Below are 138,259 nucleotides of genomic sequence, written 5' to 3' on the forward strand. Positions count from 1 at the left end.
ACCCGGCCAGAGATTTCTGTCATTTTTTTCAAATAGGTTTTCAATTTCTTGCTCTCTCCCTTCTCCTTCTGGCATCCCCATTATGCACATTTTGGTATGCTTGAAGTTGTCCCTGAGGTTCCTTACACTATCTTCACATTTTTGGATTCTTTTTTCTTTTTGCTGTCCTGATTGGGTTTTTTTTTTCTTTTTTTCCCTTATATTCCAAATTACTGACTTGATTCTTGGCATCGTCTACTCTTCTGTTGATTTCCTGTAAATTCTTCATCTCAGTTAGTGTATCCTTAATTTTTTTTTTTATGGTTTCTATGTCCTTTTTTCATGCTATTAAGGTTCTCACTAAGTTCCTCGAACATCCTTATAACCATTGTTTTGAATTCTGTATCTGGTTGTTTGCTTGCCTCCATTTCATTTAGTTTATTTTCTGGAGATTTTTTCTGTTCTTTCATCTGGGACCTTTTTCTTTGTCTTCACATTTTGGCTGCTTCCCTATGTTTGTTTTTGTGTATTATGTAGAGATGCTATGTCTCTTGGACTTAGTAGCGTGGCCTTATGCAGTAGGTGTCCTATAGGGCCCAGTGGCTCAGCCTCCCCAGTCACCCAAGCTAGGTGCTCCAGGTGTGCCCCTATGAGGGCTGTGTGCACTGTCCTGTTGTAATTGAACCTTGATTGCTGTTGGTGTCACTGGGAGGGATTGACCCTCAGACCTATCATCTGAGAGGAATATGTCATTGGTGGGGGTGGTGGGGTTGTGATCTGGCATGGTCTGAGAGTGCACTGGTTCTGGGGCCTACTGGGAGGTGCAAAGTCAGCCATTGCTTGTGCCCTGTCTGGGGCCACCTGGTTATGAGCTACAGAGCAATCTGCAGATGGTTATCACTTGTATTGGGCTTGGAGGTGTCCAGGAAAGGCCAAGCTGTGAACCAAGACCAGCTGTTGCTAATGCCAGGCCTGGGGCCACTTAGCAAGAGGTTGGAGGCACACACAGGCCAGATGCTGCTTGTTTGAGGGATTTTAGGAAAGCCCCAAGCATGAGGCAAAAGGGGCCAGTTGCATGGAAAAGCCATTGGAAACAGCTTAGATGGGCCCAGAAGTTGGATGGGCCCAGAAGTTGGATGGAGCAAGAACCTCAGGGAATCCCCAGGGTGGGGCAAACAGTGTAAGCCAAATTGATGGAGACTCAGATATGGTGTCCACCAGTCAGCTCTGTGTTTGGAGGGGGGGGGGGTCTCAGAACAGGAACAGTGGCCTCTGCCAGCACTTTTGTCTGCAGAAAGCTGCCCTCCTCCCAGTTCTTGCCCTGATTCTAGACAATTCAGTTCCTCCCTGTATGTCCCTGGTTCCTTTCAAGCTGCTGCCCCACGGCTGGAGCTCAGAGGAAGTTGAGTCTGAGTAAGTCTGAGAGCACACCCTTTAAGAGGAACTGCCTGGGACTCCCGAAGCCCTGTTTCACTCAGCGACAATCCCTGCTGGTTTTTTACAGCCAGAAATTATGGGGACCTCTCTGGCACTGGAACCCTGGGGCTGGGGGTTCCGGTGTGGGGCTGGGACTCTCTCGCTCCTCAGGGGAACCTTTGCAGTCAAGATATCTATCCCAATTTTATCACCACACGTGGGTGTGGGACCTGCCTTGTCCATGTCTCTGCACTTTTCTGCCCCTCCTTCTGGTCTCCAAGTGGCTTCTTTAAATCCCTAGTTGTAGGACTTCCATTCAGCTAGATTTTAGGTGGTTCTAAATGATGGCCGGTCTGTAGTTTGGTTATATTTTTGATGTGGTTGTGGGAGGATTTGAGTATCCATTTACCTATGCTGCCATCTTGACCAGAAGTCACCCACTTATTTCTTACCCTGAACACACACATCCTGCCTCAGGGACATTTGTGTGGGGCCACAGTGAGTCAAGGTCGATGGAGTAGAGCCTCTATGCAGGCCTGGCCGGATTTGGGGGGAAACCCTCACGTGGTTTTGGCCTTCCTGGGAGCACCTGGCAGGTCCTTCGGGAAGCTTTGGCAGGGACCCCTGGGCCAGGGGCAGGTGTGTTCTGGCCCTGCCATGCTTCCCGTTATGTACTCGTCCTGCTGCTGCTATGCCCTGCTCTTCCTGACATCCTCGAGAGTCTGGCTGAGGTTCTGCTGGTGTAAGAGGGCGGACACATGGCTGTGGCACACAGAGGACACACATGTATAGGCACATGCGGGTGTGGTCTGGGCCTTCCCTCCAGGAGCACAGGGGGTGAATAAGGATGGGAGCAAGGAGGTGTGCCCAGCAGGAGGGCAGTGCAGTGCAGCAGCCTGGCGGGGGAGGGGCAGAGCTGGATACAGTTCAGGGAAGACCAGTGAGCCTGGGTTGGACAGCCTGGGAAGGAGCTGAACCAGTGGTGGAGGCCTGGACATAGGGTGGCTGGCGCCTGGCTTGGAGTGAGGTTTGCAGTAGGAGAGAGCCCTTCCCAGTCTTTCTGGGAAGTGGGGAGGAGGGAGGCTGAAATGCTTGGCCTGGCTGGAGGCCCACGCTGGAGAGCACGGATGCTTGTGTCTGTGGAGGCAGCGAAGGGGGATACCACTGAAGCTGCCCATCATGGTACCCAGGAGGTACCCTAAATCATCATCTCCCTAAAACATAATCTCAGTTTAAAAAACAAGACCTAAAATGCCTGTTACTTTATTCTAAAACTGTTTTCTTCATAATTTCCCAACTTACAGAAATTACAGTTTTGGCAGCTGATCCCTGCAGATGTGAAAAGCCTGTTTGGTGGAAGCAGCTCCACATGCCTTCAAGGGAGGGACTGCGGAGTCGGTGCGTGGTTGTTCAGGCTCTTCCGAGTTGGGCGAGTGAAAGGGCTCATCTTTATGCTTTGCCATCCCTGGCACCAAGGGGAAGAGGGCGGTCGGGATGGCTGCGAGGCATAGGCACACCTCGCAGCGCGCAGGAGTCCACGGCCTAGATCCCTGTGGAAGGTGGGAGATCGAGGGTGCTGACATCCTCACGTCCCAGGGAAAGAGCAACAACGGCTGTTCCATGGGGCGGGAAAGGCCTTGGCTGTGGAGGATCCCGGTCGGGGGGCCCTCTGCCCCCTCCCCGGCCGTGTGGTGCAGTGCAGGGAGGCGGGGCCAGGATGCTCCCTCCGTGCAGCACCCAGGGCCCCCCCACAGGACTGGCACAGCCTCCCTTGACGCTGGTGCTGAAGTGCGTGAGCTGACAGTCCAGGGCATCCATGGTGAGTCATGCCCTCCAGGTCCTGGGATGAAGGCCTGGCCCAGAACAAGGCCAGTGAAGGGGGTAAGAACCAAGTGGGAGGAAGAGACCGGTAGGACGACCGAGACCTGTAGGCAGCACAGCGTTCAGCTCACAGATTGATGCAGGACTCAGGCAGCGGGATCGGGTGGGCCAGGGAGAGGGCTGAGGAGTGACTTCAGGGCCAGGCAGTGTAGCCTTGCAGGTACTGCTGCTGGCTGCAGGTGACATCCCTCTGGCGGTGAGCGGGGCAGAGGGCCGCTGAGGCTCTCCCAGTGTGGGAGCCAGACCCTCTTACCCCCAGGCACTTGCAGGGCCTGGACCTGGCCTGAGCCTGAGCAGGTGCTAGTGAGGCCAAGAGCACTTCTCAGGGATGGACTCCGGGGGCGTCAGGCACTTCCCTAACTTTTCACAGCCTGGGGGCGCCCAGTTCTGGAAAATGAAAATTCAGAAACAGAATGTGCAGTTATTCTAAGAGCGTCCGGACTTAGCAGGTTCTGGATGGTTCCCTTGCCCAGTCCCTGACCTGGCCTATTGGACCAGTTGTGGTGCAGAAGCCACCATTGTCTCCACTGCACCCCACGTGATGCCAGCACAGGAGGCGCCCCGGTTCCCGGAGGCCAGTGAGGGCAAGAGCGTGAGGCCTTATGGTGTGGGTGCCCATTGGGTAGGGCCCACATCTCAGCCCTCTGTTATCCAAGGGGACTGTGTCAGCTGCCCTAATCCCCTGGCCATGGTCCCAAGGAGACCCAAGGCCAGGGCCTGCACAAGGCCTGCTGAGATAGAGAAGGGGCTCCGTGCTCCAGCAAGGGCTGACGGGCTTTGCACACCTCCTCAGGATTTCCCGCAGAATGCTCTTTCATTGTCCGGAACCCTCTCTCCAGCAGAGAGCCAGCCTGTTCGAGCGCAGCCCTAGCCCAGGTGTGTACTTTGACATGCAGGCTTAATTTATGTGGCCATATTTTTCCTGGCAACAGAAAGAGTGACCCATAACCTTAAGAGGGAGTCTTCCTGGTTTTGCCACGTTCCCCGAGTGTCCAGGGGTTATATCCCTGTGCCATGGTCGGGAGCCTCAGGATCACTCTGGGGGCAGTGCCCTGGGACAGGATCTTAGAGTTTGAGTATTAACGAGTTGACCATCAGCAGTAGGGAAAGCCTTCTCCCACTGGGGCCGCCCACGTGGGGAGGGGCTGGCCGGTGTGTCCAGCCAGGCTTGGGTAAGGAAGCTGTTCCTGATCTTCAAGGCAGAGCAGAGGGAGCAAGTTCTTGCCGAACAGACCTGGGCCCAGCCTGTGAGTCTGGGGGTCTGGAAGGGCCAGTGCCTTGGGTGTCCAATGCTCAGCAGGGCAGCCCGCCACTCTCAAGGGCCACAGTGGGCTGCATGGGGCTGGGCTTGTCAGGGAGGCCAGAGGAGGCCGCACGGAATGCTCACCTGGGCTGGCCTGGAACTGCAGGGGCCCCGAGGCGAGCTAGAGGGTGGAAGTGTGTGGGGAGTCCAGGACTGAGCTGAGGGGCCTGGAAGTGGGGAGAGCCCAGGACTGAGCTGGGGGCTGGGTGCATGGGGCCCAGGGCTGAACTGGGGGGCTGGAAGCGTGCGAGTGGGGGTTCAGGGCGTAGCTGCGAGGCCTGGAGGCACGGGGGGAGGGTGGAAGTACAGGGGTCAGGGCTGAGCTTGGGCGTATGTGTGGAAGGAGGGGCCAAGGACGGAGAGTGGAACCTTCCTTCCATCTGGGGATTGAGGAGGGCCAGGGGTATGGAGACGGCAAGTGGGGGACCTCCCAGGCTTTGCACACACACATACCACACGTGCTCACACACCTGTAAATCCACACACCTCCCCAGTGACTGCTCATTTTAAGTCTGGAGGTTGACCCACATTGTTCCCACTTGTCTTCAGTTCACTTTCCGTATATGAGGGGGTCCCCAACTTTCTCCCATTCCAGGCGTGGTCATATTGTGGCAGTTCCTGAAGGGGCCACGAGGTGGCAGCAGCACCCTGGCCAGGCCGTTCGCCTCCCCTTCCCTCCCTTCCCCTCCCTTCCCCTCCCCTCCCCTCTAGTCACTAAGACTCTTTTCCCCCCCCGAAGCTGGGACTCTGCCTGTCCCCATATAGCAGTCACCAATGGGAGACGGTGTGTTGGGGATGGGGACAGCATCGCTTTCACAGAAGAACAAGCCAGGGTGTGCAGACCCCACAGCACTTCCATGGTTCTGGGGATGCCCCCCACAGGAACCGCACCCTCCCAGCATCAGTAGTCAGGTATAAACCACTTACCATGACGGCCTGGTTGCACACATTGAGCTGGGGCTGTCCAGGGACCAAGGCCTCCTGGTGCTGCTGAACAACCGGAGTGATCCTGTGGAGGACGCTCAGGTACTCGGTGCTGGCAAAGCTAGAGATGAGAGAGCACCAGGTCAGTGAGGCAGGAGGGTCTTGCGAGGGCGGGTGGGGCGGGGCACCCAGCTGGGCTACCAGGTCGGCTGGGAAGAGGCCTGGGGACCAGGAGGCCCAGATTTGTTTCTCTCAGGTGTGGCTGGCCTGGCCACGACTGCCACATCTCGGGGCAGTCTGACAGTGTCACCCCCAGGTGAGCCCTGCTCCTCAGGCCGCCACACCAGCCTGGTGCCAGCTTCCTGCTCTGTTGGCTGCACGCCTTCCACACACAACCCCCAGGCTCTTCAAAGTAGGTCTTAGGCAGGTCTCATGTCTTTCCAGGATTCTGTGGCCAAATGCACCGGAAAGGATGGGCCACTTAACCAAGTGTGGCAGTTTGAGGACAGGGCTCCTCTAAACACGGTGAGCACAGGTGGGAAGCTCCAGGAGGCTCTGCCCTCAGCCCGGAACAGTTCTGGTCCAGGCGGTGGCTCCAGGGTCCTCTTGCCCAGAGGTGTGCCCTCTAAGTGACTATGGGTAAGTCATGTCCCAACCCAGGTCCCAGCCTCCTCTTCTGGAGCCCAGGAACAAGGTGCTGTGAGCTTGTGAGGGGGTGGGGGTGGGGGGTGTGTGGGTGCCCAAGGGGGCCTCCAGTTGGGGCAATAGCCCTGAATGCCACAGCACCGCTGAATAGTGACAACGTGGATTTAAGGAGGGCACTCGGCTGGGAGGGGTGTTCCTCACATCTTCACTCTGAGCAGCAGGTGCCGTGACCTCAAATTTCTGGGAAAGCAGAGGCAAGGAAGTGGTGCCTTCCAGCCACACTCATAGCCAGAGAGGGGCAGGGGCAGGATTTGCACCAAGCCTCTTCCGCCTCAGCCAGCTCACTGCGTCAACCTTCTCGTGGACGTTTGACTCTGAGAAGCCACATCATTCGTGCTGCCACAGGGCAGGGGCTATCAGAAGCTCAGCCGCTGTCTCTGTCCTCATGGCCACCTTGAGGGAGCCCGAGCCTGGGTGGCCAGGTCGCTTCAGCCACGGAGGGATCAGCAAGGTGGCTAAAGGCTTGGAGGCTGCGCGGGCAGGAGCGTGTGTCCTGACCTCAGCCTGCCTATAAGAAGCTCTGGTGCCCTGGATTGGCGGGTCACTACTTCACCCTTGGCGTTGGCTCTCCACCTTTCTTCCCCGTGCTTCCAGGCTGCGGAGCAGGACAAAACTCCAGGAAAGCGAGGTGCTGCTGAGGAAGCCCCGAGGGTTCCCCAGCAGCATGGAGAGGCCCCAGCTGATCTTACTGGGAGGGCATGCCTGGCAGGCGGCTGCCCTGCTGAGGGCCTCAGTGGCTCTTTCTGGGCTCGAGGTGCTGCCCTCCACGTCCTCAGTGCTGTCTGTCATGGAAGAGGTGGCCATGCGGAGAGGTTCCCATCCCCCCACACCTGGACTGTCACCCTCCACTGAGGCCATCCCCGAAGGCAGTGTGAGATGGGGGATGGCCTCAGTGGAGGGCCACAGGGAGGGAGAAGACAATTGAGGGAGATGGTGGCACCTGGAGAGGAAAGGCCACGGCACGCACGCCCCACAAGGAAAACTGCAGCACAGTTTCCGAGCTCCAGGCGGAGGCGAGGCCCCATGCTTCCCTTCCCGAGGTCATGCATCTCCAAGTGTTCACAGTGTGCTGTCTCTTCCAGAAACTCAGCATGTGCCATGTGCTTGCATTGCTTGGGCCTGGCTAATGTTTCCTTGGCAGCTTCAAGGTCTCCTTGTGCCCAGCTCACCTGATGGGGTACTTCTCCCCTGGGTCGCGTCCCAGGTGGAAGATGAGAGGCAGCTTCGTGTGCTCCTCCTGCATGTGGGTGGTGACTCCTGAGACATTCTGTCCAGGGCAGAAATCAATGCCCTGAAACGAGAGGCAGGGAAAGCGGGTGAGCACTTTCTCTGTGTAAGCTCCTGCAGCAAGGCTGGCCAGCCCACCTAGAACAGGTCCGAGTGGTCAAGGCCCGAGCAGGCCAGAGGATGGTCCTAGAGGGCGGAGCCTTCCCGCCACGCCAGCCCCAGAGCTGCTGAGCAGTTCTGTCCTGTGTACTGACCCCTAGATATTTTAGAACCCCCTTTTGGGGAGAGGAGGAGGTAAATCTCTCTCAGCTATTTTAGCCCATCTCACATCTTGACTACCTCTAATTTTTTTTTTTAAATTTCACCTGTGGACAAGTTTTTTGATTTTAGAGACACAAGAAGGGAGAAGGGGAGGGAGAGAGAGAAAAACGGAGATGAAAGAGAAACGACAACAGGAGGCCGCTGCCTCCTGGACACGCCCCAACCAAGGATTGAACCCACAACCTAGATAAGTGCCCTGACTAGGAAGTGAACTCGCAGCCCTTTGGTTTACTGGATGATGCTCCAACCAGCTGAGCCACCTGGCTGGACTACCTCTAACTTCTAGAGCAGCCATTTTCAACCTTTTTTGTTTCATGGCACACATAATCTAATTATTAAAATTCTTCAGCACACCAAAAAATGTTTCCATATAATCTTGGTTCTTTCAAACCAGGTGGCTATTGTGTCGGCTGTTGTCATTTTTAAAAAAATTTGACAATCTAAGGGAAAAGAAGTCAGTGTCCCTGACCACACAGTCAGGTACTGCATGTTTTAAAAATTCTTGCGGCGCCCTCTGGCTGAACATCGCTGTTCCAGAGCAAAGCTTTTCCCCGTCACTCAGTCCGCTTCGTGGCTCCGCATTCTCTTAAGGCTCCTTCACTGGTCAGGAGGGGCCACTGGCCTGAAGACTGGAGATACACAGAGACAGGAATGGCCCATGGGTGATCCATGTGGCCAAGTTAACAGGCAGGGGCCTTAAAATGACAACAGTTAGTATCTTCAAGAAAGCAGGAAAAGATGGAGAAAGCAGGTAACAACAGGCTCCCCTAAGGCTCAGGTGTGGCACCCACGGCCCCATCTATAGCCTCTGATGCGCATCTGAAATGGGCTTCCTCTGCCTGTGTGTGCTCTGAGCTTTGTAAGGTCTTGGGGTGGCCTTGGACCACAGGCTCCCCTGAAGCAGTGGCCTGCAGTCTGGAAGGCTGTCCCTCGGTAATTCTAACTTGGTAAAAGTCCCCCGCCATCCAGGGGCAGGGGAACTGGAAGAGGTCAAGGGCCACATCCTGAGGCCCTGGTGACCGCAGGGCCCCACAAGTGGCTTGGCATCAGTCTCCAGCCAACACGAGGCACTGCTCACAGGTGTGGAGAGGCGGCCACGACTCCGTGGTAACCAATGGGAAAGCTAGGCTTTCTGTAAGCGTTAGGGCCACTGACTGGGCAAACCGTTTCTAAGCCCCGTGTGTCTGTAATCAACAGCTGGTCAGTGGAGCAGTTAATATTATGCTTTTCAATAAAGCAGGGAAGTTAGGAGTCCATGAAATTCCGTTTATCTGCACTGAGCAGTCAATTCCCAAGTCAGGGGCTGCAGTCCAAGTCATTGAGGGAAGCCAACAGTGGACACGCACAGATACCAAAGGTGGTGACCCTTCGACCTTCTGGGAGCAGAACTGCTAAAGAGCAAGAGTGGCTTTAACAGTGGGAGAAGTAACCACACTTAGCATAAAATGCTGAGCAGTTCACAGAGAAGTATCTAAGTCTAGACAGAAGACACAAATTATAATTTGGATGCAAATCAAATAAGCTATTTAATTAAGATCCCGCTAATTAGTACAGGATTTTTTTCTTACAACTGTTGTCTTGTGAGGGTGGCCTCACCCTGGGGGCATCACAGCTGAGCCGGCGCCCCCCCCCGCCCCGTACCTTTCCTTCTCCCCTCAGAGCAAGGGAACCTGCAGTGCAGTTGTGGGAAGGGAGGAGGGGGGCGTGTGCCCCTGGGACAGAGTCTGGAAAAGCAGGCACACATACCTCCCCCCGGCCTCTCACCCAGGACCTCAGGCAGCCCCCACGGTGGGAGGTCGGGGCTGGTCCGGGGCGGCGGCATCAGGCTGGGCCTCCACCACCCAACAGCCACGAGGAGATGGAGCTTGGGCCAGTGGGCGCCACACAGCAGGACCCCAGGACCAGGGCGGGGGTCCCTGTGGGGGGTGTGAGATGCCCCAGGACGAGCATAGAGCTGGGAAGCTAATACAGTCCATCCAGGGGACCCCCAAACCTGGGGACCCCAGACTGGCACACAGACAGCTAGGCCATACCCTAGGCCTCTCCCTCGGGGCAGAGCCAGTCCAGCTGGGCCCTCCGTGGCCTCTGAACAAAGCTGTCCTGCACCTGTGAATCATCTGGAAGGGATTGGAGGAGGATCCAAGTCTCCCCTGGTACTTAGGGGGGCTGCTGATGGCCACAGGGTCTTTACCAACTTCATGTACCCTCTTAGTTTTATTGGCCCCTTTATCGATCCCTGGAGGGAGAAGGGCCATCACAACGACCGTGCGGCCGTCCTCCGCGAATGCGCTGTGAGGCAGTGAACCCACAGCCGGAGCCTGTGTCCGCCAGCCGCCTTCCCAGGGAGGGCTTCCTGTAGTGACTGCTCACACTGGAGAAAGTTGTTTTGGCCTCCCAAGAAGACACAAGCTGAATAGACCAAACCAACCCAGGTGGTCTCACAAATAACCCTCAGAAAATGGAAGAACTGCTTCCTGCTGAGCACCGTGGATGTCGGGGCTGCAAGAGTTGGGGGTGGGGATATCCTGGCTGCGCTGAGGCGGCCTCTCCTGGCTCATTCTAAGCCCACTGTGAACGTGGCCAGGTCAGGACAGGCTGTGTAGGCGCTGGACTTTTCGGTGCTCTTTCTGGAAGAGCTCTCCCAGCCCTTTTGAGTTCTGAGTGAGTGGAAGCTGGACTGTGTCTCACTTGGGGCAGGGCTGACTGGACCTGCCCTGAGCGCCTGGCCGGCCACAGGGAGCCCCAAGGGGCAGCTCCCAGAACACCAGCCACACCTGCCAGCTGGTCCTCCCGGACCCCCAAGCAGCCAACAGTGGGGACCCTAGAGGCCGCGTGGGGGGCTGTAGGTGCCATTAGGAGGGGCAGGGAGGGAGAAGCGAGGCCTCACAGCTTCCACCTAGGGTCCCCAGACTGCCAGCCTCTGGGCCCCTTCTGGGCGCACCTATGGCTTCCCCACCCCTGGGCATGGAAAAGGGCAAGCCAGGCATGGCCCTGCCTGGCAGGGGCCAGGGACAGGAGGTGATGGCCACAAGTCAGAAGGGCCAGTGGGGGCTGGGGAGATGAGAGTGGCCAGGGGACACAGCTCTGACGTGCTGCTCGCAGAGTTCCAGCAGAGGCCGGGTTGGGGGTTGTTGTCACAAAGTTTGTGAGGCCCACAGGACACTCAGAGGCTCAGAGCGCAGGAGAGAAGCAAAGACCCACTTGGTCCAGCGGAGCCCTCCCAATGCCAGTGCGTATTTCAGGCACTGGGCTACATGGAAGGAGCACACACTGTCCTCGGCTCTGCCCAAGTGCCTGCGTCTGCACGAGGCCCCTGGGTCCAGGCCTGCACAGGTGGCCCGTGGCTGCGCAGCCCTCTCCGCCCAGGGCCAGACCCAGGACTCACTAAACCTGCAATCTGCATCCCAAGTGGTGCACAGTGTTCTAGTACTTAGGTTTTTCATTAACTTAAATTGCTTTTCCTCCCAATTAAGGCACATTAGCAGGCTTTTCTTGTGCCTAAAGACCTACATGCTGGGAGGGAGGGGTTGTGGAGGAGGAGGCAGCGGAGAGAAGACTCAGCAGGAGGGAAAGGCAGGCGTGTGGGGCAGCAGGCAGTAGGAGAGGTGCCCTGAGGGGCAGCAGGAATCGGAGAACGTGCGGAGAACTCTGGGGCCCAGCGAGTGTGCGGCATTTCACCCGCAAGCCCTTGTAGCAGAACTGTGATGCACACACTATGTCAGCTGTTCACAGGGCCCACAGGGCACCTGACCAGGCCTCGGAGCGGGGCAAGCAGGAGGGGGCTGGGGGAAGGTGCCCTGGGTTCACCTGGACTTGGAGGCATCTGGCTTGGACCTGAGCCTGAGCCTGCCCAAAGGCCTTCTTTCCCCAGGCTCCGGGTGGCCTGAGAGGGTGGGGTGCCCAGGGTCCTAAGGGGCTATCCTGGTAGCTATACTGCGGCGCCCCAAATTCTTACCACAGATAAACACAGAAGGTGGGAAGCACGAGGCCACGTGGCTGTCACCACGCCACAGAAGCCTCCTGCCAGCCTTCTCTGCCCAGGTCTGTTCTCCTCAAGGGCAGGGCATAGGGGTGCAAAGTCCACAGCCCCAAGCCTCCTTACCTGACTGAACTCCTCCCAGGAATTGGTCCAGGTCCAGAAGTGGGCTTTGTACTGGCCAAGGGTGACTGCCATCAGTGTGTTGCCACGGTAATAGAATATTGGCCTGTTAGGGAAGGAGAAGGGTCAGGTGACGTGAGACACTTGTGGACACATGGTTAGGGCTGAGATTCTATAGAAACAACCATGATGAAATCACATGGGCACAAGTTGCAGAGGTCCCTGAGGCTGTGGGTGGGCCCTTGGTGCCTGTCATTCCTGGCTTTGGGAGGCCACGGCGCAGACCGAGGCAGTAGCAGGTGGCTGCCAGAGGCTCTGTCCCACTGAGGGGCAGACAGCGCACTGGGCCCACAGCCTTTGGCACCTTCCCTACTCCACAGTAAAGAAAAGAACAAAAGCCCACCTAATCCCTGCCCTAAACCCAAAATGGGTAGCTGGTCTCAAGCTCAAGCGGAAGAGAAGCTGACTCTGGACACAAAGCATTCTGGTGCAGAGGTGGAAGGCGGCAGGACACGGCCAGTCCTCAGGGGTCCGCAGTAGCTGGTGACTCTGGCAGAGGGCTGTCCCCTCCTTGCTCCCATGGTCAGGGCAGAAGTGATGGACCCCAAGGGACGATGCACTTTGTGCCAGAAGGTCCCAGAGGTGGTGTCTCCCTTTGCCCCAAGCCAGCTGGGCGAGGGAAGCAGCTCTGTCAGCCGGCTCTGGCTCCGTCGCTTGGTCACGTGGTGCTGGCAGGTGGGTGGGGGAGCACCTGTCTGGAACTAACCTGTCCATCAGCTGGCCCTGCAGCATGGCGGGGAGGAGATCAAGGCCGTCGATCACCCTGTCGCTGGGTGGCTCCAGGCCTGCGAGGGACAGGCTGGTAGTGAAGAGGTCCATGATGCTGCCCAGCTGGTGGCTCACCTGAAATACACGAGTGGCCACCCGCTCAGGGCACCCTGTCCTTGGTTGTGTGTCCTGCTGCTGTCCAAGTGGGTCTACAGACACACGTGCGCTCACACACATGCAACACCAGCCACATCCCTTACAACGTGTCTACACACGACGACGCAATGTACGTGTCTGTACAAACCCAGCCCTACCCACCTCAGCCGGCCTGGTCCCCATCCCACCCGACCCCCGACTCTCCTAGAGCTCCTCACGCCCTTGGGTGTCTGGCCGAGTGCTGCCACCACACAGCTCTTCCACCTCAGGGCCTGAGAGGGAGAGACAACCCTCCTCGTTGGGAGAGTGGCCACGGGGAGATCAGGGGCTAAGTGGGGATCAAACCAGCTGTCCGACCCCAGAGCTGGCAGGACCTTGTCCCATCCCTAATGCCGAGCCCTCGCTGCTGCCCAGTGCCTGTGAGTGGGAACCAGACAGAAAGGAGCAGGTGAGGCCTTCCCAAGGCGCCACCAGCGCCAGCGTCCCACCGCGGGGGGCTGCCCTCTCTGAGCCCGACCGTCCTGTCATGTTAACACCGACTCTGTGAATTCCCAGTTCAGGTACAAGTGCAGGTAGAAAATAAGACCCTCAGGCCCAGAGCAGCATGGAGAGCAAGAGGGAGAGGGGACAGAAGGGGAGGGCAGATGGACTGGGCGGGGGGGGGGGGGGGGGGGCGCTGGCCTTCCTCCCAGAGGTGGCGCCCACCAAATGCAACGGCCCGATTCCACAGGGCCAGGGGGAGGCAGCCTTTTGGAGAGGCCCAAGGAGCAGGCCGTTCCTGGCAGGGGGCCGCCCATTGGTGCTGGATGCATGTTGTTCCCCACATGTGGCGCGGCCTTGTCCGGAGCCCGCCCAGGTCTTTCACTCCTGAACTCGGCATCCGGGGGCAGGAGCTGGGTCGGTGGGGAGAGCCCCCGAGGGCCAAGGCAGTCACCCCCTCCTTTCTGCTCTTCACCCAGGGCTTGAGCCGCTGCCCAACTCAGCACTTTCCACACCCTGCGGCGCCTTCTGCAAAAGGAGGAACTGTGGAACCCGAGCACACGCCTCACGCCCACTTGTGTCGGCAGTTCTGCAGCCCGGGGGTGGGGGGGATGGGGCGTGAAGGTCCACGTTTGGTTCAAAAAGTCTGAGAAGCTGGCTTCTTCTCTTTTCACTTTTCTTTTTAGGAGAAAGAAGGAAAGGAAGAAAGGAAGGGAGAAGGAAAAAAAAGAAAGAGAGAAGAGAATAAGAGAAAAGAAGAGAAATCCAGATACTTTAACCCTCTGGAAAAATAAAGAGGGGAGGTTGCAGTGCTGGGCGGGGGTGGTGTGGGAAGGAGCGGATATCTGAAGTCCTCATATCAGCACAGAACAGCTGGGCGCACTCATGGAAGATGCTCTTTTTGAAAAATAGACACTCTCAATGTGCACGTAATGCCTTTAAGAAAATGCAATTTGTCTGCCATGGGCCCATGGCAAGAAGTCACCGCGGCTGTTATCAGCACTTTCAAGACTTAACTCTGAATCAAAGGCTACAATTAATAAAGTCACCCCGCCAGGCGTGAAGGGGAGAGTTAAATATTTGAAACTGGTTGGACAAATGGCAGGGTGTTTTTAAATAAAATCCTCTCATAGTTATCACAGGGTGCAGGCCTGATAGCCCGTCTAATTCAATTTCAGCGCGTGCCATGAAATGCGGTGGAGGGAAGGCGGCTGAGCAGTTCTGTGCAACGTTCTTCCTCCAGGGAGCAGGGCCCAGAGGGGCAGGGAGCCAGGCAGACAAGGGGCAGAGGATCCCAAAGGCTGGAGATTCCCCCGGGCAGAGCAGGTGGGGAAAGGGGTCCTAGGAGAGAGGCAGTGGGGGGAAGGTGTGGGGGGGGAGGGTGGGCTACACCCCCCATACCTGGGCATCTGCTTTAGTTCTGCAACCTGCCAGCTGGGGGGTCCTGACAAGGGGCTGCCTCTCACTGGGCTTCAGTTGCTGATGTGGAGAGCGGGGGTGATGATGATAGGCTCTCCAGGGCTCTCCCCACTGACCCTACTTCTGCCCCCAGATCCAGAGTTCAGGAGTGAAAGAACAGGGTGGGCTCCGGACAAGGCCCCGATTCTGGACCCTGCTGAAGGTTTTTCCCTACGAGGGGTGTCCAACCTGTAGCCCCGCAGGCCGCAGGCAGCCCAGGACGGCTGTGACTGTGGCCCAACACAAAATCGTAAATTTACTTAAAACATTTGAGATTTTTTTGTGATCACATGTTGCAATGTAGTTAATGTGTGGCCCAACACAACTCCTCCTCTTCCAGTGTGGCCCAGAGACGCCCAAAGGTTGGACACCCCTGCCAGAGAAGGGGAATCAGAGTGTCAATCAGCGAACCTTAAAACGGGCTGATCTTGGGTCCCTGTGAGACAGGAGAGTGAGAAGCTAGGAAAATTCTTCGGCGAGCGAAATGGGGAAACTGAGACAGATAGCTGAACACAATGGCTGAGCAATTTACAGCCACATTCAAAAGGTCACTTCCCTGGAGGTAACATTTAGGCCTCAGTCTTGTTTCAGCTCCAGGCTCAGAAAAGCAGGAAACCAGGTGGGTAAAGCCAGGACCCACTGCAATGACTAAGACCCCCTGCCCTGCCGCTGACCCCCGTCAGGGGAGACGGTGACCCTGAAAGGGCCCACCTGGAGAACTGATGAATGTTCTGCTGACACCCTCCCGAGACCTCCCCTAAGATTCCTGGCTGCAGGAGAGAGAGAAAATCCTCAAGACAAAGGTCCCAGCTCCTGCACTCTCCCTCTGGGAGCAGCCCGGCCACTCCCTTTCCCTTCTTCCCTCACTTCTTCCCCCACAGGCACAGTCTCCTAAACTCTAAGGCAATGGCAGCTGGCAGCTTGTCCCAGGCTGATCCCCTGAAACTGTCCCCACAGCCCCTCTTCTCTGACTTCCCAGTGAGCTAAGGCAGCCCAGCCTAGGGCTTCCTCTATGCTAAGCCCTTCCTGGTGCCACTGTCCCCAGCTTTAATAAACACATCCTCCCAGTCACCTGGACTTGTGTTGTGAAACCTTTCCTACACGAAGTCAAGAACACACATACTACAGTTAGCCCTGGGCAGCCCCGGGCAGCCCCGCTCTGGGCCAGGCCCCTGCCTGGTGACACCTGGGTGGGCTCAGGGCAATCAGAGGGTCCTAGACTGGGAGAGGGGCAGAAGGGCCAGAGTCCAGGTGACTGGGTGACACTCGAACAGCCACTGTGGGCCTGGATGAAGGAGAGAGGGAGGGACCCAAGGCCAAGATGCCTGAAAAGACAAGGAAGAAGGATCTCCCTGGAGCCTCCAGGAGAAGCCAGCCCCGTGGCACCTGATTTTAGCCCCATGAGACAGTGCTGCACTCCAGCCTCCAACTGTGAGGGAACAAAGGGGTGTGGTTCCAGCCCCTCAGTGCAGTGACTGTCCCAGCAGCCACAGGACTCAGAGGCCCCTCAAGGCTCTGCTGAGGTCTGGGCTGACACCAGCAATGTGATCAGTGTTCTCTGGGGAAGCTTTCTAGAAGGGAAAGAGACCAGCTGAGACAGTGACTCACATGCTTACGAAGATTAGTCTGGACACCTCAAGAGTGTCTCAGTCAAGGTGCCCACTTACAGAAGACCCCATGTTCTTGGCTGATAGGGACTGAGTGAGGGCTCTGAGGAGCAGGACACACACCTCGTCCAGCAAGAGGACCACGCTACCCGGCCCTGCGGTTTGCACCATGTGCTGCTGATGGACACCAACCGCACACGGTGTCTGCTGTCTGTGGGAGTGTGTCTGCAGAACAGTGGCCTGGAGGGTGCCCTCTGGAGGAAAAGGTTCTATGGCCAAACAAGATTTTAAAAACTCAGCTTCTCGATGCTCCTTCCAGAAGTTCACTATAATCATTAGCACACTGAAGGCTCTGACAAGTCCTGCAGGAAAGAAACCCGCTCCACTCCGTGGTACTCAGGACTGACCTACCGACCGACCACGGACGCCTCCTCCCCCATGGCAGCTCCTGACACCCCATGCCACGTCAGCGGGAGACCGCTCCAGCGCCCACCCACACACCCTTCACTCGTTAGCTGTCTCCCTCGGGAAGGGCCCTGCATGGACAAGAGCAGTGGGTGGAGACAGCAGGCCCACGAGGGGCCCAGCCTCTGACTCACCTGGCCTGCAGGGATGTGCCCGGGCCACCACGCGATCGCAGGCTCCCTCATCCCACCTTCGAATGTGGTCTGCTTCCCGCACAGAAAGGGGCCGTTACTGCCTCCTGGGGAGGGAGAGGTGCTGCCCATTAGCTCTCTCTGTCCTGAGACCCCAGGACAACACGCACGCCCTACTGGGCACTTGCCAGGGCTTGGCCTCCACGCAGCCCCTCGAAGGTGGCGCTGCCGATATGCTGAGGCACCAAGACCATCGTGGAGGTAGAGGGCTGGCCACCAGGTTGGACCGCCTCGAGGAGGCTCTGACCCAGGTGACCATCCTAGATGTTCTGGTTGTACATTGTGGTTGTACACCCAGTTTTTCTGTCCTAAAACAAAGAGCGACTACTCAGAAACGGAGAACATGACCACACTTGTTGGCACAAGATGCAGGTGCACTTCAAGTGGAGCCACAGAGCGTATCCTGACAGCAGGTCACTGGGACTCTGGCTGTCTTTTAGGTACAGCCTTTAGACGTTACTGGCTATAAGCATCCATGCGTGTTTGGGGTTGGGGAGTCCAGTCCCTGGGACCCTGAGGGATGTCCCACTGGGGTTGGGATACAGATGCATTTTGACAAGCCCTGCTATGAACAGGCGGTCCCTAAACCATGCTTGGGGAAGTGTCAGAGGGCAGAGCCCTGTTCCTGGCCGATCCAACGTCCTGCCGGCTCCCACAACGCAGAGGCTGGCTCCTGAGGACAAATAGCGTGTCTGCTGCTGTGGCATGAGCTGCCCAGGGCTCACCTCAGGCCCCACCTCAGGCCCCCTGAATAATGGAGAAAACAAAATAGAGCAGCGTTTCTCCAGCAGGAAGCTCCTCAGCTTGTCCCTGCACTGGAATCTGAATGCCACCTCCACACGTCAGCGCGGGCCAAGTCTTGAGATGTGACGATACGTCAAGGACAACACAGGAGTGCAGACAGATTCCCAATGTGTGAACGCAGGCACAGTGCGATGAGCTGCACCATGCCGGGAAGTCAGGGCTCAGGGTGCTCAGGAGGGCCCGCTGCCTTCCTCCTTCTATTTTTCAGGCTGGGTGGTAGGTGCACGGATGTCACCTTGTTGTCATTTGTACTTTAGAGCTACGCACAGATGTTTCTGTCCACGTGAACTATTCCGTAATGCAGAAATGAAGACTGGGGTGATGAAGCTCAAGCCCGTGCTGGGAGGTTGGTAGTTCTGGCAAGGCTGGGCTGTCAGGGGAGGGCTTGCCTCAGCGTCCCATTCAGGGGCCAGCAGTGACATCAACATTCAGCTGGCCCTGGGCCTTTCCGAGGAGATGGGGGTCTGCCCCTTCTCTGAGATCGTCAGCCGTACGAAGATGAAGCCCCTCCAGAAGTGGGGCTGGGCTGCGGACGGGCCACACAGCATCCTTGGGGCCCTGGACCAGCTGGGCCTGGACCCTGACCGGCTGTTCTGTTGCCAACAGGCTTCCTTCTTGACTTGAGCCAGTTGTGCTGTTCCCGTCAATTGAAACCCTGAAGCCCCCGAAAGCCCCTGACCACGGGGTTCCCCCAGTGTCTGCCCAGGCAGGCCTGTCCCCGTGGGGTTTCCTTTGGTATGTAGCCTTCCTTCCAGAGCTGTCTGAGTGCTCAGGGTCCTGCTGAGGCCTTGGCATTTTTTAAGAATGGGATCAAAGGGTAAGTGCCCACTAGGGTGAAACTCTTACAGGACAACGAAATGCTGGGGTGCAGGCAGCCACCTCACTCTGTAAGCTGGAGACCAGGGCTCACCGAGGGACCTGGGTCAGAGGCCTCAAGGGGCTGGCAGGTCTGGCTGGCTCGGGCACACAGAGCAGGTGTGGGGGGTGTGGGGCCCCTCGCAGCACCAGAGGCTCTGGGTGCCCCCATTTGCCAGCACTGCACAGGTCGGGGCTCGGCCCCATCCTTCGTGGATACCACCCCTCACAACACTGTGGTGAGGGAGCTTTGGCGGGGTGGGGGCTTGGGCTTGGCTGTCAGGGAGGCTGGGAAGTGTGTCTGCCGCATTTTTAGCTCCCAAGGGAGACAGTCAATGCCACCACCATGAAGGGAGGCTCCCTAAACTCAGAAAAAGGTGCAAATGTGGCTGATTTGACACATGACAATGGCCATCATATTGTACCTAAGTTTAGAACAAAAACGCTGATGGAGAACATTACAGGTTTAGAGAAGAAAGCCCAGAAGCGAGCTCATTCGGCGCTGAAATGTGCAGGAGGCTGAAGTGACCTGCTCCCAGGGCCAAGCAGTGGTACAGCTAGGACAGCATGAGAGTCCTGGCCTTGGTCTCCGTCTTCCCCCACTGGGCTCTCCCTGCGGACCAGGGGAGCAGAAACAATACACAATTCAGAGGAGGGGCTTGGGCAGTTCCGGTTCACACACTGACACACCCTTCCCGGGCCGGGGAAGGCCAAGGCGCTCTGGCCTTTCCAGGGAGAAGGGCGCGTCTCAGAGCATTGGTGCTGGTCGGCAGCCCCACTAGTCTCGCGAGTGATGAGGCCAGAGCCAACCCCACGTGCAGCTCTCAGGCCTCCTCGTATCTGCTCCTACTAGACGGGGCCCCCAGAGGACAGCGGGCATCTCCCCCACGGGTGGGACCCCAGGATGAGTCCCCTTTACACTCTGCCCCAAGGGTGGATGAGGCGGCCCTGAGTGTCTCAGGGGCCAGGGTTCCCAAGTGCAGCTGTGTTTGGGGACGTGCTGACAGGAACACTCTGAATACCTGCCTTGCTTGGGAGCAGAAATGAGGGCAGCACCGTTGTCAGATGTGAAGAAAACAAAGGTGTTCTCCACGATCCTCAGGTCCTTAAGAAGGTTCAGGATTTTCCCCACGCAGTCGTCAATCTCCCGAACAGCATCCCCGTACCTATGGGAAAGGTGGAACATTTACCAGGTGGCCGAGGGCATCAGTGTGACCAAAGAGCAGTTACATCATAACTTCAGGGACGGACAATGAAAGGGACTGGCTAAGTTCACAGAGGAGGAGGGGAAAAGTTCAAGTCCTCAGAGCTAATCCAGGAGAGAGCCGACCACGCTGCTGCAGCATCCGCCCACTGATCCTGGGCTGGTGGGTAGCTTCAGGGCACAAACGCTTCCATCTTTTTCTACAATTGATAACTTAAAACGTAATAGTATTGAGTGCTGTGTCCCGGAAGTAATCGAGCACAGCTAACCCAAGTGTGTGTAGGGGGTGGGGGTCTATGTCTCTATAACCAAGGACTCACCGCCCTCGCTGACTGGTGCCCAAGAAAGGCTTAGAGGCATAAACAGGTGCATGTGTGGCGTCGATGGCCCAGTAGAGAAAGAAGGGGCTCTGAGCTGCCTGCTGCCTCTTAATGAAATCCAGAGCTTCCTGTGGAGGAGAACACGCCATGTGCCTCTGCCCGAAGGCTGACCCCGCCCCACCCCAGAGCCTGCCCGGCCAGGCTCCTCTTACCTGTAAGTAGATCTGGGTCAGGTTGGCTTCTCCAGTTTTTGAATTAATTGGAAATTCTTCATAAAATCTGCATTAACAGATCCAGACAGAAATCAGATTTCAGGCGAAGAAAGCCTCTTCTCCATGATATCATAGGCAAAGTCATGAGCCTCATTTGAAAGAATGAACAAATGTAATTGGAAGGTCACACTGCTCCTGAGGTCATGGTCAAGGTGGGGCTAAGACCAGGAGTCATGGTCATCATTTGGGAGAAGGATGGGGAGCAATGTGTAAGGACAGAGAGGAGAGTGAGAGAGGGAAGGCAAGAGGTGGGCCCCAGCTACTTAGGGCTGGGGTGACCACTACTAAGCGTGGGTTTTCTTTTTGAGGCGATGAAAATGCTCTGAAATTGGTGATGGCTGCATGACGCTGCGAATGCACTAGAAAGCCCTGAACTGCATACTTTAAATGGGTGAACTGTCTCGTGTGTGAATTCCAATAAAGCTACTATTAAAAAAGGTAACAAGTGGCCCTGACCGATGTGACTCAGTTGGTTCGGTGTCGTCCTGCAAAGCAAAAATCACCAGTTAGGTTGTGGGGAGGGCACACGCCTGGGTTACAGGTTCAGTTCCCAGTTGGGATGCGTACAAGAAGCAAACAACAGATGTTTCTCTCGCATCAATGTTTTTCTCCCTCTCTCCCTCCCTCCTCCTCCCCATAAATAAATAAATAAATAAATAAATAAAATCTTAAAAAAAAAAGAAAAAGGCAACAAGTGGGCCCCACTTCTTGGTCTGCTAATGTATTTAATGAGGTCCAACCAAAAATTAATAAAAAAAGGAAAAAGAAAGATGAGGCCAAACAAAACTCGTGACGGACCAGGGTCCCATCTAGCGTGGCCATGCTGCCGGCACCCCACTGCCGGGCTGTGGCCAAGACCAGGGCGATCCCAGGGCCACCTGGGCTTCAGGTGGCACTTCACTCTTGGCAGGCTCACAAGGAGGCTTCGTCCCACCAGGCCCTCTGTGATGATGCCGATGTCCTCAACACCTAGCACGCAGCTGACACGTCAGCCTGGTGAAGGCAGAGGCCTCTGCAGCCGGGGCTCGGGGCCCGCCCATGGGCCACACGGACCGAGCCCGGAAGCCGTGTGTGTGGCTACTGTGTGAACAAACCTTGTTCTGGAGAGCATCTCTGGCTCTCATACTTCCTTTCTCTTCCTCTCTTTCTCTCGCTGTCCCAAATTGTTGATTACAAGAATTTTACAAAGGACAGAAAACTCATACTTTCTAAAAGGGTGAGAGATCCCCTAGGTGTAGCTCAAGCAGCAGCCTAGGCTATGAGTCCTAAAAGGCTCTGGGCAGGACGACCAGCTGTCACAGCAAGGCCCAGCACACCGGGAAGCCAGTGCTGGTGGGAAGGCGCTTCTAGAAATGCCATCCAGCTCCTGGACAGCCTCAAGGGGCAAGGGCTGGGTTTGGCACCCGAGGGTGAGAAGGGAAGGGACTGTTACCTGCCGACCATCTCCCAGTCCCGGTACACAGGGATGTTCGGCCTGGCCCTGTTGTCATAAGGTCCAAAGTGACAGTTGGGGGATCCAAACCACTCATCAAATCCATGCTTCAGGGGGTGGAACTGAGGCCTGTGGCCCAGATGCCTAGAAACAGGAATCCAGGACACTTCAGGGAGCCCTGCATGGGACACCCCAAAGTTCCGAGTAGCAACACCCCATTACCTTCACAGAACATTTAATGAACAAACATCTCTCCAGCACCCAAAGTGTGCTAAGCCTGGACACAGAAAGACCATGCCCTCAAGGAGACGTCAGGACCACTGGCCTCCCCCAGCGAACTCTGCCAGGTTAACAGCCAAGGGTCACGCTGGCACAGGGCCAGGACCGGCAACTGCTGCTCACCAACTCAGTACCCTGGCCAGGAATGGGGTGGGCACGACTAGAAGAAAACACAACGATGTGCCTGCAGGGTGACAACTGCCAAGCTGTTCGGAAACCCAGATGCTCTGCTGGGAGTGGGGTGGCCAACTGCAAGCTCCTGCCACACGCTGCAGGTGTCATGCAAAGCCGTGAGAGCCTCTTGCTGGGTGGTGCCCTGCTCTTCCATCCTCACATGCCCCTTCCCCTTGGGGACACCTAAGGTCGGGTCCTCCTGCCCGTGAGGTGCCGACATGCCCCCATCCGAATCAGGTTCCAGCAGTCATGGAGCATGGCTCCACTGGTTCTTTGGAATACAGGGCTAATAAAAGTAGTTCTGGGGCACAGTGGCTCTGGGTTCTGGCCCCTGCGGAGGGAGCCAACCTCACCCTGCAAAGTGCATGGGTTTCCCAGGTTTTTGCAGAAAGCCTCTCACAGGGACATGTTTGGAAAGCCGCATCCCTGGGGCAGAGGATCCTGTTCCTCTGCTGCACTTGGGCAGGCCCCATCCTGACTGCTCAGAGGCCCCGCAGTGAGTCACGCAAGTCCCAAGTCCCCGTGACTCACTGTAACCACTCGGTCAATCCGTCAGAGAGAACACGGTGTACGGCAGTGAGGGAGACCCGGCTGATGCAGGCCAGAGCTGAGCCAGCCAGCATCTGAGTCTGGGCGGCGTAAGCGCAGCTCTTGGGGCCTCAGCTCCCCACTGCTGGCTCTAAAATGCTCTGCGCCCAGATGGCTGCCTGGTGCTCACCTCGGGCCTCTCTGGCCTCTCTGCCAGGTGTGTGTCAGCTCTGCCATGACCTCTGTGCTTTGTGCTTCCTGTTTGTGACTTGCGTCTTCTCTGGGCTGCTGCTACATGCCCAGTCATCTCTAAATGCCTCACTCTAGCACTGGCTGTGTGTGACTCTCTTTTGTTCCCACATCCATTAGTCAAATGGCCTTTGCATAACAGAAACACCACCCAAGGTCCTGCTCATGCTAAGCTGTCAGTTCAAAGTGCTTATTCTGAAACAGCAGTGGGGCTAGAACCACCCAAAGGTGAGCTGGAAGGGCACCGTATGGCAGCCCGCTGGGACTCGGCAGGTGGAGCGGCCTCTCCCAGGAGTCCAGGCTCCGCGAACCCCAGGCCTTGGTCAGGCTGAGGAAATCCAGATCCATGGTGCTGGGGCCCAGCGGCAGGACGTCAGAACAGTCACAACCATGCCAGCCAGCACCCCCCTGCCTATGGCCCTGCAACAGGACCCCCACTGGGACTGGGAACTCCACGGGGCCTCCCAGACCCCATCCTCACTCTGGCCACGGCCGCCCTGACCCTGGCTCATCCACCAGCACCGTGTACACCTCCTCAAGTTCACCTGAGCTGCTTCTCTGGGCCCCGCTCGACTCCTTCTTCTGCGTCTGTGTTCACCTCCCTCCTCACAGAGATACACTCCATTCCAGCTCTGGCTGCCCCCAGTCAGTGGCTATGAATGGAAGGCCGCCAGATGCCAGGCAGAGCCACTGGGCCAGGCACAGAGTTCTGGTCATCAGGGGCTCTCCCTTGTGCCAGCGCAGCCCTGACAGGGCTCTGGCAGGCCTCACAGCGGCCTCTGCCACAGTCTCCCTGGGCCTTCCTGGCAATGCTTTGTGCCGTGCAGGCAACAAGGGCTCCCTCAACCCAATGCGCCCCCACCAGGTCTGCTGTGCAGTCCCTACTTCCTCTGAGCTCACCTGCTTGGCAGGCAGCTCTCAACTTGTCTCAGAAGAGAGAAAACGTTCATTAGGCAGCTTTGAGATCACCAGGATTTTCTAACGATTACTTTCCCAGTTTCTGTGGATCTCCTATCCCTGTGACTATCAACATGCAAAGAGCAGCAGTTTCCAGCGGGCACACACAAGGCACTCATCCTTGAGAAAGCAGTACTGGTGAGTGCCAGAGGGGTTAAGGGCAGAGGGTTCACAGTGTGCTGAAAATCATGGAAGGCTTCCTGTAGGAAGTGGGCTTGCTATTTTCCAAAGGCCTCCACACCCAGAAAAGAAAAGGGGACCTCTGACATTTATACCAACCCACTTAGGCATCCTCAGGAAGTAAGAGACAGAAACCACTTAACATGCTTAAAACAGCACAAACAGCATGTGTGGTAATGTGAGCTTCTACAATCATGACAATCCCAATGACTCCACGCTGCGTGACTATGTGACTATTCTCTGCCTCCTGTCTACTGCTGCTGCCGCTACTCTCCCTTCCCCCCCTTTTTTGGCCTCTCAATGTTTTTTATTCTAGGATTTTAAAAAATACTACAAAATATTTCTGAATGACATAGAAACACCTCTGTAACCACACCAGTCTCAACATGGCTTCTTCTGTACATCCCTAGTTACAGGATTTCTGTTCAGCTAGACCTCAGGCGGTTCTCCATGCCGGCTGTTCTGTCGTTCAGTTGTTATTTGAGGTGGTCGTGGGAGGACGTGAGCACAGCGTTCCCCTACTCTGCCATCCTGACCACTGGTTGCTCCTGCCTTTCACCACCAGACAGAGCCCTTGTGCTTGCTGACAAAGTGTGTCATCCACGACAGTACTGCACGTGTGATGATGTGGCTCCCTGGGTGACACCGCGGCAGCAGGCAGCACAGGCAGAAGGATGGAAAGAAGGGGCAGGGGGCTGGGATGTGCAGTGTTCGAGGAGAACCACAGGCTCCCAGCCCACACTCCAGCCTGGAGAGGGAAGCCGCAGTGGCCCGGCCATCCCAGCTGCTAAAGGAGTGCTTCGGGGGTCTCAGTGGACCTGGAATTCAAGGACTCTACCTCCCACCCAAGAGGTTTCCCCTGTTTGGAAATGTTTAGCAACGACCCTGTGTGAATGCGCCCAGCTGGGCAGGTGTGGGGACTTACCACTTGCCCACGATCTTGCTGACGTAGCCGGCCCCCTTCAGCAGCTTGGGCAGGAGGAGCTCAGTGTCCGGGATGCCACCCACAATCTCCTGCGGTGTGTAGGCTGGAAAAGCACCGCAGTGTGTGACCCACTCACGCCCACAGAGCAGGCTGTGCTGCAGAAGGCAACGCATTTGAACACTGGCCGTGCAGCGTCAATGGGAAAAGCCCTGGTGAGGAGCTGGCACTGCCATGGGGTACCTTTGGGGTCTTCCAGGCACTTCCCCGAAGTCCGCTCAGTACTGGGTGGGGACGGACAGGGCAGACTGTATCCCCTTTCCCGCAGAAGAGTTGGGACTTCTGTGGGTTTGCCTAGAGGTCTCCAGAAAATGCCACCTGATGGCACCATGAGCCTCTCATGCTAGGCTCGCCTGTGCTTTCTGTGCTATGTTTCCCCTGGAGGGGTAGTCCTGGGATGGGCACAGCAGGAAGGACCAGCGACCAGTGCCTGTCGGCCTCAGCCATCCTCCTCAAAGCAGGCGGCGGGAAGGAGCTCTGCCCTGAATCCCTAAGACCTCGCATTAACCTTACTGTCCTTTCTACTTGCCAAAAATGTATTATTTTTGATGAAAGTGCTGCAATCTGTTTTATCCCAAACAAAGCCCTTGACTGTGGGTAGTAAGTGCTGTCCTGGAGAAGGACTTAGGTCCTATGTGAGAATGGGTGAGAAATGCTTCCCCCTCATCTCTCTGGTCCTCAGCCCCCCAGACCTTCAGTGCAGCCCAAGAGCACACGCACCGTTCCTGGCCTGCCCGTTGGTGGTGTAGAAGCCGTTGCGAATGGGCAGACGTCCGGTGAGCAGGGCCGCCCTGGCTGCGTGCGGGGAAAGAAAACAGGGACACGGTGAGAACACATTGTATGTCAGGCAGCTGTGCAGAGCTTCTAAGTCCCTGTCAGCCTCCTGATTGCCCACCCTTGTACTGACTGGCTCAGGCGTGGGTGACCGGGGAGCTCTGGCCAGGCCCTGCAGTTCGGCATCATCCAGCCCCCCACTCACTCTCCCCAGCTGCCAGGACACTGAGATGTGGGGCCCACACAGCCCCTCATACGCCACCACCCAGCATTCCTTCTCTTCTTCAAGATTAGCATTTCTGTAGAAGCCCCTCAGCAGCAGTGATTCTCTGGGTAGGGGTGGGGGGAGGGAGAGGAGGGAGGGGTAAGCTGCCACATCCATGACCTGACCTCTGTCCCCACGTCCCCACAGTGGAGAACCACTTCCCAACCAAGCACTTCTGAATGAGCCACAGCATTTAGCACTTGGAAATCAGTACCACCACATGCAGCGGCTTTGGCTTCAAAGATCCTTACAGGGGACAAGCCCTCAGGGGCCTAAGGCTCCACAGCCGACAGCATGGAGCCCGGGACCCAATGTGCCAGGGAGCCCATGGAAAGGCCGCACATGCCTGCCCGAGGTCTCGGCCCTCAGAGGAAACGTGGTGAGGCGGCCACCTCTGTCAGGGCTGCCTGCTCCTCATGCTGCCCCCCTCAATGGCCCATGCCTGCTCCCCGTGTCCGCTCTCCTCGCCTGCGCCTGTGCCCATGGACCAGCCTCACTTACATGGTGAGCACAGGGGGTTGGCCGTGTAGAAGTTCGGGAAAAGCATGCCCTCGGCAGCCATCCGGTCCAAATTTGGGGTCTCTCTGGAAGGCTCTCCATACACGCCCAGGTCACCCCACCCCATCTGCAGGGAAGAGCATGGAGAGGTGGACTGCATCTCCTTCTATCTTCGGGGCCCGGGCCACAGAGCTCCCTCACAACCCAGTGCCTGGCTTGGGCACAGAAAGCATGAGCAACAGCTGAGCTTTGGGGCTCAACTCCGCCCTGGCCTCGGCATCGAGGAGAGGCCTTCGTAAGTCTGTCGTGTGGACTGAGATTTAACATCAAGTGGGAGGCTCCCCATGAAGCTACATGGAGTATGGCTACGTGACCCGGCCATTCCACTACTGAAACGTACACCGCACAAAACTCCACGCTTGCCCACAGCAACGTGGCTCATGACGGCCCTGAGGGGACAGCCCGGTATCCATCGAGTGAGGAACTAACAAACACAATGTAGTCTATCTGTCCGGCACTGCGTTGACTAGCAGCCCCTCAAATTTATGTCCACTCAGGACCCGTGAATGCAATCTTATTGGAAGTTCGGATGCTTCAGCTAAGGTGAGGCCATCCTGGGGTGCGGCGGGCTCTAAGTCCAGTGACTGGTGTCCTCATAAAGGAGGGGAGCCACAGACACATGGGGCGACGACGGGGGCAGAGACTGGGGGGGGGGTGCAAATACAGGCCAAGGAGGAGCGGCAGGAGGGGTCGGCTCTCTGAATCTCAGGAGAAATCAGCTCCGCCAATACTTTTCTTTCAGGCTCTGGCCTCCAGAGCTGGGAAAGAAAAGATTTCTGTTGTTTTAAGGCACCAAATTTGTGGTAATTTGATATGCCCCACGAAACTAATACGCACACTGTGCAATATCACTACAGCCTGGATGAACTGTGACAAGGTCCCTCCAAGCTGGGTCTCCTTAAATGTCCCCTCAGCATGAGCCCCAGGGCATCACTTTCACAGTGGCTGACTGCCATCCCTTCTTCTCCTGGACAAGGGGCGGGGATGGAAAGACTCGGGCTGTGGAACCGGACCCAGAGAGCCAAGGCTGCCCCAGCCTCCAGCCTCCAGCCTCCAGCCTTCCCTTGTGCAGTGACACGTGACTCCCTCCTGAGAAGGTATCTGAGCGCCAATCCTGGAGCGACCACCTGACCCAGTGATTCCATTCCTGGGTGTCTCTGCAACACAGCCCAAAACATGTTTATACAAGAGTGTATGGACGATGTCCACAGCAGCATGCTCCCAGTTGCCAAAAGGTACAGACAACTAAGTGCCAGCTGAGGAGGGATGAACACAATGTGTCCATCCAAACACTGGAATGCTACTCAGCCATAAAAAGGATTGAAGTACTGGGTTGGCAAAAAAAGTCCGTTTAGTTTTTTTCCATAAAAGACATATTTTTCATTTTTCACCAATAACTTTATCGATTTGGATATTCTGAGTATGTTGGCTATCTCCCGTGTGGTATAATGTTGATTGTTTTCAATTAATGTTTCGATTTGATCATTATCAACTTCAACTGGTCTACCCGACCGTGGAGCATTGTCCAGCAAGAGGTCTCCAGCCCAAAACTTTGCAAACCACTTTTTACACATTTGGTCAGTCACAGCACCTTCTCCATACACTGCACAAATCTTTTTTTGCGTTTTAGTTGCATTTTTTCCCCATCTTGAAATAATAAAGCATAATATGCTGAAAATGTTAACTATTTTCTTTCATCTTCAATATTAAAATGGCTACACAAAAATTCACCAATTTTGATGTTTTTTAAAATGCACGCAGATATGCCAGTTGTCATATAATAAAATTGTTTCAAATGAAGTAAAAGACAACTAAGCAGCTACTAGAGCCATGGTATGGAAAAAAACAAATGAACTTGTTGGCCGATCCAATACTAACACACGCTACAACATGGATGAACCTCAAAAGCATGATGCTTTGTGACAGAAGCCAGTCACAAAAGGACAAATATCGTATGATTCCATTTACATTGAAATGTCCAGAACAGGCAAACCACAGAGACAGAAAGCAGACTGCTAGCTGCCAGGAGCAAAGGGAGAAAAGGCAGTCACTGCCACTGGGGACAGGACTTCTTCTTGGGGTGATGAGGGTGATCTGGAGTTGACTGTTGTGATGATTTCACAAGGCTGCAACTATCCTAGAAATCACTGAATTGTACACTTTATTTTTGTAAAGATTTTATTTACCTATTTTTAGAGAGAGGGGAAGGGAGGGAGAGAAACATTGGTATGAGAGGGAAACACTGATCGGTTGCCTCTCGTACACGCCTTGACTGGGGACAGAACCTGCAACCCGGGCATGTGCCCTGACCATGAATCAAACCAGCGACCTTTCACTTTGCAGTACGATGCCCCACTGAGCCATATCGGTCAGGACTGAATTGTACAACACTTAACTGGGTGAATTGCACTTACTGTGAACTCTACCTCAACAGAGCAGTTAGAAAAGTGCAGGGGCCTGCTTTCTGCGGAAGCCCGGCTCACCAAGGGCCCCCCACAGCTCTTCTCACTCATTGGGCTCTGGTGAGTCAGCTAACAAGAAGTAGTAGGCCTGTACGCAAGAACAAGGGTCTGAACGGCTCGCCTGAGACTGGACACTGCAGTGCGCTGACCTGGAAAACTCCGAAAACACTGGGCTGATTCTGCAGACGTTTCGGAGAGTTGGGCCCAGTGATCTTATGAAGGGATCTGGCAACTGTGGGTCATAGGCGGGTGGCCTCATGCACAGCTTTGTCTGGGCCGGCCCGATGTCGGTCTGTTTTCTGCCTGTAACTGTTAATGCCCCTTCTCTGCATGATAGGTTAGACAGCTACCCTCCCCATAAGGGTGAGCGCAGGAGGGTGACACTGCCTCAGGCTTCGCCCAGGCACTGCCTCCTCCGGTTGCGCCCGTCCCCTCGCTTGAGGCTGGCTGCGACACACGGGGCCTGAGAGCCTGCACAGGCTCTTTGCCTTGGCACTGTGCTCTCTGCGCTCGAGGGCCCTAATGGTTGGAGGGTCCTGGCTTTGGCCCTTTCAGCTTTGGATTTCTTTGGAGATGGTTTATTTTGAAGTCATTGAAACGGCTTTTCCATTTGGTAACAATAGGAACTGAAATAAAATATGTGCCTGAAGAGAAGTATGGCTGACAGAAGACAGGAAGGTGGGGTGCTCTCAGGCAGAGAAGGGGTGGTGTGTCTGAGTCTACCGAGGCCCACAAGAGCTTGCATGTCCAGGGACAAAGCCTATGTTCCCAAGGTGGGGGGAGGGCCAGAAAGCATCCTCAGCAGCATCTGTTGACTTAGCAAGGGCCCCGGAGCAGGCGGGGATGGCACAGATTGCTTGAGGCCTGCCCTGGAGAGGGCTCCCAGGCTGCGTGAGCAAGGGTCCGTCTTGCCCCCACCCCACTCCACCCCGACTGTGGATTTGTCCTCACAGGTACAAGTGAGCTGCTATCTCTCTAGAGATTGGAGCAACAGAGGCAGAGGGGCTGGCCACATGGCACCTTTTGCCTGGCATGCACCAAAGTTCCAGCCTCCCAGGAGGAAGGCAGGTGCTTAATATAAATCTCATTTGCATAAACAATGTAGGCACAGGGAGCCCTTCTTACTGGGGAACGGTGGGACGCTCCTCAAATCTCAGGTCCCAGGCGCTAGCCAAGGGCCAGCCAACTTACAGGCAGGCCTGTCTGAGGCCAGCAGTCACTGGCCTACTGCATTAACTTTTGTCTGCTCAATACTATTCTACTATTACTTGTTAATTAGCTTTCTTAGCTACAAAAATAGGAATATTAACATCCACCTTGCAATTATTAGGGAATGAATGAAATCATCTCACGCAGTTCACAGGGAACAAAAGCCAGCTGGGTCCCCACACTTAACAAACAGTCAAACAGTCCTCTTCCTGCCTTCGGCCTTCCTTTCACTATGAATCTCAACACTCTGGAGCAACGCGAACAGCACTCACCGCTGGCTACAAGGGACTGTTACTCGTGACTGAAGGACTTCCCAGGGTCTGCTGACTGGCTCTGGAGGCTCAGGTTGGGGACACCTGCTTGATGGGCCCACCGTGGCCACATGGGAGCTGGCCTGCATGCAGCTTGCCTTTACACTTCCTCAGTAGTCAGGGAGGTCCTCCTCAGTACTGTCTCACAAATAAGGGACCCAGACACAAAGAGTGCTAGGCCCTTGGGAGCAGGAGTGGTCTTGGGCCCAGTGGGGCTGAGACCCCCCGGGAGGGAGCTCTGTCCCCACCAACCCTGGCCTCATCAGCCTTGGAGAACAGAGCTGAGTCAGGTCCACTGGAGAAACTGTTCTCAACCTCTAAACTCACTGAATGCATGTTTACCAGGGTCTGTTCTGGATCTGAGGACACACTGGGGAAGTAGGAGGCAGATGCTATCCCTACCCTCGCCAGGTGCCACCCTGGATGAAAGGGTCCGCATGCCTACCCTATCCTACTCCCAGCCTGGCTCTCTGGGGGTGGGGATGGGGGTGGGGTACTGTCCAGAGGCCCCACAGCTGCACAGGCCAGCAGACCCCACCCCACTCCAGCCAGTGAGCCTGGCTCAGGGGCACGAACTGAGTCTTCATGGCAGCTTGTCCTCCCAACTGGAGGCCTGTTGACCATAGGGCAGGTGAGGACACAGTGAGGGGCTCCTGCTACCTGAAGTCACGGCTGCTCCAGCCTGTCAGGAGCACTGGTTTTCCTATTTTGCTTAGGTCACTTTGCATGCATTTTCTGTTATTGCCATCAAAAAGTCCTGGCTTATCTGCATTTGCTGACCGGGACAAAAGTCTTCCAGACTTTTTTGATTTCAGCTGCCAGAGAACCCCAAAGCCACAAGAAGGAACCTGTACCGGAAGGGCCGGGCACTGAGGCTTCTGGTTACTGTTCCGGTTCCTGCTACCCCACCCTGGGGCGCTCAAGCAGGGAGGCTTCCCATGTCAGCCCCTCAAGTAAAATACTCCCAGTGCTGGTCATGCTCCACCACTCGGAACCTCTGGGGCCTAAAATGACATTTCCAACAGAAATACACAGGAGCCACCTGTATAAGTTTGCACTTTCTAGGAGCGCCATTAAAAAGGCAAAAAGAAACAAATGAGTGAGGGCTACCTGATTTTCTTTAACTCAGTATAGGCATACGTCACTTTATTGCACCTTGCTTGCTTGTGCTTCACGGGTGTTTCATTTTTTTTTTTAATGAACTGAAGAGGCAAGACTCTCTACCAGCAAAAAGATCGTCACTTGTTTTATCGTGATATTCGCTTTACTGCAATATTTGTTCTATTGCGGTGGTCTGGAACTAGACCTACAAAGTCTCTGAAGAACATGTATTCAGATAATATCCAAAATATTATCATTTCAACAAGCCTTCAATAAACTGGAGGGCACATGGCTTCCCTCGCACACCCACTGCCACCCTGGAGAGAAGGGGAAGGAGCAGAAACCTGAAAGACAAAGTACTCAGCTAGAGTCGCATCATCCAAAAGAGACTGCTTGAACAAGCCTTGACAGGGACTCCGACTTGAAGAAGACTAATATTGAAACAAAAAGCAAGCACTTCCAAGACCAGTGTTGTTAGGAAGCAGTTTCCCTATTGGCCATTAGGATGGGACCAGCGGAGGGGCTGCAGAGCCTGCTTTGGAGGCAAGCATCATCTGAGTGAGTTTATGAGACTAAAAAGAAGCAGGTCCAGTGTTATGTCTGGGTGTCAGAATTATGGATGGATTTCTAAGATCTTTCCAGTCTCATTGGAATGTTGTTAATTTTTCATAATAAAAATGATTATTGTAATAAAAAATTATTGAGTTTTTTTAAACATTCTTTTTCTTGTACTGAGTCTTCAAAATTTGCGTGTAGTTAACACTCAGCACCTCTTAATTCCAACCATCAAGGACTGTCCAACAGCCATGTGAGGCTCCTGGCCTTGGTCCAAAGGCTCCTGTGAGTGTCTCTGCTGGCCTTTTGAGAAACTCTGAGCTCTGTTTATTCACATTTCTGACACCAAATATGTGGGGGGATTTCCACACCAGCCACTCCTCCAGCTCTCCAGGCACCAGCGGGGAGTCCAACAATTCTGTTCAGTTCTGACGCTATCTACCTGGAGCCTCAGACCCCACAGGTCAAGGGCTCAGTCCCACAAGACTGCCCCGCTTCAATGAGCCACAAGTCCCTGGCCTCCTGAACTTCTGACCAAGCTACTCCAGTTGAGCGTACAGACCTGCTCAAGTTCCATAATTTGCTAGAACAACTCTCAGAATTCAAGAAAGTATTGTATTTACTATTTTGAGTTCATTATAACGGATACAACTCAGGAAGAGGGGTCGAGGCTGATCCCTAGGTATGGGGAAGGGGCAAAAAGTCCCCCACCCTCCCTTGTTGCCTTCCCAGCTCCTCCACGTGTTTCTCTAGTTTAGGTTCCCTATCCCCGTACCGCCTGCCTCCCCCGCCATGTCTCGTTACACAGACGCAATTGATTGAATCATCATCGACCTCTGGTGATGGAGCTCAATCTCCAGCCACTCACTATTCTCTCCCTCGAGGTCAGGGCCGCGCTGAAAGCTTTAACCTTTTAATCACACCTTGGTCTCCTGAGGACCTCTCCTGAAGCTACCTCATTAGCACATCACAGACACTGCTATCTCGCCAAGGGTTTTAGGAGCTGTATGCCAGGACTCTGTCTTTCATCGTACCACAGGATCTGCTATCACAGCCTCTCCTCTGCCCTGCCTCAGTCCTCACATCACCGTGAGGAGAGCTGGATGGAGAAGAGACAAAGCCCAAAGAGCTTCAGTACATTCTCCAGGCTCAGGCGAGTAGGATCCGCCCGCCCAGGTTTGTCTACATCCCTACTATACCCCGAAACCTCACGTTGACTAATCTGAGAATTTCCATTTCACTCCCTGCTTCTTCGGGAAAGGAGCACAGGGGGTAAAGCTGCAAAGGGACAAGTGAACGACTCAGCTCCCTGACAGGAATCCTGCTATTTTCCTAGCTCCACAGGGCCGGCCCACAATTGTGAGTGTGTGCCTGGGGCTGAACACACATCTGCCAGGGGACATTCTTTCTGCTTCAGCTAAAGACCTGACCTTGGACTAGAATTCTCAACAGGGCCAGGGCAACCTGCCCAGGTGAACAGGGGCAGCCCTGGGGCAGGGCGGATGCAAAGGAATTGGCTTTCTAGGCAGTGTCTGGCTCTTGGTCGGCTTGTCACCCACCCGCTTCCCTGACCCCTGACACACTGGGTGGGAGGGGCAGGGGTGAGCAGGGGCTGCTACGGAGCTGGTCCTCACCTGGCCAGGGTGGCAGCTGCTCTGGGCTGCCCTTCCACCCTTCCAGAATGAAAGGGGCAAGAAATGGAACAATACAGAGGAATCTTCTCCCAGCCTGGACAAGACTACCTCGCTTCCCTATGAGGATGCAGGCCTCAGGATCAGGTGTTACCCCGACACCAGCTGACACGCCCACGACCACTCCCCTCATGGAACTGCCCCCCCAGCTACAATCCACCCTCCTCGGGTCTTCCCCACCACCCACGGTTGCCCCAACCCACTGCCCCGTGCGCAGCGTTCCCCGGGCCCACACTCACGTCGTCCATGAGCAAGAGCAGGATATTGGGGAGCTGCAGGGTGCCACTGGCCCCCAGCCCCGCTGCACTCAGCACCAGCAGCAGCACCCGCCACCTCATCGCCGCAGCAACCGCCGCCATGGCAACCACGCCGGGCTCTGCGGAGCCTGGGCCTGCGGCTGGGGTAGGGCGGGCGGCTCTTCCGATTTGGCGGCGGGGCGGGGCGGGGCGGCTGAATGACAGAAGGGGCGGGGCCTGGGAGGCCTCGTGACAGGCTGGGGAATCACGTGATGTGGCCGGCCCGGCCTCCCAAGATGGCGGTGTGCGTAGCAGTGATCGCCAAGGAGGTGCGTACGCTAGCGGGCGACGGGCGCCTCTGTGTTCCGGCGATCGTCGGGACCCGCGTCCGAGTCACGCCCGCGCTTTCCGTCTTCCCACTTCCCTTCCTCGAGGGCCCTAGAGGGAAGGGCCCGTCGGCTTCGCTGAGCCGACGGCGTTTGGGCGGTTCCGGGGAGGCGGCGCCCACGCCCGTTTCTGCAGCTGCGGAAGCGTCAGACCCCGGCGTCCACAAGCCGGGACCTCCTCTCCCTTCCGGGCTCGGGGCCTGCCCCCGATCCCCGGACCCCGCCCCGTCCCCCATCCCCCACCGGCCTTGCTCAAGTGTCACCTGTTCACTTCTCTGTCCTGCTTCACTGCGCCTCCCAGCCGGCCACGCCATCCCCCACTCGGTCAATCGACTCAGCAGTCACAATACTGCTTTAAGAACAAATCAGGTCGTGTCATGCTCCCCGCCTAAAATTTCTCCAGTGGCTTCTCATTGCCTTAGGCTAATGTCTGAATAACCTGCTCGCCTTGGCCCCGTCTCTGACACCGCTAATACCCTCTACTTTAACCCAGCGGAATCACTTGCAGCTCCCTAACAGTCTCTGCTGTCTCACCTCCGGCCTTCGCACCTGGAACTCATCTCTCTCTAACCGCCTTTCTCCACCTTCCCTCCCCTTCACTGGCCACTATAGATTTTATTTTCTCTAGAAAGCTGTTTCTGAATCCTGATACTGAGCTCGATAGCTGTCCACATGCTCCGATTACGGAGCCCTTTTGTGTCCTTTGCATCAGGCTTACGAGGCCTGCCTTCCTTGAAGCTCTTGAGTGCTGGCTTCCTTTTTAGCACGTGCTACAATGTGTTATTTTTTGTTGGTGGATTTGTTGACTGTGTCAGCCCCACTAGAGTAGGGGCAGTGTAGTGTTCACTATATCTGGGCAGCACCAGGCGCGGGACGGAAGCAGTGAATTGTGACATGAGGGAGCTCCGGGAAGATGCTGTAAACTCCGGATGAAGATGGTCAGAAATGGATGTGCGGAAATGAAGGGAGGTTTGAACCAAGCCTTGAAGGGTTTAGTGACAGGGCATGCCAGTGCGTCTGCTAGGGTGAAGAGGTTGCAGGAGGTGACTTATCAGGAAACAGCTAGTATTATAGGGCCAGGAGGAGCATGTGCTGGGGCTGGGCCCCACACATGAGGTGAGTGACCTGTCCAGGCCGGCCACGCCATCCCCCACTCGGTCAATCGACTCAGCACACAGCATTCCGCTCTCCGTCTTTCCACTTCCCTTCCTCGAGGGCCCTGGAGAGAGAAGGGCCCATCGGCTTCGCTGAGCCGACGGCGTTTGGGCGGTTCCGGGGAGGCGGCGCCCACTCCCGTTTCTCCCCGGAACCGCCCTATTTTTGTGAGCCAATTTTTTTCTGCCCATCCTATTCAGGCCCCTTTGTAGATAATATGTAAACGTTCTCCAAAGGCAGTGTGTTTCTGTTGCTAATTGACACTTGGCTGGTTCTCCATCCTGAGTGCTCTGGCTTCATTTTCATATTCGGTGCACACAGTGGATTCTCATCACCTCAGTTGCTGTCATCCTCTCTTGCAGAATTACCCTCTTTACATCCGCAGTGTCCCCACGGAGAATGAGCTTAAGTTCCACTACATGGTGCACACGTCCCTGGACGTGGTGGATGAGAAGATCTCTGCAATGGGGAAGGCCCTGGTGGACCAGAGGGAGCTCTACCTGGGCCTGCTGTACCCCACAGAGGACTACAAGGTGTATCCTTCACACCCAGCAGGGGCCTCTTCCCACAGGGTTCGAATCCAGGGATCACACCTGCAGCTGTGTGGGGTACTATAGGTCAGATAACCTTGAAAAGCATTTTGAACCATCACTTGGAAAAAAAAAAAAAAAAGATGAGGGCGTTCAGCCTAGGGGGAATTAGGACAGCTTGAAGCTAATTGAGACCTTGGTTTTTTCCCCTTTAATTAGGAGGATAATGTGAGAAAAGCCAGGCTTGAATTACCTAGAGAATTGTCTGCATGTGTCCCTTGTTAGGTTTATGGAAGAGCTGGGGAAGCTCCTCCTTTGTGCCCGCAAGGATTTCTTTCTCACCACCTCCGAGCAAGGGATGATTGGCTCACTTATTTCATTATCAGGCCCAGCCCCCCCTCCCGCCCCCCACAAGTCACTATAAAATCTTGACCACTCCCTTGGGGCAAATGGATTGAAACCCAAGGAGTTCAAAGATGTTCCCACGGGCAGTAACGTAGCTTGCCCACAGTGACGCTTGCCTGGGAGCCAGTGTTCTGCAAGATGAAGTGGCCTTGAGAGGTGTGGATACCTTTCAAGGGCAAGTAGATTTGCCCTTTGTGAAACCTCTTGTTTTTCATAGAGGGCAAGGCCTGGGCAGGCAGCCCGGAAGTTTGAATCAGGATGGGGCTTAGCTGCCTGCCTTTTGCTTCTCTAGTAAACACCAGAAGCTGCCCCAAGGAAGTGTCTAGTCACACCCAGTGTGGTCCATGTGGTCCTCCTGGCATTGCAAGACAGGCCCAGCCTGAGGCACTTACTGTGGTGCAAGGTTTGTCATGTTTCTCCGAAGTGGCTTTGGAGCCAGGGATATGCACAGATGGCCTTTTGCTTTCACACTCCACACAGTGAGGCTGTGTTTCATGCTGCCACAGAGTCCCTGTGTTGATAGTGTGTTCCCTAACCAGCTGTGCAGATACGGTTACGTGACCAACTCCAAGGTGAAGTTTGTTATGGTGGTGGATTCCTCCAACCCGGCGCTTCGAGACAACGAGATTCGCAGTGTAAGTGCAGGGGGTTTATAAGCCGTGCCTGAGGCTGTTTTCCTTTTTCACCTTGTTTTAAAGTATTGAAAAGCAAGAAATATGGCCATAATCATGTGTACACACGAATTAAAAATGCTGGCTCTTGTTTCAGATGTTCCGGAAGCTGCACAACTCCTACACAGATGTGATGTGTAACCCCTTCTATAACCCAGGGGACCGCATTCAGTCCAGGTGGGTCCGCTGCTCTCAGTTTTGCCGCCTTCCTTTGTAGGCCCTGACCAGCCAAAAGGCAATGATTCTGAAAGGGAGGGAGGGAAGGTCTTTTGAAGCCATGGACAGTGTTTTCCTAAGGCAGAGCTCTGAGGCAACAGAGCACTGTCTTTTTCAAACCAACTCTCACACAAATTTTCAACATATAAAACAGGAATTGGGGGGCAGAGCTTGCCCATTTGGTTTCCCACGTGCGCCCAGCAGTTACTGGGGTGCCGTCATAGAATCCTGTGAGGGCCCTGGCATGTGGACAGAAGCCTCCTAGGAAAACAGCCTCCTGTCATTGTCTAATTCTTTGATATTGAACTTGGATGGTGAGGAAACTGGATGGAAGAGATCTTCAAATAACCTTCAAATAAACACAGTCTTTTAATATTGGAACATCATGAATACACTTCATGAAGAAGCATTCACACACCCCAAGTCAGCTCCTGGGAATTCCCTACATTTCTAGACAGGTTTCCCAAGGGGCTTCTTGTAGTTGGCAGGTAAGAGGACACTGCAGTGACCCAAGCAAGGCCCTTCCATGGTGCCTTCTCTCACCTGTGACACTGTGTTTTGGGTCACCCTGCGTCCTCGGGGGAGAAGCCAGTGCTGTTATGTGGAACCCTGTGTCTCCTGGGCTGTTCAGGGCAGTGACGGCCACTGTTCCCGCCACACTGCAGCCCTGGGTGCCCGCGCCTGGAGACCCCGCAGGCGAGGCCTTGGGAAACCCAAAGAACGTCGGAGGCAGGAGACTTAAATTCCCATCGCCAGGACACACGTCCTGGCTTCTCAGCCAAGTTAATTTATCTGGATGTTAGAGGCTGACTCCCAGAGTGTCCGGGGACGCAGGCAGTGCCCCAGAGCCTGTCTCTGCCTGGGCGAGCGATGCAGAGCAGGTCTCTTCATTGGTCTGTTTCTGTTTTCAGGGCCTTCGACAGCATGGTGACATCTATGATGATACAGGTCTGTTGAGCGAGAAAACATTGCTGCCTGTTGATTGAAGAGAAGTGTTTTGTATATAACCATATTGTGTAAATGTGTATTTATTATCATTTACCTCTTCCTGAATGTCACAGACATGCCATATGGGGGCAAGGCCTGGTGCAGCACATGTCAACTAAATGTTTTGTGACATCAGATTTGGTGTTTTCCTTCTGTGTCTGCAGAGGGTTTAACTACAGAGTTTAATGCAGGAATTTTCAAGGAGGAGGCAGAGGTCAGGGACTAGGCAGAGCAGGGAACTGTGATCCCCACAAGGCACAAAGGAGCAGTGGGAGCTGGGTGGCGGGAGCCCACAGAGCTTGGAGCCTTGGAGAGGCTGAGCCCATGGGGCAGGAAAGGAGCTTCAGAGGGACTTGGGGGCCAGCCTCAGCTTTACTGGCTGCTCTCGCAGCGCCCTCCAGTGGCTGTCCAGGTGGTGTGGCGTATAGAGCCTCCTGTGTCTGTAGATTTAGAGGAGCACCGGACAGGCCACTTACCTTCCTCCACGGGGCAAAGTTCTCTTTCTGGTCTCACATCCGGCCTGACGTCTGGTCTCTGCCCAACCTTGGGAAGCAGCCCTCCCAGGAACTAGGACTCTGTGTATTGGCAGTGTCTTGCCTGTGGCTGCTTGCTTTCTGAGGGAATGAGCCCTCTTCCGCCTACTAGTGCATGGGGTTTCTAGTGGCCTGAGGGCCAGGCAGGGTTAGGGGGATGAGGCCCCTGCTGCCCCCCAGGCCTGTGGGCAAGCTGCCTGGGTGGGGCGGGGATTACATTTGAGGAGGAGCTGATGTAATTGGATGTCTGTCTGTAATCTGCTTCCCCAGAAGGCTTCTCAGCCAAGTCCAGCGGACAGTCCTAATAGTTGGCTCTGACTGAGGTGTCAGCCCCTTCTGGGGTCAGGCAGCCCAGGTTCTAACACCCTTTGCCATTTGGTACTGTGCCCCGTGAAGTGGGAGAGGCGACAAGGACCTGCTGAGCCTCAGCTCCACCCGCACAGTCTGCTCTGAGTTGCGTTCAGTGCAGCCGGTGGCCGGCCTCCTTGAGTCAGTGCCCCTGGACAGCTGTGAGCCCCTCCCGCCCCCACCTCAGACGCTGGGGAGGGGGTCTTTGACCAGGAGGAAGGTGGCTCAGATCCCTCTGGGGAGTGGGAAAGGCTGTAGCGTTGGTCAGCCTGGGGCTGGAACTGGGAGGTGAACTTCTCCCTGCACCCTGTTGGATCTCCCTCCTGTCTAACAAGCGCAGGATTAATTTTTTAAATTACAGAAGTAAACAAAACAAATCAACTAGGAGTGCATGTTAAAAACAAGTCCCAGCCCCCTCCTCCCACTCTCACTGCAGGTGGAATTGGAAGGCCTAGAATCGGGCTGAGAAGTACCAACAAGCAGGCACTGGTTGCAACACCAGTGGACCTTAGGCCCCCTCACCCAGGATTCCTTCCTTGCGGTCCGTGGTTGAGGTTTCAGTAGTGACCTCTCCTGCCTGCGTAGTGGCTCTGGTAGGGACTGCAAGTTGCTGACCCAACATTCTTCCTTGTTTCTTTACTAACTTCCCCGGTATTATTGAGGACCATTGCCTAGATACGAGATAATTTCCTACCTTTCATAGTACACAGGGTAGGTAGTTACGGCATGTAAGTGGGTGGTGTTGGGAGAGACTTACAAAAAAGATGTTTTAAAGGGGTTCACCTGGCAGATGGAGTATCCCTCCTTCATTTTTTCCCTTCTTCCTGCCTAGAACTTGAATATGATGGCTGGGATTCTGGCCCATTTTTTTTCCCTAGATATTATATAGATTTATGATTTTCTATTGCTTCTTAATCCACTTAAAACTTCACAGTATAACAGTTTCAGGCAGCTTCTTTGTTACTTTCTTTGGTTTCTACTGCTTTAGGCAACAATGGCTCGACCTTTAGTAATAAGCCTTCATTTGTTGAACTACGAAGGAAAGCTTGTACCACAAAGGGTCCCAAATCCAGCGGTCTGTGCTGACAAACTTCATTGATAACGACTTGCAGATTAGCAGCTATCTCATCACTTGACATATTCAGTGTTGCTGTTTTGGTCTTGAGAAAGTTTTCCCTTTCTTCATCTACCTTAATTTCATGTCCAGTTTTAAATAACTCAAGCATTTTGGGGATGTCCTGGCCAATGAAATTTCGAGTAAGCTTTGGAAATCTTCAGTTTCTTCTTTAAAGGCTTAAGCTCAGGCATTATTTCTGGAACAGCTACATAAAAGTCTGATTGAATTTCATCATCCAAAATCTTCTGAATGAGATCAGCTCCTCCTGCAAACGCAGCTCCATTTTCTTCTGCAGCCATATTGAGAACCTGATAAGGTTCATCCTCTAGGACAGAGGAAAAAGCTAGCAGGAGCTGGTTTGAGACATACTAGCCCTGGGCTACTTGTGTTCAGCAATTTATGTGAAAACAAACAAAAAAACCCCTGTCGAAGCCATTGCTATTTGGGTTTTTCTGTAGGTGCAGCCAGACCAACCCATAAATGCTTCCTACATTAGGGAGTTTCTACACACATTGTTAGGTAGCATTACCACATTAGGCCTGAGGAAATCAAGCGCTAGACGTTATCTGCTAGTCTTTGTTCTGCCAGCAGAACTGTCAGATGGCAGTTTCACATTATCTTTTTACAGCTTTATACAGGAGGTGGCCTCATTGAGCCCCTCGGGTGCATCTCCTAGTCAGCCCTTGACCATTGTTCCAGGTGACGTCTTTGGCTGAAGTTCACTGCCAGCAGTCTGTCAGTCTTCCCTCCGCCGTCAGTGCCTCTCCCTCTCTTCTGCCCCAGACCAGACGGGGGCGAGGGGAGCCATGGGTCTCGGCCTTCCCCAGGCACAGCCACTTGGGTCTGCTCAGTGGCTCACTGCTCAGAGCCCCGCCACCCACGTGGTGGCCACGTCCAGGAGTGTCGTCTGTCCCCCCTCCACCTTGGCCTGCTCAGGCCTGAGAACCACTGGAAGGGAGGGATTCCCAGGCCCACTCTCCTCAAAATGGCCACACAGAGGGGACCAAGAAAAGGCTTCTAAAGAGGAACTAACTACTTGGGGTAGAAGACTCAGCAGGGCCTTATCAGAAAAGCCAACATGCACAATGAGTGTATCAACACCAATGAAGGTGCCCCTGCTGAGGCCTAAGGTGCTGAGCTCGCAGGAGCCCGCGATACCTAACCTGCGGCTCGGGGACCGCATCTGATGGCATGCCTCCCCTGCTGCCCCTGCTGCTCACGGTCCTGACCGCGCACAGAAGTTCCACAGCCAAGCCTGGCTCTGCCCTGGGCTGCTGGGTGACCTTGGCAAGGCTTCCTGACGTCAGACCTCCTGCTCACCTTTTCACTGGAGGGGGACGGGACCTAAAACTAGAGATTCCCTCTCGCAGCTCTGGAGGCCAGGGTCGAACCAAGGTGTCAGCAGAGTGGGTTCCTTCTGGAGGCTCTGAGGGGGGATCCGCTCCAGGCTTCTCTCCATCTTCTGGTGGCCACCAATGATCCTGGGGGCTCCTTGTGTAGGCACACGCCCCAGCTTCTGCCTCTGTGTCCCCACCATCCTCTCCATGTGTCTGTGTCTCAGATCCGGTGTGCGCCGTTGGACGTCGGGCCCATTCCCAGATCGCCCAGGGTGATCTCATTTCAAGATCTCTAAAGACCCATTTGCCAAGTAAGTTCACATTTATAGGTTCTGGAGATTAGGATGTGGACATCTTTTTCTTTGAAGGCCATCGTTCACCCCACTATAAGAGACAGCGTTGACCCAGGTCACAAGGGACAAGTGAACCTGGCCTGAAGGGGGAAGTTAAAGACACGTGTGGGTGGAGTCAAGGGGCAGTCCACTGTCCCCTGCCTTCGCCAGTGTTAGAGGGAACCAGGGACAGACAGGGACCAACCCATCTGTGGACAGACTGGGTGGCACCACCTGTAGATTGAAGCACAAGGCATTTCTGTTTGAAGCTTAAGGAATCGATCATCAAATAAACATAACAAGGCAGAGAGAGTTGCCTTTGAAAAGCCAAGAGAGGGCTCATTAATGGTTAATGCCAGAACCTAGTGTGTTGGCACCTGGCTCCAAGCTTCCTTCCCCAGCTCAGAATGCAGTCGGGCGACGGAGAACGCGCCGCCCCCTCAGGGAGAAGGCCACTGTGTCCGTCTGAGAGAGGGCAGCAGTCGGGGTGCACAGGGAGTGCAGAAAACTCCCCTCTGCTTCCCGAACTGATGCGGGCTGGACCTGTGCCTGGTGCCTGAGGTGCATGCCCGTCTGCAGTCCCTCACGGGTGAGGACACACAAAGGCGAGTGTCTGGGTCACTCACTGTTGGGGGAGCAGGTGCCCCGCAGGCCACCAGACCTGGGGTGAAGACAAAATTAGCTACTGCTTCCCCTGTAGCATGGGGGCGGATGGCGACTCTGTAAGCCCCGACGCTGCCCATTCGCAGTGCGCGGTGAAGCGGGGTGGAGGTGGGTCCTGGCCTCACAGCCTCGTGCTGTCACCTGCCTTTCGCTGTAGTGTCTGCCCCCAGAGAGAGTGAGTGTCTCTGAGAGACGAATAAAGGAAGGTCTGTTGTCACGTGCTTTTAAAAACTATTCAAGTTTAATAAATTTATGCTTTACCATTAAGACACATTTCTATTTTTCTTTAAAAGGAGTTCGTTGATGAACCCTGAGTATGACAACCCTGGGCAGACTCAGCATTGCCTGGGCCTCACCTGCCCAAAGCTTTGCCCAGTGCCCTCCAAGGCTCCAAGGAGCGTTCTCCCCCTAGACCCACCATTGTACCCTGCTTCGTGAGTTGGGGCTTTAGCTGTTGGGTCTGGGCCACTGTGTGTGGCTCTTGTGGGCCAGGCCATCTTCCCGCCTGAATGAAGCGGGGTGAGGTGGTTTCTTCTGAACGTGGAGGCAGCTCTCCACTGACCACCACCTTTCTCCTCTGGCCTCAGGCCCTCTCCCCAACCGTGCTGTTCCCGCCAGCCTGCTTTATGGCCCCTCAGCACCCCAGGCCCGCCCCCCTAGAGTAAATGGTCCCACAGGGAGCACAGCTGTATATCCTGACCCGCCCCACTCTCAAAATCTGGTTCTTCCTTCAGTACGGTGAATACCACGGTGAGACTCTTCCCTGTCCCCTGTGCAGAGAGAGAATGGGAGGTGAGTGCCCACAGGGCCTCACCCAGCCTGGGACAAGCCCTCCCTACCTGCACTCACCTCTTCCGCCCTTGTAGTCTGAAGCAGGCCCCACCCAGGAAGCTGCTGCTGTGGGACATGGGTGCCCCCCTGGCACCTGGGTGTCTCTGCAGGCCCCCTCGGTCTGTGGAGCTGATTCCTGGCAAGTTGGTCCTTTTGGGCAGTACCTGGAACCAAAGGGCGAGTGGTCCAAGATCCCGTTCTCACACCCTCCTCTCCAGTACTGCCTAAATCCCTCTCCCGGGCCGATCCGAGGACTAAAGCTGCCTCCAGGAAGTCTTCCTGGGTTTCTTTGCTAGAGGCTCACAGGTGGTGGCCCTGGAGCCCACCAGGCACCCAGGATGTGTGTCCTCCCAAGGCGTCAGACCCCAACCTGTTCTCAACCTTGTCAGGATCGCCACTTAGGCCGAAACTGTCCCGCTACAGCTGTGGTCACGTGATAGATCCCTGTTGAGCCAACATCTCCCCCTTTGTGAGCCACAGTGCCACACACAAGCCAAACCCTTTGGGGTCTGGCGGTCCTTCACCCTGCCCCTGCAGCCCAGCAGGTGTGCCCAGAGACCCTGGGAGATTGGAGAGGGGTCAGGCTGGGCCCTTTTGTCAGCCTCCTTGTGTTAGCCTCTCTGCCTGCATCTCAGGGATTAGTAGGTTAATGTAGAGGAGCTCAGAGCACAGCCCGCACCCCCAGCACCCCCACCTCAAGGTGCCCTGGTGACTCATGGGGTTCCCGCACCTTGATGACCCGGCCTCGGAAGACGCTCTCGTCCAGCTCCACAGCAGCCTGGGCCGAGCTCTCAGCAGCGAACTCTATGTAGGCATAGCTGGGGTGAAGCGAGGGCTAGTGAGGGTCCAGCCCAGGCTACCCGCGCTAGGCAGTACCCGGGGCGCCTCGCCCCCTCCCCAAGGCCCTGTGCTGACCCTTTAGGGTGTCCGGAGAACTTGTCGCACAGAATGGTGACCCGCTGGACCTCCCCGCAGAGGTTGAAGTAGGCCTCCAGCTCCTTGGCGGTGCCCCCGTAGTCCACCTGGCACAGGCACGCCAGCATGGGGCTCTCCTGCAGAGGCCTCGCCCCTCCAGCCCCCCGACCCAGCACGTCTTCTCATCTGTCTTCTCGGTAGAGAGGGGCTGACTGGAGCCCAGGGTGTGGGCATGGCCGAGGCCTCTGCCCCCACCCCTGCTGGAGGCGGCCTGGAGACTGAGATGAACACCCCCCTCCATGTGTTAGGCAACATCCCTGGGTTTATTTGGCCTGTGCAAAGAGTGTATGGCTTTTTAAAGTGGAATTTGTTGCCAATGATTGACCAACTGGGAAATTTCACGTGGAAATCCCAACTCCCAGCTCACATTGGGGAATGAGAGCACTTGACTACACAGGCACACAGTCCCTCTGCCCTGCTCAGACCCTCCCTCCTGCTTCCCTCCTCAGGCCTGTGTGGCTTTGAGTTTGTCCCATAGTGTCCCTTTCTTTAATCCTCACAGCCAGGAGGAGGCAGCAGACCTGCGGTGGTCCCTGAAAAGACCCCATCTCACTCCCCTTCTGCACTCACATTGCCCACATAGATGGATCTGTGGTCCACTTCCACCTTCTCCACGGGGTTCTCAGGACAGGGGCAGCCTGCAGAGAGAGCAGCCCCAGGACAGATCGGGGTCGGGGGCTCAAGATGAGCTGGGGGTTTGGGCAGCTGCTAAAGGCAGGTACTTATGTTTACGGCTCATTCCTCAATCCTGGGGAAAGAGATCCTTGGGTCTGTTCTGGAAGGGTCTGCTGTTGCCTGTCAACCCAACACTCCCTGTGAGCCAGCCTCTTCCCAGCAGCAGCTCACAGCCCACCCTGATATACAGAGGAGGGAGGGGGCTCAGAGCCGCACGCCCAAGAACTTGGGGGCCCGCCTGCCCACCCACCTTGGGAATGGGTCTGCCTGGCCTGCTGGTGCCTACCTGTTTCAGGACTCAGCGGCCGTGGAGCCGGCAGAGACCTCGCTCCCCCTTCTCCTGCCCGGCCCTGTGCCCTGCTCAGCTCTGGCTCCTGGGCTTGCTCCATTGCCCACAGCTTCACTTTGATGGCCTCCAGCTCCTGCCAGCACACAGCCCCAGGCTGAGCCCCAATGCAGGACATGCCCAGCTCCTCTTGAGGGAGGGAAGAGGTGGGCTGGCCTGACCCCAGTGGTCCTCAGCGTTGGGGACCCATCAGGAACATGCTGGGGGCTTCTCCAAGGGGAAGGGGAAGGCCATGTGGACTTGGGCCACAGAGAAGCCCCTGTAACCCTCCCCCAACACATCAAGCTCCCTCCAGAGAGGCTGTTCTGCTCCCTCCAGCCTGTGCAGGGCAGGGCACCCCCACTACCCTCTTCTAGGCAGGGGACAGTGGCACTCTTGCCTCTGAGGCCAGAGCTGCAGTTCATCCCCTGCCCCCAGCCAGCCCCCACCCAGCCCCCACCCCACACAGGGAGCCCGAGGTCTCTGGCCGGCCTCCGCCCCATGCTCCAAGCAGCTGTGCTCCACGAGGCTGTTAACCTGGTCAGGTACTGGGTGCCCGGGCAGGTCCTCGGGCAGGTTCTCACTCTCGAGTAGAAACAGAGGGAAGCCTGCATCTTCCTCGCTGTTCTCTGCGTTCCCAATTTCCTCCTCCTCCTCTTTCCTGTCCCCACACTCCGGCTCCAGAGGGGTCTTCTCAGTCCAGCTCCAGGCCCCCCAGCCCTGGGCCTCGGGGTCCGAGGAAGCCCTCTGGAGCCAGGCCTCGGTGGGGGGTGGGAAGAGAGCACGGCTACAGAAAGGCCACATGGTGGCTGAAGATGAGGGGCCGGGCAGGCAGGTCCTCCAATGCTCACCTCCACACCAGCGCCTACTGGTGCCCGCCTTGGGTTTTAAGCCCTCCCCCAGGCCAGCTGCTCCCACTAAGCACTTACAAGGCCTGCAGGTGCAGCCAGGCTTCCAGCCCTGGCTTCTGGGTCTGGGGGAGCCAAAGGCCATGGACCTCTGCCCCTGTCCCCTTGTCCCTCACTGGGGCAGGAATCTCCAGGACACCCAGGGTGGAGAGGTGTATAGTGGAGGTGGAGCCCGGGAGGGCCTCCCCAACATCAGCTCAGCCTGGCTTGCTCTGAGGCCTGGGCTGGGGCAGTGACAACTCAGGAAGCAGATCGGAGTCACCAGTCCACACACCAGTGGCAGGCCACGGTTAAGGTGACACAGACAGGAGCAAGTTATCTGAGTGTGCAGGAGGAGGAAGGATGGCATATGGGTTCAGAGCAGGCTTCCTGGAGGAGGTGGCATTTGAGCCAGCCTTGATGGACCAGGTCAGGTCGAGTTGGGGCCAAGGATGGCCTGGGCACAGGGAACAGCTTGAGCAAAGGCCTGGAGTAGTGAGGACAGGGTGGGTGCCCAGGGGTCAGGGGTCTACCTCCATCCCTTCTCCTGACCCCTCCATCTGTCCCCCATGGACCCTCCCTTCCCCACTCTCATTCCGGACCAGCTTTTAGGTGGCAGCCACTTAATTGAAGCCAGAATCCTGCTCCGGCTACAGGGCACAATGGTTGAATTAAGTGCAGAGCAGCCAATGGGCTCTGGGGGCTGGAAGGCAATCCATAAAGCCTGCCTCTGCCTCCTCTACGGCTCCTCGTTGGCTGCCCAGGGAGGACAGCCACAAGCCCATGTCCCTGTGTGCCCTGGTCTCCTCCATCTGTCCTCGCCTGGCTCAGTCTTGGTGGAGGTCCTGTTGTGGCTTTTCTGTCCTCTTGACATTTTTACAGGGGACCCCTCTAGCACGTTCGCCCACCCCAGGCCATAGCTGGTAGGTCCAAGCTGGGCCAGTCGGGGGCTCTTCCCTGGGAACTTGTTACGGGGGAGGAGAGATGCAGGCCACAGTGGAGCTGTACTGTGAACCCAGAGCCAGGGAGCATTCCTCCCCCAGAGGCTGTGGGGGGGATGAGACAAGCGTCCTGGAAGTGGGGACACTTGTGGCTGCTGCCTCAGCCCTGGGAAGCTGTGGGCTTCTGCCCCTCTGCTCTCGAGAGGAGACGGTCTCCAGGCAGTCTCCTGGCCCCCAGTTGGCTGTGGTCCTTTCTGCATAGGCCTCCCAGCTCAAACACAGGTCCTCCTTGCCTCTCCCCTTTCTCCGGCTCCACACGCCTGCCCGTACTTACATGTGCACGACTCCAGGGGGCACTATTGCTACTGTACTGCTGCTTCCAGGGAGCCTCCCTGGTTGTTCCCTCTCCTTGTCGCACTGCTCCTGGGCCTCGCCCTCTGTCTGTCCAATATAAGTCTCACATCCCCATGCCTCCGCTGGCAGGCCAGAGTGCCTCAAGGGCAGTGTCCATGTCTGCACCGAGCACAGGGCCTCAGCCCAAGGCTGGCTGGACAGGAACGGAGGTGCGGCCACCGTCTGTCTTTCTCCCCTCACATGAGGCAGCTGGAGCCCACCCTCCTGTGCATCTGAGGCCTCACAGAGGGCCTCTGGTCAGGGCCCTTTCCTCTGCCTCCACATGGGAGGCAGGGCACCACGGGGCTGTGTCCAAGCTGAGAGCCGCTGGACTCAGGCCCAGTCCCCGGCAGCCTCCCTCTGAGCTCAGACCTCTGCAATGGAAAAATGTAGTCATCCCACTCTATGCTGAGATTGCTGACACACCAGGCCCAGCTGGGGCTCCCGCCAGCCGCCTGGCGTGGGGACAGCCTCGCCCCCACACTGGCCTTTGCAATGACGCCTTTCAAAATACAGCATGTTCCAAGCCTGGGCCCAAGTATCAATAACACCCGTCCCGCGGGGGCCGCCCGTGAAGCAGGGGTGCTAAGAACTGGGCACCTGACTCTGGATGGGACCGGCCCTAGGAACTGGGGCACCATGGCTGACACCCCGGCTCCTTGGGGGTCCAGGTGTTGCTTCCCGTGGTATCCACCTTCAGGGTCTTATGGAAAGTGCCCAGCACTGCCACAGGCAGTGGGACTCAGGGGCCATGAAGCCACAGGTGTCATCTGGGGTCTAGGGTCATCTAGATTGCCTCGGGGACACAACATTGGAAAGTTTACTGTACAGGAGACTGTGCGTGGACTGAGCAGGGGGTCATCTGCTCGTGTCCCATTCATACTCCAACGTACGTCACATGGTTGTTCACTCACTTGGGGCAGGATTTTGTGTCTCTTGGCTGGAACTGAGAAAGCTCCCAACACACGTTCAGTGAATATATGTGTGAAATGGGGCTTAGCCGGAGTCGCCTGGAACTCAAGGAGAGGCAGAGCCATGATGGCAAATGTTGGGCTTTATTACACAACACAGAGGTAACTGACGTGACCTGAATAGTAACATCTTACAGCGTCCAGGTCAAACAGAGTACATCAGAGGACACGCGACAGGGACGGCATGCCACGGATCCTACACAGCGCAAGGGAAACCCGTTACAGGAAAAACGACCCAACACTCACTGTCCAACTCCTTTTGGGGAATTAGAAAAAAAAGGAAAAAAAAAAAAAAAAAAAGAACAAGAGGAAGAGGAGGAAGAAGAAGTGGAAAACCAATGTGTTCCCCACGAGGTTGTGAGAGGCTGTGCCCAAGCCCCATTCCCACGGCCCGAACCCCTTGGCCTGCGAAGGACGCAGGGATGCAGTGGGTGAGCTGACGACTGGCCTGGCTGGGCCCCGGCCCAGTTTGGGAGCAAGGGCATCCAATGCCTTCATTCTAATATTTAAAAACCAGGCTCCACCTGGAGTCCTAACATGGCATTACTGCTACAAGGGGTATTTGGGGTGGTGCTCCAGGGGCCAGTTGAAAGAGAAGGAACGGAAGCATGCAAGATGGTGTTTTCTGGAACTTAGGGGGACCAGTACAGGCGCTGTCGCAGACACCCAGCTCCCCCAGGCCTTATCTGCGAGGTGTCCAGGGAGCAGACATGTCCTCAGAGTCCAGCTCCTGCACCCCCTCTGCTTTCCTCTTCTCCCTCCTCTCCTGCCAGCAGAGCCTAACCCAGGACCTCGATCCCGGGCCCTCCACCCCCATTTTTGGAAAATGCCCTGTGTGGCGTGGGAGCCTGAGGGCTGTGGAAACAGACCGCTGGGGAGAAGTGGGCAGGGGGCCTCTACGGGGCCTCTAGGTGCCCAGAACACTTATCACCATCAGCCAAATTCAGCCTGGGCGGGGTCTGCTCCTGCATCATTCAGCGCTCCGAAGAGCAAATTCCCATCTGTCCAGGACCCCAGGGTGGAAGATGGGAGAGGGAGTGGGGCAGGGTGACCGTGAGCGCTTGGGGAGAAGAGGGGCTCCAGGAGCTGGTGTCTGGGTTGGGGGCCAGCATTGGGTTTTTTCTTCCCCTTCTCCTTTCCTGGGGACACTTCCTTGGGGGCAGTGACCCCTGGAGGCAAGGAGAGGAGAGGCAGCCCCAGCCCACAGTGTCGGGGTTCTTGTCAGGGAATGTGCTCACCCTGACTGGTGGTTCTGGTCACAGGGTTCCTGAGTGGGTGTGTGGGCTACCTCTCAACTCACACTCCTGGCCCACGGTGGGCCCAGACTGGCCAGAGCTATTGTTAGGACTTTGCTCCAACCTGCCCATAATACCTGCAACAGAAACTTATCTGTCTCTGGAGCAGGCCTGGAACAATAACTGGGGCACTGGGAGGGGGCGGCTGTGCCCATAGGCAGGTTCCTTTAGGGCAGCTAAGGTCATGGGAAGATCCAAGCACCCTCGAAGCTTTGGAATACAGCAGGGGCTGGCCGTGCTACTGGGTTCAGTGGATGCAGAGGTGAATGGGTGGACGGGTTGAGGCATGGTTGTGTGGGTTAGATCGGAGGATGGATGGACACATGCATGGTATGTGTAAGGGTGAATGGTGGAGAGGAGCTGGATAGGTAAAAGGATGAATGGGGGAGGATGGGATCAAGTGATAGCTGGGATAGAGTAGATGGACTGATGGATGGATGTGGAGATGGGTGGGTGAGTGGGTGGATAAGTGGATAATGAGTGGATAGATGGTGGATGGATGGCCGGACGAATGGATGGGGGAGTGAGCGGGTGGATGGGTGAGAGGGTTAATGGATGGCCACACAGATGACTGGATTGGTCAGAAGATGAACTGAGGAAAGAAAAGAATCAATAAATAATTGTACATGGCCTGAGGAAATGGGCAGAATAATGGCTGGACATGTTGCTCGAGTGAGCTGGACAGGCAAGATGGGTGGATGACAGAGACAAGGCTTTGGTGTCATTTTGAGGATATATTTGGAAAAATTGGCAAACAGGCGAAAGCTAGGGCCTGAGCTGATCTCTCTTCACCACGCTGTTGGGATGACTCCAAAGCCAACACTGCCCTGCCCCTTTCCCGCCCATCTCCCTCAGCGATGGGACCTCTCGGGGCCCTGATGAGCAGCTCCACTGCCGAACCCACAGGCCAACCCCCTCCTGGGAGGCCAGCTTCCCTTGTCCTACAGCCCTGACCCCCCGGGACCACTGAGACTTTCTCCAGCTTTTCTCTTTGCCACTGGTAACACCCAAGGCTTCCCCATGTCCTGGTGAGCCATGGGAATGGGAACCCTCTCTATTCGGATGAGGTCTGGGGTGCGCCAGCCGGCCCGTGCATGGAATGGGAGACGCTGGTCTTTGCAAACAAAATACCCCCCAGACACCACCCTGGGTTGGCGACACAGCCTAAGAGGGAGACCAGCCTGGGCCCAGGGCAGGACGGAAAATAAGGAGACGACAAGAGGAGGGGATGGGAAAGGTTGAGGGTCACACACCAGGGTGCTGTCCCCCTGCCTGTGGGCTCTGGCTGCTGCCTTCCTGTCATAGTTTTGGCCCCAGAACAGGAGAGGTAAAGCTGCCATTTTGGTTTGATTTGTGGGGAAGGAGTTTCTTCCAGCAGCTGCATCTCACAGAGCTTTTGGGTCACCTGTGTGTCGGATCTTGGCGGTTACTTGTGGGGAGGAGACGCTTGCATGCCACACCCTTGGCCAATGGTCTGTAAGCTCAGGATGTACCAGGGCAAGATGGCCTGGCCTCTGAGCAGAGAGCAGGAGGCTACAGCCCCTTTGCAGAAGAAAGGCAGGTGCTCCAGTTGCGGGCACAGGTGTTGCATCAACATTCATGTTTAGCGCCATTAGTCTTCCCCCCGCAAAGCTACTGATTCCATGTTTGGTTGTGAGGTCTTTGGCCAGATGGGGCCTAAGCGCTGTGACCGACAGAACCGTCAGCTCCCTAAATGTGACCCAGTGCCCCAGCGCCTCCCTCAGAGCTCCCTGGGCGAGAGGAGCTGCCTTCACCAGGTCATCCCCTCCTGTGCACTCAGGCCTGGCTTTCTCACTGCCAGCTCCACCCACCGGCCGCCATCCCATTCCTGAGGGCGCTCTCAGCCAGCAGGGGCTGTCCATGGGCCTGTGGCCAGCCTCTAATGCTAGGTTTCTGCAGACCTGCCAGTGGTGGCTTCTGGGTATTTGGGATCTGCATGTGAGGACCATACCAGGAAAGCTTTTTATAGCTGGCTTGAGGGCACCCTCTTCCCAATAGCTAGGGTGGGAGGGCTGCCCCACCTCGGGCCCTCTGCCCATGGTCCAGCCCTGGAGGGTGGTCTGGCCTGGACACTGCCAGCTGGCCAATGTGCTAGTGTCCTTGGCATACTTGCTTGTTCCCAAAGGGGGACCATGCAAGGGGGAGGCAAACAGAGGCCCGCCCAGATGAGGGGCTCCTCTGTGACTTGCCTCAGACCAGCAGCCTCACCCCTAAGTCCACGCAGTAGGGATGTGTGATTAGGAGTCTTAGCCCTCCTCCCTGAGACCCCCAGCATTCCCAGGGCACACACTCTCCAGACATCCCGCTTGACAGCACAACCTTGTGGGAACAGAGTCCGAAGCGCCCACCTCCAAGGGGAGGGAAACCCATTTCGCCGCATGTCCAAAACTGCAGTTTTAATAGGCCCAATGCTTACAAGAGAGAAACACAGCAGGCTGGAAACAGGCGGGCCTCCGCTGTCTCGAGAGCCCAAATCCCAAACAGGTCCTTGCTTTTCTGAAATCCACAAAAGCAAACCTCTGAGAGGCTGATGGACCCACGCTCCAGGCAACAGAGATGGCGGCTGGAATGGGGAACTTTCTGGAGGGTAAGATAGACCTATTTCGGAATTAGGTCTATTTCGGAATTAGGTTTTCACTGTCGGGTGTGATTCGGGACGGCACCCGGTCTGTGGCAACCAGATGGGATCTTTCTTTTCAATACTCAGAAAGTGAATTCTTACAACTCTGAAAAAAAAAATAACAGTAATCAAACAAACCCATTGCTCCCCGTAGGACCACAGGTCAGATTTCTCTGAAAGTCGATTTCCTACACTTTACATACTTCTGCAGTTTCTCTTAATTTTTTTTTTATTTGGCAAACATTTCTTCTTTATTATCATCATGAGTATCATTATTTGGACCTCTGCAAGGACTATATACATTCACATTAACGTACACTATGAACTTCTTGCCTCTCGGTGGGGCCCCCCAGGAACCCCGGTTTCAGTAGCTGGTCACTCTCCATATTGCACTCCAGTCCTGGGAACTTCTTACAGCGATGCAAGAAAATGCCAGATCGTGGACCATGCTGCTGTTTGTCCTCCCATTGAGTACAGGCGAGAATTTCCTCACTCCTTTATTTCCTCCTTGAGATTGCTGGGGGCCTTGAGTTGGGTAGGGGGGACAGAGCTAGAGTGAGGGGACATTCCCCCTGAGGATCAGCTGGACAGAAGAGTGAGGTTATACACAGCTGACTAAGTCTTCAGAAGGTGTGGAGAGGGCAGGCTGTTGTTTGTAGTTTTTTTCTTTTTCTGCAAAAGTGTGAAGAACGAAGAGTAGGTTTGGGGGACACTGAGGGTAGGCGGTGACGGGGCAAAGACGAGCTAGGTAGGGCGGCTTTGAGGAGGGGAGAAGAGGTAGAGGAGGAAAAATGGAGAAGCAGTCGTTACAGGTGCAGTTGCTGTCTCCTTGTGCTTTGAAAAGCACTCAAGAATCAACCCGAAAGATTGTCACAGTTTTGTTTCAGAATTATGCTCTCTCTGGGAAGGACACGTTAGCACTTTTTTTCACAAGTGGAAGAAATGAAATGTGATGAGAATTCACAGAGGGCGTGAGGACAGATGGAGGTGTCTTCCCTGCACACGTGGTGTGACACATGGCTGGGCGCGCCCCGTGCGCACACGCACGCACTCTCTCGCACAAGGCGGGCGGGGTGCTGAGGCCACAAGGCTCACCACCCTGTGCCCAGCAATGTGCTGCCATCTAGTCGAAAAGAAACAAAAGTCGCTTCTTGGTGGGCAAAACCCTCCAAGCCCCAATATCCCAAACTCTAAAAACAGAATTGAAAGAAAAGACCAACATCTGAACAAACCCAAGAGTGGAGTAAAACAGTGAAAAAAATACTTTGGCAGTGACAAACAAATTTTGGATTTTGATTTCTCATGTTTGCTTTTTGGATTTCCTTTGGAGCAGAGGTGTGTGCGGCATCCTTGGCTGGCTAGCTGGCAAGGTAGTTTACAGGTATGCTTCCTTTACTTTTTTAAAAAAACTTTTTGGATTTCTACTTAAAGCCAAAGAGTTTGACATTGAAGGAAAAAAAAAAACTGAAACCAAAAATGCTTCTTGGGTCAGAAACTGAAGTCTTTCTTACTGTCTTCACCGAATCACGCACCTACCCCTGGGGTAGTTTCGGTGACGCAGAGGCTCAGATCTCCGGCTATAAAATAACAGTTTTCTTTTTCCCTTTTTAATCAGGAAGGGGAAAGCCCCCCAAAGTTTTCTTTGTCCATTTCTGAGAAGCTCTTTTGCCATAAATCCCCCAAAATTCTTCACTGAAAATATAAGCCCCCCAGTAATTAGTTTTTTTCATTAAAGAGAAAGTGTGAAAGTCATAAAGACAGAAAGAAGCGGAGGGGGGAGGAGAGAGCGAGAGAGAGGAGGAAGGGCAGGGGACAAGCCGGTGGTGTTCCAGCCGGTGTCCGCTCTGCTCCGTTGTCTAAAGCTCAGTGGGAGGTTCTGAGGATGCTTGAAGAGGTTGTTGCGTGAGATCATCAGGTAGCTGAGGAAGTTGCGTTGAATGCAGTTTTTGTTGGTTCTGTGTTTTCTTTTGGAGAGAAGCAGTAGCAGCAGTGACTCCAATGGTCGGGCTCCCAGGGCCCGGCGAAGCATCCGGCAACCGGGGCCGGGCGGGGTTGGTGGGCGCATGTCCGTGGGCCGAGCGGCGGGTCTGGGAGGGGTCAGCGGGGCGCAGCGTCCAGCGGGCCAGGGGAGCCTGGGCGAGATGGCCCTGTGGAGCCCGCTTCGCTGGGGCTGGCAGCACCCGTGGGCAGGCAGGGGCCCAGGCTGACGGTGGCGTCGGGCTGTCCTGGCACCGGGTCAGCCACCACCGCCGAGGGGCCCTGCAGGCTCTGGCCACATACGTGGTGGTGCTTCTCCCAGTCCTTGTGCTGGCAGAAGGAGCCGCAGTAGCGAGCTGCATTGCAGCCGCTGCAGGTCTCGCTGGCCTTGCGTCCACAGTTCCAGCAGCTCTGGATTGGGGGAAGGAGATGGTTGGGGGAGGGCCAGGGCTGGGCCGCTCCAAATCCCCAGAGTACTCAGCCCGGCTGCAGAATGGGGAAATACACCCTCTAAACAAATCGGCTTAGACCCAGCCAGGGTGTCAAGCGAGACAGAAAGACCCCAGAGTGCTACAGCCTGTGGTGACCATTGGTGACACGGCCCCTTGGCTGGGATATTTTGGGGGAATGGGCTCACACTGCTGTGCTGCACAACTCTAGCCCACCCCAGGTAGTTTCATGTTGGGCTCATAGGACCAAAGGGTCCTCACGAGGGCAGGAAGCTACAGCCCCTTTCCTCTCTTCCAGGAAGCCCTCCTGCTCCACCGGGGCTCCAATGCACAACGTGGGAACCCTGGCAGAATAAAACTGCCACGCTCTGACGTGGGATGTACGGCAGGCCTGCCTCAGTTGCACCCTTCCCATTGGGCCCCTGCCCCATTTTCATGAACAAATGTAACCCAGCCAGCCATGGGAGTAGAAGGTGGGCAGGGACACGGTTGAAGGCCCTGGGCTATGGGACAAGAAGTCCAAACCTGCCCTGGAGAGGGGCCCAGGTGCTCGTTTAGCCTCCAAAGCCTCCAGACTCCAATACCTCCTACTGTCCCTGGCTCATTCTGCTCAGCCACGTTGGTCTCGTGCAACCCTCACTCGGCCAGGTGTGCCTGGTCCCCACCCGGTCTTTGTCCCTGCTACTCCCTCCTGGGATGGCACTGTTCCCTGATGCCCGCATGCTGGCTCACTTCCTCCAGGACCGCTCAGATGTCCGCATTATTAGCCCTGCCTGACATCCCACCCTTTTCCGACACAGGTCCACAGCCTGAAATGCTCTGGGCCTCATGTCCAAACACCAGCATGATAATAATCTCAAACTTTCCTGCATGTGCACGTGTGTCAGGAACTGGGGAGGTATTTTGCATGCCACCTGGGGTCTTTACATCCTCCTCTTGCCTCCTGCTTTCACAGGTTAGAGAGAGCATGAGCTTTGGTGTTTGGAAGCCTGGGTGCAAATAATGGCTCTGCCACTTCCTAGGCTATGACCTTGGGCAAGTTACCGCCCCCTGGAGTCCTCAGTTTCCGTCTGTACAGTGGGGACACCCACAGGACCCATCTACCCAGGCCATGGGGCCCTGAGAGCCCCCAGGGCTGCCAAGGAGGCAGAGCAGCCCGGGACCTGGACTCAGGCTGTGGAGTGGGCCCCTACCTCGCTGGAGTCCTCCTGCTGGTTGACGACGGTGAGGGCGTCCTCCGAGGCCTGCCGCCTGGCCTCGGCCAGGGCCCGCTCCATCTTGGCGCGCTCCGTGCTGATGAGCTCGTGGGCCTTCCGCTCAGCGTCTGACACAGCTTTCTGCAGCTCAGACATTGCTTGCCTCTTCACCTCATTCACTGCCTCCTCTGCAAAAGGACATGTGGCCATGGTCACGTGGGCCATCCTACCCAGGTCTTCCGGGCCTTTGGCCCATAACCCAGGGGGTGGGGCTTGTGCACAAAGAAACATTCCCACACGGGTTTGCTAGCATTGTCATGGGGCAAATCTCCAAGCTCAGCCTCTCCTGCCGTGTCCTCAGACTCTAGTGTGCTGCGGCAGATTCGATGCAGGGGGTCTAGGAGGGCCATAGAATCTGCATTCCTAAGAAGTTCCAAGTGATGCTGCTGCTGCAGATCTCGGCACCCACTTTGAGAACCGCAGCTGTATTGTTCTGCCCCGTGGACAGTCTGCCTGGCCCTGCAGCCCATCCGGAAGCAGTCCGGGGAATGCCCAGTCCAGGGCTCTGCATTGTTATTTCCTCCGAAAGCTCTCTGTCATCTCCCCCATACTTGTCACTGCTGCCCATTCACGTCTGAGGATCCAGCATATTGTTCTCTCTGTGGCCAGGGAGCTTGCTCAGATTGTACCCTGCCCTCTGACATTGGGAACAATGTGGCCCCCACCCCCTACTAAATCACCCCCATAGCCTTTCAGGCCTGCCTCAGCTTACCTGGCAGTGCTGCTCTTGCAGCATGGTGTGAGACAGTCTGGGGTGGGATGAAGCAGGGCCCCCATTTAAGGGGCAGAGGTGGCCTTTAGGCCTCCCATCCGAGTGTTTGCACACTGTGTGCTGGGCTGCTGGCAGTGCCATCTGCAGCCACCTGCCCCCGTGTCACCACCCAAGCACCACATGGCTGTCACCAAGGATCCCATGAGGCCCTGCTGTGGGCCAGATGGAGGCGAAGGGGACAGGCCAAGGGAAATGAGGACTCCCATCTTCCTGTCCAGGTCTGTCCCCTACCTCGACCTAGGCAGCTGCTGCCTGGCTTGTCCCTCGGCCTCCAACTCTGAGCTGGGACCCTCCACTCTCACTGCTTTCAAGACGCCAAGATTGCCTACCTCTAATCACACTTCATACTAAATCCACCCACAAATCAAAACACGTCTGGGATCCCACCTCTTCTCTGCACCGCCGCCACCCCTGAGCGCCGGCCCAGCTCTCTTGCTGCCCGTGGGCTCCAGCGTCTGCCCAGCCCCTCCCCAAAGTCTGCTCGCACAATGCAATGAATCCCCCCCACAGCACTCCCCTGTTGCGGTGTTCAACACTATGTGCAGAAGACCACACAGATTCCAGCGCTAAGTGCCTCTCTCGTATGTGTGCATGCCTGTGCACACTGTGCGCATACTGGGACTGAGGCTCTGCTTGTTTTACTGAGCATCGTGTTGTTCCCTGGCAGGTGTGGGTGTAATCATTCTGCCCTGTATACTAAGTGCACTGTGACCCCTCCGTGAGCCCCATCCGTGAAGTCCTATGAACTTTGTCCTGAGCTGGGCGCCCCCCACCAGACAGGAAGAAGATCCTTACAGATAGAGAGGGCAAGAGGACCTGGGTTTGCGGCCCCCAGCTCCCGCCCCGTCATCCCCACTCACCAGCCTTCCTCCAGATCTCCTCGGGCATGTAGCTGGAGAGGGTCCTAGGCATGAACTCCCGGTGCACGTCTGAAACACAGGGGTCGGCATCACTCACAGGACGGGGTCACAGGGCCATGGTGTGAGTGTGTCCTTGGCAGGGGTCCCTGGGGCCCCTGGGTGGCAATGCTGTATCAGTTGCTAGGGTGCAGGCAGGGCAGTGTCCGGAAGGGACGTGCTTTGGACTGACGGACCTTAGATTCGACTGGAAGCCTCTGTTGGTGTCCATGATCATCATCCAGGGGATGAGTAGAGACCCACAGGCCACCGGAACTCTGAGTCTGGGCTTCCTAGTGGGTCAGCCAGCGTCTTTGTGCAGAGCCAAAAAGGTACCCCTTTTTCCAGTGAAGCTGTTTTGGGTGGTATTTTACTGCAGAGCCTGTATGAGGGCCCGGCCGCCTTTGGTCCGAGGCACCCCGTTCATGTGGTCCCTGCCCCATGGTGCTGCTCTCTACGTCACTCCCTCTGCTCCTCCCACCTCTCCCCACCACCACATACCTAGCTGAGACCCCTCTGCTCCTGCTGAGCTGCCGAGGGGCCGGGCTGTGGTGGACGCGGGGCCCTTCTTGGTGTCCTCAGCATCGCTGTAGCGCCGGACCCAGTGGTTGAGCTCCTCACGGTCAGCCTCCTGGCACCGGCGCAGCACGGTGAGGGACCGCCGCGTCTTCTCGGCCATGTCCATGATGCAGTTCAGGAGCTGCGGGTGGTAGTCGGGTGGCCTAAGCTCGCAGGGCCCTTTGCCCCCACTGCTGGGCCATGGCCAGCCCCACTGCCCGGAAAAACCCCTGAACAGCTGGGGCAGGGCTGGAGATGGCCCGCTGCTCCCTCCCCGGAGAGCACCGGGCTTGGGGGAGGCTTGTGTGAATGCAGGGGGCTTGGGGCCCTCCTTGCAAACCTCGAGGTGTGGTGCCCCACAGCACCACACTGGGGCCCACGTCTTCTACCTAGGCTTTCCCCAAAAAGGGAGCAGGGGCAAGGATAAACCTGGAGGTGGTGTGGGAGGTGTCCCACCCCCTTGCCAAGCGACCTCCTCCTGGGAGACTCTGCTGGAGCAGAGAAGGGAAGGTTCTCCAGGGCTGACTGGAAGTAGAGGGTGGGCCGAGATGGGTGTCCCCCACCCCCATGGTCCCAGGCCCCACCCTCCCCACGGCCTTGCCCCTGCTCCTCAAGGCCCCACCCCACGCCCCCCAAGGCAGGCACAGAGCAAGGGGGAGCCCATCTGAGTCCTGTCCCCTGAGTCCCACAGGTTGGGCAAAGCCCCTGGAGTAGCTGTGGCACCCATGCCCTGGCCGGGACACTCACATTGTTGAGGTGCTTCCACTCCTCAGCCCACTCGCGCTCTGTGAGCCTGTGGTCGATCACTTCTTCCGGCCGTGACCCGTGGACCGCTGCAGGAGGGGAGTGGGTGCTCAGGCCTCAGCCCAGGCTCCCAGGCCCCACCCATACTCCCCAAGCCCCGCCCTGGGCGCCCTGGGCTCCCTGGTCCCCTCCACATGCTGTGCCCACCTGAGTAAGAGGGAGAGGATGGAGAAGAGGACCCCGGGCACTGACCCTTTGCCCATTGCACTGAGGGGGTCAGACACAGGCCTGGCCTCTACTCAAGGCTTGGGGGGAAAAGACCCATGTCCCTATCCCTTGCTCTGGCTTTGGCCACCCTTCCTTTACCTCCCTGCCTACAAATCCTGCTGCTCTCACCCTTTCTGCCCACTACTGCCAACCAAGGCTGCCCTCAGGCCTTGCTTCTGGGGCCTCGCCACTGCTCAGAAGCTCCCAGGGCCTCTGTGTGACGACTGCCTGGCTCCAGCCCGAGCTTTACCACTTCCTCTCAGCCAGCGGGACTCCTGTGCGTCTGTCAAAACCCAGGTTACGGGCCCCTCCTCCTCCTCAGTATCCCTGGGCCTTCAGAATTCCTTAAGCCCCCGTGTGTCTCTGGTTGTTTAGTAATTGTAGGCGCTTCCTTGTTTAATCTCAGCCCTCCCTCCCAGCTCTCAGCAGGCTGTGTCAGTCTACAGAGCAGGGCCGGCAGGTCCCGTTCCGTGGCCCCTGGGCTGAGCTGCAGCCCAACAACTGCTCCAGCTTATCTGCTGGGTCTCACGCGAACTGGTCCAACCGTGGTCTCTTGGGAGACAGGAGGCCAGGAAGCCAGTAGTCCTGGTGATCATTCCCCATGGGACCTGGGACCATCATTTTGCCTTTTCAGGCCTTAGTTTCCCTACCTTGCCTATGTCGGGTGGGGGTGGGGGGCAGTGAGAAGACTTCCAGGAGGCGTGTCGGTGGGGAGAGCCTGGGGACCAGGAGGCTCTGTGCCCAGTGCTTTACATCTTTCATCCCTGCACTGACCTCGAGGGAGGCTCTGCTGTCATTGTAATTTACAGATGAGAGAACTGAGGCTGCTTCAGGGGACGTGTTTGCTCAAGGTCACCCTGAGCAGAGCTGTGCCTTTAGCCACTGGCTGGAATGGCTCCCGGGACTAAAACAATGGGGTGCCCTTCCTCCAGTAAGAAACAAAATTGCCATGAGCCGGGGCAGCAGTGCCCCAGTGTCCCCACCACGGTTACTCTTATGGTTTCAGACCTACCGAATGCTCTCACCCTCGCTGCTTTGGGTGCCCCTGCCTGTGCTGGGTGACTCAATGCCACTGATGCTTTTGGGCTGAGTTTGCTCTGTTTAGGCCTTCTTCACCTCGTAAGGGTCTTCTAGCCCCGCAAACTCAAAATGCCTCCCCAAATTGCAGAAGGGGTGAGAAGTGGCAGCCACAATACGCTCTCCACAGCCCTGCCCTGTTGCTCGTAGAGCCAGGGGCTTCGCCAACGCCCCAACCAAAATAGTGGTTGAGATCTGCCTGGCAGCTGGCATCTATTTTTGCATTAGCAGAAGCGGGTGGGAATAGCACCTGCCTGACCCAGCCACAGGGAGCCAGACGCTGTCACCTGCTGCCTGGGCAGGGGCCCTGGAAGCTTGCACGGGGTGGGGGTGAGGAGGCAGCTTTGGACAGAGCGAGGCCTCTGCTGACCCTGCCTCTGGGCCCCTCATTGGTGTCCTAGGCCCCTGTCTGTTTCTAGGCTGTTCCCCCAACACACTGGGGGGACCCTAGGATAGAAACTCGTCCTGTTCATCTCTGTCCCCAGAGGTTGGTCAGTGATCAGGCAGGTGTGGCTAGAAGACTTTGGGCATGTCAGTTGTGCTCTCTGGGCTTCGGTCTCCTCGTCGGTGCTGTGGGTATGCTAACGGATCACACACATATCGGAGCATGTTGTGGCCCACTTTAAGGACTGAGTCAAGGATAATAATGCAAGCAAGGGGGAGTGCTTCGCCCCAGACTTGTCACCACTATTATCAATAACAGCTGGGCTTCACAGCACCCACTCTGCTCCGGGTTAACCTGCTCAAACGTTACATGACCCTGAGGGCTGAGACTCCTGTTAGAGCCAGCAGACAGAGGAGGAAATTGAGGCACAGAGGTCGTGTGACCTGCCCAAGAGTGGCCCGTGGGGAATCAGCAGAGCTCAGAGGACAAGGAGGTCCGGAGCCCTCACCGCCACCACAAGCCCTCTGCTCCACCCAGGACCTGGGCGCCCCATCTCCTTCCCCCACACGGCCCATCCAGTGACCATGCTCTTACAAATTTGGTGTTTTTGTGTTCATTTTCACCCCACTCCCAGAGCAGGGTGGGCCTGTGTGGTCAGCGGGAGCTCATGAACCTTAGGGGGTGTCCGCTCTCCCTGAGCGGGCCGGCCATGCCTTGGAGGCAGGGGCTGCAGCTCCTGTGACTTGGGGACCCCACATGCTTGAACTGCCCATAAACGGGCTCCTCCTTGCTGGCCTGCGCATCCCACTTGCGGTAATGCGACTTATAGGAAACATTTGGTCATTCAGGTGACCAAAATCTCCCTCTTGTGTGTGGTCTTCATCCAGGGTTCCTGGCTCAGTGTTCCCAAAACCCTTGGAATTTCCTAAGTGTAAAGAGTGATAAAGGTGTCTTTTGTTAATGTTAGTGAGGTGACTTTGGAATAGGGTGAGTGTTGGTTGCTCAGAGAACCAAATGTGTGAGTAGACGGTTCAACTTTCAGTCCCACCCTTGACCTCCACGGTGGGGAGAGGGGCCGGAGGGTGAATCAATTGCCAATGGCCAATAGTCTAATCAATCATGCCTAGGTGATGCAGCCTTCATAAAACCTCAAAGGAAGGTTCGGAGAGCTTCTGGGTTGATGAACATGCAGATTTTGGGAGAGGGATGTGCTCAGAGATGGCACAGGAACGCCTCGCCCTTTCTCCATACCTTGCCCTGCCGTAAGTGTCTTCTAAGTTCTGTGAGCCCTTCTAGCAAATTAATTGAACCCAAGGTGGGGGTTGTGGGAACCTCTGCTTTACAGTTGATTGGTCAGAAGCACAGGTGACCTCGTGGCTGGCATTTGAAGGGGGTGGGCAGTCTTGTGGGACTGAACCCTTAACCCATGGGACCTAATGCTATCTCCAGGTAGAGAGTGTCAGAATTGAGTTCGATTGTAGGACACTATGCTGGTGTCCTAGAATTGCAGGGTGTCACGTGGGAAGCAACCCCCTACTTCAAAATTGGGCCCAGGAACCTAATTTATTGCCCTCCCTCTGCCCCCACCGCAGAGCCTGGCAGCCTCCCTTTTCTTTTCTCTATAAGGAGCTGAACACACCCGTGCAGGGCCAAGGGCAACTGGAGGGTGTGTGCCCAGCAGATGACCAGTGCCCCTCAAATTGAGTGGCTCTAGGTCCTCTAGGCCCCATACCTGTCTATACCTGCCTCAGTCCAGCCGGGACCCCAGGACAGGTTAACATCTACAACCATGCCCCTGGGGAGGGAAGGGGCCTCTTGGGACCTGAGGGTGAGGATGTTGAACTTCCCTGCAGGGGGAGGTCCAGGAGAGGTGGCTCTCCCTCAGAGGCTTCTGGGCGTAGCCCAGCCAGGTTGCGGATCCCCTCTGGGTCCTGGGGCCAGTTCCCCTTCCAAAGCCTTTCTCTATACCCATTTCCTCTGAGTCCTTCTTGGACAGACATGTGCACACAGTAGCTCTTGAATGCCCTCCCCCGCCCACACACAGCTGTACATGTGATCCTGCCAACATGTACACGTGTGCCACCCCCTGCCCCCAGAGCACTGCTCACTGAGTTGCCGATGGCGTTCCCGAAGCTCCCGGGGGTCTGGGTGGCGGTAGGGGTCACGGGAGTGGTGGGCCAAGGCCATGTCCTCGAGGCGGTAGTGTGGCGGCGTGGGGTGGGGCAGCCCATTGCTGGGGCTGTAGCGCTGGGCGGGGCTCAGGGTGCACGGCCGTTTGCTGAGGGGGTCAGGGTGCAGCGGGTCGCGGTCTGACCCATTCTCTTTGGTCCTGGCCCAGGGAGAGGGCAGGAGGCCAGTGGTCACGGAACCAGGAGCCGTGGATAGAGGTCCAAGCAGGAGGGGTGATGGGTAGACAGAGGCGGTAGGCAGAGAAAGAGTAAGGGGGAGACAGAGACAGAGACATTAGACCAGTCCATGGGGGCCCAGCCTTGATTCCCGTCCCTGGTGTGCAGGCTCCAGAGCCCAGAGATCAGGAGGCCTGAGCCTCTATTGAGAGGAAGAAGAGAGGGAAACACCCTCTCCTGGCAGCAGGACAAGATCCCATCTCTGAGCCCATAGCGAGGGCCAGCCCACATGCCTGGGCACCTCTGGCTCCTGGATGCTTGGGGTCCACATCTTGCATAGGGTAGCCACAGAACTTTCTCCAGACAGACTCCCCTCCTGCTTATTCCCTCGTCCACCCAGGGGGACATCTGAGTCCCCAGGAGGCCTTGCCACAGCCTGACAGGGTAGCCTCTCAGAGGCTTGGCCTGTGCAGTGGGCCTTGCAGAAAAGGCTGAACTTGACCAGCCTGCTCACTCGCTGCGGGCGGCAGCACTGACCCGGATTCTCTCAGCACTGGAACTGGGATGCCTGCTGAGCTATGGTGCCAGTTGTCTGATCCCTCCACTGTGCCCCTTCCCAGCCACAGAAAGCCTCCAAAGTGCCTACCTGTCAGGTGTCCTCCTCTTGCCGTTCTCATTGACTTCGAGCAGGAGCTCTGAGGAATCAATGGGGGAAGAGGCGTTGGCATCCAGCAGGAGCTGCTCGTGCTGGGCCAGGTACTGGGCAGGGGTCTGCTTGGCCAGGCGGGCGCAGTGCAGGAGTTCCCGCTGCAGCAGGGGCAGGTTTGCCTGCAGTGGGGAGAGAGGGGGTTTGGACTCACTGCTGATGGAGGCCAGGGCACAAGGGTGCACTGCCTCGCTCTGATACCAGGCAGGGGGGCTGATGGCCAGACTTGCTGTGTGACTTTGGGCAAGGCGCATGACCTCTCTGAGTATCGCGTTTCTCCACTGCAATCTGGGTACGAGGGCAGGAAGGACGGCTAGGCAGTACTGTGCCCCCTGGCCAGGGCACACAGTGATTTGGGGTACAGCGGGACCTGAGCCCAGAGCGTGGTCTCCCAGGCTGGGGCTTTTCCTCTTCACTGAGCTCCCTCCATTGTGGCATCTGGAGAAGGCGAGGAGGGGCCCATGATGACGATTCCTTGCCTGTGCCCCGTGGAAGCAGGCACCAGACAACCCACTGTCAGAGAGGAAACCAGGGCTTCGCGAGGGGAAGTGGCAGCCCCACACGCGCTACCTGCAGACGGAGGGCCTGGGAGGACCGTGGTGTGCCTGCTCTAGGCCCCATGTGTGCTGGCGGAAACCCCCGCGCGGCCTGGAATGAAGCTCGGAGCTTGGACTCTACCGATTAGTGTGCCAGTACCGCTCTGAGCAGTCACGTGTGTCACTGACCGAGGTTGTACCACCCGTGGCCCTTACAACCATTGGGGATGCACATTGTGACTCAGTTCCCCATTTATGGGTAAGGACACTAGAGCACAGGGGGTGGAAGGGTACTTCGCAGGGAGCACAAGATTCAAACACAGATCCCGCCTGCAAGTATCATGCCTAACAGCTGTGCCCTCCTGCCTGTGCCCTTGCCCTGGCTCTGGGCCTCCCAGAATGCACTGCTGGGCAGTAAGCAGGCTCCTCATGTGCCTTCTGAAGAGTCTTCCCAGAGCTACTGTGGGGAGGGGGGAGCAGGCTGGAGGGAGGCCCAGCGGCAGGCCGCTTGGGAGAGCCAGAGTTCTAAGTATTTGTAAATAAATACAATTCCCCAACTTTCTCATGGTGTTTCAAAGCTGCCACACAGCCCTCTCCTGCCTTTGCCTCCCCAGAACCCATTAGCGCACCCGGACCCAATCAAGCAGCCGATGCAGTTTTGTCAAGCAGTGCCGGCTGCCAGGCCTGTTTTTCTATTTGGATAGCTGAACGGGGGCCAGCCCGCCATCTGTCGAACATGTTAGGAGCATGAGCTGGGAAAGGAGGTCCCGGGAGGTCTGAAGACGCCAAACATCCTCCTCTCCCTTGCCGGCCCCTCCTCTCCAGAGCAGCCTCCCCTTGGCTGGCCCAGCAGGGTGGGGACAGCACGGGCACCGGCTGGTCGCTGTTGGGGTGGTGGAAACATCTGGATTCTTGGCCGGCTGGGGCCAGCTGGGAGCCGGGGCCACGGGTGGAGGCTGGCTGGGCGGGGCAGCCTCCTCCAGCTTCTGGAAAGCTCCACCACTCTGCCACGCACAGTGTTGCGCTCAGGAGAGGGTGCAAGGGACATAGGGTCTTTGCCGGGGGCGGGGGCCCGGGGGACAGGGACCCCAGCCCAGAAGAAATGGGTAGAAGCTGTGGAGAACCATGTCTTGCAGATTCCCCGGGGGCAGCAGTCCCCATTGTGTCCCGAAGGCCCCGAAGGCCCCGAAGTCTCCAAAGGCCCCGGTGCCAGGGAGGCTTCACCACTTTGAGGCTGGACAGGCTAAAATGGCGGCAAAAGCTCTGAGCCTCAACTTCACTGTCTGAATGAAGGTTCTGATGCTGCAGAAAAGCCTAGAACTACCCTCTTCATAGATGGGAACTCCGGCCAGAGCGAAATCGGGGTTTGCAAAAACAACCACAAAAAATAGTGGTGTTATTTGAGCGGACGTCTCCCACTTAGCAAAGGTTTGTGATGTTTCTGCCGCTTCGTCAAGCACCTCCGCTACTGCCCACAGAAACTGTGTGACTGTGGGCCCTGTGGACAGCCACCCCTGCTCTGCTGTGTGACCTTGGGCAAGTCACTTAACTCCTCTGACTTCTGCCTCATCTGCAACTGGACCTGTGAAAAGCACCTGCTCCTCCCACCCTGGATGTGACGGGCTCCTGGGAGCATCTTAGAAATTAACTCATCCACTCCCAGCCCCATGGGATGGGTTGTCCCATCACCAGTGATGGCAGAGAGGGCTGAGGCTGGAGTTTTTCAGACGCCCACAGCTGGATCTGGGGTCTAAGCCAGGCGGCTGCCCGAGCTGCACTCTCAGCCACAGCTCCTACCTCTCTGCAGTACAACATCTGCACGGTCCCCACCGTGAGGGTGCATCCGCGCTGCCCGGACAGTGGGCCTGGCACACCACCGCTGTGCCAGCGAAGGTCACAGAGGAGGAACCGAGGCGGCACAGTGCACCGGGCGGGGGGTACTCCCGCTGGGATCCCCCGTGGTACTCTGTATCCTAAAGCAGCCAGGGCTCCTCCAGCAAGGGGGGTAGGGGCTGCTCCCTAGGCAGGACCATGGGGCCAGGCCAGAGCCTTGTCAACAGGAACTGGAAACAACTGGCTCCACCCCAGGAGCTCCATGTCAGCGGGAGGAGTGGACTCTGTGTCCTTGACAGTCTGTCTGCCCAGGGCCCTGGGTGGGATCCTGGACCCCGGCTGTTGCAGGCAGGCCTCTCACCCTATAGGAAGAACTATCTAGGCACGAAAGACATGAGAACTGCCCATAACACATGAGAACTGTTGGGGGCAGAGGGGAAACTGAGGCAGAGCAGTAGCTCAGCAGGCAGCGCTAGGCTGGGCACGTCTTGTCCGGCGCCGCATTGGGGTGTGCCTGGGAGGCTGCTGGGGTGCAAGGCGCAGTGGCCAGTGAGTGGGCAAGGCCTGGCTGGGGCGAGCAGGGGACACGGATGTGGGCCCTACCCCTGCTCCTCGGATAAACAAGGGCAGCTGACGCGGGCGGGCGGGACATCTGCTGTAAATATTTGATCCGACAGAATAAGCAGGCGCGCTGTGTCCCCAAAGATGGGGAGCGGTGGAGTCAGCAGTAAGTTGAAAGGAGCAGAGAGAAGGGAAGGGCTCCTAATGAATTGCAAATGACTGCCAGATGGGCCCGAACCCTGCTCCATGCCAGCAGCCTCTTTGTCGCCAGCTCAGGAGTGTGAGCACAGTGGGGTGTGGGTGGGAGGGCAGGAAGGAGGGAGGGAGGGAGCAGATGTGGGGGTACAACGTGGGGTTCCCTTGGCAAAGGACTGCAGGGAACAAGGTGCTGACCCGGGGCATACCCTGTGAAGGCAGGGGGGTTTGGAGTCTGATGGATCCAGGTTCCAGCCCTGGCTCCATCTCTCCACCAGCGGCAGAAGACCTCAGGGCCTCAGTTTCCCCGCCTGTTAATCAGGAACTGTGCCTGTGCCACCCCTCCTCACAGGGCTGCTAGGGGTCAGCAGGGCCGGTGTTGAAAGAGCTTTGCAAAGCATGCCTCTTGCGGAACACTTAAGTCCCTAGATGATGATAACCAATTCTTCACGTGCATTGCTTTATGCAATCTTCCCTACAGTCTGAAAATGATTCCCATTTTACAGTTGCAGAAACTGAGCCATGGAGGGGTGAGCCTGCCTGGTCCAGGCCAACGGGTTCAGTTGCAGAGGCTGGGCTCAAACCTGGGAGTGTCTGGTCTGTCCTCAAGACCCTCTGGAAGGCAGCCCCACCAGGGCCCGGCCATGCAGTGAGCAGGGCCCATTCTGGAAGCCCCTCAGAGGCCTGGGAAACAAGAGTCCCAGGGAGAGGCCAGTGACACTCAGCGTGGCATCTCTCAAGTGAGCCCCACAGAACACTGACCTCGGGATGCACAGCAGCAAAGGGTCACGGGGTCAAGTACATTTGGAAATTGTTTCATCTCGGCCCTTGTGGGACGTGGGTGACCCTCGTTTGGGGAGGCAAAGGCCCTGAGAAGTCCTGCAGTGAAGACATCGCTTTAACACGGTTTAGGCCTGTGCCTGTGCTTGTTAAAGTGCCCGTTCTGATCTAGCGGACCTGCATTGCTCATAAGCCCCTGGTGCTGCTGCTGAGAGGTCCCCGATTAATTGTTTATCTTCCTTATTTGACCACATGACCTTTTATATATCTGACAGCATTCATCTATTCACCTTTTCGCTAACACAACCACCCACCATCTGTCTGTCCACCCAGCTGTCCCTCCATCTGGCCACTGTCCCTATCCCCTTCACTGTGTTCCAGCTACACAGCCCCCTCGCCATCCCTCAAACACAGCAGGCACACCCTGCTGCAGGGCCTTTGCACATGCTTGGAAGGAAAGCTCTGTGCCCTGCCATCCACCATACTCCCTCCCTCCCCTCCTCCCCATTTGCCCGCTCCTCATGTCACACACCACAGAGTTTATCACTACTGCTGATTGGCTGCCTCCTCTCCCTCCAGGCCATTGGCTGGCTCCAGAAGGAACTGTGTCTATTTTGCTCATGGCTATATCCCTAAGCCTTGCACAGTACTTGGCACGTAGTAGGTGCTCAAAAAATAGCCATCCAGTAGACGAGTGCCTTTGGCCAATAACAACAGGACCGACTGGGGAGTTCTGTCTTAGGGCACTTGGGTTTGGTAGCCAGCTAATCTAGCCTGGTCAGAGCTGTTCCCCTGGGGTACCAGATGGGCTGGGCATGACGCCTGGTCAGAGCTGGCAGGGAATGGACTTGGGGCTCCTGGGGGAGGCCTTGGCACGAGGGAGTAGGGTTTGCTGTTACCTTTAGGAAAGGGATGACAAATGGGCGGAGTGGAAAGTTGGTGGCCTCCTGGAGCTTGGAATGAAACTCCTCAATGGTCAGTGTAGAGTTCTGAGGGGAGAAAACCACCAGGCGTCAGCCCAAGCCCTGGCTGCCCAGCCCGGAGAGGGCAGGAGGCCCCAGGGCTGGGCATGGCCCAGTGGCACCATGTCCTTGCTCAGCAGACACATGTCCTCTGAGGCCATGCTGCCCGGACTCACCACAAGCCCCAGCACAAGCGTGCGCACACGCTCCCCGATCTCTGGGGAGATGTCGCTGCCGAACTGCTGCAGGGTGGTGAGGAAGCGCTTGAGCTTGCTGAGCTGCCGCGCCCCACAGGCTGGGGGCAGGTGCTGTGTGGACAGTGAGGCCGTGGACGAGGTGGCCGGGCCATTGCTGAAGCCGTTGGGCGTGGACGGGGTGCCGTTGATGGCCGTAGGCGAGTGGCTGCTGCCGTTCATTACTGCAGGGGAAGAGGGAGGCGTGAGGAGCACAGCAGGGAGCTGGAGCCCCCGACCAAAGTTGCAAGGATGCCATGGGGGTACCAACACCCTTTACAGATGTGCAGACTGGGGCCCGAACAGGTGCAGCCTCGCCCCAGGTCCTCAGTGGGTGGGGGCTGTTTGATCAGGCCCTCCACACCCCAGGGGGATGCCAGGCCCCCGTGCCGCCTGGCGCACACCTACGTCCCAGCCAGGCTGCTCAGCGTCCACTGCGGACAGGCAGAGGGCTTCTCCACTCTGAGGGGTCTGATGGCCCACTTCAGCTCTTCTCGGGAGAGGCCACTCATCCGCCTGGGAGGCCGGCGACCCCACCTGCACCAAGACAGCCCTGAGAGGTGCCCGCTCCCAAACAGGTGCCGTTGCCTGCACAAGGCCCCCAGTGCCTGTGCTGCCAGGGCTCGGGTGGGGACGCTCCAGGACAAGTGGGGCTGGAGCTCGGCAGGGAAGCCCCTGCGCTGGCTGCTGCCTGGCTGTTGCACAGGCAGATGCGTGCACACACGGGCCCCAGGCTGTACGTGTCAGGGACCCACCTTGAGCACACTGTGGGGGCCTCGGGGGCAGTGGTTAGTTACCCAGGCCCTCCCACTGGGGAGATCGTCCCAGGGAGTCCCAGGGCTGGCAGAGGCCAGGGTGCTGTGAAATAGTGCTAGGGCAGGACCTGCTCCCTTACCCTTGGGTGACAGTGCCTTCACACTGGAGGCTGGGGGAGCCCCTCTGTGCCTGACCACCTGTATCCCAGTCCCCCAGTCTCAGAAACCCTAGTGGTGACCTCTAGGGTCTACAGAGAGGTCAGAGGTTGCAGGGTCCCAGGGCCCTTGATGACAGGCGGAGGGGGTCAGGGGTTGGGGGAACAGGACACCTCCGGGAGGCCTGAGGCTCCACTGCTAAACCTGGGGGCCACTCGCACCTTGTGTCCTCAGCTGCTGCACAGGCACCTGCTCCAGGCGGCTCACTTTCGTTCTTACACTCAGCCCCTGCACACTTGTCTGCCGGTTCCCTTGTCCTGCACGTGTGGGCACTCCCGGCACCACCGGGGCTGGGAGTGGGCATCCTGCCTGAGGCCCCAAACTGCCTGGACTAGCCTAGACGCTGGTAAGACTTGGGGCCTGGCCTCAGGTTCTTCATATGCAAATGGCCCTTGGCCCAAACCAGGGGTGGAGCTTCTCTGCCCCACAGGTGCCTGGCCCCTCTGCTCCAGGCTTCTGCAGCTTAGAGAACCAAAGTTATCCTTCCACCAGGGGAAGGAGCCGGAAACGCTTGATCTTGATTGCTTTTATGTGTGGGTGATCGCTCATCAATAACTGGCCCCGACTTGGCAGAAGTCTGGAAACCACTGACTGGAGGCCAGGGTGACACAAAAACAGACGTGCTACCCCTTCCTGAGGAGGGACGGGCGCAGGAATGGAGCCCCGTGCCCTGCGGCTGGGGCCCGAGGCCTTCTCAGCACGGCTTTCCCTGCCCCGGAGATGGGGCCACCAGGCAAGCAGAAGCCTGTTTGCCTCCCTGGTCTGGGTGACCCTAGAAGCACCGTGTGGGCCCCAGCAGTGAGGCACCGGCTCTGGAACAGTCCCACAGGAGAGGTGCACCTCGCTCCGGCCTCGCTCCTCGCTCTTGGATGGAGAGTAAACTCCGGACACGAGACAGGGTGAGGCCCTGTCCCTCACCCTGTCTGAGGCATCATCTAGAAGACGCTTAGACCAGAAGACCCCGCTTTTGTGCTAATTTTCTGTCTTGTTGGTGAGCTCCAGCCAACCCCATGGTGGACCCTGACACACACACACCCTGGTCAAGACTGATGACAGCCACTGGCGGTCACCCCAGCCAGGTCAGGAAAGGGCCCATTGCCATGGAAGACCTCTCTACAGTGGGGGTCTCATTCCTTGCGGCAGAGTTGGGCTATCACCTGGGGTCTGGACCTTTCAGAGGCTCCTAAGATGGATGGCTGTCCACGCGGCCTGGGTCCCCACCCTCGGCCCCGGCCCAGCCTGGGCCCGGCCTCCCTGCAGCTCCCTTACCAGCCTGCCCTCGGTGCCTGGGTCCTCCCGGAGGCCTGCTTGCCCTCGCTGGCCCGTGCTCCCTCCCTCGGGCTGCCGGGCAGTCTCAGCAGCTTGCTAAAGAGACGCCGAAAATAACCCCAGCCACAAGTGCTTTCATTCCACAACAGGTGTGTTACTAAGTTAGACTGCACACGTGTCCCTGGCTGAAGTTTGGGGGCACACACTAGCACCCCCGCAGCTCCCCCAGCCCTGGGCCTGGTGGGGGTCAGCCTGAGATGATGAACCAAAAGCAGCCTCCCTGCCAGCCCCTCTCGCTGCAGCAGGGCATCTCTGGGGCTGGGAATCAACACGGTCCTGAAAGCACTGCAGCTCAGCAAGCGAGCTGGACATGAGAGCGAAGTCAGACGTCACCGAATAATAGCAAGGAGGACCATGCATCACAGGACATGAATAATGCACAATTGTTCTGCCACCTCCCCTTGGAGCCCAGAGCTATGCAGCAGCCATGTCTGGGCTGTGCAGCCCAACTCGCTTGAGACGAGTGCCTGTCCTGACACCAGCTGACAAACGCTCTGAGCATCGCTCCATGAAAACTTCCCCTTATGGACACTGGATGTGGCCTGAGCACTTTGACAGAAATGTCCACTAGTGACTAGTGCCCACTGAGCACCCAGTGCGTGCCATGCTTCATGCCGACTCCACCAACAGCATCTGATGACTTTCCGGTGGGGAAACGGAGGCACAGATGGTGGCACCTGCCCAAGGTTACTGGATGGGAAAAAGGAGCTGGGATTCGACCCAGGCTGGTATCTGCCCTTGAGATGCTGGGCTACGAACTTGCACTGACATTCTACCTTCTTACAACTCTGGGATCTGCTATATTTTCCGTGTTTGGGGATTAGGAAAAAGGAACCCAGAGAGGGTGTCCACCTGCCTAAGGCCATGCAGCTTGTGAGGGGCAGGGCTGGGCTGTGACTGGGGGTCTGAGGACTGCGACTGCCTTGCTCTCCTGGGCCTGTCCCTGAGACCTCTCTGCTCAGGCCTCACCCACATGCAGGTGCAATGGCGGCTGTGCAGGCAAGTGGGGCCATTGGCTCAGCCTTCGCAGGGCAGAGGGTGTAGGTGAGAACCTCCCAGGAGGCCTGTGGTTTTTGTTATTTTACTTACAAAGACAGACCATAGACCATTTTAAGCAGCCATGAAAACGGCCATGGGGCAGAGACATCGCAGGCCCATCCTCTCGATCTGTAAGCAAAATAAGAAAAACACTCTGTGAGGAAAGGGGCCGTGGGCAGCCGGCTCTGCCCTGCGGGGGTCTGCACTCGGCCCCTCCCCTCTCTGCTTCTGGACTGCAGTTTTGGGGATCAGGACTGCTGCCGCCTTGGGCCAGTCATTCCCTTCTTTGGGCCTCAGTCTTCTCTGTAAAATGATGGGGCTGGATGGTGGCATCTCTTAGGGACATTTTTGGCAGGCCCTTCTAGGGGTCTACCAGAAGTTTGGCCTCTCCATCTGCATGGGTGGGACACCCTGGTTCTTAACAAGCTCTCTTCCTGGAAGGTGGTACCTGGTGACCCCATTCAGCATCATCCTCAAGGGACCTAGAGCCTGAGTTGACTTGTGAATCAGGGCTTGGGGTCTCCATCAACAGACAACCCAATGGTGGTTCCAAAATGAAGCTCAGGACCCAGCTGCCACGAGGGGAGAAGGCACCAAACAGGAAGCAAGATTTGATGTGTCTGAGCTGGAGTTAGTGAGGGGAAGCCGCAAGGAGACAGGCTGTCCTGCTGTAATCAGAGAGTGAGCCCCTTGTCAAAGGGGGTAATCAAGGGTAGGATGGAGCGTTAGCCCTTTGAGGGTCCTCCCAGCTGTAGAGTAGCTCCCTACATTTCCTCCCAGACTCCTCTTAGTCCTGCTGCCCACCTCTCTGGCCACACCACAGTTTCAACTCCAAAATGAATTTGTGCCCAGGGCAGTCACTGGGCAAGAAAACCACAGCTTGGTTCAAGGTCAGCCTCTGGTCAGCTTGGCTCACAGGCTGGTCCCGGGTAAGCTGGGGAGGCTCTTGGCAGGAATCCGCAGCTGAGCGCAGGGGTGCCTTCTATTTGGGCTGCCACCAGCCAGGTGCATGGACGTGGTTAACCACCCCGCTTTCAGGGAATTCCTCGGCAGGGAAAAAGTCTGAGGCCACTTTGGAGGTAGCCTGACACTCAGATAGACAGTCCCAGCAGCCTGATAAAACTTAAGCGTCGGCTTAGAAAAGAACGACTTGTCTCTTATGACCTCTGTGCTCTAAATAGAGCCGGGACCTCAAATCCAGGAGTGTGAGCCCGCAGTGGCGGGGGCGCACGGGGCTGCGAAGGGTGTGAGGGGAGGGCGGGAGCCACACACAGGCCTGCTGCCCGCACGCACATCTGTTCACAGGCCGCACCACACATGCAGGGGCAATGTCAACGGACCCTAGGGCCCTGTCCCCAACCTGGAACATCTGGTCCCCAGACCATTGCTTTCTGGAACATGGGTTCCTGGATCAAGAAGGAAAAGTAGGTTGAGGGAGATGCACATGCCCGCAAGGGCTGGAGACCCAGCTCGGAGCCTTGGCCTGGCCGTCAAGTGCCCGCTGATTTCTTCTGCTTGGAACGAACGTGAAGTGGGTTGTCACTTTAGGTGGCGGCCTGCAGCCTTTCTTCTTGGGAGCTGCTGTTGCCCTGTCATGAGCAATTAATTCCTCCTCTCTGCAGCTGAGGTGCAGGCTGTGGGGTTGAACACAGCTCTCACCTCCTCTCTCTGCCTACTGGCCCTGACTGGGTGGCAACTGTTGCGTGGACAGAGATGCTGCCTACGATTCAGTCACAGGTGAGGACTGGCTCTTCTGGAAGAGAGGGAGGGATAACCAGGCGGCCACAGTAGCTGTGCAAGAATGGTGAGTGGGAGAAAGCCCAGCCTCTGGCCCCTTTGAGTATGGCTGATACAGACAGACAGGGACCTGCGGGCTGAGAACGGTGGGAGAGTGCCCTGCTGCCCTGGGCCCTGTCCTGGTGCATGCGGCAGGGCCAGGGACCCGTTCCAGTGTCTGTGATGCATGGGGACCTTGCCTCAGACCTGGCAGAAAAGGAGAGCTGGAACCTTCTGTGCTAGGTGAAGGTGCAGGGAAGGGTGTTTGGTCACCAAGCTCCTACTGTGTGCTGGGATGTCCCTGCTTCCAGGCTGCTACACGTGGAATCAGCCCCATTTATCAAACCCAGGCTTGGAGGGGTCAGGAGACTGGCATAAGCCAGCATAGTACAAACAGGGGGCCAAACGTGACCCCACCGCCAATGCCTTTTTCCTGAGGGAGCCTGGGCCTCGATGAGGCAGGATCTGGCCTTGGGAGGCAGAGCCAGCGCCCTTTATGTCCAGGTACAAAGGGGTCCAGGCCGGGCCCTGCGGTCTTCCCCAGGCTCTGGGCCCTGGCTAGAGGCAGCAGCTCTTACTTCCCAGTCCAGTGGGGACTGGGAGCCACAGGCTAAGGAGTCCAAGGCTCCTGCGTCCCCCAGAGAGGCTTCATTTGGGTTTCAAAGCCTGGGGCAGGGTCCCCAGGTGTGGGCTTCTGGCCTCTGAACGTAGGGGTGGCGGTGGCACAGGGATTCTCCCCATTGTCCACCAGAACCCTCAGGGCACACTGCTAAGCCCCTGGCCTTGGGGTCAGGGAGCACCATCCCCACACTGGCCCAAGCACAAGGGTTTCCTTCCTAACTGTTCAGGACCCAAAGTCACTGAATGCCCAGCTTCTGTGACTCTGAACCACCAGGACTCCAGCGGTGGTTGTGGGCTCCAAGATCCCTGAGCCGCTGTGAGTGCTGAGACCCCCCCACCTGGCCCTACCCAGAGCTGGTGAGACACCACCCGAGGGCCTGTTCTACCCACCATGGTGCTGGGAGCCGCGGCCCTGCTAACCCCAGGCTCTGGCCAACCCGCCAGAGCCCCCGGTGTCTGAGCTGGTGTGGAGCTCCCCTAAAGCCAGAGCCATCTCTGATGAGCTCTCCGGCAGGGTGCAGGCCTGACTGAATTCGCCTGTACTCTAGTAACCTGCTCGTACTCTGCTATCCGACCGTGCCTGCGTTCCAAATACAACAGCTTACTTGGATGGAACGCTCACGGTGTGCTGGCCTCTGGGCAAGAGCTTCTGTCTACTCACCTGTATTCACAGTAGCTGGGTGAGGCAGGGGCTACGGCCAGCCTTGCTTTATAGATGAGGAATGCCAGGCCCCGAGAGGCTAAGTAGCTAGCCCAAGTGCACGCACACCTACAGAGCAGAAGAGCTGGGATTTGGACCTCAAAGCTCGGCCTGAGCCATGATGAGATCCTCCCTCTCAAGGGCCTATTGGTGGGTGTCGAAGGGTTTAGGGTGGAGGGACCATAGCCCTGACTCTTTTTGCATGAAACAAGGTTTGGTGCCTCAGATGACCTGAGGGCCCCCAGAGGCACCCCTTCACGCTGCCCGGCCCCGGAGTTACTCACTTGTGTGGGGCGCGAAGGAGGGATGCCGCGTGGTGCCCTGGGAGGCAGAGGGTGGAGGGGGTGGCATGCTGGGGGGCGTGGACCGGGGCTGTGTCTTCACCTCAGCGGGGGAGTCGGGCATCGCTGCAGCCTTCTTCTCCTTCCTGTCCGCTGCTGTGGTGAAGGTGGGGGGAGGGGAGAAAAAGAGAAAGCCGGTGAAGCAGGCGGAGAGGGAAGGGGTCAGCACCTCCCCAGCCCCACTTAGGGCCTGGCCAAGGTCCCTCCACCCACCACCAGCAGCTGGGTTTGGGCCAGGTGAGGGACACCCCACTGGACCCAAGGCAGCTCCTGCCTCTGCCCACAAAACCCGGCCCAGTCCCAGGGCCTGACCAATTCCAGATAAGCCCCAGGTGTGTTCCCAGGTGGCTGACATTCCAGCCACCTGGACCAGAGGGTGGGTTTGGGTCAGCCCATTTCAGGCAGGCTGGAGGGTGCAGCTGCAAGAGCCCTGGGCAGGCCAGAACGGGTGGAGGTCCTCACTGGAGCGGCGGGTGGCCCTGGGCCTGCAGACCAGGGAGCCGGACAGTACCCCCTGAGGCAGCCTCTACCAGTACTTCCTGAAGGGCCTGTTCAGACATACGCGCCAGCCTCCCTGCCCCCATTTCTGATTCAGCAGGTGAGGGGAGGGCCCGAGAATATGCATTTCCATCAGGGTCCCAGGTGAGGCTGCTGCAGCGAGTTGGGCCCCACTCAGGCCGGCCTGGGGAGGTTTCTAGGAGATACTGGGTGGTAGGAACCTCAATTTAACCATCTCCTCATCCTGGGTGATTCCTGGGAGCAGCCAGGCTGGGGACATCATCAATTTCAGGCCATTTGAGGCCTGGCTAAATGGACCAGGGGTTGTAGCCCTGGACACTGTGTCAAGAGTCCCACGTGGTCAGACGTGTGGAGAAGGGGTGGAAGTGGCGAGACCAAGCCTGGGGAGGGGCCTGAGCCCCTGGCTCCACAAAGCAGGACCCAGGGGAGAAGGCCTGCGTGCATCTGACACATACCCGGAGCCACAGCTGTTTAGGCATCATTTGCAGGTGAAGAAGGGTGAGCACTGGGCCTCCCCCTACATCTCAACACAAGGTCAGCCAGGGCCCAGGCAAGCTGCAAAGACCTGGGAGCGGCGGCTGGGATTCCGGGTGGCCCCGCTGCTCAGGGCTGTCGAGATGGATGTTCTTTCTTTCCCTGTTACATGAAGAGGCGCAGCCCACAGTGTCCTGAGCTCAGCTTGCTAGTGCCGATGGGCGTCTCCCCTGGGCCAGGGACGAGGTGGGGCAGAAGCACTGTCAGGCTCAATAGCCCTCAGCAGTCACTATGCAATTATAGTTCTTGTCTCCTCTGCTCTCCCCCCACATTCTCCCTCCTAGAGGCCCCCCATGATCAGGGGGGTGTCAGGGCAGACACATAGACACACGCATGTGTCTGGGGCGGCCCGCCTTTGGGGATGATGACTAAAAATGCTAACAAATGGCATTTACCATTATTTCATGCCTAATACTGTGCAAATCTCCCATCATCTGCCCCTACCTCCCCCTTCACAGAGTGGAGGTGCCCACCCATCTGCAGCACTGGGGAGGGGCTCTCAGAGTTCTCCTCGCTCCAGGGCCCGTGGGGTGAGAGCAAAGCCCCCTCCCTGACGGGCCCCATGGAGGGGAAGCAGCCAGAACCAGCAGCTACCCAGCCTCGCAGCACCTGCTGTCCACTCAGCTGCAATTGCTGGCCTCCCTCCCGCCGGGCGCCCTGCCCCCCTTCCCCACAGCCCGCCTGTCAGGAGTCTGATGGCCGGGCACACGTGCATCACAGCTGTGGGGCCCATCAACACCATGCGGGCTGCAGGGCCAGTGGCCAATCCCCGGTGACAACCAAAGAAGGTAAGCGTGGCTGGCCGCCATGGACCTTGGGCCACCCCTATGGGTGCAGACTGTCCTGGCCAGCCCTTCATCTGACCAGGCCACCCCAGGGCAGGCAGTCCCACCAGCACACTTGGAAGGGTGTTCAGAAGCCAGGCTGGGACACGGGACGAAGGGCCTGTTCCGACTTTCCAAAGCCCTTCCACACTGGGGCTTGGCAGGAGCCTCAGAGATCAAACAGACCAGAGAGGCAGATAAAGGAAAACCCCGCTGGGGAGGGGTGGGGGGACCCTGCCAGGGCCACCCCAGTGAACTGGCACCCCTTATGCGGTGCCTGTTTAACAGCCTCGCGCTCAGGGAGAGGCAGAGGAAGGAGCCGGGCGGGACCAGCCTGACACGGTGCGCTGTCTTCACAGCCCTGGAGAAATGGACTCTGGGCATTCTCATCCCTCGATGCCTGCTGGGACCTGAGGATGGAGCAGGTGCGCTCCGCTGGTGCCCAGCGACCTCCTTTGGCAGAAAAGGAAAGGGAGACAGGCCCAAGGCCATCCGTTTACTTAGGAGAGAACGCGGGTCCTGCTCTCAGCACTGGACAGTCATCGCTCCCTTTATTCTCACCAAAACACTGTTTTACAGGCACAGAGCACACAGGGCACATAGCAAGTATGGGTACATCCCTGCAGAGTCACATGGGTCTGCAGGGTTTCAGAGCCCCGTTGTCACCTTCCTTGCAGAAGAGGCATCAGGTCTGGGATTCACACCCAGGTTGACGGAGGCGGCAGGGGGGAGGCTCCTGAGGTCTGAGTGTGGTGGGAGCCCCGCATGGGACCTCATGAGCCTTTCTTGAATCTCGTTTGAGTCAGCTCTGTGACCTAGGGCACGTCGCCTCACCTCTCTGGGCCTCTCTACTCCTCTATAAAGGGGGCAAAGACAAGGACTTTCCACTGGGCAGGCGGGAGGGTAGATGAGAAGATCAGGTGAAGAGCCGGCGCATGCGAGCACTCAGTGAAATTCAGCAAAGGTTTATAGAGTAGCTCACGCATCGGGACCCTGCTCTTGAGGCCGCCCTCGGCACAGACCCTGCCCAGAAGGCAGAAAACGGCGAGGGCCCCGGGGGAGCAGTGGTGGTGTGGAGGTGGCGAGGGACAGCATCTGTGGTCAAGGAACAGAGAGCACAAAGGCCAGAGGCGAGGGTGTTTGGGGCTTTAGTTGTGCAGGAAATCAGGAAGGAAGGTCAGCGAGGGCTGGGCTGGCGAGGGAGGACTGGCTGCATGGCAGCGGGAGCGGGTCTGGGGTGTGCACGTCGCTTCTCTGGCCTAAATCCCTTCAGCAGCTTCCATGCACGTGGGGCCTCACCAGGCCTCACCAGGCTTATGTGGCCTGAGGGCAAAGCAGGTGCCTCTCCAGGCTCTAAGGAGTCACCAGAGAGGGCTAGCCCCATTCTCCTGGTGCCAGCTTCCTGCCCCACCCCCTCCAAGGCCTCACGCTGACTAAGCCAAGGTTGCTCTGCGGGCCCCCAGACCCACTGGGAGGCTCAGGCCCCTGGCAGCTCTCACACGGCCTTTCTGCCCAGGGCAGCCAGGAGGAACCCTGTGCCCATAAGCCAGTGAGACCAGGAGCTGGCCGGGGCATGGGGGAGTACAGGCAAGGCACCCTACTCTGGGATGCTGGTGCCAGTGAGGGGTACAGCTGTCACTTCCCACCAAGGCTGCCGAGGGAGCCAGCACGAGCTGGCTCAGCAGGCAGAGCTCCCAGCAAGTCCAGACCACCGCCCGGAAAACCTGGGCCAGCCCCATGAGATGCTCCTTCCCTCCCCACTCTTGGTTCCCCCCATCCCCCGGCATCCACTCTCAGGTGTCCTCAGACCCAGGTGGAGCTGGGCCCACGCCCTGCACACCCACGCAGCATCTCGTTGAATCCCCACAGCCTCCCCATAAAGCCCTGTCAGGGACTGTGTGTTGGCTCCCCAAGGTCACCCGCTTGTGAGAGGCAGACTAGGCCGGCCTTGCCCATCATACCCCTGAGCTTGCACTGTCCCCTCTGGGCCCACCCAGGTCTCTGTTTCCCTGGCTTCAATTCTGGGGTCATCTTGGGACTCTTGGAACCCAAAGTGGGGGTCCCCATGAACATGCCCCCTTTTCAGGGGGCCCGGCTGCGGCAGGTCTGGGGTAGGGCCCAGGCAGCTGGACGTTTGTCTCGTAAGATTAACATACAATGTAACAGCTGCCTCCATACAGGGCTCACCAGGTGCCCCCCCGACACCAGCTCGCCTACCCCTTGGGTCAGAAGTGAAGCAACCCACAACACTGGCTTTTCCATATTCCAGCTGCTGGAGTCACTGTACCTTCACAGCAGGAGGCAGGTCCCACTATCACGCCCGTTTTATGGCTGGGGAAACAGGCTCAGAGAGGGCAAGGGACTGGCTCAGGGTCTCGGAGCCTGATGGACCGCAGGGCCTGTGCCTGGGGCATCCACAGCCCCTCAAGCTTCCTGAGCTCCACAGCCACCGAGGAGATCAGAAAGTTCAATTGCCAGACCAGCGGGCTCCGATCCCGCGCTGCTCGGGACATGGGACGGGCAGCTGCCTCCGGCTTGCGGTTAGAGGCAGGAGGCCCATCACTGCTGAGTCAGTGGGCGATGCTCCAGGTGCCCAAACTGGGCAGGCGAGTGCGAGGACCATCTCCCCAAGTGCACGGGGCTCTCTCCAGATCGCAGAGCACCCAGGGAAGGAGCAATGAGACCCAGCCCCCAGCATCCCCGCGCCACTCCCAGCCCTGTCGGCAGCCAGGGGGCGAAGCTGGTGTGCCCAGGATGCTGACCAACAGGGGCACCCTGGTTCTTTCTTTCTAAATGTCCCATCAGGCCCAGCTTTGCAAGTGCAGAAACCTGCTTAGTGAAATGAGGGCCTAACCCCACAGGAGCTCAGAGCCTTGTCACCTGACACTGTGGGTCCCATCAGCCCTCCTGGGGCCCTGCACGGTGTCACAGCCAGAACAGTGGTCTTGTACTGACACAGGTGGGGCACAACTCTGGGGGTGCCAGGCCCCTCACCCTGTGGCCCTGGCCCCGAGGTAAGCAGTAGGGAGGTGAGGGACCTGTAGTACCAGTGAGCCCCAAGCGTATGGAAAGGAACATTTGTTATGCAATGAGGCCGGCCAGCCGACTTGTGTAGCGTTCCCACAAACCCTCGGAGGCAGAGAGTGCTCCTCACCGTCTTACAGATGGGGAAACTGAGGCACAGAGAGGCTCAGAGACCTACCCAGCTCAGAGCTGAGAAGGGGGCTGGACGTAGACCAAGTGTCTCACCCATCTGCCCACAAGGCCTGCTGTTCAAGGTGCCTTTCCTCCCTCATTCGCGCCTTCTGACTGTCTGTCGCCCTACATGGCCTTCCTTTGTTGTCTTTCCCACCGTGAGTCCACAAAGGATGGGGGCCTGCTGAGAGGTGTTTTGCTATCGGTCTGAGTGTGCAGCGGCCAATTCGCAGCATCCTAGGGAGTGAGCGGGCAGGGGGCGGGCAGAGGCGCCCTGGCCTCCCCAGCCCCTGGGACCTGGGCTTCCTCCTCTAGCCCCACTGCCACAGCTCCCCACCCCCTGCCCCGCTGCTCCAGCACTAAAGAACATTCCCAGACCCTGTGCTCCCAGGGCCCGTGGGACACCCTGTCTTTCCCAGACGGCGTATCCAGTTCCCAGCTAAATGTCACTAATCCACTGACAGAGGAAGCAGCGCTCCAAGGCCAGGCGGAGTCGGTGGGAAAGAACACGGAATGTGCCGGAACAAGCCGCCCCATCCATCACTGTCCGTATCCGCCTGTGGTTCCCAGCCCGCCTTGCCTGGCTGAGAACTGGCCACAGCCCAGCGCTCCCAGCCCTGGGGTTCTAGAACCCTATGCAGGAGGAGGACCTGCTGGCATCAACACAGCTCACCTTCCTGGCTTTGCTCTCCTCAAATTCCCGTTGCTGCTGAAATGACAAGCTCCTGCTTTGATCTTTTATAGTCTGATTTCTGCTGCTACCTCATTTGACTCTCACAAAAGCAGTGGGATGTAGGAAGGTGGCAAGCGATGACAGGTAATAACAGGTATCGCAGCTTTTGCTGCCTCAGGCCCTTTGCACAGGTACTGACAGGTAACAAAGTCAGGGCCCTGACCTTAGCACCCCGCATGAACCACTTCATCCTGTGAGGTGAGCAGGTGAGGAAACTAAGGTACAGGGTGGGGAGGTCCTGAAGCCAGGCTGTCTGGCCCCAGGTGCCACTCTTTCTGCGGGGTCTTGGGACACAGTCCTGTGTGGAAACTGAGTAGGTGCTGCTCCCGTGGCCTGGCTGTCCTGGGGCGGACACAGCTCTACCCCAGGCCCCTTTCTGGGAGCTGACCTGCAGGCAGGGGCTCCGGAGGCCCACGGGAGTCTGGGGAGGGGCCCCAACGGTTTCGGCCTCTCCCAAGTTCCCAGCATTCTGGAGAGGCCGGCCTCCGAAATGGTGAGTGAATGAGCAGAAGCCTTTCCCAGGGCTGCCAGGCAGTGGGCAAGCTTGGTGCGGGGGTCCTGCACTCGAAGAAGAACACTGTGCCTCAGTTTCCTCCTCTGTAAACCAGCGGAACACGGGGCTTGGCGGGGATTCTGGGCATTCTGCCCCCAGTCTCAGCTTCCACATCTGTAAGGAGGGGTAAGGAGAGAGCACTACACATGCCCAGGAACAGTCACTGACGATCTCAGCGACTCCGATGGTGGTGAGGACAGAAGGAAACGAACGTTGTAACCGTTGTCCCGTTATTTTCCTTTTACATCTTGCGCATACCACATGCTCTTTGTAGGGAAAGTGCAGATGAGCAAAAGGAAGGGAAGCCCCTCGGTGAGGCTGTCGGCTAAGACCATGCTCATCGCGTTCTCCACATGTAGGTGAGACTGACAAGATGTGCCCACCATCCCCACCATCTCCTGAGAGGTGAGGGCTCTGCAGGTGGGTGGGGAGCAGAGCTGGGAACTGGGCTCCAGTCTCTGAATTCCCAGCTTCTGCCTCCGTGGGCAGCGGGCCACTACCCTGAAGCTCCTGCCAAGGTAAACCCGCCTGCACGACTTCCTTGGGAACCAGAGTGGTAAGCGCCCTCTAAGGCACATTCCTAGACAAGCAAAGGTGGCTGCCTTGCACCTCAGCCAGTGCCCCGAGAACCCACAGGGTCCTTTGAGACTGGCTGTCCCCCCTGCCCGCATCTCCCACACTCCCCCCTCACATGCTTAGCTGCTCCTGCCTCAAGTCTTTGCATTGGCTGTTCCCTCTGCCAAGAGTTCCTTCCCCCAGACACCTGGAGGTCTGCTTGCAGCCTCCACGTCTTTGCCCAAATGCAAAACTGAGAGTCCAGGACAGTACCAGGCACACAGTAAGTGCTAAACAAATATTTGTTGCATTATGACCAAGGGGACCCAGGGAGACAGTCCATCAACGCAAGAGTGTTCCATGCCTCGTGACCCCATGGGCTGCCTTTTAGCAGACGTGAGTCCTGACCCCTCTACCTCAGTCCATCCCTAAACACTGCCACCTCCCCAGGCACCTTCTCTGTGTGGCAAAGCCCTGACCCAGGTGGGAGCCAGGGGTAGGGAGGTCAGTGGTTCATCCAAGACCACCGCTCAATGAGGCTGCCTGGCTCAGAGTTCTGACTCCTTGACACGGCTGTGCCCCGCCAGGATTTGCATGCATCCACCCATCCACCCATCCATCCATCCATTCATGGACCTCTTATTACAATGGTCCTCGGTCCTCCCAGGCCTGAAGCTCCTGACAATTACAAATAACCCTGACACCCCCACGGGCCTGTCATCAAACTCATGGAAAAGATAGAAAGTGGGAGTGCGTTTGAGGAGAAATCAGGCCAAGTCGTGCAGTGAGGTCACACAGGCGTGAGGGCGTCCCTCGCGGGCAGGGCGAGGCGGGCTGCACTGCCAGTCCGCGGGGACCCATCCCCAGAGCGGCCAGAATTCAAGATGCAAAGGGGGTGCGGTGAGAGAGTGGGAGCCAGATCTCCCTCACGGAGGCGGGGGTGTTTGAGCCTCCAAACCTTTGCTTAGGCCCCTAGAATGCCTTCCCTCCTCCCCTCGAGGCCTTCCTGGAGGGTCAGCGGGGGCTTCTCTCCTGGGCCCTGTGGTCCACTCACAGCTCCTGGGCCCTGGGTGTCTCAAGAGAGCCGGGTGATCTCCCCACTGAGAGCAAACTTCCTGCAGGGGGCGGGACGCCCCGACTCTTCTAGACCCTCTTGATGGGAATAAATGCAGGAAAAGTGAGGCTGGAGCCCCTAGGCAGCAGCCCTGTCTCAGAGGGTTCTGTGAGCGTAGGTGGCAGGGGGCTCCCAGGCTGGGGCAGCGGTGAAGCGATGTGGAGGGGCTGCCTGTGTTCAGGGCAAACCGAGGACATTGGTGTCCCCCACATCCAGATGGATGGGTCTGACCAGGAGGGACCCATCCCTCACTCCCCAAGACCAATGTCAGAGGGACACTCATCTTTGATCCCTGGCAAAGCAGGGGATTTGGGGGGTGGTGCAGCCTAATGAGTTCCAGGCACTGGAACTTGAATTACTTCGCACATCTGGTTTCTATTAAGGCCTCCGCCACCCAATGAATAAGTAATAATATAAAAACACAGGATTAGTATTTTCCCTAACGTTGGCCCAGCCAGCCCAGCCCTTCCCGGTCCTTGGGGCCTGACCCGGGTGGGCTATTCTTCTGCCTGCCACGACCCCTCCCACAGTACTAAGCCACCCTGGGCTGCCTGGTCCCAGGGACGCCGACTCCTAAGCCTGTGGGTGATGACTGCGAAGGTTGCCGGTCCCCATGGCAACAGTGTGGGACCAGGAGTCAGGAAACCTGGGTTCCCATCCTTCTCTGACCAACTACTGTGAACTTGGGGAAACTAACCCAGCTTGCCTCTGAGCCTCGGTTTTCCCATTGGTAAAATGGGGCCTGCAACTCCTGCTTCTCAGAGGGTCTTAAGCAAGGAACCCAGGAGGGCTTCAGGAACTGGAAGCCACCTGGCTCCAGCCCTGGGGGGCAGGTTCTGCTTGGCCTTCCTCCTCACCCATCCCAGCCTCTCAGCAGAATGTCAGTGGCCTTTCTCCTCTGGGCCTGAGTCTCTCACCTGTAGAATGGGGGTGAGAACAGATCCCACCCCACAAAGCAAAGGCGGGGCAAAACTCGCTGATCCACAGAAAGCGTCCCGCATGCGTGGGGCACAGAGGAGACCCTGCTGCGAGGTCCCAGAAGAAAGGGTCTGTCCTCAGTGTGCGTGCTCGCCATTGATTTTAAATAGTCTCTTTCTGTGCCTGGCTCTGACACCCCTCCCTCATTCAACTCTCCTGACAAAGCCCTGAGTGTTAAAGCCCTGAGTTGGAAATGGGGAAACCGAGGCACAGATTAGTGGCATCACTTGCCCCAGGCACACGGCTGTCACACAGCAGATCCCACCATGTGTGTCAGCTCTGAGGCAGATGTTCCCAGCTGGCCGGTGGCAGAGCCTGTCTCTCACTATGGATGTGCTCAGAGCCTGCCCAGAGGGGTGGCAGCGAGCCTCTGTCCAGTGCTGAGAGAGTCCACAGTGTCCCAGGGCAGAGGGGAGCCCCCTCGCAGATACAGAGGGGGCAATTTGCAGTGGCCAGGCTGCCCCGCCATCACGATGTCCTGTCAGTGGGGAAGGGAGCTGGCATGCCTGGGTGGGACGGTCCCTTCTGCCACCGAGATGCTGCAAAACTGGAGCAGACCCCGTCTCAGCAGAACTCCCCTCCAGCGGGGCCCACCCACCCGGGCCTACCCACCCCTTTTGAACTGGAAAAGCACAGCGGTTGCACCTACAGATGAGCCTGGGGCTCATTCAAGGAGCTGGAAGACGGGGCAAAACTGCTGGACGGGTGGCAGTCGGACCGAGCGCACCCTCCGCGCCTCCCGTGCTCTGTCTGCCCTACAGACCCTCCCGCCCAGCACACGCTCTTGTCCTGCGCGCTCGGAGCCTCTGCCCCTGCAGGAACGCTTCCCCCTCATCTTCATAAGGCTGCCTCCTTCTCATTGCTCAGGTCCGGCCTCAAATGTCCCTCCTCAGAGCAGCTTTCCCTGCCCACCCAAGTCAAAACTGCCCCACCCAGTGCTTCCTGCTACACCACCCACTTTTACCTGCACTGGTCAGCACCTATAATCAGTCATTGGCTACATTGGTCCTCGTGTCCACTGCCTGTCTTCCCAGCGACATGGTCTTGTCTTTCTGTGCACTGGCTCCAGGCACAGCCCAGAACAGTTGCCTGATACTTAGTAGGTGCTCCATGGAGTTTGCTGGCTGACCACTAAGGAAGAGAGTGTGTCCCACCTGCCCTCCGCTGCCCTGGATGCCATCTATGCATGTTTGAGAGTTCGGCTCACTGTGGTGGGAAGGGGTCTGGGCTGGGCTTGGGTGAGGGCCTGCGCCCCTGCCAGTGGCGCCTTCAAGCAGCTCCCCTGAGTAAATGGGAAAGACACCCCTTCATGGTGTCTGAGGATCAAGGAACAGTTGGAGTCTAACCCACAGCAATGAAGCTTGGTTACGGCTACTAAGATCCCCTCCACCTGTGAGGTCAATGCATTGCAACGTGGCTTCAATTCTTTGCTCTTCCTGACCCATACCCCTTGCAATGTGACTGCAGCTCTACCCATCCAGAGGTAGAGTTGCCTTCCTGCCCTTGGGTCTGGGCTGGCCCTGGGGCTTGCTGTGCCTACTAGGATGCAGTGGAAGTGGCGTCAGCCAACTGTGAGCCTGGACATAGAGGCTGGCTGTCAGCTCCACTTGCTCTCTTGTTGATGACCCTCCTGCTGGATGGTGAGACACACGTGGGGCAGTTGTTCCAATTGTCCTAGCTGAGGCCCCAGTCAGGTGGGGGCCCCAGCCACAATCAGCAAAGCTGCTGATCAGGAGCCCACAGCTGACCACAGTCCCAAGAGCAAGCCCAGCCGGGACCAGAGCTACCCAGATGAGCCTGCCTAAACTGCCAGCCTAAAGAACTGTGGGCCAAATAATGGTGGTTGTTTTAAGCCACTAAGTTTTGGGGTCATTTGTTACACAGCAGTAGATAGCACATACATTTTGGCACTTAGAACTACAATGTATTAGAGATGGACGGGAGCTTAGAGACCAACCAATCAGAACTTTGATGGCAAATTGAAGTTGAATCAGGGCCCCACTCCTCCCATGGTGGTGGCTTGGCATGGACAAACAAATCCACCTTAGGAAACATGTTCAAAGGATATCATCAGGATGCCTGGCAACAGTTACCACATGGATGTGAACAATCTTCAGCATAGCATTATTTATGAGAATGAAAAACAGGAAACAAATAAGATGACCTCAACAGAGGGCTGGTTAAATAAACTGGTCAAATCAATACTATGGAACCTTGAAAATCATGCTGTAGGTATATTCACTTTGGAAACTTTTTCAGTATCTACCAGCCTATACTATCACGCACCCCACTGCACACTGGTTTTACTCCTAGGCCCAGAACAAACAGATATATATCAGCAGCAAGAAACAAGAGTGTTCATCAGCCACCTTGTCACAAAGGCCTAAAGGCCTTTTGGACATCAAATGCCCATCCAGAGTTGAAGAGCCACAAGTCATGGCAGGTACACACAGTGGAATGCTATACAGCAAAGAAAAAGGAGAGATACAACATGCACCTACATGGATGCATCTCACAAACATGCAGCTGAGTGGTTGACTCCAGACCCCAAGCAGGACATGCAATGTGTTTCCATTTATATGAAGGTCAGAAACAGGCAAACTGGACTACGGTATCAGAGTCAGGAGGGGGTTCCCCTGACAGAGGGGTGGGGATCAGGGCCTGGCGGCAGGGCGGGTAATGTTTGTTATTTGGAACAGTTTATGAAGTTCAAGCTGCACACTTTTCTGTGTATGTATTATGTTTAACATCCCCACTTACTAACAAAAACGATGCTATAATAGATGGAATATTATCTAATGATATGGAAAAGTGACCCATGAGTGAGAATCAAAAAAGGTGGCAAAAGCATGTAATTCCATCTTGTAAGTAAATATATACACAGAAAAATGACAAGAAACGAACTGTGACCGTGATTCCCAGTTAGAAAGCGAGTTCAGAGCCATTATATTCTTGCTGGTGTCTTCAAGAACGGTCTGGGGTTTTGGCTGGGCCATGGAGCCCAGCGCTCTGACTGACCACCGATGCCCCAGTCCCTTGGACCTGAGCCCCAAATGGTTCCAGAGTCCAGTCTTCTGGGCATTGAGCAAAGAGTTAAAAGGTGGGGGAGGGTGGAGAGCTTAAAGTGCTGGAATGAAACCCTTCCCTGCTCTCCAAAGGGCAGCAAACACGATCCAGATGTCAGGCTGCTCACCCTGAAGCCAGCACACAAAGGAAGCACATTCCTCACCCAGCTGCTGGGGCTGTGAGCTGCGGGGGAGGCGCCCGACATCTGGGCCCCTGCTGCAGGAGGGGGGCTGCCAGGCTGGGGGAGGGGCAGCGAAAGTGGGGGACGCCCTCCTCTCCCAGCACTGGTCCTGGTATTCTGGAGTCCCCTCTCTTCCCCTATGCACATTGCCACCAAGGGGAAGTGGCCCATCTGCACTGGTGCACCCAGCTGAGTGGGAATGGGGCTGACAATGAATGTGCTGGTGTGGCTGCCTGGGTAGGTGCGCACAGCGGGATGGGGGTACATATAGAGAGAGAAGTGGGTACGTAGGTGGTAGATGGACAGATAGGTGGGTGGGTGGGTGGGTGAATGATGGATGGATAGACAATGAGTGGGTTGGTGGATGGATAGGTGGATAGAGAGATGAGTGGATGGCGGATAGATGATGGCTGGCTGGCTGGAGGAATTTGTGAATGGATGGATGTGTGAGAGGGTGGGTCGATGGATGGAGGGGTAGGTGGGTGGGTGGATAGACGGGTTGATGTGTGGGTGAGTAGATGGGTAGTGCTGTGACCTACGTGTGACGGAGGTGGAGGCCCAGGCCACTACACACGGTCGTGCAGTAGTGGGAGAAGCCCACTTTGGGCTCTGACAAACCCGAGATCAGCTCCTGACCTCATCTTGGTGGCCATGGGAAAAGCTCCTTGCTTCTCAGAGCCTTGATTTCCTCCTGTGCACACTGAGGATGATGTTGTGAGGATTAACTAAGAGCCTGTTCAGTGAGCACCCCACAACCACTTTGTGCACGCACATGCACACACATGCGGGCACACACACTGCGAGGACTCGTTGCTGGGGGCTGCGGACTCCAGGATGGTGCCTCGCTTGGCTTGGGGACAAAGGCCTCCTGGAGTAAGGGACGTTTATGCTGAGATTTGAACAGAGTCCAGTGGTGAGTCTGTCTCCCACTAAGGGCTGCGACAGAGGGGCAGCATGTGGGAAGACAGCGTGTGTGTGGTGTCTACTCGTGTACTTCCTAAAGGGAGGGGATGTGATCCCAAGAAAGGTTGCAGAACACTCCTGAGAGACTTAAACGATGGTCTAATATGTGCACAGTACCTCTAGAAGGAAACAGAAACCGCGCCTGGGGAGAAGGGGAGCAAGACTTCCTTCTCCCTGCGTCCCCTTCTGTACCAGGCCCCCGTTTTAAACTACGCTCTTGATTTACCTTTGAATTGCTTGCTGCCCACCAGCACTGTGCACCCCCACGCAAGACGGAGACAATCACATTAAGTAACAGATAGATAAGTACAAACTGTCACATACATTAACAAACACACATTAGTATAGTTTACTTATTTTAAAAAGGGAATTGATGAAATCTAAGGAACGCACGGGGCCATGGATGCCGTCCCTGAGCTCCTGGTTGGGATAAAGCGGGACGTCCTACAGACAGCTCGGGCATGCGCCCTGGGCTGGGGCGGGGTCGGGGGTCAGAGAAGCTTCTAGGGAGAGGTGACGCAGCTGGGTCCTGGAGGCTGTAAAAACTGCACACCTGAAGAAAGGCTGAGGGGAAGGGCATTCCCAGCAGAGGGCATAGCTCAGTCAAAGGCAGGGCAGCTGGAACTCAGGAACAAACTGGGAGCATAAAGTTGTGCCTGCAGGTGAAGGTGGGGAGCGGGCAGGCAGGCCGGATGGAAGGTCCAGCCAGTCTGTGGAGGGTCTGGAAAACCAGGCCAAGCAGCGAGGATTTTCCTCTGCCGGCAATGAGGCGCCACGAAGGCTTAACCAATTCCCGAAATGTTTTCATTGTTTAAAAAACGTGCAAATTGGCTGCATATCACCTTGAACTCTCCAGAGAAATGCTGCCAAATTTTAAAATAATGCTGTTCATATGAATGCTAAATAATAATTAGGGACTGGCGGCCTATCCTGCACGTGTTTCTCCGAAGTGCCAGACGATTCTCCCGCCAGCCGCGAACGGCCCCCCCAGCGATAGGACCCGTCGGACCCAGTTCACCAGGGCTGTGTAACGGGAGGCACAGACACAGATGAGGGGTTGTGGCATCCAGGACACAGTGACTGTTTTGAGCCTTATGTCCTCCCCTGAAAGCTGGGGACACAAACCCCCACTGACGGGGCCTGAGGGGCTGCCGGCTACGATGTATCCGGTCTTCAAACACAAGCGGCTGAAACGGATTTTTAGAAATAACTTCCTGGGAAAGGCAGGGATGTGGAAAGGTGGTTTGCGCTGGTTTTGCTCCCAGGGTCATCCCTCGCCTTTTTCCTCCTCACTTTTATAAGGGTGACCCTTGAGCTGGTGAGACTGAGTTGTGGCAACTTCGGGCTCGCTGGCACCAGGTGGCGGTGCCTTGAGGCCTCCCCACAGGGAGCACCCTGCAGACCGAGGATGTGGGAAGGGGCACACGCACACCCAAATGCCCCTCTGTGTCCTCTCGGTTCTCAGACATTGAAGGTACTAACCAGGGACCGCCCTGACCCTGCATGCCCAGGGACGAAGCCAGACCGGTGAGAAGACCCCCCCAACTTTCGGAGCCCTAGGCCCATCTGCCCCGTCATCACAGGGTGGTCTTCCTGCCCTGCCTTCATGCTTCCTCTTGCAGAGAATGGGCGAAGGAAGCCCTCCAGGGGGCCACTCCCATGCTGGGGGCTTTTCAGCTAAGTCATGATTGGGGTCAAAGCTCATAGCACAGGGAGGCCATTACTGTCGTCGCTTCCCAGATGCTCAGTGAGACCAAGTCCTCACTGAAGTCACACAGTACTGGTCCAGGGCTGGAGTCCGAGGATTGACACGGGCACCGCCGGCCCAGCCTGGTGCTCACCTCTCCAGGTATCCGTGGCTGCAGGTGATTTTAGGGTGTAACCTCGGCCGCACCCAGGAGGCCTCACACCACCACCAGGAGGGGGTTGAGCCCCAACAGTCTCGGGGTGGCTGCTGATGACTCTCCTTGGGCATTCTGAGCTTGGCGCTCTGGGGCACTGACTTCTCAGGGCCTTTCTCCCTGATGGATTTGAGCGTTTCATCTTCTTGCCCCAGAAATTCCAGCTGTACCTCACGCAGAGGGCGCAGCCCAGACACCCCCACTGCAGGTGGTGCTGGGAGCTGCAAGAGCACCCGCAGCCCGCTCTTGGTGCAGAGCTTCCGTGTGTTTGCTCTGGACCTTGGGCCAAGTCTTTCACCTGTATCACCTCTTGTAAGAACCCCACGTTCAGAGAAGTCAGCGACGTGTCCTTGGTGAACCTGGCGGCCTGACCCCGGCCGGGACTATCACGATGACATAGGGAAAACCCACTCTTGGCAACGCTCCCCCAGCCAAGAAAGAGACGGGGGCAAGGAAACGGGCCCCCACTCCTCTGGTCCCCCCGCCCGCGGTCACCTCTGTTGACAGTTCTCATGGATCCTTCCAGATACTTCTGTGTCAATACAATCCTGTGCATGTTTACCCTTTAAGAAAAGGCAAACATGGGTGCCTACCCATCAGATGCTTCTGTTCCCAGTGTTGCCCGCACTCCACGATATATGTCTTTTCTGGTGATGACCTGGAGGCTGCACTCCGTGTCCTCATCTGTACGATGGGGATAACGATCTCTTCCCTTGAGTGTTAACGGGAGGGTCAAAGTAATGCTGTGCACACGCAAGCCTTACTACTGTGGCCAGGCATACAGTAAGGGCTAAATTAGTGCCCACCTACAAAGAGACACGCACTTGCTTTCTCGAAGGCCCTCCTCTGTGCTCTCCAGGCAGAGGGGCTCACCTGTCCTGCCCCTGAACCCAGGCGGTGAAAGCGCTGGGCCCTGCAAAGCCTGGGCAGGTCAGGCCCCAGGCCCACTGTTCTCGCTCAGCACAGGCTGACCCCGTGATATGCCGCCTTCGTCACTGAGCAGCTCTGGGCCAGCGCCGACTGACTGTGTGACGATGGATGGCCTACGTCTGAACTGTGCATCATGATCACAACGAGCAAGGTGGCCGTGTGCGTGATGGCGGGGTATGGTGGCCATCTGCAGGTATGGCTCCCCCGTGCAACACCAAGCTGCCAAAGATGCTACGGAGAAGGTAGGCCTTCCCTTCCCCACCCAGAGGGGCACCAAACTTGGCAGAACAGGGAACCCTGCCCTTTCCCAGCCCTGCTGGCGTCCCTATAACCTGGGAACAACACCTTCTTTCTCTGAATTTAAGGAAAACAGCCTCCTCTGGAAGCAAAGCTTTTAAACAGATGTTTCCTCTTGGCCTGAACCTCCCGCACCTCCCCCAGCCGGGCCTCCCCTCCAGGCGGGGCCTGCTCAGCTCTCATACTAGGCAGGGCGCAGGGGAGACCAAGTGATTTCAATTCTTCTTTTTCAGAAGGGGGAGGAAAATATTAAAAAAACGTGTTTTACAAGCTTGCCTTTGCCATTGTTTATGTAAACAGGTAAATTGTTTCCTGCCTCAATTAAAAACATCTGCCACATAAATGAATACCAATTAACTCATCCTGTTTTTAATTACTCTGTTAATTACACGCAGGCAGCAGAAAGGATGGCTGGAGTAGAGAAGCTGAGTGCCACCCCCCCCCCCCCAACTTGGCAAGGATCCTGAACGTGTCTGGCTCCTGGAGGGTGAGGGTGGCAGGGAGGTGGTGGCACCGTGCCAGCCGGGATTCCCCGAATCGGGGCTGCCGAGTGGGCTCCTCCGAGGGCCCTCCTACGTAGGGGGCCAGTTGGTCAAGAGTGTCCCGTGTCCTGGCTCACACCAGGGAGGGCGGGGCGCCTCTCCTGCTCGCTCTTTTTGCCCCCCTGCCTCCTGCCCCTCAGCCTCCTCCAGCCCCTGGACTCCGCCTTATGGCCCCGCTGTCACTGGAGAGGAAGGAGGGACCTTCAGGGCACCTCACTCATGTCCTGGCCACATTTTGCTGGGGCAGGGAGGCCGCTGGAGGGCTGGAGGCCTGGACCTCATCCAGCAAGGCCTGCCTTAGGAGAGAGGGAGCAGAGTCCCCCTAAGGGGCGCCGCTGCTCACTGAGCACCTGCTGAGGGCTCATGCAGTGTTGGACGGGGCTGGGAGCTTCCCGGGGAGCGTCCTCACCCAGGCCCTCGCACAGACGTGGCATTTGGCTTGTCCTTCCCCTCAGGCTTCACTGGGTTTGCCATGACATGGTCTCTCCTGTCTGCTTCACTGTCACCCAGGGCATGCAGGAGGCGCTCAGCACATGCTCACTGAGTGCGCCGGGCAACCTCACCCGTGAACACTCACTGAGCTCGCATTACTATCCCCATTTATAGCAGAGGCCAGGAGGACAACGACCCGTCTAGGGTCCCATCACCCATCCGTGCCTGCCAGAGCAGTATTTGAACCCAGAACTCCAATTCCAGGGCTTGTGGTGAGCGCACCATTTATATCACCGTGCGCCAGACTCGCACGCCGATGCTGCCCCAGGGAGTCAGGTGTGGGGTGGTCCCTCCAGTCTGCAAGTCTGACAGGTCCCAGGGGACCACACTTTGGGCAGTGGGCGCTCCATCTCTATGCCCCAGGTCTCTCCTCCTGGGGCACCTCCCAGTCCTTACTTGATCCAGATCAGGACACCCTCTCTCCCACAGACACATGTGGTTGTTGCTGTCCCCACCTTTGCCCTCAGGTTTCCACAGTTTATAGGTACTGAAGTGATCGGAGCTGGCTGGCCCTCAGAGCCCATCCAACCAGAGTAGCTAATAGGGTTCTGCTCACATGCAAGTCCAATCAAGCGGGCACCAGAGCTGCCCCCGAAGAAGGGTGCTGCCTCAGGCAGGTTAGTGATGTCTGCCACCGCCACTGGAGTGGGCAGAGATTGACTAGCCTTGCCTGCCACGAGCATCAGATTAATAGCATGAAAGGTACCCCACATATTGGTGAATTGGGATCCAGTCCACCCCTCACTTTGTAGATGAGAAACATGAGGTCCACAGTGTTCTAGGACAGTCTGCCTCTTCAACTACCCGTGGGTGTCTGCTCAGGGGGCTGTCTGCACCAGGGTCCTTCTCCGAGGGATGGGTCAACAATACACAGATGGACAGGCCAGAGTCCATCCCATGCCTGTCCCCGGGGCAAACCCCTTCACAGGCTGCTTGCATTCCTTAGACACCAGCTGTGAGCATCCGCCTGAAATTCTGTCCCAACTTTGGAGAGAGGAGAAGGGAAGAGCCTATGCTAAGTGGCCAACAAAATATTAACTCATTTAATCCTCCCAACAGCCCTGTGAGGTCATTCTGTTACACAATAACAGTGATGAAAAAGTAAAACACATTACATTCCCATTTTATAGATGGAACAACTGAGGCACAGAGAGGTGCAGTAACTACCCGAGGCACGCAGCTAGGAAGGAGGGCAAAGCCGTGGTTCTGACCCATCCGTGCAGCTCTGCCGAGACCCTAGTCTGAGCTCACACAGCTGCTTGGACCCGCTGTGGTCTCTCCAAATGTCAGGTCTCCCCAGTTTGGCAAATGGGGAGGGAGAGTCCTAGAGGAGAGCCGTACCATGCCCTAGACAGTGAGGGTTGGCTGTAGGCTGGTGAGGGGCGGGCACAACTTTTGAGTTTGTAGTCAGATGTTCCTTCTCTGTCTGGCCAGGGGCTATAAGTCGGTCCCTTTGCCTGGCTGGGCCTGAATTCTCCTCATTAAATGGGGAGACCCTCACGTCGGCCTTGAGGTGTGAGTGTGAGGGTTCTGGGGCTTTCCTGCAGCCCTCTCTGCCCTCCGCTCCCTGCTTGCCTCCCCTTCCAGGCGGGCCACCAAGCTGTATTGCTGCCCGTTGCCTGGCGATTTCCTGAGCCGCTGTAGGCCCGCCCTACTTGTGGTGGGGGGCCTTGCACCTTGAGACCTAGATGGGGCAGGGGCCTCTTTCAGACCTTCTGCAATGCATGTTTCCTTTCTTTCTTCTTCTTTTAATCCTCCCCTGAGGATATGTTTATAGATTTTAGAGAGAGAGGAAGGGTGGGGGAAGAGAGAGGAAGAGAGAGAGAGAAACATCTACCAGTTGCCTCCCATACACACCCCACTTGGGGCTCGAACCCACAACCTAGGTACGTGCTGTGGGTGGGGAGAAAACTCGCAACCTTTGGTGTAGGGGATGACACTCCAGCCAACTGAGCCATCCGGCCAGGGCAATGCAAGTTTCCTTTCAACACCCACCAGCCATTGTAAGAGACCTCCTTTCTCTGGGCCCTTTAAACCAATTTGAGCAATAAAGCAGCCTAATAGCAGTAAAGTCATTGAGGGGGATGCTCCCCACCGTGCCCTGGGCGTGCTCACCCTGACAAAGCCAGGGCTGCGTCCTCACCCTGGGGCTCTGTGAGGAGGGCCGGGAAGCAGAGTCCATGCCCAAGGCCTGTCCTTTGGGCAAGAAACAGCCCGCTGGCAGTCCCACAGCCCTGGGTGGTCCAGACATCAGGGAGGCCTCCCCGCTTGTAGGGAGGAGCCCAGAGCCTTGCTGGTTGGGACTTCAAGTTGGAGATGGCTGCAGAGACAGGACTGCTGGGTTCTCAGGCCCAGCACAAGCGCCACTTGCGATCTGAGTACTGAGGGGCACAGGGCCAGGCAGGGGCCCATGAGGGTGGGCGCAGAGTCAAGGGCTGGGGCCCCATGCCCAAGACACCACGTCTGCTGGGGGGGGGGGCACGCCAGCAGGTTTAAACCTCAGTGACCTTATGCAAAGACTTAGCCTCTCTGTGTGAACCAACTGGCACAGGGAATTTACCTGTTGAGTAAACGAATTAGAGGTGGCTGACCTCGAAACCGGCCTCCTACCCTGCTGAACGTTTCTCATCCTGAGCCACAGAGTGATGGTCTCCATCCCTCATGGGTGACATGGGCAGTAGGGTAGACAGTATCCTAGAGGGACAGTCCTGGGAGAAACTAGAAGCCACCCATCAGTGAGCCTCACTGTGGTCAAGTCCGGAGTTCAGAGCGTCCACACATGCTCCAGCCCCAGGTGGAATCTCAGCATTGATTCCAAGGGGCAGGGGGGCAGGAGCCTGAGGGGGGCACTTGGTTGGCATGGCCTCACCCACGAGCCCTCATCCCCCGCCCCCAGAACAACGGGCCGCGTGCCCAATGGCAGAGGGTCTGTTTCTAGCCCTGCCTGGGTCCCCTCCCCCCGGTCTTGGGAAGGTGCCAGGCAGGCAGATGGGCCTGAGGCTGGTGCAGCCGTGGTGGCAGCTGCTCTGGGGGAGAAGAGCGGGGAGCCAGGCTCCACTACCTCCCTCCTAAGCGCGGGAACCTTCTGGATGTTTTGACTCTTTCCACCAAATGGTCTCAGAACCTCCAAGGAGATCTGCTGAGTCAAAACAGCCCTCAGGGGTCTGTTTTGCGGGGGTTGTGGGGACCCTCCTCATGCTCTTCTCATCCTAAAGGAGAGGCTGGAGCTGCTGGAGGATGCCGTCTCCCATTTGCCGGCAAGGAAAACCGAGGCTTTGAGAGGGTGGGGACATGCCCGAAGCGGCACTGCTGGCTCCAGGGTCTCCCTTCTGAACCCAGGCAGGTTGGGCCAGGGCAAGTCTGTGAGCCCCCGTGACACCGGCAGCATTGGGCCGTGCATTTCTTGGGGGGCTCCAGAGCTACATGGACTTCTGGGGCCACTGCCCCCTCATCTCCGCCGGCCACTCAGGGGAGTCTGCCTGGGGCTGGGAAGGGGGAGGACCCTGACCACCGCCAAGGCTGTGGGGTGCTCACCCTACCCACCTGGGTACGGCTGTTTTTAAGAGAGAGGCTGAGGAGGACAAGGGGCAAAGACAAGGTTCCCTGTCCAAAGTGTCCTCACACTGGCCTGTCCCGGCCAGCGGGCCCCTACGCATGGCGGGAGGAGGGCGTCTGGTGGCAGGGTGGCCTTGGTTGCAGAACGTGCCCCAGGAGCGTTTGTAGGACTCACTTTCCCTTCACTCAGACCAGACTCACCAACCAGAACACAGAGCTTCCAGAAGCCAGAGCAAGTGGGTTTGATCAGAGGAGCGACACGCCCAGTGTCGGACAGGCGAGGAGCCGATTGGGGCTAATCTGGCTCCTGAAAGGGGTCACGAATTCCTCCTCCAACATCCAGCTGCGCAAGCCTCCCTCGCCCACACCCAACTCCATCAGAACGCCCCCAGGCCCTGCCTGGTCTCTGAAATGTCCATCTTCTGACCGTCACTGTGTAGTGCAGGTTTCAAGGGACAAGCAGCCATCCCTCTACCTCCTCCCGCTTGGCCGTGTCACCAGGCCAAGCCATGGGAAATGTTTTGACATGTGTCACATCAACATAGACGACCTCTGGTTAGTCAAGAGCTTTATTTAGGAAAGACACGAGTGAGGCCCGAACCCGCCAGATGTGGGGTGGAAGACGGACCAGAGGACTGTCCCAGGTGCCTTGTGGGGCTGCACCGCGGGCTCCTGCACGAGGGGCTCAGTCAACCTGAGGGTGGGTCCCCATGGGGCCTGCAAGCTGGGGATGCCTTCGGGAGGCCCGGAGGCCCAACTCCGAGTAGGAATCTGGCTCAGGGACACATGGGTTGCTGCCATGTGGTTATCAGGGTGGCGAGCCAGGCAGACCCCACAGCATGACAGGACAAAGCCAAGCTCGCAGGAAACACTGTCTTTCCCTGCTTAGGACTTGTACCGCCACTGCCGACAAGACAAAGCCCTCAGGGCCGAGAGCACAGCTCCAGTGCCAGCCTTTTGTCACCTCCCTGCCCTCCTTCCTGCACCTTCCCACACCCAAGGCCCCCTCGCTGGTCCTCAGGTGTGCCTCTGGGCCTCTGTGCTGCCGCCACCTGTGCCAGAGAGGCTGTGCCCTGATGGGCACCTGGTTCCCTCCCCTTCCAGGCCTCGGCTCACTGTCACTTTATCAGAGAGGCCTGACCTGATGGGACAGCAACCTCCCACCCAGCCTGTGACCCTCTCTGGGGCCCTCCGTGGAGAAAATACCCCTTGTCTCCTTCATTTATTGTCTGTCTCTTTCCAAACAGAGTAGCAGCCCCCAGAGGGCAGTGGTCTGTCTGCCTGACTTCGCAACAGTGCCTGTGAGCAACAGGTGCTCCGCGGTTATTTGTGAAAAGGCTAAAGGTGCACCCACACCAGGTACCTTCTAATGGGAGACTCGTCTCAACTAAATGTCACCCAGCTCTGTGCCTGCATCTCACAGACCGGGTAGCAGTGACCCTCCCCACCCCAGGGTCAGCTTCCTGGACCTCATTCAGAGAGGAGACAACAGTTGGACACTGGGGCCACTGTGGTCCACTGCCCAGACCCCTACTGTGAGGTGTGGTCAGACGGGGAGGGCGGGACTGATGCACATCGAGAACTACACTGTCTTCTGATTTGGAGAGAAATGAAAACTTACTATCCTGCGCATTATGGTCTGGATCTGGGGGTTCCTATTATTCCGTGTCCAGACAGATTCAGGGAGGCGTGGGTCCATCTGTCCTTCTCCAGGGTCCTCCCCACTGGCGTCTTGCCCTGTGTGGGGTCGGCCCAGGGTGCCCAGAGGGACAGCAGCTGCATTAGCTGATGGGGCCACACTGCCAAGGTCCTGTCCTGACTCCACGTCTGACAGCTTCCCTACTTCTCTGGGTGTCTCGCTGAAGGGGGTGGGCTCTGGTCCCTCCCACCCACACTATATGGGCTCCTTATGTATGAGGAGTCCCTGTCCTGGGCGGCCGGGGCAGGGGCCATATGGAGGTGCTCTGTTAACAGCCGCCATACTTGGCACTGACATTGGCCCAGGATGCCCTGCATAACCAGGCCTTCTGTGCCAGTAGCCCCAACTGCCAAGGCCACTGGCCAAGGCTCCAGACAGCCCGAGGCAGAGACACAGCGTCCCCTTCAGGCCCCGTCTGAGCTCCTGACCCAAGCACCCTGGCGCACGGCGGGCACACGGTTGTTCCACAGCAGTAGGAACTGGACGGCTTCTCTGTGAGTGGAGAGCACCCGTTGTAGCGAGCGTTCCTGGGATCACTTGGTGTGGGGACGCGCTCTCTCCCGCCTTTGAGGGAGCACTGGCCTGAACCGAGCCCTTGAGAAACATCTCTTGGGGAGCGAACAATGTCAGGTGTGCAGACTGCCCAGGCTGACCCCAAGCGGCCTCCCTCCATGGCCCCCGCGCAGGCACATCTCAGCGACTCCGGCGCTGGGAAACAGACTTGGCGATGAGATAACTGTTGGTGGAATCAAATACAGTGACAGCTTGCAGGCAGACGAGCTGCTGTTCAAACAAGCCTCTCCAAGCACCCGGCAAGGGCGTCCCCTCCAGCTAGGGACCCTGGGCATCATGTTTGTGAGATGTAGTTGAGCCCGGGGGGGCAGGGCTCAGGCGGGACCTGTTCCTGTTCCTTAGGGCCTCCTGCGTAAGGTGCTAGCCTGGGCCCTGGGGGGTGGCGGGAACACACAGACAAAAGTCCTGCCTTCACAGGACGGACCATCCATGAGGGAGACGAGCAGCGATGCGCAGAAAGAAAGGCACAGCACAAGGAGAGTGGGGGTGCCGCGGAGAAACGGCAGGGTCAGGGCACTCACTGAAAGGAGACCCAAAGCAAGGCCTGAGGGAGGGCCAGTGGGCGCCGTACCGGTGTCGGGAGCGAGCCCTCCAGGCAGGGGGACCGTCAGTGCAAAGGCCCTGGGTGGGACGTGCCTGCGTGTTTGGGAAACAGTAAGAAAGGTGGATTTTGGTGAACAACGGGTTGGCGTGGAGGGAGGTGTTGTGTGGCTTCAAAGCCACTATGACAATTAGGTCTGTTCCTGGAGGGGCCCCTCTGGCTGCCACGTGAGGACCCCAAGCTACCTCCCAAATGAGGGGTAAGGATAGAAGCTGGGAGACCAGATGCAGAATCTTGTTCATGCCACAGAGGTTAGATGCAGGTGCCGGGGAGATTCAGTAACTGTTTGTGGAACCAAATACAGTGACAGCTTGCAAGCAGGCTAGCTGCTGCTGTTCAAACAATCCTCTCCAAGCACCTGGCGAGGGCGTCCCCACCAGCCAGTGACCCTGGGCAACTGCGTTCACCACCCCCCACTGCGATCACCTGTGGAAAGAGGACAGCCGTGACACCCCTCACAGGCTCGTGGCAGGAGGACCCAGTGACATATGCAGGGAAGCCTAAGCTGTCAGGGCAGGCAGCTCTTCCTAACTCATCCCTTAAAACCCAGCGGATGCTGAGTTAAACCTGGAGAGACCACATGACCCGGCAAGTCCTCTCCCGGGTGCTATACCTAAGGGAACTAAAAACGTATGTCCACACAGAAGCTTGTGCATACATGTTCACAACAGGTTATTCACAACTGCCAAAAGGTCAAAACAATCCTGAGGTCCATCAGCTGATGATGGACACACAAAATGTGTCTATCCGAGCAAACATCATTCAGTCATGAAAAAGGAGTGAGGTACCAACACATGTTGACAACACGGACAAAACTCACAAGCATTATGCTCAGTGAAAGAAGTCAGTCACAAAGGCCACATATTGTATGATTCTATTTATATGAAATGTCCAGAATAGGCAAATCCACAGGATAGAAAGATTAGTGGCGGCCAGGAGCTGGGGGGAAGAGAATGGGGAGTGAACACAAATGGGTATGAGGTCTCTTTTTGAGGTGATAAAAATTTTGGGACCTAGACGGTGGTGATGATTGCACAACATTGTGAATGTGCTAAATGCCACTGAGTTGCACACCTAAAAATGGTTAAAACGGTGGAATAGAGGTTCCTCAAAAAATTCAATATAGAACTAACTACCATATGGCCCCACAATTCCACTTCTGGGTGTATACCTGAAAGAGCTAAAAGCACAATTCTGAAGACATATTTGTATATCCACATTCATAGCAGCACTATTCACAACAGCCAAAGGATGGAGCAACTCAAGTGTCCGTCAATGGAAGAAGGGATAAATGAGACACGGTCTTTCCATATAATGAAATATTATTCAGCCTTGAAGAGGAAGGACATTGTGAAACATGCTACATCATGGATGAAGCTTGGGGACGTTATGCTCAGTGAAATAAGCCAGTCACAAACAAATACTACAGGATTCCATTCATATGAGGCCTTGAGAGGAGTCAAATCCACAGAGATAGAAAGTAAAATGATGGTTACCAAGGGCTGGGAGTGGAACGAGGAGCTAGTATTTAATGGGGACAGAGTTTCAGTTTGAGAAGATGAGAAGTTTTGTAGATGGACGGCGGTCATGGTTGCACAACAATGTGAAGGAACTCAATGCCACTGAACTGTACACTTACAAGTGGCTAAGATGGTAAATTTTATGTTCTGTGTATTTTAGCACAATTAAAAAACCCAGTGCAGAGACGGTGGCCAGGCAGGCTGCAAGGAGCCTGCCTATGTTCTAACAGCACAGGACTTGAGCCCAAGCTCCGTGTGAGGGACGTGGGTGCGTGAGGGCCCAGGCTGGCCTTCCTCCCTTGGCGGCTGGGCCCTCACCTGCAGCGGCGCCGACGTGGGAGGCACAGCCTCCCCCCTTCCAGGCCCTGTGCTCTTGTCCAGGGGGACTGAGCTGGTGGGCAGCGAGGGCAGCTGCGCTGGGGCTGGCGGCACTGGGAATGAGGGGGGCAGGGCAGGCCAGGCCCTGCTGGGCTGGTGGCGTGGGGGTCTCATTATCTCTGCCTAAAAACAGCCCCCTCCTCATGTGTGTAGGCATGTCCTTAGAGGGCAAGGAGGGACCCTCCAGGAAGGCCTGCCCAAACAGTCTGGTAAGCCAGGAGGTCCAGCTGGGTGGAAGGCCATTGTGTGATAAGGCATCCCACACAGGAAAGGGCTCCAGGGCACCTGGGGCGGGGGTCTCGGGCTCTGTGGGAACCAGATAAAAGCCCTCTGTATATGTGACATTAAGGTAAACCAAGCCCAGGACTTCACAGTTACTTCCTCAACTTAGAAGCTCCCAGGGTCACTCTAAGCTCTGACTTTGACTCAGAAAGAGAAATCAAGTGGCCCTGACCAGGCCATGCTGGATGCTGTGGTGGGTCCCTCAACCAGACACATAGCAACCATGGTTGTTGAAATTCCAAAACGAGGTTTCACGTGGAGAGAAAGAAGCCAAAGCTCCAGGAAGCCACAAAAATGCCAAAGTAAAGGGCTAGCATGTGGGCTGGTTTAGAATGTGCACGCCTGATCCCCAAAACTAGGCTCTCCCACGACAAGTCCACACAGATGTAGAGTGACAGGTGTCCAGGGACAGTCCATGTAGATGTTCAGGGACAGGTGTCCTGCAAAAGCCCATGGAGGTGTGCGGTGACAGGTATCCTGGAACAGCCCATGTAATAGTGTAGTGACAAGCTTCACGTGACAGCCCATGAAACTGCGGTGACGGACATCCTGAGACAGGCACCTAGGCATCTAGGGATAGAGTTCTAGCTCTGAGGTGCTTGCTGGTCCCCGCAGCGGATGCTGACTTCAGTCTCTGGGGTGCGGGATCCTGGGTGGGGCATGTCTGTCTCGTCTGTACTGGTTCCTGCCTGAGCCTTGGTCACACTTAGACAAAGTTGCCACGTTGTCACAGTGCAGCTGGGCCAGGACGAGCAGGTGGAGATTGAAACCTGGCTCGCACCCTGCGGCTGTTATCAGTTCTGGCCACCCAGATCAGCCTGGCTCTCCTGTGAGTGTCCCCTGAGGGCGGAAAGAGGCCACCCTTCCCTCTTCTGCCTGGTTTTCATACCCGCACACAAACACACACAGTATATGCTCACACTTACGCAGCCCCCCCGGGGCGCAGTCACACGTACAAGGGCTCCTGAGGCCAGGGTGACAGTCCAGCCACGGTCCACAGAAGAGCTGCTGCCCCTCTGGCAAGAGAGCACGGCCTTGGGACTCCAAGGCCTGGGGAGAAGTCACCATGAGCTGTTTAGTGACCTGCTATGGCAGAAACACAGAGGTTCTGCAGTTAGATGACCAGGTTCCTGAGGGGAAACCCCACCTCTGCCACCACGTAGCTGTCAGGAGTGATGATCCCAGCTTCATTTTCCTTTCTGGGAAAGGGAAAGAAATGAAGCTTGTGTCCTCAGGCAGCACAGAGCACAGAGAGGTTGGCTGTGAGCCTGCCATGTCCCCACGTGTGAGGAGGTGGGTCGGCAGGTGCAGGGGCGTGGGCTGCGCAGGGAGGGGGACACAGGCGCAGGGAGAGTAAGCCCCTACCCAGGGCTGGCTGGGAGGGAGAAACGGGGTGTGAGCTGTCTGACGCCCCGCCCACCAGTGAACCCCAGAACAGCACGCTGGGCGTCCCCCCAGAGAGCGGATGTGACAACCATGTCCACGAGCCAACAACCACACATCAGACAATCAGACACGTGTGGGTCTTTCATACCTTATCAGAACCCGAGGAGACAGGAGCCCTATGGCTGCATTTTGCTTTTGAAACCAAAGACATTGAGAGGGTGAGTGATTTGCTGTTGGCCACACAGCCACTGGGAGGGGAATCGGGGTTCAAATCCAGCCAGTGTGACTCTGAGAAGCCAGCAGCTGCCCGTTCCCCTCCCCACTGCCTCAGAGAATGGGGAAGGGGTTCCTGGAGTTGAGCAAGGAGCTGTGGCCTCCTCTGCTCCTGAAGACCCCCCTTGCCTGTCAACACCTCCCCTTGCACCACCCCCCCGCCCCCCGCGTAAGAGGGACCCACAGCAGCTGAAGGGCTTACTTTTCCTGGCTGCTCCCAGGTCAAGACCACTGGGCGAGAGCTTTCTTGTGAGTCCCACACGTCACCCAGGGCCATCGGAGCGTGAGGAGCTCTCCTGACCTTCCCGAGAGGTCCAGAAACCTTTTGTCTTGCCCGTTCTCCTCCTGCCCTGCCCTCACGGTGGACTTTCTTCTGCTCAAGTAAACAGGAGAATGCCCCAGTGCCGGGACATCCTCTCCAAGCCTCCTCCTGCCACGTCCACCACACTCCCGGCCTCAGGGGCAGCCTGGGTGGCTCCCAGCACCTCAGGCCCTGGAAGGCTGACAGTGTATGTGGACAGCGAACAGGACGGAGGCAGGCAGCCGAGAGCGTGTGGCTGAGCAGCAGAGGGGGCGCTGGTGCCTTGGCGAAGACACATCTTCCTTATTACGCATCTTTGTTTTCCTTCCAGTGACATCTGGCTCACCGTGAGGTCCCACGAATTACAAAAAGCAGAAGTCTTAACTTCTGTTTTATTGCTGCAGGAAACCGTGCTGCAAACAGCGCTGCGGGAAGCACGTTCTGGTTCTCGCACGTCTGAGGCTCAAGCCCAACCCTGCGCCCTGCGCCCTGGGTCTGGCTGTGAACTCAGAAGTGGGAACCAGGTACCAATTATTTATCACTTTCATCATCATAAGTTTCCATCCTGAACGCCAGGTCTCTGCCTGCGTCTTTCCACTGATGCAGCAAGGGCGGCTTCCACTCCAGGAATTTATTTCCAGACAGCAGAGCCCTGCTTGCATTAGCGTTCTTGGCTAAAGGCGGCCCTCAGAGGCACTTGGGGGCTGGGCCTTCTCCTCCAGCCCCTGCCCTTCACTCAGCCTTATCTGGGCCCCATGCAAAGGGGAGGAGGTCCCAGCCTTGGGGAACCACAGAAGTAGAAACAGACCTGCTCTTTTTGCCCATGTGACTGAGGGCAGGACCCCAGGAAAAGATTTGGAGGTGCGGTTGATTGTTCCAAACAGTCCCGAGGAGACTGAGAGCCACAGGCATCAGCCAAAATAAGCCAGCAAGTGACTGATTTCTTGTAATACACAGCGTAGTGCCCGCCCAGCCTGGCTGGGACCTGGGAGGCCCAGTCTCCTAGAGGCTGTGACATACTCCAGAGAAGAGCCTGTCAACCCCTCTGAACTGCCCCCAGTGAGCCCTGACCCTCAAAGGCCGCACCCACCAATCAGGAGTTCCCAGCCTCCTCCTGCCCCTACTTGGACGAGGCAGTGGCTTCAGGCATGGGGGCCCATCAGACCTCCAGCGGCTCTGTGTAAGCAAGTGTCTACGTGCCCCACATGGGCCCTCAGGATTCCAAACTTGGAGAAAGCTCCAGGGGCCTGGCCAACCTCTACGCTACAGGAGCAGCAGTGTGGAGCCTGCCCACCTGTCCCTGGTGAAGCTCTCTGGCCTTAGCATCCCTGTCTGAAAAGTGAGACAGCAAGGGTGCCCACCTTTGGGGCTGTTAAGAGGTCAAATGACAGGAAGCTTGCCGGCACACAGCCTAGCGCAGCATGAGCTCTGTTGGTACTGCATTATTACTACTCTGCCCCCTGCCTGGCACAGCATAGGTGTTCATTCACTATCTGCTCAGTGAATGAACAGTGGGTGGCAGATACTTCCCGGGGCCCGTTCTGTGCAGTGAGTGCAATCATGGCAAGGCCAAACTCTTGCATTACAAGTGACAGAGTTCAGGTCACCCCCTCCCTCCAGGCCTGGGAGGTGACACCAGCTGCCCAGACGTGGATTCCTATCAGTGTGATGCTATGTCTGGATGCCAGACAACGTCCAGCGGCTTCTAGAGGGTCCTGAACAACAATGATCCTCTCCCAGCTCTGGTGTGAACTGGGGACAGCTGGGATGGGGCTGGCCTTGGGCATCTGTGACCCAACCAGGGCAGAGGTGATCTCCCTCCCCTCCGACCTCAGGTGCCCCTGATGTCAGTTACAGCTGTGCATCGCAGCTGTGCATCCGCGCCTGAGGCCCGTCCAGGTGAGAGTTCCAATATCTGAGGCATTAACCCCTGTCAACACAAAGCAGCCAGCCACCTGTCCCCGCAGGTGTAGAAGGAACCCTGTCAGGAAGGCCAGGGATGAGGGCAGGAGGGCCTCGGGCAAAGGGAAGCCAGCACAGCAGTGGGGACCAGAAGCCAGGTGGCCGCCTTCATGCTGTGTGGGGGAAGGGAGGGGACAGTCAGAATCCAGACTCCCCTCCTGAGCCTGAAGGGCCTGTACCTCTCGGGCATCTGTGAAATAGGGAAGGTTCCACCAGCCTTGCAGGCGTCACACAGACTCAGACAGTGAGTGCGAGTGCTGGGCAGGGCCTGGCCAACAGTCACTGCCCAACAAGCAGTTATACTCAGGCTGCTGTTATGGGGCACGGACGGCAGGACAGAGCTACCCCACAGAAATGCCAGCTCCTTCCCCAAGAGCTCCATTAATTAAACACCTACTATGTGCGGCTGGCTCTTCACCATACCCCAGGGAGATGGGTCGCAGAGCCTCTTCCCTGTTCTGGACTCCTAACACACACGCGTGTGCACACCACACACTGACTGGGCAGGGAATTCAGATCCGTTGAATTCAACCACTATGCTGAGTATCTTGGTGCCATGGGAGGATGAGGATGAATCAGATGACCCCAAACACAACTCACTCATGAAGCTGCAGGGGAGGAGGGGGTGGGCTGCGAGCCCCAGGGAGGTTTTGGGCAGCAGGGAAGTGCTTTACCCAGACCCCGCCCTTCCTGCTGCCCCGGGGGGGATAATCGGCTGGCTAGTCCTCTGAGAAGTGGCAGCCTTGCTGGCTTGAATCTTTCGGATTAGTGACCCAGCCTTCCGGCGTCTCCAGATCCTTGCGTAGGAAGGAAAATTAATTTCTTCCAGTCATGCAGAAATGAAAGTATGTGGAGCCAAATCAGAGAGATTTCCTGGAGGTGGTAACTCAATTATGTGGATAACCCGGTGACAGAGGAAGAGCGTGTGGACCCGAAAGGGCTGGTGGGTGGCCGGAGGCAGCCTCAGAGGGTCCTGGAGGGAGGCATCATGCTGAAACCCTCCACCCTGCAGCCCCAGCTGGGCTTGTGAGTAAGCAGGTACCGCGCATGTGACTCTCCCTTCTTCCCATCCCACATGGATCAAGGCACCAACAGAAAGAGCTGGATTCCTCCAGAAAATCGGTCCTAATGTGATGTTCTCCTCTCTCCCTGCATCTGTCCAGCTCGACGGGAGCAGGGAATGCCACGTCTGTCCCCACTGCTTAAGCTTATCTTCGTCTCCCCTTTTCCCTTTCAACATAGAAGAGTGACCTGGCAACAGAGCCGCCCAGACAGCATTGCTCTTCAGACACGGCAGCGCTGGCTGCACAGAGCAGGACCCTCTGCCTCCTGGGACCAGCTGAGTTTCTGAGCTGCCCTCAGCCAGAGGACAGAAGGGCGGCATGGGGCAAATGACACAGTGCACGTCACAGTGCCAGCTCTCTGTGGACAAAAGTGCCCAGGACCTGTGAGCAGAACCTTCCTGCCCTGTGCTGCGGTCAGGATGCCAGGGGCCACCTTGGCCTCTGGCACAGGTGAGGGAGGGACCCTCTCAGGCTCAGCCCACCTTTCTCCCGGGGTCTCAGTCTCAAGAAGTTTCTCGAACCTTGCAGCAACTTGCAATGCTAGGACACAGAATAGCTACCCCCCTTTGTCCCCAGCCAACCCCTGTCCTCTGAGGGTGGCCGCCCTGGGAACCTCCTGTTTCTGGGTCTCGGGGAGGAAACACACGCCCAGTTAGACATAATGAAGCAGTATCCTGGCCACAGGGTCAAAGACAGGGCCTGACACTTATTCAGCTCACTGTACACAGGCACATAAAGTCTCCTCTATTCTCAAAGGAAATATTTTTCTCCCTGGCCTCTGGAACAGGCCTGGGCTCTAATAATGGGGAATACAGTTTTTGGGGGAGGGAAAGGCAAGGGTCCCCCACATACAGGGGTCTGCCCACTACTCTGTGGCTCCTGGGCCCAGCACACACACAGTTCCCAGGGGCTGGAAGGAGGGACAGCCTGGGTTGTGTTCAGAGCCCGGTGGCTCACAGTGTGGCTTGCCACCAGCCCCACTGTCTTCTGCTTCATGTAAGCCCATCTAGGGCTGAATTTCCAGCCATCTGTCCCTCCACATCGGCTCACACCTCCCTCCCTGCCGTTCCCACAGCCTGGCTCCCAGCCTGCCCTACACGCAGATGGACGGGTCCCAAAGGGTGTGAGCATAATCGCTGCCACGGGGCTGTGCCGGAGGCACCGCGGGCTGTCAGGACCCCGGGAAAGCTTTCAAGCCCCTCTCCGCATCCATTCAGATTGGGCAGGACCCCCTGGGGGTGTCTGAGAAGACTTCACCCCAAGACCACCTAACTCCTGACCACCACTCGCTTGAACGGCAGAGCGGGGGACCAAAACAAGAGGGGGAGGGGCTCGAGGGAGCTTTGACCACCCACCCCAGCCAGGCCACTGGCACCTCCATCTCTCCTAGGGTCACGCTTTGCGCTTCCTCCCAGTCCCCTGTCACCCGGCCCAGGGCCTTTGTCAGGAAGCCCAGATATGTCAGGGGAGCCTGCGGGACTCTCTCTACCTTCCAAACGCAGTTCCCACCTTAAGTTTGACCACATCCCCGCAGGTCAAGCTCTCAGATCACCTGGGGAGGGGGGAATGACAGTGAGTCCAAGTGGGTGGGCGCTGAGTGGGCTGGCCCCACCCTGCCATGGGCTCCAACTTTGCAAAGTGGGGAGGGGGGTGCTGAGGGCCGCCGGTACACTCGGCGCGGCTGCAAGAAGGGCTGTATGAAGACCCCGGCACGGCAGCCGCGGGCGAAGTCGGGGTGACAGCGACGGCGGCGCGCGGGACGGACTGGGCACTTACGGTCCGGAGGTCCGGCGGACGGAGGAGATCGCACTGTCGCGACCTGGCTCCTGAAGTGGCTTTTCCTTCGAACTCGGTCCCCGCCTCCGTAACTTGGGGGCGATCCGCCTGCCGTCTTCTCCCGCCGCGCCAGACTCAGGCGCGCGGCGGGGCCGAGGCGCGCGGGGCGGCCGCCTGGGCCATGCCCCGGCTCGGCTCCGGCCGCTCGCTTCGCCCGCCCGGCTGCCCGAGCGGGAACAAAGCGCGAGCGCCGCCCCGGGCGGTCTCTGGCCTCCGCGGCCCGCGCCCGGTCCAGCCGCCGCGCCTTTGGCTCGCGGGCGCCGGGCTCCGGCTGCCGCGCGCTCGCCCGACTGTCTCACGGGGCCCCGCGGCCCCCGCCCCGCGCGCTCCGCCTCCGCCTCCTGCCCCCCGCCGCCGCCGCTGCGCCACCTGCCTCCCTCTCGGCGCCCATCGCGCTCGGCTCCGCCCCGGGGCGCCGGCCGCCGGAGAGGGGCCCAGGCTCCGCGCGGGGCCGGCTCGGGAGAGGGCCTCCGCCCGCGTCCCTGGCCAGGGGCAGCCGCGGACCCCAGGGCGTGCCCTCCCAACTGTGCCAGGGGCTCTGGGGGCTGCAGCCAGCGGCCCTGAACACTGGTGCGAGTGTGGCGGCTGCTCCAACGGGTGGGAGTAGGGTGTGTGTGCTGGTGCCCCGGGTGCCGTGCGGGGCGGGGTTCCGCGGAATCCTGCGTGGAGCGCTTTTCTGTAGTGAGAGAGCGCGGGGTGCGGTGGACAGAGGGATGCGCGCTGCTCCGAAGCAGGAGATGCCCGCGATAGTAGCGCTCAGTGCCGCGAAGTGGGGAGCGCCGAGTGAATGTGCGGGACCGCGGGGTGCCGCGGGGGGAGACGCGGGTGCCTTGGGGGTAGCAGTGTGGACGCCGTGCAGGGAGCGCAGGTGCCGTGCGTGGCGGGCCCCACGGTCGCGCCCACCCTCACCGGCTCCGCAGGCCGCGCCCCGGGCGGGCGGGCTGGGGCCTGGAGCGGAGCGCGTAGCCGCACACACCCACCTCTAGCAGTCGGCGGCCGCCCGCCTCGCAGTTTTAGGAGTCGCAGCGTCTGGCGTCCGGGCGGGAGGCGGGCGGGAGGCGAGCGGCAAGCGCCCCTCCTCCGGCCGCCTGCCCGCCCGCCCGCCCGCCGCGTGGCCCGGGAAGGGCCGGGTCGCCTCCGCGCTGGGCCAGCAGGGGGCGCCCTCCCTCTGCCGCCCGCCCGGGTCCGCTTACCCCACGCACGGGGGTTCGGGAGTTAACCAAGGAGAAAACGCAGGAAGCGCGGGATCCGCGCTCTTGGGCCTCTGCGACCCCGGCAACTACACGTACTTTGCGCTCGTTTCCATATCATTCATTTTACTGCCAACCCGCAGAAATGCCGTAGGCTTCTCGCCCCCCGACTTCGCTCCTCTTTCCCCGCGTGCCCCCACTTCCCCGTCCCCACCCGTTTTACCTCTTTACCTCAAGTGCTTTGTGGCATATCTGATATATTTGCCCAGTTGGTACATTCTAATAAAATCGCTGTCTTTTTCTTTCCTTTCTCCCCCAACTCACACATACTTTATTTCTTAGAGGCAAGTGGGGGTCCCAGGGTCACAGCCTTAGGAAACAGAAGGGCCAGACTTCAGAACAGCAGGGCCCTGATTTGCATCTTATTTGGCATAAATCTGCATGCGAAGGTCCGAGATCCCCAGTTCCCAAGTATAAAAATACAGTGATGTGCCAAATATGTCCCTCTTCTTCCAGGTTTACTCCCTGGGTCTTCTTCTCCCCAACCCTTGGCCTCGCTTTGACTGAGCTCTGCCCCCCAGCGCCGGGCTGGGCCGAGAGGCGACCAGAAACAGACTGAGAGGCCCTGGGAGAGGGAGGCCTGCTCCTGCTCCATCTTCCCGTGGCTGCCCCCTAGGGCACTTGGCAGTGGTCTGGTCAGCTGAGTCACCAAGTGGTCACATGGCCCCCTGCTAGACCCTTGACCTCCTGAGCTCTGTCCTTGTAGAAATAAGAGGGGGTGTGGTAATGATATAATTGTAATACATGTCTGACATCTACTGTTCCTCTGGCTTTCAGAATGTGCTTGAACGTGGGTTCAGTCCAGTCATTGCAGAAGAGCAGAGTCTTGAGCCCATTTCACAGTAGAATGCAGATCTAAAGGTGGGGGTCATGTTGCTTAAGGCCACCCACTTTTTGGTGCACAGACTTTATGCACCAATATTTATTGATACCGACTCCGTTACTTCACGGACTCCGAGATAGCATTGATTTTAAGATGCACCAGTATTTTATGTGCCACTAAGAAATGAGAACATGCTCCACATTATAATCCTTAGATGCCTCTAGATTTAGCAGATGTTAAAACGCAATAAAGTGGGCCAGGTGGGGTGATGAGCAGTGAACAGACAGTCTGAAGCAGCTTCAGGGGGGCTCTCAGCTGGGTAAGGAGGTAAGCACCTCCCTAAACAACCACTGAATTCACATTGAGCATTAGCTGAAGCTGGACCCAACATGGGCTGGGGTCCCCCGCCATTTGATCCCTATAAACAACACATCACCATCTCAGTTCTTCGTGCTAAATTACCAATTGCAATGTCCATTTGGGACATGACTGATCCCCAAACACTGAGAATAAAACTGAAATTATCAGAGACCACGCTCTGAGCCCTGCGTCCCTCTGAAAGTCTTCCTCATCCCCACCTGAGAAAACTGTGGCTGGTGGGAAGAAAGAAGCCAGCAGAGGTAGGGTTTGTTTCTGTGCTGTGACTAGATCAGACTGATGGCCAGTCCAGCCCATCCACATCCCAGTCTTGTAGAGGCATGACAGTAGCCGTTGGCATGGAGGAGGGTTTGCAAGAAGCAGGCACTGAGCAGAGCACCGTCTCTGCATTTTCCCACCTATGACCCATCTTCCAGGCAGATGCGACTGGCACCCCCATATTACAGGTGGAGGGACCGAGGCTCTGAGAGGGCGCACAACTGTTCCCAGCCACACAGCTGGCGCGGGTGGAGGTTGAATACCCATGCTGCCTTCTCACCCACTTTTGGTCTGCCCGTTGCCTCCCGTGGATTGGTTTCTCACATTAGAAATGGCCCAGTCCTAATTCCTGGGCACTGTAAGACGACATTTAAGGAGGAAAACCCCATCCCTGCTCAAAAGACAAATGCAGCCCAGTGAGCAAGGCAAAACGCACCTATCAGGAAACCAATCATGGGCAAGTCAGCACCAAGGCAAGGCGCCACCCTGAAGTGCTGGACAGAGGGGCACAGAGCAGGCGGGTGGCAGCAGAGGGCAGTGGAGTTGGGAGTCAGAGTGCCTGCCCCAGTGCAGTCCCAAGGTGCCAGTGTCTACAGAGGCAGGAGTCCAAGTCCCTTAAAAGGAACTACCTTCCCGTCTTTCTGGGCTGTGGCCTCCTCAGGGGAAGTCAGCTCTCAACCAGCATCTAGTCTCCGTCTCCTGCTCCCTTCGGAGAGGGAACTTCTACTCTGAGAACGACGCTATTAAGAGAATGAAAAGACAAACTACAGACTGGGAGGAAATATTTGCAAAACACGTGTCTGATAAAGGATTGTTATCTAAAATATACAAAGAACTCTTAAAATATAGCAATAAGAAAACAAACAAGTTAATTAAAAATGGGCAAAAGATCTGAGCAGACACCTCACCAGAGAAGATAGACAGATGGCAAATAAGCATATGAAAAGATGCTCAACATCATATGTCATCAGGGAAATGCAAATTAAAACAAGGTATCACTATATACCTCTTAGAATCACCAAAATACAGAACACTAATAACACCACATGCTGGTGAGGATGTGGAGCAACAGGAACTCTCACTGACTGCCGGTGGAATGCAAAATAGTGCAGCTACTTTGGAAGAGAGTTTGGCAGTTTCTTTCGAAATGAAACTGTTCCTACCATATGATTCAGCAATCACGTTGGTTGGTGTTTACCCAAAGGACTGAAAACATGTCTACATATAAATCTGCACATGGGTGTTTATTGCCCAATCTTGGAAGAAACTGAAAAGCCCTTCAAAAGGTGAAGAGAGAAACTGTGGTCCATCCAGACAATGGAATATTATCCATCTATAAAGAGATATGAACTATTAAGCCATGAAAAGACCTGGAGAAAACTAAAGTGAATATTACAAGTAAACAAGGGAGGCTGAAAAGGCTACAGATGGTATGATTCCAACTCTATGACATTCTAGAAAAGGCAACACTACGGAGACAGTAAAAAGATAAGTGATTGTTGCCTTGACCAGCGAGGCTCAGTTGGTTGGGCGTTGTCCTGCAAAGTGAAGTGTCGCTGGTTCCATTCCCAGTCAGGGTACATGTCTGGGTTGTAGGTTTGGTCCCTGGTTGAGGAGTGTATGGGAGGTAACCAATCAATGTTTCTCTCTCGCATTGATCTCTTTATACATCCCGTCCCCTCTCTTGAAAAAAAACAAACAACCAAACCAGTGGTTGCCAGGAACTGGGGGAAAGAAGGAATGAATAGAGGGAGAACAGGGGGGTTTAGGGAAGTGAAACCCATCTGTATATTATAATGGGAGATACAACTCATTATAATATTGTCCAAACCCACAGAATGTACACTGTCAAGAGTGAAACCTAATGTAAAATAAACCCTGGACTTTAGTTAATAATAATGTATCAGTATTGGCTCATTAATTGTAACAAGTTGTTACAATGGAAGATGTTAATAGAGGGAGCTGGGGGGATGGCAATATTCGGGAACTTTCCATGGTTTCTGTTCAGTTTTCCTGTAATCTCAAACTACTCTAAAAAACAAATTATATTAATTTAAAAAAGCAGCAGATGAAATTAAAAAGAGATATCAATGGCATTTTAAAGGGTATGTGCAGTTGGAAAAATATACATGAATAGCCTCTTCAACACCTGAATTTTTACACAGCTCCTTTTTCTCTTAAAATGTATTTCCATTTCACCTGACAGAATTTTATCCTAATATATTTTTAGTTTGAAAGTCTTTTAATTCCTCATCACAGAGAACTATGTACATAACTTCAAATGTCAAGATTTAAACACTTTCCTGTGTTAAAATGTGTTTGTCTTCTGAATTGGATTATCATAATTATTAATAGTATGCAACTGATATGAATGACGTAAATTTAGTATACATTTTGAGAATTATTAAACAAAAAGTATCTTTTTATTGAAAATACTTATAAAAAGGTGGACGAGGAAGGGTTTTCTTTTTCTTTTTCTTGAGTAGTTTGTATATTTGTGTGTGAACATTATTTATTTCCAGGAAAAGACAAGGTTGTACATTAATTCCACTCCTAGCGTGTGTTTTTAATGTGAAAACCCGAGAAACCTCAATCACATAAATAGATCAGGATGAAAGGCTGCTGTCCTCTAGTGACATCATTGTGGCATCCTTCCGACAGTTGGGTGCCCTGAACCACATGGTGGCTGGTCATAAAAGTGATTTTGAATGACTATCAGCTGACAGGTCCATAGTTCCCCTTCAATTTTGTTGCAAGTAAAGCCCGAAAATCTCCAGAATTGCTAACAGATGTGTTTGCTGCATTCTTGGCGATGGAGCTGAGGCATCATGGCTGGGTCCAGGCCTTCTTTTGGAAAGTGAGAGAGGGGTGACTATAGAGAGAATGCAGGCAAAAGGGACAACTCTCAGTCACAATTGTGTGTGTGTGTGGAAGGGGGTGTTCTGTCCTTGCCAACAGGTGTGGACATCAGATTCCAGGGCTTTGAGTCGACTATAGAGGGAAAGAAACTTGAAGCAGAAGCCCTGTCTTTACCCAGGAAGCTTCCTACCCCCAGGAGCATCTCCTGGCTTTCGCCCAGGCCCCTTGCCCAAGACTGGTCCCACCAGGATCCAGGGTATGGTCGCTTATGCAGCAGGGGAGGTTCGCCCAGAGCCCAGGCAAGGACACACCAGACGGGCTGAGCAGAGGGCCACGGGATCAGCCTGTCCACCTGGCATCAGGGCAGCAGCATAAAGTTATACAGGGAGTGAGCTGCACCAGCCAATGGTCAGGAACGGCAAGCGTAGAAGCATTGGCGGGCCACAGCACCTCCCTCCATGCACACAGAGGTGGCTCCGCTTGCCAGCAAGGAACCGGCTGTCAGACTCATCTGAAATGCCTTTCTGGGGCGTCCATGAGGAACCCTGCCCGCCTGGGCCCTGGCCCACCACCCCACCCTGCACTCTCTCCTTCTTCCTTGCAAGCGCAACCCCCAGTTGGTTTAGGTCCCCACTCCAGCCACTCTAGGCCTCCATCCAGCCCTGGACTCAGCCTGGCCAGCAGCTCCCACCCTCTGGCTGTTCAGAAAGAAGCTCATTTCTTTGCTGGTGATTGGCTCAGGTGTGCCCATGTGATTCAACCTTGGCCAGTAAGATGTAAGGGGAGGGGCTTCTGGGTCCTTCCCTGACTCCCACTTGCAGGAAGGAAACTGCAGCCTCCTGGACTGCAGTGTCTGGAGGTGACCCTGAACTTGCTACCGCCCTGTGGCTACCATCCTGAGGATGACGCTGATATTGGCTGGGGCACACAGACAATAAGAATGGAGTTCCTCAGAGCACTGCCCAAGCTACTGAATCAACCGAGTGTGAAACCTACCCCACTTCTGCACTTGCTATTTTGATAATAAATTTCCTTATTATTCAATATGGTTTTAGCGAGGTTTCTGTTTCTTGCAACCAAAAGCACCCTGACAATATGCCTTCCTTGATCTCAGCCATTTGAAGGCCACTGTGACATATGTATCATTGCCCTTGATGCACAGGGTCTCCAACTTTTATACGCAGCAGGATTCCCTGGAGCAACTGTGAATTGCAGACCCCGGCAGGCTCCAGACGAGGGTGGCAAGGGCTCAGGGGCAAAGTTTAAGGAGACACCAAAGAACTCAGTATTTGAGATAAATCACATTTTAACCCATTATTGAAAATATTAGAATCAGTGACAAAAACTCTTGATGAGAAAAATATCAAAACTTTAAATGAAGGTAGCATTTCCATTACAGACGGCTCAGCCCGGCCCTTCTAGCTCCTTCCGCTGGGATGGGATTGAAGGGCTGGCAGGACCAGGAGCCTGCCTCTTACGACCAACCATCAGTCTGCCTTTTCTTGCACGTGATTCCAGGTGGTCTAAGGCCACAGTTTGGGAACAACCCCAAAGCATGTCTCAAGTCATTGGCAGGAAGGCTCCCCCTTCCTATGACACCAGCACTGCAGGTGGGCTACATGCCTACCTGGACTCTGGGAATGGGTAACAGGCTCCAGGAGGTGAGATGTCTTGCCCAGGGGCAGGGAGCAAGTGAGCGGTTGGGCACTGCCTTCCTGGGTTCCCCCAGAGGTGGAAACAGACGAAGCCAGGAGTGCCTAGCGGGTGCTACCAGGAGGCCTGGACGGGGGGAGTGGGACCAGAAGGGAGGGAGCCAATGAAAGTAGCTCATTCTCCTAGGGCTGTTGGAGCTTCACCCTCAGGGGATCCCAAGAGACCCTGGAAAGGCCCTGTCACCAGAGAGGCTGAAGGAGGCGTGTTTATGCAGCAGCTCCTGTCCCTCCAGGGTGAGGGCTGCCCAAACCCTTGCTCGCTGCCTGCGTCCTCCTACGCAGCGGCCGGGGAGAGCCATAGCAGAGGGCAGAGGGGCCAGTGGCCAGGAGCCAGAGAGCGTGCACGGGAGTGGGGGAGTAGTATGTGGGCAGGGGCTAAGGGTGTGGGTGGGGCACGGGGACAGCTGGCACCAGCAGTGCCCGGACAGACCCTCGCCAGGCCAGATCCCTGAGTCCTCCAAGGGGGGCCTCCTCCTAACTCAGTGTGCCTCGGAATCCTGAAGTCCTGGGGGATGCTCCTGGGGTTCCCAACCATTTGATTCCAGGTCATTTGTTTTTAGCGATGTCGAAGTTTTAGTTAGGAATATCAAATAAAGAATCAGGATGATGGTCAAGTTGAGAGAGCTGTGAAGTCAAGTTCTCCCCGCAAAGTCATTAAGCGTTGCGCGCGTGCGTGCGTGCGTGCGTGTGTGTGTGTGTGTGTGTGTGTGAACCAAGCAGCTAAAATCCCAGTTCCAGACTGGGGCAAACGCAGCCTCCAGCCAGGCGGCCTCAGAGAAGGAGCTTCCCTGGGCAGAGCAGCCGCCTGCTGTCTCCCACCTGTGCAGGCGCGTTGCTGGGTGCTTTCAAACACCCTCTTGTTCAAACCCTGAAACAAGCCCTATGGCAAATTACAAACAGGTAAGGACCTGAGGCTGAGAAGACCCGGGACTTGCAGGGAGGTGGCCATGCTGGAATGGAGGCGACTCTGCCCAAGGCTGCAGCCCACGCCTCCGGGCTGCACTGCTGCATGCCCTACCCTGCCCCTTCCTCCCGTTACCTGGCCAGTCACCCCTCCCACCCCCTGGCCTGCCCATGCACACCATGGGGGATGGTCATGGGAAGGAGGCTGTGGAGGGCGGCCACCTCCCTTCCAGATTGCAGGAAGGAACCAAGCATGAGTGGCCGAGGAGGGGGCAGCTCTCAAGGGGCCGGGAGCTGCCGTGGAGGGGTTGGAAGGCCCAGGTGTGGCGTCAGTGCGCTGGGCGCTGCCCCGTGCACAGCTGCAGCAGCGCCGGCACAGCCCCAGGCTGCTCTCTCCCGCAGGACCAGACACTTTCACTGCAGCGGTTGGTTCTTTGCACCCCTGCCCTCCTGATCGCTTTCTTATCCCCAGGTCTCCCGAGGGATTCTGGCTGAAGTTAGGGAAGGAAGGTTTTCACGGACTTCTCGCCTAGTACGTGCCCTGAATCATAAGGTGTGGCAAAACATTGAGCCTCAGTGGTTCAAAAGACCATGGGCTAAATATTCAGGTAGTGTTTTCCACCTATAGAATGGGGCAAATTTAAAAATGAAGCTATCCAGTGGGGGTGATGGTGCAGGTAAACAGGCTGCAGGAATGATCCTTGGTGATATTTCCTTGCCGGGCATTTTGGCAATAGTTATGAAGAGCTGCACACCGATCCAGCTTTCCTATGCCCAGATTTATCTACAGAGGATGTTTATTATATAAACAGCACTGTATAACAATGAAAGTTAGGAGTGATACAAACGCCCACCTGAAAGCTGTAGTCAGATAAATCCTAGGACCTCGTGTGGAATGCCACCTCTCTATTTAATAAGGGAGCACAGTAGGCTTTGCTCATGTCTGTCATCAAATGACGGGTAAGGAACAAATTGGTGTGGAGGTGGGGGCCTCATAAGGGTCTGGAGGGAATGCCCCGCTGCCCGAGTGCTCTGTGCTCAAGTGGCCGACTTTGGCCACCTTCCCGCCCCCAACTTTGTGCGTCTCGAATTCTGTGATTTTTTTCTAGAAAGCAGCACTGTTGTTTCTGCAGCATGAGGCAGCCTCACTGGAAAGCAGCCTCATTCATTACTCACTCCTTGTTTCCTTTGCTCTCCCCAGCTGACTGGGGGCAAGTTACTGAAGCTCCCTGAGCCTCAGCCTCCCCCGACCGGCTCCCACGGTTGCGGGGTGGCCCAAAGACGAGCTCCCCTTTCTCTCTCGTCTCTTTTTGTTCAATTTCAGATGAGAACCAGGCTGTTCAGTGGAATACTCTGCCACTGTGTACACGTAAAGGGGAGTGTCACTGGGACGCAGATGGCATTTAAAATCCTGGGAGAAGCACACACTCTCTAACAGGTGCTATTAGGACAACTCACTATTCCATTTTGGGGGAAAAAAAAAACCTTTATATGTTCCCCACTTCATTTGGAAAAATAAGATCCACTTGTATTAAAGAATAAACTGCAAAAAAACAAAACAGTGAAAGTATTAGAAGAAAACTATAGGGCATCATATAATATTCATTTAAAATAAAGAAAACCCAGAAACCTGGGGGAAAAAGATGGACAGACTTGGTTACATAAACATTAACAATTGTGTACCCAAGAGGCCATAAATCAGCCTAAAAAGTAAGGGGTAGGCTAGGAGAGGATATTAGCAGCATGTATAACAAAGGACTAAGAGCACTTATATACAAAAATTGCTACAAAGAAGAAAAACATAAACATGCAAGATAAAAATGGGCAAAGTATATGCATAGATGTACCCCACAAGAAGAAATACAAAAGCAACAATAAACTTTCACTTTTAGGGTTTCCTCCCAAACTTCCCTTGAGAGTCAGTGAGTAGAGTTGGACTGGGACCGATGACAATGAAACAGTAATAGTAGCTAGTGTTCTGAGGCTCTCACCTGCGCTTCCCGCAGGGCCTTGGCACAGGCCACGCCCTCCACCAGACACATTTTCACATTCTTTCCTCTTATCTGCATATTTGGATTTATATTTTGTTTTACGTTTACTTTTGAAAAATTATTTACTTATTTATTGTTAGAGAGAGGGGAAGGGAGGGAGAAAGAGAGGGAGAGAAACATTGAAGTGAGAGAGAAAAACATTGATTAACTAATGTTGCCTCTCATACGTGCCCAGACTGGGGACCAAACCCATAACCCAGGCATGTGCCCTGACTGGGAATCGAACCTTTTGCTTTGCAGGATGATGCCTAACCATCTGAGGCACACCAGTCAGTGCTATTTTGAAATAGCAGCCAGTTTTAAAAGTGAACTTGCAGTGTGTGATGGGCCAGTGCCAGGCCTGGGCCCCTTCGCCCCTGGTCAGGTCGCAGGCCTGCCCCCGGCCCCAGGGCTCGGAAGGCCAGCCTCCTGGCTCTGCTCCCACAGGCACAGTGACTGGGCCAAGAGGAGGGCATGTGGCGACTCCGGTCAAGATGGCAGCCTAGGTAAACACAGCTCGTCTCCTCGCACAACCACATCAAAATTACGACTAAACTTTAGAACAACCATTACTCAAAACCATCAGAAATTGAGTTGAATGGAAGTCTGACAACTCCAGAATTAAAGAAACCACATCCATCCAGACTGGTAGGAGGGATGGAGACGTGGAACAGGCTGGCTCTACATCCATGTATTGTGGATAAAAATTCAGGAGGGATATCTCAGGAGCGAGGAGTCCCAGCCTCACACCAGGCCTCCCAGCCCACAGTTTCAGTGCCAGGAAGATAAATTCCCATAACTTCTGGCTGCAAAAATCACTGGGGATTGAGTTGGTCAGTGGGGGTAGAAGAAACTCCTCAAGTTCCAAGCAGTCCTTCTTAAAGAACCCACACACAGACTTGCTGAGACTGAATCCCTCTGAGCTCCAGCACTGGGGTAGCAGCTTGAAAGGTACCAGTGGCATACAGGGAGGAACTAAGTGCCTGGCATCAAGGTGAGACCTTGGGGACAGGTTTCTCCCAGACAGAAAGGTGGGCAGAGGCCACTGTCTCTTTTCTGAACTCTCCCTCCACGGAGCCACAGAGCTGGCAGGCGGGTGCCATATCTGAGACTCCATCAACCTGGCTCACACTGTTTGCCCGCCCTGGAGATCCCCTGAGACTCTGTTCCATCCAGCTTATGGGCCCACCTAGTGAAATTTCCATATGAATGGCTAATCTTGACTCATGCTTTGCAAGTTCCTAACTCTTCTCAAACAAACAGCAGTTGGCCTCAGTGAGTCCCCAGCTTCCATATCTCTTGCTAAGTGGCCCCAGGCCTGGCACTAGCAGCAACCAGCCTAGATTCACAGCTTGGCTTTACATGGGAATCTCCAATCCTAGCACAAGTGGCAACCATCTCAGATTCCTTTATAGCTCGTGCAGGGTGGCCTGGGACAGAATACAGGTGGGGGTTGACCTTAGCTTGCACCACTGGGGAACCCTCAGAGCCTATGCACCCAGTGGACAGCTACAGACCACATCAGAGCACCAGCACCCTGTCCCTGGACAACTTATCTTCCACAGAGGGTGGAGGGTGGAGGGTGGGTGTTGGTGGTTAGTGGTCACAGCCAGTCCTTGCAGCTGACTGGCCTGGGTAAATTCCTCCCATCGACCTGCCAAAAGCAATAAAGGCTCAATTACAAGAGGAGGGTGTATTTAGCACACATGGAGGGCTCACCTGGAGTACGTAGCTTGGCTGACAGGGGAGGCTGTGCCACTGGACCCTACAGGACACTTATTCATTAGGCCACAATACCAAGACAAGGAGTCATAGCAGCTCTACCTAATACATAGGAAAAAAACATAGGAAGCCTGCCAAAATAAGCAGACAATGAAACATGGCCCAAATGAAAGAACAGATCAAAACTCCAGATAAAGAACTGAGCAAATTGGAGATAAGCTGTTTATCAGATGCAGAGTTTAAAACATTGACCATAAGGATGCTCAAGGAACTCAGTGAGGACCTCAACAGCATAAAAAAGATCCAGTCAGAAATGAAGGGTGCACTAATTGAGAGAAAGAACAATTTACAGGGAGAGAATAGTTGAGTGGATGAAGCTAACAATCAGATCAAAGATTTGTAACATAAGCAAGAAAAAAACAACCAATCAGAACAACAAGAAGACAAAAGAATCCAAAAAAATGAGGGTAGTATAAGCAGCCTCTGGGACAACTCCAAGAAGTCCAACATTTGCATGCTAGAGGTGCCAGAAGAAGAACAGAAGGAGCAAGAAATTAGAAATCTATTTGCAAAGATGATGAAAGGAAACTTTCCTAATTTGGTGAAGGAACTAAACATGCAAATACAGGAAGCACAAAGAGTCCCAAACAATATGGATGCAAGGATACCCACTCCAAGACACATCATAATTAAAATGCCAAAAGTAAAAGATAAAGAGAGAATCTTAAAATCAGCAAAAGAAAAGCAGTTAGTTACCTACAGAGGAGTTCCCATAAGACTGTCAGCTGATTTCTCAGAGGAAACTTTGCACACTTGAAAGGATTGGCAAGAAATATTCAAAGTCATGAAAAGCAGGGACCTACAGCCAAGATTGCTTTACCCAGCAAAAATATCATTTAGAAACGAAGGGTAGATAAAGAGTTTCTCAGACGAGAAAAAACTAAAGGGGCTCATCATCACCAAACAATTATTATATGAAAAGTTAAAGGGACTTATTTAAGAGAAAGAACATCAAAACTATGAACAGTAAAAGAGCAATAAACACATATGTATCAAAATTGAATCTAAAAAAAACAAACTAAGCAAGAAGTACAGAGACAGAATCATGGATACAGAGAGTGTTTTGAGGGTGCCAGATGGGAGGGGGGTGTGGAGGAATAGGGGAAGAGGTGGGGGGATTAAGACATACAAATAAGTAGTTACAGAATAGCCATGGGGATGTCAAGTACAGTATAGGAAAGGGAGTAGCCAAAGAAATTATAGCATGGCCCATGGACTTGACCGACGGTGTGGGGATTGCCTCAGGAACTTGGGGGGGCGGTGTTGGGTGGAGCAGGCAAAGGGGGAAAAATTGCTACAACTCTAATAGCATAATCGATAAAATATAATTTTTTAAAAAAGGGGCATGTGATCCAAGCTAAGCCAATTATAATCCTTCTCTGGAATTTTTTGACCTGGAACAGAGGAGCTTTCTCTTTTCTTTGTTCAGGAGGCGTGCCCAGATCTGCCTGGGGCCATCTGTTTCGGGAGAGCAAGGAGGGTGTTCCCTCAGTATCACTGCTGGTCGTGGGGGCCCTGAGGCCGTCCCATCCTGCCCTTCCTCCAGCCTATTACTCCAGCCAGCACATTTGAGATCCTGGGTCCTGCCGGCGCTCCCCTGAGTGAGGTGGGGGTGGGGGGGCTCTGTCACCTGCCACCACACATCCTGACACACAGCTCACCCCATGGCCCCTGTTGGGAGGCAGTTTGCGCCTGGGCACCTCCCAGCCCTGGCAGCCCCGCTGTGCCCGCTGAGTGCTGGGCCGGGAGCTGCCGCAGGCTGCTGAGCTCTGTGAGCGTGAGCAATAAGAACAGGCCTGCCTGCTGCGGTGCCAAGGTGGAAGTGGTCCATTTGTCAGCCTGAGGCCTGGGCAGGCCCCGGGATGGATGATCTCCAAGCCCACATCCATCTCCCTCTCCGACAGGGCTGTTTATTATCTCTCGAGCCGGGATGGCCTCCAGTCCTTCTGCAGGGCACCTGGAGAGCTTTCCACAAGATGGATCTGGTCCTGTCACTCCACCTGAGATAAAGTCCCCCGCCTCACTGCTCTCCAGCCCCAGCCCCCTCAGGTAAGTAACGCAGCTGCCTCCCAGGCATCCTGCTCCTGCCTGCAGGCTCCTCCCAGGGCTGCTGAGAGGCCCTCCCCGCACCCCCGACAACAGCCCAGTCACAGCTATCCCTGGCTCCTCGCAGTGGGTAGGGGACCCCTGATGCCACGGCTCGGGCTTCCTGCTCCCACTGCATTCTGGGGTACAGAGAATCCTGAGCCCACAGAGGGCTCTGTCATGACCCCCTAGCTGTGTTTGTTTGCTGCTGAATGAGTGGCTAAGGGAACGAATGGCCATCCTCACACAAAGAAAAACCCACCTGTCCTCGTTTGTCCCTTAAATACTCCAAAGAAATCCCCCCTGCGCTGGGGGCAACAATAGGGGGTGAGGAAGCAGGGCAGGAAGTATGTGCTGGTGGTGCACTCCCCTGTCCTCTGGGCTCCCTAGGTCTCCCTGTCCCTCAGTCTGTCCACAGTGTATGCAGGGCGCCACCACCACTGTCCTCCGTCTGTGATGCTCGACGGCAGGACGCAGAGAAGGAAAGATGCTGCCAGCCTCTGTATGCTGTATGAGGAGGGAGCTCGTCATACAGGAGAAGGGAGTCCTGAGCTTGCCAGGTGAAACCACCGATTTCACAGATGGAGAGGCTGAGCCTCAGAGAGGGAGGCTCTGTGTTCTGGCCAGGACATCTGCTCCCCGCAACCTGGTCCCTGTGCCTCAATTCTATGAGGAAAACCACTTCTGGGGTCTGAAGGGGCATGGGACCCCCAAGGCCTTTTCTTACCAAGAGGCCCCAACTTGTTCAGAGGAGCAGGAGCCCTTCCAGCAGAGGGTCTGACCGTGGGAGCCAGGCTGTCCCTTGCTCCACACCCACCCCGCCGCGCCGTCTGTGGTCCAGGCACTGCCAGAAATGCTATTTTCTTGACAGAGATTCGCTACGGATGGCAAGAGTCCCCCCTCCTTTTCTCCTTGCCCTGCCTGGGCACCCATGAGACAAAGGGTGGCAGAAAAGACCGGAAGCAAGCCCTGGGTCCCCAAACGAACCAGCAGACGGTACTCCCAGCAGACAACCACCACACCTTATTTCTGCCTCCTGCCTGTGTTCCTGGCCCAGCCAGCGCCGGCGATGAGGGAAACTGAGTGCATGAAGAGCAGAGTCAGGGCACCCAGCGTCCTCCGAGGAAGGGGAGCCACAGATTCTGTCTAGAAATCTGTCTGCCCTCCAGGCGCTGCTTTCAGCGGCAGACAGATTTCTAGACCAGCCTGCCAGCAAGAGCACCTGGGCAGGGTCTGACCGCAGGGCGGTGGGGGAGCTCCCAGCAGGGCGGGGCGGGCACAGGGGCTCACCGGGGAGCAGGGCAGGGCGCTGATGGGGTGAACTTCTCTGTTTTCAGGCTGTGTGTGAGAGCTGGATGGCAAAGCACCTTTCATTGCTATTCAGTGCCCAAGACTTGGAATTTCTGCCTAGTAAAATCATAATTAACTCCTGGGAAAAGAAATATTTGGGTTTGTTTTGCTATGACTAAGTCTCATGGATCTTAACAGCACAAAGTTGTGGGGTTCCCTTAAGGGGACCAGCCCCAACCCTCGTTGTGGCCTTTGGACCTCGTGGGGCCCAGGACCTCTCTGAGCCTCAGTCTGTGTGTGTCACCCAGGGAGATGGACACCCCCTTCACCTGTTCCTGCCCTGGCATGTAGACAGCACCTGGGGTAGGGGACACATATGGTTTAAGGGGCCCAGATGGCATGGCATCCCTTTCTTCTGGAAATAGACCTGCCCTCTGGCCACGAGGTGGGCCCCTGACCAGATAGGACCATTGGGAAGACACCTCTGTTTGGGCCTCCGGGGGGTGGGGTGCTAGCGACGCCGGGGTCCTTCCTGGGGTCAGATATTGAGCATGGCAGAGATGTGTCCCTTCTGCTGTGTTGCTAAGCCGGGGGGATTATGACAGGGGCTGCCAGGGCTGCCGGCCTGTGTGGGGCTCGTGCTGGGTGGCGGAGCGGAGCCTGCAGGGGAACGGGAGTTTGGCAGAGCCGGGGGGGCACCCATCCCTGCTCACACATGCAAGGCTCTTTTTCAGCTTTGGCGCTAAGCTGTCTTGTTCCTTGGTGACTCTTATTATGTGCATCACACCTTGGACATGCCTGAGTGTAGTCACGGCCATTTACAGGTGCCACCAACCGCAGTGAAGCCCCAACAACATGACAGGGTCCCCACCCATCAGGATGAATGCTCCCTTCCATCACAATGACACCTCAGTCAAGAGTTACCTTGTGGCCCCACCCATCAGCCATAGCTGACAGGCCAGGCCAGCACAATATACTGTCCCCTGGGAACTGGGGGAGGGGCTCTGGGATGTCAGCCATGCCGGGGAGACCTGTGGCCCGGGCTCCGGAGGCTCTCCCAGGCCTGGTCCCAGCTCCCAGAGGCTTGGCAGACCCTCGAGTGGAGAGGCTGGGGCACCCAGGGAGCGGGACCTCGTTTCTGCTGTGCACAGTGAAGAGTAACCACCAAGTCAGGACTGCTGTTCACGACAACCCTCCTCATGAGAAAGTCATCACCGGCAAAGCCTCCTGGTCCCGTGGGCACAGAGTGCCCCCAGCTTCTTCTTGAAGGGCCTTGAGGCACACTCTTTGCCCCTAGGGACCACCCTGCTGCCCCAGAGCACAGTCAGCTCCTCGCAGCTGGGCCAGGGCCGACGCTAAGCCTCCGCAGGCTCTCCCACGTGCTCCCACGGGGTCTGCCTTCTGGTTCACTGCTGCACATCAGCCAGGGTGTAAATGCAGAACCTGACATCCCAGAACACACGACTCACCCCCAGGGTAGTAGCTGAAGCCCAAAGTGCCCCTCTGAGTATCCGTCATACTTTCCCCCAGAACGGAAGCCACCTGTGGACTTGCACACATGGCCATGTCCCGTGGCAGCTGTGGGTCAGACCCACGGAGGACGAGTTTCTGCCAGGAGCCCAGAATCCTCACTCTCACCACCTGCTCCAGAAGGTTCTAGGGCCCACTAGTCAGGGAATCCAGCCTGCTCCTGGGACCCCGCATCAGAACTGCCGCTGTGCCTACTCCCCAAAACACCTCCATCTCACAGCTGGGCTCCCTGGGTCCCCAGCTGCCAGCAAACTCAGCACTTGCTGAGGGGCTGGGACACAACTTGAACAATGCTGTGCACACAGCGCAGGCTCAATGTGCCTCTCTAAGCCCCTTGCAACCCAGGTAGGGGCTTGTGACACCCAGCCCCAGCGTGTCACCTCCCGCCAGTGCAGGGTGCCCCACATGCATCCTCCCCACCCCCACTGAATTCTCACGCCAGTCCTGAGTGGCTGTTCTTATTGTCCCCGTTATACAACTTTCAGGTCAAGGCCAAGAGAGGGACAGGAGCTTGTCCCTCTGAGGAACACAGCGTGTAGGTGGCAGGGCTGGGTTCGCAGCCAGGATGTCATACTCTCCCAGCTGAGCAAAGTTAACTCGAAGGATGGCACAGTCCCAACAACAGAGTATGATTCAGCCAGAAAGAGAAATGAAGCCCTTGCACACATTAGAGTGTGGATGAACCTTGCAAACATCATGCTGAGTAAAAGAAGTCAGACACAAAGCCTGCCTATCATATGATCCAATTTATGTGAAATGTCTAGAACAGGCAAATCCAGAGACAGAAAGTAGACTGGTGGTTGGCCAGGGCTGGGGGTGACTTCTAAGGCATACACGGCTTCTTTTCAGGGAGATGAAAATGTTCTAAAATTAGATCATGATGCTGTGTGCACAGCTCTGACTGTACTGAAACCACTGAAATTGTACACGTTAAATGGTTTAAGTGTTTGCTACGTGAGTTATCTCAAGACAGCAGTTTTAATATCAAAGTAGACCCAGAACCAAAGCACCTTCTGAAGTGCACACACTTTCCCTTGCTCGAGGAGGGGAGAGGCCAGGAGCGGGTGGGGGCGGGGCGGGGTGCAGGCTGGGAAGGGGCTGGGTGCCGGCAGCCCTGCATCTGTCAGGAGGCTCAAGGAAGGCAGGTCGGGGCCAGGGGTCCCAGGAACCACAGCAGCGGTGTCTGTCTGGGGAAGAAAGGCTCTGTATGCAGGCCATGTGGGGAAGAAGACCTAAAATAACTAAGAACCTGAAACTCCAGAGAGAAGTTGAGGGCGGTGTGGTTGCCTTGAATGGGGAACTCCTCATGGAGGGAAAGGAGAAGTTTTATTTGGGAGGGATGTTAGGGTGAAGCCAGACAGGGGATGGCGGAGGAAAGGTTTCTCACATGGAAGCACTCAAGGTCTCAGCATCCTTGGGCATCACACACTGGTTTGTGTGTGGAAGAACCCTGATGGTAGAGAGGAAGAGATTCCCATTTCTCAGATGCGGTGGGGTGGAGGTGGGGAACGGAGGCCTGGGGCAGGCAGAGAGTCCAGCTCAGCCACCTTTCAGCGGTCTGCTTTGGCCTTCGGTTGGGATATAAACTCATTCCCGGGGACTCAGGGGTCCCAGGCTCCGGTGTATCTGGTCAGAGCCCATTTGGTCGGCCCCCCCACTGCAGACTGACGTGAGCAGAGTGAAAACCTCGTCTCATGCTGTTCCCGTTCAACAAGCATTCAAGTTCCGCAGGGCTGAAGCAGGAGTGGGGCCCAGGCCCTGTCCACCGATGAAGGGGCGGGGTCACTCACAGACCTGTTGACTGGCAGCCACTCCAGGGCAGGCTGTGTGCCAGGGGCTGAGGGTGCTGACCTGTGGGGCTGATGCTACCCTGCTCCAACAGGTGGGGACTGGACAGTCTCTCAAAAAGGTGCTGTGACCACCGCGGGGCTCGGACCGTTGGGGATGCCTCTCCATCAGAGAGAAGAAGGGCCTCCCTGCTGAGGGAGGTTAGAATCACCCTAGCAGATGGTGGCAGGTTTGTGAGGAGGGAAGTGGCTAAGAGAATGTGAGCGCAAAGCCAGGCCTGGGAGGAGCGTGCGGTGTTCAGGGCCTGAGTAGGGGCTCACGGCCTGCGGCGTTATCATGAAGGCAGCTGGTAAGGACGGAGGCAGGAGGTGGCATGGGCGTGCCACCCCATTAAAGCTGAGTCACAGGAGAGAATGTTCTAGAAATAAATCAACACAATGCTGTGATTGTCAGAGAAGCCAGGAAGAAGCAGGATGGAAGGAAGTGGCCGAGGGAGAGAGAAGCTGGGAGAGAAGGGCCCCCGGGGAGCCCCTGCCTCCCCTCTTTCCTCCCTGGCAGCCTGGGAAGGTGATGGAAAGAAAACTGGGAAAAGGAAACTCTGGTGTCCAAACAACCACCCTGCCACTGCCGCCCTGGCCCCAGGGCCGGGGGAAGGCTGGGTTTTTGTTTAAAAAGTTTAGTAAAATTCCTGGGGAGACAAGTCTGCTGCCCCTTGGGTGATGCTCAATAGGAACCTGCAGAGAAAGACAAGGCACTTTAAGGAAGAGCCTGGGGACCTCAGGTCGCAGCTGCCACCGCCCTGTCTCTCAGGATGGCCATTTAGATGAGAGTTATGTTGTAACAATGCCTCCGTGCAGGGGCTGTGGGCAGTATGGTCTCCCCTCATCCTCCAAGTTCAGTGAGGGCTGCCATTTGTCAAAGGGTCGCGGTGTCATCTGCTATGCCGACTCCGTGGGGCCACAGCTGGGTCATGAGGTTTCGCGTGTGGGGCTGTTTGAGGACAGCTGAGAAGATGTGAAATGAAAAGGCAGAAAGTCCTGATGTGTGAAGGGTCTTGGAGATTTGGATGTGACCCTTCAAAGTCTGTTGAGTGGGGTGTCTACAACTGTTTCGATTTTCATTATAAAAAAAATAATTGGCCCAGTTTCTGTCCCCTGCACCTTCTCTCTTGCTCTTTCTCTCTATTTGGAATGCAGATGTGATGCCTGGAGGTAGCACAGCCACTTTGCAACCAGGAAGCTACAAATCAGAGCACAGCAGAACAGAAAGAGCAAAAAAGCCTGCATTCCAGCCGGCATCAGAGCCGCACCAGCCCGACCCCCTTGCCTCCGGGCTTTTGTTATCTGGACTAACCCAACAGCCCCGTTTCTACTGCGATTCATTTTCTGCCATTTGCAGCTAAAGGCAATCCTATGGATACAGGGTTCAAATCCTTCATGTTTGGGGCTGGCAGGTTTAGGAAATAAAAACACAAGGTGCCTAGTTAAATTTGAATTTCAGATAAACAATGAAGAATTTTCAGTGTAAGTGTGTCCCAGCCAACATTTGGGACCTACTTATACCAAAATACTGTTGACCTGAAATTTGACTTTAGCCGCAGCCCTGTTTGTGGAGGAAGTATAGGAACCCAGAGAGGTCTGTCCAAGGCCTTGTCCTGAGCAAGGGGTGGAGCGCGGGCTGCGGCCTCGTCGTTCTGGGCCTCCCTATTCCCTTCTGCTTGATGTCGCCAGTGCTTTCTGTGACCTGCCATAATGGGTATGCAAAGAAGATTTAGAAGAACCGTGTGACTCCTCACCCAGGACAGAGCACCTAAGGCTGGCGCTCACACAGGAGAACTGCAGAAAGCGAGAGTGGTGGATGCTCCTATGGTAATTTGACCGTGACATGATGTTTAATTGCATTTTTAAAAGTGTCAGTCACCCATGGATGGGGGGTGGACAACTGTTCCCCACGGGTAGTGTGTGACTACTGACCCAGGACTTGCAGGAAGTGCCTTGGCCCTCAGGAGCACTGTGTTGTGAAGAATGCTGAGGTCTCACCCAGGCTCAGCACAAATGGGCTCTGGTAGGTTGGCCGCACCTGCAGCCCAGACCAGTCAATGGGGACAATGACCACTTCAAAGGTGGACCTGGACTCAGATGTCCAAGTGGTTCTCAGGAGCTGCGTTTCAGAGGTGACGCTGGTTGAGCCCTGCAGAGGGCCATGTGCTCAGCATCTCCCTTGGTCCTCCTGGAGGTGCTCGGCATGCGCCCAACACAGATGTCCCCAGAAGCCTGGTGTTATAAGTGACACACCCTCACACCCTGCACCCTGAGAATCACAGGCTCCGGCTCCCAGGGGCACCCTGATCCCTCCTGCTCAGAAGGGGAGCACAAGCGTGCACCCGGCATCGTGGCTGTGCGGGAAGGCGCCTCGGGGAGGTGGGACAATGCGCACATGCACACATGCCCTGTTGCCTGCAGAGGAGGCGATAAAGAAGGGGCCTCTGAGCCCTCTCTCGTTAGCCAGCCCCCCCCAGGGCAGCAGAGAGGCTCCAGGGCAGATAAGCGCCTGGCTGGGGGCAGCGGGCAGGATGCTGGGGGTCAGCTCCTCCCACAGCAAATCTGGAGTCTGGAGGGGAAGCCAGAGGAAGCTGCGCAGGCCCAGAGCAGGAGGGAGATAACGCCGCCACAGCCCTGGAGCGGGGAGGTGACACGGGGTGAGTTTCCATGTCTACAGGACACACATTGGATGGGTCAGTGGGAGCCCTGAAACCTGGAGTGATCATTTTCCATGCTTTTTAAAAAAAAATTGAAGATTTTTTCTTTATGGTGATGGAATACACAGAACATAAAATTGATCAGTTTAGCCTTTTGAAAAAGAATAATTCAAAAAAAAAAACTAAAAAAAAATCATGCAGTGGCAGTAAGTATATTCATGTTGTTGTGCGATCATCACCTCTATCCAGTTTCAAGACTTTTCATCACCCCCCAAAAAACCCCATTCCCTTTGGTAGTTACTCCCTGTTACCCCCTCCTCCAGCCCCTGGCAACCACTATACTATTTTCTGTATCGTGGATTTGCCTGTTCTGAACTTTATATGAATGGAATGAGGCCTTTTGGGCCTGACTTCTCTCTCTTAGTATAATTTTTCTAGGTTCATTCCTGCTTCTACCAACTCATTCTCCCCAATTCTCTCAGCTGGTGTTGCCACTTCACTGTTTTGGCAGTGAAATGACCAGGCAAACGTCAGACCTGCATGACACTCCCTCCGCGGGATTGCAGACGGGAGCAGAGAGTGGGTGGGGAGGCAGCAGGCAGGGTTTGAGGTTCAGCCCAGAGGATGAGAGGCTCCTCATTTCTCCAAGTCCCTGCCTCCTCACTGTGAAGGGGGCACGCCGAAAGGAGGGCAGCTGGCTTGCAGTGGTGCCTTCAGAGAGACTAGGGGCTCTGTTTCCCAGGGAAGAGAGCACCGAGGATGCCCGCCCCCAGCCCTGCCCCATGCAGCAGGCAGGATGTCTCTTGCCCTGTCGCTGGGATCTTGAACACGGGCATGCACACAGGACTTTCCAGGTACCTGGAAAGAGAGCTTAAAGGACTCTGTGGGGTCCTCAACTTCCAGATTATTCTGCAAAAAAGGAGGGGGGGTGCATGGTCTGCGTTTTCTCCTTTCTCACCTCAGCTCTCTTGGTCCTTCTCCGTGGGCAGCCTAAATCCGGCCACACTGCTTTGCCTCAAGGCATAAAAGCCACCAGCCTCCCCTGCCTCCCCTACCTCCTTCTCATCCTCTTGGTGTCAAGCCTGCAGCTGCCAAGGGTCAGTGGCCCCTAGAAGACGTGCCTATGTTGACTTTCTATTTATTGCTGATTGGGCCCCAGACTCTGTAAGTCAGGTGTTACCTTGTAGGAAATGGACAAGTCGCAAACTATTTTTGTTCCATAGAAAAGGTTTCGCTTCACTGGCTGGTTTAGCGGTGGCACCGCGCTCCTTGTTGAAAAGAGGTGGGGGGATCCTGGGACTGCCCCCTCCTCCCCGGAGCCAACGTTGCCCACTGCTGGCTCCCTGATCAGTGAGAGAGATGCCTCTCTGACACATGTTCATTTGCTATCTGCTCATTTAAGAATTATGTTTTTGACTTTTTGGAAGGTATACTTTTCTTCCTGCCTCTCTGCCTACTTTCTTTCTTTTCTACCAGCTCATCCATCCACCCATCCACCATCCCTCCACCCGTCCACGCATCCATCCATTTATGTCAGAATTGAGAACTGCCTCAAGTGAGACAGTTGGGTCATTTAATAACAGCCTCATTTGAATTAAAAGCTGACAAGCATCAGTCTGGGTACAATGATTTCCAGTGAAGACCAACCTGGCAGTTGGGTTTTGTGGCAACATTTCCATTAATCAAGTGCACTAAGTCTGCAGCTTCAAGGTTTTCATAAAATAGGTATATAGTATAGTAGAAAATGCACAATACACTGTACAACATAACCTTTGTGACTGTTTCAACAATAATACTTAGATGTCGCAAACTGGTTCGTTGGCCCCATTGCCGAGGGTCCCGCCCCCGGACGTTGGTTTAGAACGGCATTCGGCATTCGAGGTTCGATGATCCCCAGGGGCCCTGGGTCCTGCCTCCGCCACGTTGCTATGATTCATACCAAGCGGGCTGCGCGCCTCAGGGTGGAGAGCTGGTGAAGGCGCCGCGCGCCCTGGGTGGTGCTCCCTAACGAGCCCGCGGCTGCGCAGAGGGGTGGGGGCGTGTCCGGTCCTGACCCTATGGCCAGGGCGTGGGGTGCAGCTAATTGTTACTTTTGAAAACTTCTCTAGCAGCCGTGGGCCACTGTCACCCACCAAGAAAGAAGCAACCCTAGAGCTGGATGTGACTGAGCAGAACATACCTCCCTCACAGACCTGAGAGATCAAAGGAAAGCGCTTCCCTAAGAGTTCCGCAACTGGGAAATGTGATTGCGACCTCCTGGCCCGGACCCCCACAGGGTCCCCACTAGGCTCCCACAGACCCCCAGTGCCCTAGCTGGCTGCTCTGATGTCAGAGGCAGCTGCAGGCTCCTGACTTGCCCAGTCCAAGACCAACCGCAGAAGTTGGGGCAGCCCTACCAGCAGCGTGAGGCACTGCTCTATCACATGTTCCTGGACTCATCAAGGGACCAGCGGGGGTGTCCTCCTACTAGCTCAGTCTCCTAACCGTCCCAGGACAGGCCCAGGCCCCCTCGTCTATGCTGTGGCTGATGGCTGATGTTGGTGGCGGTGGCGGGGAGAGGGATGCAATGAGGGGCCCAGCCAGCAAGTAGCAGATGCAGAAGTCCCCTCAGCCTCCTCTTCCTTCTAGTGCCGCGGAGGGCCCAGGCATTCCCCCGACCACCTGGAACCCCATTTCTTGCCTCCTGGAGTGTAGTGGGGTTTCCCAGCTAACTCGGAGGCCTCACGCTTCAAAGGTCACATCTCTCATGCTCACACGACGCCAGGACCTCCCCCGCAGAGCACTGCAGGTTTAACCCGTCCTCAGCAGGAGTGTGGCAGGAGTCACGGGGGCCACGGCTGCTGCGACACTTGCATGCAGAGCAGAGCGAGGGCGGGGTCAACACAGCCTCCCTGGCCTCTCTCCCACCTACTCATCGAAGCTGGACTTCCCCCGACGTCCTCAGCTGGGTTGCCTACTGAACCTGTGTTCAGAAGCGACGAAGCTAGGTTTGCGGAGACCCCTCATGTGCTCAGAGGTGGGAGCTGGCGGGCACGCTAGTTTCCCAGAACTAGGAACTCCCCCAGGAGCCATGTGCTTACACTCAGGACCTCCAGAAACATTGCCAGACACTGTGCAAGATGCCTTTCCCCCGGAACTGGAAGGGACTCTCCCCCTAGCTCTATCCTCTGGCCCTGCCTAGGTTTGTAGGACAACAGGGACAACCGCGAAGGAACCACCTGCACTGGTGCCCTATAAAAGGACCATAAGGAGAGAAAATAGAAAATTGCAAAAGAATACATAGGAACATGTAACAATGTAAAACACAGAAAATCACAGTGTACCTGGGAAAGACGCACAGAGAGGCTCTGAGTGCTGACGTTCATTACTGGCTCCATTTTACTGATAAGAAAATGGAGACTGCAGGGTGGGGTTCGAGCAGCTTGGCCGAGACCCTGCTGGGAGCGCTCAGCTGGGTCCGGCCCCAGCAGGCTGGCTCAAAAGTGCTCATGGCCCCATCTCACCACCCCAGAGTGGGGCAGCCCCTGGGGTAGGGGTCACTGAGTCTATAGAAGCATTTTTTTTAATGAAGAGGGGGCAGGGAGGGGGCCAGCTCTGAAACACAGTGCGGCCCACTTGCCCTGTTGGCTTCCCTGATGGGGCTTTCCTGGTGTGTGTGTGGATGTATGGGTGTGTGTAAATTATTTCATAATTTAAATTAAAATTTGGCCGCTGAGAAGGGGATGAGAGACACACAAGGAGCACGTGCGAGGCCCGGATGCTGGCGACAGGTGAGAACTGCATTTCCTGTCTCCCGGGTCCCATGGACACAGGGCAGCTCATCGAGCAGGAATTGAACGTGAGCGTGTGTGAAACGTGTCTTATTTTGGCCGCCAGAGTGAAGGAGTAAGAAGAACCAAGCAAAATTGGCATTAATATTCTGTTAAATCTGATCTCCCTGAAACACTATCATTTTTACACGGGTCCAAATTAAAATGATTAAGGTATTTTTGCATCCTTGGTTTTGTACGAAGACTTTGAAATGCGTTGTCAGGGTGGCTCAGGTTGGACTGGCAGCCCCAGCTGGTGGCAGGGCTTCGAGGCTCTGGCACTGGGCCTCCCCAGGGGGCAGAGGCCACCTCCGTCCATTTCACAGGTGGTGAACTGAGGCTCAGAGACGCATGGCCTGGTGAGAAGTGAGAGGCCACGTCGGGGTGGACCCAGGTGCTTGCCCGAAAGGGGAGCCTCCTGACCCTGCCTGGGGACAGCATGGAGGGGCGGGGCTGCAGGACTTTGGGTCCAGCTGTCTCTGGGTCACCTCAGGAGGAAGGGAAGCACCTGGCAGTTTCGGTTTCTGACAGGAAGCGGCCGGCTCCTATCTCCCTTGCACCAGCTGCATTCTCTGCCGCGAAGCTCTGGGTGGAGCCCCTGCCTGGAGAGCCCCCCAGGTGGGGACAGTCCCTCCAGGTGCAGACAAGGAAGCCCTGGCTGAGAGTCTGGGGCCAAACTCAGCCCCTCAGCTGGTCTCCTGGGCCTTGGAGAATTTGGGGTGCAATGCCCTTGAGGGCTGAACACAGGGGAGTGACACGAGTTCTGACTTGCACTTTTTGGTCACCTGACTCTCACCTGCTTTGAGGATGTGTGGTCCCAGCCTTGGTCTAGAAATTGCTACGGTGGTGGAGGAGACAGAATGAGCTCTGACATCTGTCTGCCTACCTGTCTGTCCAGGGCTGGGAGGACCTGGAGACAACACCCTGCACCGAGGACCCCTGGGAAACAATCGGGAAGAAGGAGGGGTTGGGCTACACGACGCTTCTGGGGGAGGAAGGCTCTTTCCTCTCCCGGCTGAGGCAGCAGTGGGTGTGAGGCCAGCCATGGGGGTCCCCCGGGGGGTGGGACCTGGGGCCTTCAGGCAGACCACAACCTCTCTGCACTCCAGACTGAGCTCCAGGCTCTGGGCATTGGGGTCCCATGCCCTGGCTGGCAGGAACCCTGCCCGGAACCCTGCCCAGCCCAGGATCCTTAGGGTGAGACTCCTCCCCCTCTGCTGCTTGCTGTTTTGAAACCTTTTGAAAAGTGGGCCCACCGCTGCCCAGGTCTAACGCCACCCACCACTGAAGTGTACATGGGTGTTTTGAGTGCCCACTCCACCAACCTGAGGGTTCTAGAAGGGTGTGATTCTCTGAACTTGACTTTTAATAAGAGAACCCAGCCATGAGAAAACCCCGGGTTCTCAGCCCTGGAACTCGGCAGAGGGGGCCCCATTTCTGAGGAAGCCCTGAGCCTCAGACAGAGAAGGCTGGGCTGGCCCCAGCTGGCCTGGGATCCCAGGCTCCGCAGCCTGGAGGGCGGGCCAGAGGGAAGGTCTTTCCTGCCCCTCCTGCTTGTCCTTCCTTCCACTCTACCCCCCTCCCAGGGCCTGTGAACTTGGGGCTTTCCACAGCACTCAAAATGTACACAATTTGGGAGGAAGGAGGAAGCGCTGGGAGCCCGCAGGGCAGAGTAAATCCCCCACTTCCTTCTCCAAGGGCTCCCTCTCAGCTGCACCAAGTGGCACCAGGGGAGGGATGGCAGGGGGTCACAGCCAGGATTCCAGGAAGGGACAGACATGAGGGCGAGAAAAGGGCAGTTCTGGATGGCGAGCTGGGCACCGGGCCGGGTAGGTACGGGTGAAGGGGATGTCCCTCACCAGCCCCTTGCCTCTGTGGATGCTGGCTGTCATTCCCACATCACAGACTAGCCTGCTGGGTCATGGGTCAGCTGTCAGAGCTGCTTCCCAGCCGGCCCTCCTATCTCACTTGCGGCTCTGGTTCAGCCTGCGGCCCTTGCAGAGGAGCAAACTGAGACACAGGGAAGCCAGGCTACAAAGTCCAGAGCACAGAACCCTGCCCAAGGTCTCGTTCTCAAAGCAGCCTCCTCAGGCCCCTCCCTGTTCCTCTCAGACCCCCTCACCCTGCACCGTTGATCCCTTCTACGTGTCTGTGAAGCTGTACAGGCCCAGGGAAGGAGTGCGGCCATGTGCTCCCTCAGGGCTGTGAGTGCCGCTCTGGCAGGTGGCCCTCTCCAGGACGGACCCTTTTCTGCACCTGCCCCCCGCCCAAGAGTGAAAGTCAAGTTCAGAGAATCACACCCTTCTAGAACCCTCAGGTTGGTGGAGTGGGCACTCAAAACACCCATGTACACTTCAGTGGTGGGTGGCGTTAGACCTGGGCAGCGGTGGGCCCACTTTTCAAAAGGTTTCAAAACAGCAAGCAGCAGAGGGGGAGGAGTCTCACCCTAAGGATCCTGGGCTGGGCAGGCAGCTATGCTCCATCAGCTGGGATGTGCTTAGTCCAGGTGTCAACTGTGGGCACCAGGCAGCACCTGCCTTGGGCTCCCTAGTGTGGAGCAGGCAGATCCTACTGAAGGGTCCAGCTGAGGGTGTAGACTTCAGGCCATGGCTTTCACACGAGAAGTGGTGGGTGCAAAGGGATTCACTTCCGAGGTCCACCTGGGCTACATCTCCTCCTGGGGAGGATATTTGACAGAAGGGGAGGCCTCCAGCCTAATGGCAGTGTTGTGTGACCTTAGGCAGGTTACTTGACTTCTCTGACTTGTGCCCTCCCCTGTACAACCAAGTCAATGATGCTTTAAAGGGTGGCTGGGAGGAAGCCACACCTGGGGCTAGGAATCGCCAGTCCCGCTCTGCCTGCCCCCTCCCCTCCAGCAGCCTGAGTTTGGGGGGCACAGCCACAGAGGCCTTCCCCCGTGTCCTCACAGTCAGGGCTCACTGAGTCTGAGGCAGATCACGGTCCGATCAGAAGACCTGTGTTGTTTGAGAGACAGGCCTCCTGGTGCACACCCTGCTAGTCATCCAAGGGCTGCTGAGCCTCTGGCCATGCCGCCGGTGTCCTCCCACCTGGAGCAGAGGTGGCTGAGCCTGAGGAGGGACCCTTCTCCACGTCTTTCAGATGCCAACTCAGGTGAGCGCACCTGAAGGTAGGCTGCACCCCATACCGCTGACGCACCAGCTCGAGGGAAGGGGTGTGTGCAAGCATGGGCCTCTAACCCAGGCACCCTGGGGCACTGTGGCCAAGGGGGCGCTGGGACAAGGGACAGGAGAAGAGCCACGTGCCAACGGAACGTACATATGGTTTTGATGATGAGAATTTCATTAGCGCCCACTGCAAAACAACTTGGGCTCCATAACAGCTGATATGAATGACTTGGAGCCCACTGATACCTGGCCGGCCTGGAGTGCTCTTAGAGAGTGGCTGGCCCTGGGAGAGGCCCTTCTCTCCCCCCATGGCTACCCCTGGCTCTCTTCCCTCCTTCAGCCCCATCCCAAGTGGACATCTTCAGGAAGGAGCACTGGGTGGAGAGTCTTGGCTCAGCTATAGCCAGGTCGGGCCTCTCCCCGCCCGCCCTTCCCAGCTATACATCCTCTGGTCAACTGCAGTCACGGAAGTGAAAGTGCATGAGAAAGCCCCACGCAGCCCAGTGCAGGCAGGTTAAGGATGCCTCTCTTCTCAGGAAGGATGAGTCAAGAAGTGAAAGTGTTCTTTGCCTCCTCCAGCTGCTCCTGTGGGACCACTTCCTCCAGGAAGCTGACTTGGATTGTGCCTTGTCCCCCTGGGTGACACCTTGCCCTGTGGCTCTGTCTTCCTAAGCTCGGATTCAAGGTCTGATGGATGAGGAGGACATGGGTGATCAGTGTCCTCTTGCTGACTGGCCCGGAAGGCTTGCCCTGTGGATTTGAGGGAGGGGAAAGGAATGGCGAGCTTCAGCAGAAACTGCAGGTCCCAGAG

General features: G+C 56.4%; 4 protein-coding genes across 7 annotated transcripts; 1 reads left to right on the forward strand and 3 right to left on the reverse strand.

Annotated features, from left to right (window-relative positions):
- Positions 1-2,658: 2,658 nt before the first annotated feature.
- On the reverse strand, positions 2,659-34,671 carry GALNS (galactosamine (N-acetyl)-6-sulfatase). 2 transcript variants are annotated; one of them, XM_054588955.1, is made up of 14 exons: positions 34,382-34,671; positions 26,757-26,880; positions 25,937-26,011; positions 25,160-25,262; positions 21,868-22,011; positions 20,376-20,442; positions 20,164-20,291; positions 19,666-19,805; positions 16,924-17,027; positions 12,622-12,758; positions 11,859-11,961; positions 7,378-7,499; positions 5,507-5,624; positions 2,659-3,663 (listed from the first exon to the last, which is right to left on the reverse strand). In XM_054588955.1, the coding sequence occupies exons 1-14, from the start codon at positions 34,499-34,501 to the stop codon at positions 3,577-3,579; spliced, it is 1,572 nt and encodes a 523-aa protein (XP_054444930.1). In that variant the 5' UTR covers positions 34,502-34,671; the 3' UTR covers positions 2,659-3,576. The 2 variants fall into 2 exon arrangements, with proteins under 2 accessions (XP_054444930.1, XP_054444929.1); XM_054588954.1 differs by having other exon boundaries at positions 25,160-25,314; positions 34,382-34,519.
- Positions 34,640-38,748, forward strand: TRAPPC2L (trafficking protein particle complex subunit 2L). Of its 2 annotated transcripts, none has more exons than XM_054588958.1 (5): positions 34,640-34,707; positions 36,282-36,454; positions 37,402-37,489; positions 37,623-37,702; positions 38,653-38,748. In XM_054588958.1, exons 1-5 carry the CDS (start codon positions 34,651-34,653, stop codon positions 38,696-38,698), a joined length of 444 nt encoding a protein of 147 aa, XP_054444933.1. In that variant the 5' UTR covers positions 34,640-34,650; the 3' UTR covers positions 38,699-38,748. The 2 variants fall into 2 exon arrangements, with proteins under 2 accessions (XP_054444933.1, XP_054444934.1); XM_054588959.1 differs by having other exon boundaries at positions 34,645-34,707; positions 36,305-36,454.
- Positions 38,749-43,718: 4,970 nt separating this feature from the next.
- Positions 43,719-46,668, reverse strand: PABPN1L (PABPN1 like, cytoplasmic). The gene is made up of 7 exons (XM_054588835.1): positions 46,402-46,668; positions 45,826-45,961; positions 45,435-45,502; positions 44,805-44,911; positions 44,620-44,707; positions 43,908-44,053; positions 43,719-43,828 (listed from the first exon to the last, which is right to left on the reverse strand). Exons 1-7 carry the CDS (start codon positions 46,666-46,668, stop codon positions 43,789-43,791), a joined length of 852 nt encoding a protein of 283 aa, XP_054444810.1. The 3' UTR covers positions 43,719-43,788.
- A 2,476-nt stretch (positions 46,669-49,144) lies between these two features.
- Positions 49,145-109,393, reverse strand: CBFA2T3 (CBFA2/RUNX1 partner transcriptional co-repressor 3). Of its 2 annotated transcripts, XM_054588961.1 has the most exons (12): positions 109,048-109,393; positions 76,244-76,396; positions 72,914-72,991; positions 69,468-69,709; positions 69,229-69,318; positions 64,365-64,546; positions 63,482-63,702; positions 59,648-59,733; positions 58,844-59,042; positions 58,307-58,375; positions 56,612-56,802; positions 49,145-55,380 (listed from the first exon to the last, which is right to left on the reverse strand). In XM_054588961.1, exons 2-12 carry the CDS (start codon positions 76,362-76,364, stop codon positions 55,090-55,092), a joined length of 1,770 nt encoding a protein of 589 aa, XP_054444936.1. In that variant the 5' UTR covers positions 76,365-76,396; positions 109,048-109,393; the 3' UTR covers positions 49,145-55,089. The 2 variants fall into 2 exon arrangements, with proteins under 2 accessions (XP_054444936.1, XP_054444937.1); XM_054588962.1 differs by lacking the exon at positions 72,914-72,991.
- Positions 109,394-138,259: the final 28,866 nt, after the last annotated feature.

This window comes from Pteronotus mesoamericanus, unplaced genomic scaffold (genome assembly GCF_021234165.1).
Source record: "Pteronotus mesoamericanus isolate MK-2021 breed Mesoamerican mustached bat unplaced genomic scaffold, CSHL_Meso_final scaffold_165, whole genome shotgun sequence".
Taxonomy (NCBI): Eukaryota; Metazoa; Chordata; class Mammalia; order Chiroptera; family Mormoopidae; genus Pteronotus; species Pteronotus mesoamericanus.

Excerpts from the sequence above, each read along its gene's own strand:
- GALNS (XM_054588955.1), bottom strand. The coding sequence starts at position 34,501 with ATGGCGGCGGTTGCTGCGGCGATGAGGTGGCGGGTGCTGCTGCTGGTG. Across the intron at positions 26,881-34,381 it reads TGCTCTTGCTCATGGACGAC|ATGGGGTGGGGTGACCTGGG; the intron begins GTGAGTGTGGGC and ends TCTTCCCTGCAG. Across the intron at positions 20,443-21,867 it reads GACTGGGAGATGGTCGGCAG|ATTTTATGAAGAATTTCCAA; the intron begins GTAACAGTCCCT and ends CTGTTAATGCAG.
- TRAPPC2L (XM_054588958.1), top strand. The coding sequence starts at position 34,651 with ATGTGGCCGGCCCGGCCTCCCAAGATGGCGGTGTGCGTAGCAGTGATC. Across the intron at positions 36,455-37,401 it reads CCCACAGAGGACTACAAGGT|ATACGGTTACGTGACCAACT; the intron begins GTATCCTTCACA and ends CCAGCTGTGCAG. Across the intron at positions 37,490-37,622 it reads GAGACAACGAGATTCGCAGT|ATGTTCCGGAAGCTGCACAA; the intron begins GTAAGTGCAGGG and ends CTCTTGTTTCAG.
- PABPN1L (XM_054588835.1), bottom strand. The coding sequence starts at position 46,668 with ATGTGGCCTTTCTGTAGCCGTGCTCTCTTCCCACCCCCCACCGAGGCC. Across the intron at positions 45,962-46,401 it reads GGCACCCAGTACCTGACCAG|GAGCTGGAGGCCATCAAAGT; the intron begins GTTAACAGCCTC and ends GTGTGCTGGCAG. Across the intron at positions 43,829-43,907 it reads AGACTACAAGGGCGGAAGAG|GGGACAGGGAAGAGTCTCAC; the intron begins GTGAGTGCAGGT and ends CTCTCTGCACAG.
- CBFA2T3 (XM_054588961.1), bottom strand. The coding sequence starts at position 76,364 with ATGCCCGACTCCCCCGCTGAGGTGAAGACACAGCCCCGGTCCACGCCC. Across the intron at positions 64,547-69,228 it reads TTGTCATCCCTTTCCTAAAG|GCAAACCTGCCCCTGCTGCA; the intron begins GTAACAGCAAAC and ends TCCCCACTGCAG. Across the intron at positions 59,734-63,481 it reads GGAACGCCATCGGCAACTCA|CGGTCCACGGGTCACGGCCG; the intron begins GTGAGCAGTGCT and ends CCCCTCCTGCAG.